Raw genomic sequence first — 121,896 nt, forward strand, 5'->3', positions numbered from 1 at the left:
CCATCTTTGCTATTCAAGAGGGCCCATCTGGCTTGTTATGACTAAAAATAAAATTAAAATAGGCCAATCCATTTTAAATGGGTGTCTCGCCCATTCAAATCATTTAACCAAATATATATATATTTTTTAATTTAAAAAAAATAAAAATAAATATAATTATGTAAACATTTAATTGAATTTTTTTTTTTTTATAAATAATTTATCTCCAATCAAGTATAAAAGATAAATATTCATTTTGAGCAGAAAATTGAAATCTGATACCTTATAAAAGTTGACACAAGTTTTCATTGGTATACTTGAATATCTCAGTAGTCTCAGTCACTGCCTCCCTCTCCTTCACTGATCGCCTAACTTTGAGTCAATTTCTTGGTGCCCATTATTTCAACAAACCTAATTGAGGGTTCCAATCTAATCTGCCATTCAAGATGACTTAATATTCAATATTCAATTGATATTATTTTTTTTTTGGGGTAATTTTCAATTAAAATGAAATGAAATGAGAAACGTAATTGATGCACATAATTCAGTGTGTTCGGAACACATGTTCTTTTTGTATAAATACGGAGCTAGTTATTGTATACATCGAGAATATTATTTTATAGCTATTACAAAAGTTCAGCTTTTACTTAATTTTAATGTAAAACTCATGTATTTAGAGATAGTATAGCTTTTTTTTTTTTTAATTTAATGAATGTAATATGAGCTGGTATAATTAATGGGCTACAGTGAAAGGTATCTTCTCTCTTTCTCACTATAAAAATGAATAATTTAGGGAGACATCTATATTTAATTAACCTAAAAAAATTAAAATTTTATATATAAGAAAACACTATTTTTTTTTGATATTTTTCACATATTTTTACGTGTCATCACCATCTCTATTGAAGTTGGCCGACATGTGAGAGCAGAACCAAGGAATACTGCAAATTCCTGAGACTTTGATATACAGAAAAGGAGAAATTTTACAATATATATATACCAGCATAATAGTAAAATATAATGATCTTTATAAATATAAAAATTCAGTTACTTTTTATTTAAAGAAAAATGAGATTTATGTATATGTGGGAGAGAACATGTACAAGGAAGGAAGAAGAGATGCACTTGCACATAAGATTGGATTTTATAATGATATGTAGCAGCAGGGCCAATTGCAGCTTTTATTCCTCCATTTGTCTCTTTAAAAAGCATTGGCCTTTACCCTTCCTAAGGGCATAATTTATCCACTCACCATTTATATAGAAAAATAAAGAAAAATTTCATTGCAGATCAATTTGCAGGGAAATCACAGAATATAATCTATAATTTCCTGTTTAGGAAAGAACAAAATTCTGTCATATCACTATTTTCTTCACTTGATAACTGCTAAAACCCTGAGAAGGAATATTCCTCCACATCAGATTTGGTATTCTATTCAGAAATACACACTTGGATTGCGGGTTTTGTAGAGTCAGTGGTGAATTTTGTATGCTATGGTTATGATGAGGGGGACCAATGTGGAGAAAAGTGAGAAAGGATTGGATAAACACCATCTTACTCTACATCAGCCAACTGATGCTACAATGATAGTCGACAAAATACGATATGGGAAATGGACTTCATATTGATCATCAACTTTAGGCATATGTCATATGCAATCTCACTAACAATGCCTAGTAATTAGTGCAGGGATGAGGAGACGATGAAAAGAAGCAGCTGCAGAAAACTAGCTAAAGCTGTAGAGTATTGTAGAGTATAGTGGCTGATGTATTGTTAATGGGCTGTAACATTGATGTTGGGCTTAGTAGTGCATGTATTAGTGAGACTATAAAAACTTCTGTACAGAGGATTTTTTTTCTGTGAAATGATATTTTTCTCTTCTGCTTTTCTAAATTGTACATGGTATCAGAGCGGATAGATCTCGAGTGACAATTACCAATTTTTTTCTATAAAACTAGTATTGAGAAGGAAGAGAAGCCTTGTTCGACTGTGAGTATAACACTTCAAATTTTTAAATTTTTTTTATTTTGTGAGTAATATTAATATTTTATTTTATTTAAATTTTAAGAAATTATTTGAAATTTTTCGGATTTTAGAAATCGGGTTTGATTTACCAAAAATATAAAACTTTGATATTTTTAAAAATTAATTTAAAGACCACGTGGCAAAACTAAAAATATATTTGGATTCTACGAATTTTTCTGAGTTTTCTAGAATTTTTTTCGAAATTTTTGGGCCTCGTTTTCGGTTCCAAGGCAGAGTAAAAATTTAAAATTTTGTATCCTGAATCGAACCAGCCTAATCGATCGGGACTGGATCGGATCGGTTGAATCGGACTGGCCTCCCTCCTTTTCTTCTCTTCCCCGCGCGTCTCGACCCTCCTTCCTCTCTCTCCCGTTTTCTCTCTCCTCCCTCCTCCCCAAGTCGAGCCGCTGCCACCTAGCCTTCCCCACCTCGCCGTGTGCCCAGTCTTGGAACACGGCAGTGACTCTCAGCGGCCGAAAACTCACTGCGCCGCCGCCTTTGCTTCAACTTTCCAGCTAGAATCCGATCAATCCGGCCACCGATTGGGCCGGGTCTTGTGTCAAACACCATCTACACCTCGATAGCTTTTCATAGACACCAAGAACACCAAAATCTATAGAGCGGTTTGTCCAATTTTTGTCCGGGAAATTTTAGCCCATTTCGATTTTTGAGCTAGATTTCTCGCAAACCGTGAACCCCACGAGAAAACCGAGAGTACTAGAGCGCTCCACTAGTCAAGAGCTTCGCGGCAATATAAATTTCGAAATTTTCGACACCGTTTTACGATAGGTCCCACGAAACTTCGTAGTATTTTTTTGAGCATTAAATGAGCTTAGAAAATTCCGTAAAAATTATATACTAACCCTTGTGCTGTGGGCTTCGTGTAGGTACCTTCAATTAGCTGAAATTCGACAGTTATCTTGGTCTGTGAATTTCTTGCCAGACAGACCAGCTACCGAAAAAGTCTTAGAATTGGATCGAGATTTTAGCTACCCCACCATTGTCAGACATCCCGAGCGCATTTCCGAGATTGGAATCGGCATAGGTAAATCCGAACCTCACTTTTTCTTAATTTTTTAGTACTTGAATGGGATTAAAAATCCATAAAATATTTGTGGTAACTTAGAAAATTATGATTCATTTTGCACTAGCTTAGTAATGATGCTAAGGACCGCGGAGCAAAGTTTTAGAATTTTTAGAGCTTATTTGGGTAGTTTTTGCAAAAAGGGTTAATTATAAGGACTAAACTGTAATTTTATATATTGTGATTGATGACTGTTTGGATGGGCCCGAGAGGGGCTGTGTGATGTGATTGAGTTGTGGGTGTATGGTTTGTGGATATAGAAGTGTGTTTTAAGCCCTTTTGCAGGTTGGGTAGGTCCTAGATATAGGGGAGACTCTGCTGGATTTTCAGCACGACTTAGAACATCTTTAGTCTTTTTCTTAGTTTGTATTGAGTCAAATTTATTAAATGATTGTAATAAAATTGTCAGGTGAGCTGGGACAGCCTTCCTCCTCCGCCCAGCCGCCACAGTGACTTCGGTTGAGTCTGTGAGTAAATATTAATTTTAATTGTAATTCAATATTATTATATATTCAAGCATGCCCATGCATCACTTACATATATATATATATATATATCTATGTAGTTAAACTTTAGGCACGTTTTATGTTGCATTCATAACTGTTAAAGTGCCATGGATGTTGTTGTGGTAATTTGGAGCAGTGTGCGTGCGTTGGCGTGCGTGTGATGTGGTGTTGGCTATGGACAGTACGGGTAGACACGGCTTGAGATCTTCGCTGGGACCCGGTCCTTTGGGGTAGACACGGCTTGAGTTCTTTGTTGGGACCCCGATTTGGTTTATTAAGCGAAAGTCCGAGCTTGAGTTCTTCGCTAGTACAGTTTGGATTAAGAGGGCTGTATAGGGGATCGGCTCCCATATATGTATTGTTTGACATTATAGGGTGTGTGAGTGCTTGAAATTACCTTTTTGCTGTTATGATGTCAAAATATTGCCTATGTTGCATTTCACTCTACAGGGTGTATTAGCTTTAGATAGTTATAGAGATTATGGTTAAAATTGATATTTTACTCTTTGAGTTGAACGCTCACTCCTGTTCATTATTTTTCCAGGCTACAGGAGGATATTTGTTATGGTTAACTTACTTTTCTTCTTCGCAGGTCATTTATTAATATTTGTATAATTCTATTAACTCCTAGTGCCGGTCCGGCCCATAGGTTAGGTCGTGACAAATGTGGTATCAGAGCTTAGGCTCCAGATTCATAGTATCTAAAGTGTTGGGACGAGTCTAGTAGGAGTCACATGCGGAAAATAGGGTCCACATTCGTCTTGCATTGTTATCTTTGCTTCTAGTTTTTGCTTCATATATTGTGTGTAAATATGAGTATATAGAGCTGTATAATATGCAGTTTTGAAATTTTGTGGGCTAATACTGCTGAATTTCAGGAAAATGCGTAGAAGTAGGAGAGCTGTTATTGCACCAGAACCAGATGTGCCTGATGAGGTGTCTACACAGGATGAGGCGCATGCCCCGAGGAGGCAGGGTAGGAGGCCTAGAGCTGCTCAAGTAGAGGAGCAGCCACCACCAGTTCAGGAACAGTCTTTTGTGGCCCCGGGTCCCATGGACCCAATGGCAGCTACTCTAGCTGGTTTGCAGAGAACTATCAATATGATGACACAGTATATGGTCCACCCTCCTCAACAGCAGTAGTCCACCGCACCAAGAGGGGAACCGTACAAACAAATAATAAATTTCAAGAAGTTGGTGCTTGGTACTTATGATGTGTCAGATGATGCCTATCGGTTTTTGGATTCTTGCAGATAGGCAGGGATGGAATTGCAGTTGACTGACAGAAGACTTATTGAGTGTGTGCAGCATGTCATGGGGCCTATGCCTAGACAATGGATGAATGACTACATATTACCTTGGATGGAAGGTTTGTTATGGACCCAGTATGTGGAACTGTTTATCAATCGATTTGTACCAGAAAGTTTCAGAGATCAAAAGCAGTGGGCCTGTGAGGCCTTAAGGCAGAATGGCAAGTTTGTAGATGAATATGCTACAAAATTTCTAGAACTGAGCAGATATGCCCCTATAGCAGTGGCTACAGAAAGTATGAAAGTGAAAAGGTTCCTGAAGGGGCTGGACAGGAGGTATGCAAACCTAACCATGATGTCTGATCAGTCTTTTGATATGGTAGTTGATCGAGCCAGACAGATTGAGATTAGCTACACCGGAGATGACAGTGGAAGAGCAAAGAAAAATAGAGCAGAGGGTTCTTCTGGTGTTCCCCACATGGGTGCTCCGGATAGCGGAGGCCAGAGTAATTACAAAGGAAGAAGTAGGAACAAGAGGAGTGGTTTTAGACACAAATCTCGAGGATTCAGACCCGGATACGGATCCAGTAGTAGTCACAGTTCGAGGTACAGCAGTTCTGAGTCTGGTTCAGGATCCTCCCTTGTGCCTTGTGTACAGTGTGGAAGAGGACATTCATGACCTTGTCTGATGGGTTTAGGAGTAGGTTTTAGGTGTGGCCAACCAGGTCGCTTTGCTAGGGAATGTCCCTTGTTCAGCGAGCCACAGATGGGATCACAGGGTTCTGTTGCAAATGTTCCTCGTCAGTTGTATCCTGGAGCTTCCAGTATGGCAGGCAGTCAGTTCAATAGCCAACAGGGCTGAGGATAAGAGGGACGTGGATTTGGAGGCAGATCAGGAGGTAGAAGTCAATATCAGGATTCTGCAACCCAGGGTAGGGGTCAAGCTCAGGTTTTCACCCTGACCCACCAGGATGCTCAGGCTTCCAATGCAGTTGTGGCAAGTATTCTTCTAGTCTATTCCTATGAGGCTCGTGTTTTAATAGATTCGGGTGCTACGCACTCATTTGTCTCCCCAGTGTTTGCCATGAGATTGGGTAGAAACCCTACAACTTTAGAATGCCCTTTGTCTGTAGCTACCCCGCTTAGTGACAAAATAGATGTAGATATGGTTTTTCTGGGTAGCCCAGTAGTAATGGATGGAAAGATCCTCCCAGCAGACTTGGTTCCTCTACCAGTAATGGATTTTGATGTAATTCTAGGAATGGATTGGTTGACAACTCATTATGCCACTTTAGACTGCAGGAACAAAAAAGTGTATTTTCACATACCTGATGTGGAAGAATTTAGCTTTGATGGTGATAGGAGCGTGGCTCTATATAATTTGGTGTCAGCAATTAGTGCTCGAAAAATGTTGAGGCATAGATGTCAAGGGTATTTAGCATTGGTGAGAGATCCATCTGTAGAAGGTGTCAACATAGAAAATGTTCCTGTTGTCAGAGAATTCATGGATGTCTTCCCTGAGGAGCTTCCAGGGTTGCCACCAGGAAGGGAAATAGAGTTCTGTATTGATGTTGTGCTGGGTACAAACCCCATATCAATGCCGCCTTACAAGATGGCACCATTAGAATTGAAAGAGCTAAAGGAGCAACTACAGGAGCTTTTGGGCAAGGTTTTCATACGTCCGAGCACTTCACCCTGGGGTGCTCCTGTTCTATTTGTGAGAAAGAAAGATGGGTCCTTGAGGTTGTGTATTGACTATAGACAGCTGAATAAGGTGACTGTGAAGAACAAGTATCCACTTCCTCGGATCGATGATCTGTTTAATCAGCTCCAATGAGCTAGATTCTTTTCCAAGATAGACCTGCGATCAGGCTATCATTAGTTGAGAATCAGGAATGAAGATGTGTCCAAAATAGCATTCAGGACAAGAAATGGTCATTATGAGTTCTTGGTGATGTCTTTTGGACTCACTAATGCACCAGCAGCCTTCATGGACCTGATGAATAGGGTGTTCAGGCCATTCCTGGACCATTTTGTCATCGTATTCATAGATGAAATTTTGGTATACTCTCGGACCGAGGAAGAACACGTGTGGCACTTGAGGATGGTGTTGCAGACTTTAAGGGAGCACCAGCTATATGCCAAATTTTCAAAATGTGAATTTTGGCTAGAAAGCATCTCATTCTTGGGACACGTGGTTTCTAGTGAAGGCATTCAAGTGGATTCCAAGAAAATTGAGGCTATAACTGATTAGCTTAGGCCTACAACAGTCACAGAGGTGCGAAGTTTTCTGGGCCTAGCTGGCTACTATAGGCGTTTTGTGCAGGATTTTTCCAGGATAGCAGCTCCGCTAACTAAGTTAACTCGGAAGAATGTTCCATTCAATTGGACAGATGATTGTGAGGAGAGTTTCCAGAAGCTTAAAGAGTGTCTAACCACTGCCACTGTGTTGACACTACCAATGAGTGGTGAAGGATATACCGTGTATTGTGACGCCTTCAGAGTTGGCTTAGGGTGTGTTTTGATGCAGAATGAAAAAGTAGTGGCTTATGCTTTAAGGTAGCTGAAGAGGCATGAGTAGAACTACCCCATCCATGATTTGGAAATGGCGACTGTAGTCTTTGCACTAAAGATCTGGAGACACTACCTGTATGAAGAAGTATGCGAGATATACACCGACCACAAGAGTTTGAAGTACATCTTCCAACAGAGGGATTTAAACTTGAGACAGAGGAGATGGATGAAGCTTCTGAAGGACTGTGATTGTACCATCCAGTACCACCCTGGGAAGGCCAATGTAGTAGCAGATGCTTTGAGCAGAAAATCTTCTGGCAGCTTGGCGCACATATCAGCGGAGAAGAGACCGTTGATTCAGGAAGTACATGAGTTGATGGATCAAGGTCTGATCTTAGATCTTTCAGATGAGGGTGTATTGTTGGCCCATTTTTCAGTGAGGTCAGACTTGCGAGATAGAGTCAGAGTTTCCCAGCACAGAGACTAGCAATTGATGAAGATCATAGAAAGAGTACAGCAGGGTGAAGGTGGTGAGTTTGGATTTGCTAATGATGGCGCTCTTTTGCAAGGTTCCAGGATATGTGTGCCTGACGTGAACAATCTCAGAAATGAAATCATGCGAGAGGCATACTATATACTATACAATATTCACCCAGGCTCCACCAAGATGTACCATGATGTTAAAGATAGTTACTGGTGGAATAGCATGAAGAGAGACATAGTAGATTTTGTGTCCAAGTGCTTAACTTGTCAGAAGGTGAAGTTTGAACACCAGAGGCCATCAGGGAAGTTGCAAGAGCTCCCTATCCTAGAACGAAAGTGGGAGATAATTACTATGGATTTTATGACTGGGTTACCTCGTACCATGCGAGGATATGATTCGATATGGGTAATTGTAGACTGCCTAACTAAATCAGCTCATTTCTTGCCTGTGAAGATCACATATTCTGTTGCACAGTATGCCCGGCTCTATATTTGAGAAATAGTCAAATTGTATGGTGGTCTGGCTTCCATAATATCTGACAGAGGGCCCCAGTTCACTTCTCAATTTTAGAGAAAGTTGCATGAGGCACTTAGCACGCAGTTGAACTTTAGTACCGCTTTCCACTCTCAGACAGACAAATAGTCCAAAAGGACAATCCGAACACCGGAAAACATGCTTCGCATGAGTGTTTTGGATTTTGGAGGTCAATGGGATGATCAGCTACCTTTGGTGGAGTTTGCCTACAACAACAATTATTACTCCAGCATAGGGATGGCACCTTATGAGGCATTGTATGGCAGAAAATGTAGGTCTCCTCTGTGTTGGACGGAAATGGGAGAAGCGAAGGTGCATGATGTAGACCTAGTGTAGTACACTTCAGAGATAGTTCTTTTAATCAGGGAACGATTGAAAACAGCTTTCAGCAGGCAGAAGAGTTATGCAAATCCCAGAAGGAGGGATGTAGAGTATGCAGTAAGCGACTACGTATTCCTGAAGATTTCTCCGATGAAGGGAGTCATGAGATTTGGAAAGAATGGCAAGTTGGCACCTCGGTATATTGAACCTTTTAAGGTTACTGATAGAGTTGGAGCAGTTGCCTACCGGTTGGAGCTACCACCCAACCTTTCTCACGTTCATCCTGTATTTCACATCTCCATACTCAGAAAATACATACCTGATCCTTCTCATGTGCTACAACCGGATGTAGTAGAGTTGAAAGAAAACTTGACATTTGAAGAGCAACCTGTAGCCATAGTGGACTACAAAGTGAGGCAGCTAAGATTAAAACAGATCTCTATGGTTAAGGTTTTGTGGAGGAGTCAGTCAGTGGAAGAGTGTACCTGGGAGTCAGAGCGGGACATGCGTAGCAAGTACCCTTATCTATTCAATGTATAATTCTGTACTTTATTCTGCCTTGTGTAAAATTCGAGGATGAATTTTCTGTAAGGGGAGAAGAATGTAACACTCCAATTTTTTAATTTTTTTTTCATTTTGTGAGTAATATTAATATTTTATTTTATTTAAATTTTAGGAAATTATTTGAAACTTTTCGGATTTTAGAAATCAGGTTTAATTTCCCAAAAATATAAAACTTTGATATTTTTAAAAATTAAATTAAAGACCACGTGGTAAAACTAAAAATATATTTGGATTCTACGAATTTTTTTGAGTTTTCTAGAATTTTTTTCGGAATTTTTGAGCCTCGTTTTCGGTCCCAAGGCAGAGTGAAAATTTAAAATTTTGTATCCTGAATCGAACAAGCCGAATCGAACTAGATCGGATCGGACCGGTCGAATCGGACCGACCTCCCTCCTTCTTTTTTTCTCTTCCCCGCGCGTCCTGACCCTCCTTCCTCTCTCTCCCATTTTCTCTCTCCTCCCTCCTCCCCAGGCCACGCCGCAGCCACCCAGCCTTCCCCACCGCCCCAGTGCCTCCCCACGGCCGGTCGACACTCTAGGCGGCCGAAAAACGCGCGCGAAGACTCACCTGCGCGTGCGCACTGCTTCAACTTCTCGGCTAGAATTTGGCCGATCCGGCCATCGATTGGGCTGGATCTTGTGTCAAACATCATCTACACCTCGAGAGCTTTGATGCATGCATTTTAGATCATCATTTAGGTGTAATTTTTGCACATAATTTACCCTTGTTCATAGCCATTATTATAGATATTAGTATATATTTAGTCAATTTTGTAATTTTCACTTTTCTTAGTTTAATTTTTGGAATTTATTTGTTTTGTAGGGTAAATTTGGAGAAATTTGATGTATTTTGATCAGAGTAGCCATTTGGAGGAGATTAAAGTCGAATTGCAAAAATTTTGAAGTTGAGTAAAAAATGGCCGAGAGCGACACAACCTGCAGCACAACCGAATTAGCTTATGTCGCAAGTTGTGTCGATCGTCAGATATTCAGGCCGAGAGCTACACAACCCGCGACACAACCCACGACACAACTGACTCGGCTTATGTCATTTTTACTGGAAAAGAGAGCAAGGGAGGCATTTTTGGAAGGATAGAAAGAGAGAAAGAGAGGAGCTCGTTCTGCATTTTTCCAGCAGCAGCAAGGATCACGTTTCTGCACTTTTCTGCAACAGATCCTTCTGCATTTTTCTTGGTTTTTCTACCCCTTAGCTTACATTTCCATTATTTCTTCATTTATACATTTGGGTTTGTCTTAAAACTATGAATAGTGAGTAGTTGATTGAGATTCTAGAGATGGGTTTGTAAATATTGATTTGTATTGTGGTTTTGAACTGATTTAGCCATTTAAATGGGATTTGTTACATTTTGATTTATTGCTTGTGAGCTTGTTGTCTTGCTTGATGAATGGGCCCTCATTAAGTTAAGCTTTAATCCTTAATAGATGGACTGAAAAGTGAATATTAGGGATAGATAATCTTGCAATAAACTTTATTTTCTTAGATAATCTTGCAATAAACTTTATTTTCTTGGTGTTAGAGATAAGCTAAGAAGATTAAGGGGAACTTTCCAAAAATCAATTAGAGCTTTAAATGGGTTTTTGTTAGGTTTGAAATACCGTGAAAACAGGGTTTGATTTAATGAAAACCAACTTTGAGATGCTTGAAAAAGGTTTCAAAAATTTAAGAATTGATTTCCCTCAAAATTGCAATTCTCATGTGTTTGGCTAAATTAGGGATAAACCACATGCAAACAATATTGAAAAATCCAATCTCTAGAATCACTTTATTTTTTATTGAATTTAGATTTAATTCCTCTCAAATTTCATAAATAGAAATTTCAAATTAATTTTTGGTAATCTAGTTTAATTAATTTTAGTTAATTGTTTGATTTAGTTTTAATTCCTCAAATACCAATTTTAATTCCAAATTTCATTTTACATCTTTAATTTTTGTCATTCTAATTAGCTTATACTTTTATTTCCAATTTAAGCACAATTCCCTGTGGGATCGATATCATTTTTTAAAACTATACTACTGTGACCCGTGCACTTGCGGACACACCGTATCAAGTTTTTTGGCGCCGTTGCCGGGGAATTGCTTGTTTTTAAGTTGGATTTTAATTGTTTTAAGCTGATTAGAATTTTTATTTTCTTTTATTTTCACTATTGTTCCTTGTGTTTTTCAGGTACTTTAATTGTTTATGAGACAATCGAAAAGCACAAGTGATACTGAATTGTTGTTCAACCTAGAAATTGAAAAATTCTGTCGAGCCAACAAAAAGGAATACAAGAGAAGAAAAGAAGCAGAAAAAGAAGAACAACAAAGATTTGAGCAAGAGGAGACAATTGAAAATATAGAGAATCAAAATAGAGCTATTGGTGGAAACAATGGAGGAAATGAGCAAAACAGGCAAAATGAAGTGGTTAATCAAAATGATCCTCAGAGAAGATCCATGTTGGATTATGCTTTTCCTAGATGTGCAGATGTGAGAGATAACAGACCTATCATTGGAGCTAATCAATTTGAGTTAAAGACTGGTCTCATTCAAATGGTTCAGAATTCACAATTTGGAAGTAGTCCACTTGAAAATCCTCATTCTTATTTGAAGAAATTTTTGATGATATGTGGCACACAAAGGCAGCCTGGAGTTTCAGATGAAGTTATTCGGCTCACCTTATTTCCATTCTCTCTTCGGGATTCAGCATTAGAGTGGTATGACTCACTTCCACAAGCTACTATAGCTACTTGGGAACAGTTATCTCAAGCTTTTCTATCTCAGTTTTTCCCACCTGGGAAGACCACTCATTTGAGGAATTTGATGGTAGCTTTTAAGCCAAGAGATGATGAAACTTTGTATGAATCTTGGATGAGATTTAAGGAGCTTGAAAGGCAATGTCCTCATCATGAAATACCGAAATGGATGATTGTTCAGAATTTCTACACCAGAGTTACTCCAGCCATAAGAAACACAATTGATTCACAAGCAGGAGGAGATTTCATGAGAATGACAAGTGAAGAATGCTATGATTTATTAGAGAAGGTTGCTCATAATACCCATTTGTGGAGAAATCCTAGAGCACTTGAGCCAAAGAAGGCTGGGATTTATGAACTTGACTCAGTTAGCTATATGAATGCAAGATTTGACCAGTTAACTCAGCTTCTTAGTGATTTTTGCACAAAGGCAACAACCTCAACTCCTACAACTATGCAACAAGTTGCCTTCACAGATGGAACTCAAAGTTGTGGAGTTGATTACTCTTCTTATGGTGATGATTATTTGCAAGAACAAGCTGCTTATGCAGGAGGTTATCAACAGAAACCTATGGGAAATGCTTATTCTAATGTGAACAACTCAACATGGAGACCACAAGCAACTTTTGCTCAACAAGGCCAAAGCTCAAATTATGCTCATAACCAGCAGTATGTGCAGCAGAATAGGCCTCAATTTCAGCCTCAATTTCAGCCCACAAGGCAGCCACAACCTGGATATCAAGCAAGAGCACAACAATCCCTTCCACCTCATGAACCGAAGCCAACCTTGGAAAGCATGATGGAGAAATTTTTTGCTGAACAAAGCAAGATGAATAGCAAATTGGAGGAAGAAATGCAACACATGAGACAAACCATGGATCAATTACAAGTCCACAACCGCATGTTGGAGACTCAATTGGCTCAACAAGCAAGCTCATCAGGAAGCAAATCCTTTGGGAAATTACCTAGCCAACCACAAAACCCTCATGAACAATGTAAGGTTGTGACCTTGAGAAGTGGTAAGAAAGTTGGTCAAGAGAGTGAAAACAAGAGAGAAGAAAAAGAGAGCACAAAAGAAGAAAATTCAGTTGAGAGCAAGAAAAATGAAAAAGAAGAAGAAAGCAAAAGTGAGCAAGATGAGGGAGAGAAACCATACATCCCACCTGAACCTTACAAGCCCACCCTTCCCTACCCTCAAAGATTCATCAAGCACAAGCTAGACAAACAATTTGGCAAATTCCTTGAAGTGCTAAAGAAGTTGTATATCAATGTGCCATTCACTGAGGCACTATCCCAAATGCCAAGTTATGCCAAGTTTTTGAAGGAGATTCTTTCCAACAAGAGAAGGCTAGAAGATTATGACACCATCAACTTGGGAGAGCAATGCAGTGCTATAATTCAGAAGATGTTACCTCCCAAACTCAAAGATCCGGGTGTGTTTTCCATTCCTTGTCATATTGGTGATAATTGTGTGGCAAATGCCTTATGTGACCTTGGGGCTAGTGTCAGCCTAATGCCTCTTTCAATATATGAGAAGTTGAATATGGGAGAGTTGAAGCCCACAAACATGTATCTTTCATTGGCTAACCGTTCAATTAAGTATCCAGAAGGCATTCTTGAAAATGTGCCTATCAAGGTTGGAAAATTCTATATTCCGGTGGACTTTGTCATTTTAGATATGGAAGAAGACACAAAAGTTCCTATCTTATTGGGAAGACCCTTTTTGGCAACAGCTGGTGCATTAATTGATGTAAAGGGTGAGAAATTGACGCTTAGAGTGGGAGATGATCAAATGATATTCAACATCAATCCTGCCATGAAAAGGAAACATGAAGAAGTTGAGTCTTGTTTGCGGATAGACATTATTGATGAGATTGTTCAAGAGCATTTCAAAAAAAGCTATCCACAAGACCCACTTGAAAATTGCTTAGTCCATGGTGGGAGCATTGATGATGACAATCACAACATAGCTGCTTTTGCACAACACTTGGAGAGCTCTCCACCACATCCTGAAGCCACAATTTTTAACTTGAAGAAGTGCAAAATTTGGAGATTAAACCACCATCATTAAAGGTAGAGGATGCCCCAAAGGTAGATCTTAAACCTCTTCCTTCCAACCTCAGGTATGCTTTTCTTGGACCAAATAGAACATATCCTGTTATAATTAATGCATCATTGACTGATATTGAGAATGAAAAATTGTTGAGAGTTTTGAGAGAATATAGAAGAGTTTTGGGTTATGCAATTGATGATATAAAGGGAATTAGTCCAACAGTTTGTATGCATAGGATTTTCCTAGAGCCAAATAGTAAACCTTCCATTGAACACCAAAGAAGATTGAATCCTACAATGAAGGATGTTGTGAAAAAGGAAATCCTAAAATTACTAGCTGCTGGAATTATTTACCCCATTTCTGACAGTGAGTGGGTGAGTCCTGTGCATGTTGTACCAAAAAAAGGTGGGGTGACAGTTGTTAAAAATGAGAATAATGAATTGATACCCACTAGAACTGTTATAGGTTGGAGAATGTGCATAGACTATAGGAAGTTGAACAATGCTACAAGAAAAGACCATTTTCCCCATCCTTTTTATGGATCAAATGTTAGAAAGATTAGCCAAGCATTCATTCTTTTGTTACTTAGATGGATATTCTGGTTTCTTTCAAATTCCAATCCATCCTGATGACCAAGAAAAAACTACCTTTACCTGTCCCTATGGCACCTTTGCCTATCGAAGGATGCCATTCGGATTGTGTAATGCGCCTGGCACATTTCAAAGGTGCATGATGGCCATTTTTTCTGATTTTATTGAAGAAATTATGGAGGTCTTCATGGATGACTTTTCAGTATATGGAACTAATTTTGATTCATGCTTGACTAATTTGTCTAAAATCTTGCAGAGATGTGCTGATAATGATCTGGTGTTGAATTGGGAGAAATGCCACTTTATGGTCCAAAAGGGGATCGTTTTAGGGCATTTGATCTCAAATAGGGGAATTGAAGTGGATAGAGCTAAAATAGAAATTATTGAAAAAATGCCCCCTCCAACCACTGTCAAAGGAGTGCGAGTTTCCTTGGACATGCCGGGTTTTACCGGCGATTTATTCAGGATTTTTCTAAACTTGCTAAACCCTTAACAAATCTTTTGAATCATGATGTTAAATTTGATTTTAATCAAGATTGTATGGTTGCTTTTTGCAGGTTAAAGACGGCATTAACAACAGCTCCTATCATGCAACCCCCGGATTGGACTTTGCCATTCGAAATCATGTGTGATGCAAGCGAGTTTCTTTGTTGAGCCGCCTTAGCGAAAAGATAGAAAACCTTATGCCATTTACTATGCAAGTCGAACCCTTGATGAAGCTCAAGTTAATTATGCCACAACTGAAAAGGAGTTCCTTGCGGTAGTATTTGCACTCAATAAATTTCGTTCTTATTTGGTCAACTCAAAGGTAATAGTTTTCACTGATCATGCAGCAATAAGGTACTTAATGAGCAAGAAAGAAGCTAAATCTAGGTTGATTAGATGGATTTTATTACTTCAAGAATTTGATTTGGAAATAAGAGATAAAAAGGGTATTGAGAATGTGGTGGCTGATCACCTTTCTAGGATAAAAACTGAAAATAAAGATGATGAAATTGTGCCAATTGATGAGTTTTTCATGAATGAGCAGTTGTATGTGTTGAATTCTGCACTTCCATGGTTTGCTGATATTGTGAACTTCTTGTCTTGTGGTGTCTTGCCACCTGATTTATCTTGGCAGCAAAAGAAAAGATTCTTGCATGATGTTAAATTTTATTCTTGGGAAGAACCTCTTTTGTTTAGAAGATGTAATGATGGAATAATTAGGAGATGTATACAAGAGGAAGAAATAAATGATGTTATTTACCATTGTCATTCCTCTGAATATGGTGGTCATTTTAGTGTCTCAAAAACTGTTGAAAAGGTCTTGACATCAGGTTTCTATTGGCCTAATATGTTTAAACATGTGAGAGATTTTGTAAGCAAGTGTGATAGGTGCCAAAGGGTAGGCAACATTTCCAAGAGAGATGAGATGTCCCAACAGTCCATATTAGAAGTTGAATTGTTTGATGTGTGGGGAATTGATTTCATGGGGCCATTTCCATCTTCTTATGGGAATAAATATATCTTGGTAGGGGTGGACTATGTATCTAAATGGGTAGAAGCTATTGCTACACCTACCAATGATGCAAAAGTTGTGGTGAAATTTCTGAAAAAATTTGTTTTAACCAGATTTGGTGCCCCACGTGCCATAATCAGTGATGGTGGTAGCCATTTTTTCAACCACCAATTTGAAAAATTGATGAGAAAGTATGGGGTAAAGCATAGGATTGCCACACCATATCACCCTCAAACAAATGGCCAAGTAGAAATCACAAATAGAGAAATCAAGCAAATCTTGGAGAAAACTGTCAATAAGTCCAGAAAAGATTGGTCCCTTAAATTAGATGACACTCTTTGGGCATATAGAACAGCATTTAAAACCCCCATAGGAACTACACCTTATAGGTTAGTTTTTGAGAAATCATGCCATTTGCCCGTAGAGTTAGAACACAAAGCTTATTGGGCCATTAGAGCAATCAATTTTGATTTACAAGCTGCTGGACATAAAAGACTTTTGCAACTTGATGAATTAGAAGAATTGAGACTTGATGCTTATGAAAATGCTAGGATCTATAAAGAAAGAACTAAAAAATGGCATGATAAGCATATCAAGAAAAAGGACTTTAAAGAAGGAGATTTGGTTCTCTTATCAATTCAAGGTTGAAATTTTTTCCAGGAAAATTAAAATCAAGGTGGTCCGGTCCATTTAAAATTGTGAAATTTTTCCCTCATGGTGCTGTTGAAATTTTTGGTGAAAAATCGGGTAACTTCAAGGTAAATGGGCAAAGGTTGAGGCACTATTCAGTTGGTGAGCCAATTGAGAAGATAGCAACTTGCTATCTCTCTCATTCTCCATAAAATCTTGAGTGAGTATGGTCAAGCTAAAGACCTAAACTTAGCATTTTTGTGCATAACTCATAATTTTTCATTAATTCTTTATTTCTTTCATATATTTGTTTTAAGCTTTTCTATACTCCTTATTCAGAGTTTAACATTGTTCTAATTTCCTTGTGCAGATGGGATACAATGCATTGCAAGCAAATGAGCATAAAAAAAAAAAAAATTCTTGTTTTAGTCTAGCTTTAAATTTTTGGCTTTAAATTTTAGTTTTAAATTTGTTCACTTACCATTTTCATCTTTATTTTGTTGAGTATTTGCTGGTGATTCTTGATGGATTCATTGCCCTTTTTGTTAGTTTTACGAAAATTTTTTTCAAATTTTGACATCTTAGATTAAAAGGAAAATTATTTGAATGTGGATGTGTGAATAGGTGCTTTGAAAAATTATTTTTTTATGAGTATTTGATGAACATAACAAGTTGAACAATTAGAATTCATGTTATGAAGGTTTAATCATTTGAAATCTAATTTGTTTCAATTTTTTAGGTGCTATGAAATTTGGTCAAATTTGGGCAGCAAATTGCACAACCTGCAACATAACCGGGTTTGCTTGTGTCACCGCTTATGCTCGCTGGGCACATTTTTGGGCAGATTGTTGCACAACCTGCGACATAACCGATTTTGCTTGTGTCACCGCTTATGTTCGCTGGGCACAATTTTGGGCAGATTGTTGCACAACTTCCGACACAACCCCCCTATCCTTATGTTCTAACTTGTGTCGCCTGTTTGTTTTGCAGGATAAAATCTTCCTTCACCAGAATGGGCCAGCAGCGAACCCAAAGTCCTAAAAACCGTACCCCATAAGCCCAAGCCCGAAACTAAACCTAAAACCCAACCAACTAAAACCCAAAACCCACAACCCATACCTAAAGCCCCTAACCCGATAACCCACTAAATCCTTCTTCCTCTCGACATCACCCCCGACACAACCCTCCCCTCCCGCCGTAACCTTCATCTTCACCGTCGCCTCCACCACCCACCATTCTTCCCATATTTCTCTTTCTCCGATCACGATCCTCCATTTCGCCATGTCCGACTCCCCATTATCCTTCGAAAACTCACCTCCCCACTCCTCCCAGCCGCCGCAGCCCCAAGGCACCCCGCCCATGAACGCCGACCCATCGCCGGCCCACTCTGGTGACGCCACGATCGCCACATTCAAAAAGAAAAAGGCAAAAAACATTAAGCCACACAAATCAACGGGCGACGTCAAGAGGAAGCGACCCGAACCAGCCACACAACAACCCCCAATCCCGCCTCCAATGCCAGCCGCACCTGCTGACCGACGTGGCATCCCAAAGTCGGCAGTTAAGCGCCCCGGTACATCTAAAGGTAACCTTGCATTCCCCTCCTCTTTGCCTACTGCTACACACTGGATATTACCTACTGCCGACATGAAGAAAAATAAGGCAAGAGTTGTAGCCCGACAAATGGTTCAAACTCGGTATTTGGATGTGTCTACACTTAAATCCTTGAAGATATATGATGAAATGCAGACTCTGTTAGATGCTTTAGGTTGGTTGCGATTTGCACATAAACAGGAACTGGTCTAACCCATTTTAGTGCAGGAATTTATGGCCTCCCTGTCCACTAATGAGCATAAAATTGCATTGGATAATGACTTCACAATCAAATTTAGATGCCTTGGTCAAGATAGGGTGCTGTCTATGGATAATTTTCACCATATATTTGGCTTTCCACTTGATGGTCTGTTCAAAATACCTACTAGCTAAAGGGACTATAATGCGTATGAATTTTGGGAGCGAATTGCACCTTCAGCAGGTACCTTCAAACCGGGACACAGTAAGGCCTCCAAGATTGAGAATCATGCCTTGAGATTGCTTCAGCGACTAATTGCAAATACAATTTTAGGCAGAGGATCTAGTGTTGGCACAATGTCACAGTATGATCTATTCTTTTTGTGGTGTGCAAAAACTGGCAAAAAAGCTTCCCCTGGTTATTATTTCTGCCGCCATGTGATCCGCCAGACCACTAGGGGTACTGGTAACATTGTCTTTGGAGGATTGGTCACACCCATTGCCCATTATTTTGGCTTTAATCCTCAAATGCACAAGTGTCCTGCTCTTCCAACGGGTTTGTTATTTTTGGATGGACCTCATTTGGCCAACCAAAAATTTTGTATCAAAAATGAGGCTACCAAGCTGTATGAGATTCCTGCACTAACAGAACCACCACCTGGTTCTCCCACTGCAATTAGCTCCTCCTCAGCATCTGAGCGACCATTTGAGCAGCCTTTTACACAACCTTCAAGCCGAGCTCCACCAGCTGCTCAACCTGCTTCATCAACAGCTTCTGGACCATCCATAGCAACTCTTTTGACATTCATGGAGAATCTCAGTGATGAAATCTATTCTTTTCGGCAAATGACGGATGTCTCTTTTCAGACACTACGAGATTTAGCTGACATATATTTGGATAGAAGTGCTGAAATGCAAGACGAGTTGAAAGTCATGCGAGCTAAGCTGGAGAAGATCGAAACAAACCAGGCACTGATTTTGAGCATCATCTCTCCACAGCAGCCACCACAAGCACCACCACCTCCACAAGATGGCAAGGGCAAAGGACTTCTCATACCTGACTGACCAGCTTTTATTCTCCATTTACATTTCATGTCTTTATTTTAGTTGCTTAATTAATTAGTATTTTGAACTTGTTTAGTTAATATTTTGCTTGTGTTGTTTTTCTTTTACTTGAACCATTTACTGATTCAGTTTTTTTTAGTTCCTCATAAAATACATTTTTCTTTTATGTTTTTAGTACATTGCTCACTTGCTTTGATTTGCTACTTCGGATTTACACTTGATGGCTATATTTTTGAGCTTAACCTCTTTATTCCAACTTTTTGAGTTTAATTGATTTAATGGCTTCCATTGCACTGTTTCTTTTGCAATGAGTGCAGCAGCTGTCCAAATTTTACTTAATTAAATTGGCTGCACTTCAATGAGGTAACAATTCTCATCTCAGCTTGTGTCACTTTCAACACAAGTTGTGCTATCGCTTATGCAACAGGGTAATAATTCTTTATGCACATATGAGCCACCCATTTTCTGCACATATAGCCAAATTATCCCATTCCTTGCACTCTTTTAACATTGAGGACAATGTTCATTCTGAGTATGGGGGAGAGGGTAAATTTTTTGCAAAAATTATTTTTTCCTTTTTCACTTGCATATAGTGACATACTCATTCATTACTTCATACTTGTACATATTCACATACATACACTTGCATATAGCCTCATATACTTAGTTACGCATACTTAGTTGCATATAGGTTGACTTGACATTTACACTCATGCATTTCATTCATTCATTTAAAATTTTTGGATTTTTAAACCAGTCTTTGGATTCCATAAGCCACTTATTCAAGCAATCCAACTTGCCTTTAGATGGTTAGTGGAATGAAAGTTCCAGCTGGGTACAAAGTCTTAAGCATTATTTTTTCTCTTACTTAATAGCTGAAAATTAATATATCAATCTAGGTATGCAGTGCTAGTTAGTTATTTTGAGTTTTGAGTATCTGGATAAGCCTTTAAGGAAGAAAATGGTCATTGTCGTCTCACCATCCCTAGAACAAGCATTTTAGATCTTTCAAAGCGAAATTTTTAACTTGCATTTGATAAGAATATGATATAGGCATTCCTTCATATTTTAAACCTCACATTTAGCCTTAACCTCCTTTAATTTCATTTCAACCCTTGCAAACCCCCCTTGAATCTTAATTCCCTAATTTCTTTGGAACCCAAATCATTTACCTAGCCATTAAACCTAAACACTACCACCTATTATGAGAATAATATTTTAGCAATTAAGTGCATAAAAAAATAAAATAAATAATGATATATATAAAAAAAAAACTTGGAGGATTGAAACATCTTGAATAGTGCTAGAGTAATTGTGAAAAGTTGATAAAAAAAAAATGGTCACCAAAATATCCCAAAGGTAATTTTGGGTGTGACATGAAATAGGGACAAGTACACAATAAAATATAAAAATAAAATAAAATAAAATAAAATATTATAAAAGTAGTCCCTTTATTGTGATAGCACTTGAGATTCATTGTGAATTTCTTTCCTCTTTATAAAAAAAAAAAAATTGAAAATGAAAAAAAAAAAAATGGATGCACTTTGAGTTTCATGATTAATATTATTCTCATATTTTGTTTACCTTATTCCCTTTCTTTGTTAACCACAATTTTACCCTATTAGACCCCATTACAACCCTTAAAAAGACCTAATGATTCTTTGAAAATGCTTGTTATATTAGTAGAGTTAGATCTTTTATGCTTGCATATGGGTTTGGCAATATAATTTTCCATACATTACTCACCATCTATTTGAGACACATTGACTATCTATTTCATTTAGGTTTGTTTTGGCACAATTGACTCTTGTAGCTGGTTGGTATTTGTTGCTTGGGTTGATTGATTAATTCTTAGCTATTCTGTAATTGTTGAGAGTGCTTGCTTCATTCTTTGTGCTTTTGCTGGTGGGAACTTGGAATGTTAGTGGCTCGAGGTAAGTTAGTGGTTTGGATTAGTGATTTTTATGTTTTCAAAGACTGATTCTATTCCCTTCCAAATGAGTTTTAATGAAATTTTGCTTGAGGACAAGCAAGAGTTTGAGTATGGGGGAATTTGATGCATGCATTTTAGATCATCATTTAGGTGTAATTTTTGTACATAATTTACCCTTGTTCATAGCCATTATTATAGATATTAGTATATATTTAGTCAATTTTGCAATTTTCACTTTTCTTAGTTTAATTTTTGGAATTTATTTGTTTTGTAGGGTAAATTTGGAGAAATTTGATGTATTTTGATCAGAGTAGCCATTTGGAGGAGATTAAAGTCGAATTGCAAAAATTTTGAAGTTGAGTAAAAAATGGCCGAGAGCGACACAACCTGCAGCACAACCGAATTAGCTTATGTCACAAGTTGTGTCGATCGTCAGATATTCAGGCCGAGAGCTACACAACCCGCGACACAACCCACGACACAACTGACTCGGCTTATGTCATTTTTACTGGAAAAGAGAGCAAGGGAGGCATTTTTGGAAGGATAGAAAGAGAGAAAGAGAGGAGCTTGTTCTGCATTTTTCCAGCAGTAGCAAGGATCACGTTTCTGCACTTTTCTGCAGCAGATCCTTCTGCATTTTTCTTGGTTTTTCTACCCCTTAGCTTACATTTCCATTATTTCTTCATTTATACATTTGGGTTTGTCTTAAAACTATGAATAGTGAGTAGTTGATTGAGATTCTAGAGATGGGTTTGTAAATATTGATTTGTATTGTGGTTTTGAACTGATTTAGCCATTTAAATGGGATTTGTTACATTTTGATTTATTGCTTGTGAGCTTGTTGCCTTGCTTGATGAATGGGCCCTCATTAAGTTAAGCTTTAATCCTTAATAGATGGACTGAAAAGTGAATATTAGGGATAGATAATCTTGCAATAAACTTTATTTTCTTAGATAATCTTGCAATAAACTTTATTTTCTTGGTGTTAGAGATAAGCTAAGAAGATTAAGGGGAACTTTCCAAAAATCAATTAGAGCTTTAAATGGGTATTTGTTAGGTTTGAAATACCGTGAAAATAGGGTTTGATTTAATGAAAACCAACTTTGAGATGCTTGAAAAAGGTTTCAAAAATTTAAGAATTGATTTCCCTCAAAATTGCAATTCTCATGTGTTTGGCTAAATTAGGGATAAACCACATGCAAACAATATTGAAAAATCTAATCTCTAGAATCACTTTATTTTTTATTGAATTTAGATTTAATTCCTCTCAAATTTCATAAATAGAAATTTCAAATTAATTTTTGGTAATCTAGTTTAATTAATTTTAGTTAATTGTTTGATTTAGTTTTAATTTCTCAAATACCAATTTTAATTCCAAATTTCATTTTACATCTTTAATTTTTGTCATTCTAATTAGCTTATACTTTTATTTCCAATTTAAGCACAATTCCCTGTGGGATCGATATCATTTTTTAAAACTATACTACTGTGACCCGTGCACTTGCGGACACACCGTATCAAGCTTCCCATAGACACTAAGAACACCAAAATCCATCGAGCGATTTGTCCAATTTTTGTCCGGAAAGTTTTAGTTCATTTCGACTTTTGGGCTAGATTTCTCGCAAACCGTAAACCTCACTAAAAAACTGAAAGTACCAGAGCGCGCCACTCGTCGAGAGCTTCGCGGCAATATAAATTTTGAAATTTTTAGACACCGTTTTTTGGTGGGTCTCACGAAACTTCTTAGTGTTTTTCCGAATATTAAATGAGCTTAGAAAATTTCATAAAAATTATATACTAACCCCCGTGTTGTGGGCTTCGTGTAGGTACCTTCAATTCAAGAAAATTCGACAGTTCGCCTTGGTCTGTGAATTTTCGGCCAGACAGATCGGCTACCAAAAAAGTCTTGGAATTGAATTGAGATTTTGGCTACCCCACCATTGTCAGACGCCTCGAGCGCATTTCCTAGATCGAAATCAGCATAGGTAAACTCGAACCTCACTCTTTCTTAATTTTCTAGTGCTTGAATGGGATTAAAAATCCATAAAATATTCGTGGTAGCTCAGAAAATTATGATTCCTTTTGCACTAGCTTAGTAATGATGCTAAGGACCGCGGGGCAAAGTTTTAGAATTTTTAGAGCTTATTTGGATAGTTTTTGCAAAAATGGTCAATTATAATGACTAAACTATAATTTTACATATTGGATACTGCTAGAGCTTTAAGACTTCAAGCAAAATTGCCAAAAAAATTCTAGTTTGAATGTGTGCTTAGTGCTACATATTTGATCAATAGATTGCCTGTTCAACAATTTCAATGGGTTAGTCCTTATGAGAGATTATATGGTAGGCCTCCTGAATATGATCACTTAAGAGTTGTTGGGTGTTTGTGTTATGCAACTAATCTTTCACGTTATAAGGATAAGTTTGTAGAAAGGTCTATTAGGTCTGTATTTCTTGGTTATTCAGGGAGCCATAAGGGGTATAGGCTTAACACTGGGGATATATTTGTGAGTAGGCATGTTATTTTCTTTGAATCAATTTTCCCCATTAAAGATACTTTGTCTTCTGAGTCAGTTTCTATTCCTGTTCCTATCTTTGATTCTCCTTCCTCTACTAATTCTCCAGTCAATTCTCCAAATATTTCCTCTCCAGTTAATGAGTCAGTCCTAGAACATAATTCTATTAATTCTTCTTCACCGTCCTTTGAATCACTAACACATTCTTCCCTTGAACATGTTACTTATGTTCTTCTTAGAAGGTCTTCCAGGCAAGTACATAAACCTAGTTGGCCTAAAGATTTTGTTAATTTAGCTACATCAGCTTCCTCTTCTAGTCCACTTGCTTATGCATCTTCATTCATTACATCACATTCTCATTCAGGTATTGTTTTTCCTATATAGTTTACTCCTTCCTACCACACTTATATGTGTAATGTGTTTATAATTCATAAACCTTCTACATATGCTCAAGCATCAACAAATGCAAACCGGATTGAAGCTATGCAGCAAGAGTTGTTAGCTTTGGAAAAAAATAACACTTGGGAGTTGACTATGTTACCTAAAGGGAAAAAGGCAATAGGATCTAAGTGGGTTTATAAGGTTAAATGTAAGCCCAATGGAGAGGTGGACAGATTTAAAGCCCGTTTGGTAGCAAAAGGTTACAATCAGGTTGAGGGTTTGGATTACAAAGATAGATTCTCACCTATTGGAAAGTTAACTACAATGAGAATTTTTAGTGCCTTAGCAACAGCAAAGAGATGGCCAATTTTTCAATTAGATATTAATAATGCATTCTTGGAATGCTATTTAGATGAGGAAGTTTACATGCTTCCTCCACAAGGCTATATGAAAGCACAACCTGGTCAAGTATGTTTGTTGAAAAGGTTCTTGTATGGACTCAAACAAGCTTCAAAACAGTGGAATCTAGAATTCACAACATTTCTCAAAGGTTTGGGATTTCAATAGTCTCAACATGGTAATTGTCTTTTCACTAAGCCTACTTCAACTTTCTTTTTAGCCTTGCTTATATATGTTGATGATGTGATTTTGATTGGCACTTCTATTGATGAGATCACGGTTGTTAAAGAGGCCCTTCCCTCTAAGTTCACTATTAAGGATCTAGGCTACTTGAAGTATTTCTTGGGGTTGGAAGTGGCTAGATCAGAACATGGCATTATTATTAGTTAAAAAAAAATTTATAGCTGATGTTCTGGCAAATGTAGGAATGTCTCATTGTAAACCTGCATTTTCCCCTTTACCAAAGGGTCTTCATCTTTCTCTTGATACTGGTGAACTTCTTCCAAATGGTGATGTTTACAGGAGATTGATTGGGAGACTATTATATGTTAATATCACTAGACCAGACATCAGTCATGCTGTCCAGCACCTTAGTCAATTCATGACTATTCCTCGCAAGCCTCATTGGGAGGCAGCCATGCATGTTCTTAGATATTTGAGGTCTTCTCCTTCACAAGGGCTATATTTTCCAGTAGAGAATGATTTAAAGCTCACTGCATATTATGATGCAGATTGGGCTTCTTGCTCCTTTTCTAGAAAATCTTTAACAGGTTTTTGTATTTTCTTGGGCCATTCTCTAGTTTCTTGGAAGACTAAGAAGCAATCTACAATTTCTAAGTCTTCTGCTGAAGCAGAATATAAGGCTATGGCCTCTACAGTTTGCGAGTTGCTTTGGGTGACTTATATCTTAAAAGATTTGTAGGTTCCTATTCATTTCCCAGTAAGTCTTAAGTGTGATAACAAGGCAGCTTTACACGTTGCTGCTAATCCTGTTTTCCATGAAAGAACAAAGCACATTGATATTGATTGCCATATTGTAAGGGATCAGCTACAAAAAGGCTTCATATCTCCTTCTTATGTTTCTTCTCAATTGCAGCTGGCAGACATTTTTACTAAGCCATTGTCCACTGATCTTCATTAACAATTTATATCCAAGTTGAATCTGGTTTCCTTACCAGATCCCACTTGAGGGGGGGTGGGATGTAGAGTATTGTAGAGTATAGTTGTTGATGTATTGTTAATGGGTTGTAACATTAATGTTGGGCTTAGTAGTGCATGTATTAGTGAGACTATAAAAACTTTTGTACAGAGGATTATTTTTTTTTTTTGTGAAATGATATTTTTCTCTTCTACTTTCCTAAATTGTACAAAAGCCATCAAAACCTTGTAATGGTGATACCACGACCCCCAATTTTTCTGAATGTTTCATGACAAATGTTTTCCATATACTTGGAACTCGCTATAAATAAGAGCAGCTCCTTCAGACTAACCAAAAATAGAGAAGAGCAAAACACTAAATTAAAGAAATGCTGCAAAATCAGCAGATTGCGATACACCATGCGAAGCTATCAGCAACTGAGTTTGCTTCTCCAGGGATATGGCTAACTGAAATAATTTGCAAAGCCTTTAGACAATTAGTGATGAAGCTCATAGTTAAGACCAATTTCCCTGGAGCTTTTCAACCCAAGAAACTGCATTCCAGTGAGTTTAGAGATAAAAATTGAGCATTGAAAATGCATAAATTGAGTACAGAAAATATATTTATTTATTTATTTAGAGATATAAATTAATCCAAGTGAGTGTAGAGTTGAAATATACATATATATCGAAAAATAAGTTGAAATATTAATTAGCAGCAGGCAAAGCAACAGATCCTAGCGATCGAGGACTTGAACCGGCTTCCAGGCATTTAACATTCTATAAAGTATGTCTATCAGTATAGGGAAAAGTACTTGAAATTCTTCATGTTGGAAGATTATAGTTTATCACGAAAAGTGCGATCTATATATTCTCTTCCATGAGATATCTTTACCTTTATTTTTAATCTCCCCGATGCCACCAACCGGGGCCGAAAGTATTTATCTTCTGCAAATATACTAAAATGTATTAATTAATAATTAAATTATTCTTCTTATATATTCCAACACAGACAATTTTGAATTATATATAATTTATATCTATTACTGTATGCAACTTGTTCATAGCACAACGAGTCGCCATCAAACAAATCATAAGTGGCATTTTCTTATCCAAATAAATATTTTAAAGAACTTTCTATTTTTCTTTTTTTTTTTTGTATTTTTAATAATTTTTTTGGAATCATTAACGGATTAAACAATGCAATCCCACCACCCCCTCTCCAGTCCTTATAAATAAGGCCTGATGAATCTCAGAGTATACCGTAGCTCAATACACACAAACAAAGCTTCCTTATTTACTTGCCTAGTTTTGTTTTTATCTTTCTCTCAAGAACCCCTGGGTAGGTAGCTTAATTTCTTTCTTTGTTCTAGCGATCGCCACACTTTGTTAGCTGTATAGAAAAAAAAAAAAGAATTGTTTCATTAATTTGTCATCGAAACCAAACAGAGTTTTTGCAATGGATAGGGTGAGAGACTTGGCATCGACAAGGGCTGCAGTTATCTTCACCAAGAGCTCATGTTGCATGTGCCATAGCATCAAGACACTTTTTTACGAACTTGGTGCAAGCCCTGCAATTCACGAGCTCGACCGCGACGCCAATGGAAGGGAAATGGAGGGGGCTTTGAGAGGCCTGGGATGTAATCCCTCAGTCCCGGCTGTGTTCATAGGAGGAAAATATGTAGGCTCCGCAAAAGATGTCTTATCCCTGCACTTGGAAGGCTCACTGAAGCAAATGCTCATAGATGCCAAGGCAATTTGGTTCTAGTACCTTATCTGAAGCAACTATAATATTACTACTTTCATGTTTATGTTGAGAACAATGATGCATTAAGGGCTTTCCATTTTGTTTTTCCTCCTGACTACATTGTATGCAAAATGTAATAATATACTCTTATCAAAATAGACTATAGAGTTCCGATTATATGAACTTGTTAACCTAGTGCAGCTCTTGATAACCTTGCCGGATTAATTATTGCTTAGCTAGCGATTAGGCATGCATTAACTCAAATACTCGAAATCATATATCATGCTCTAGGTTCACTAAGAATTTCACCGAGACCAGGCAGAATTCTCCCTTAAGATTCTAGCAGAACTAATTACTCCTACAGATGCTAAGCCACAGAGTAGAATAAAGTTCTTTCACAATGTTGTTTCATTTGCTCCTGACAAGTAATAATCAGAAATATTCTAACAGAGATTTTTCCACTACGATTGCTACAGTGATACCCTGAACCGAAGATTGCAACAGTTTGCAGAACTTCCTCTTCACAACCATCAACTCATAGAAAGAGTTATTTATTTATTTATTCTCTCCCCTTCCATTCCCCTTGCGTCTAAGTTTTAAGTTCTAACTTGCTAAACAAAGACAATATAGTGGTTGATTGGTCTTGTCAATGCATTATTAATTAGTACAATTACAAGCTTCTAAGCTTTTTTATTTTCTTTTTATTTTTTTATGGTGATCAAGACTTTTGCATATTAGCTAATTTAGGGGAGGCACATAAAGGTGATTCTAGAACTTTTTATGCTTCCCATTCCCATATGTATTCTTCCATATCCAAAAGCCAAAAACTTTTTCCATGTGCGTTGTATGCTCAGGCTAAGAATATGACACGCATGCATATATATATATATATATATATATATATATATATATATATATATAGGCACATACCTAGACAAGCATAAAAAAATCATGCACATAATGTACGTTTGTTGGTATGATCATATAAAGAAATGTAGGATAAGACACAGAGACTTTAAGCATATGTATGCTGAAGACTCGTGTCTGCAGTCACTGTAATCCTGAAGGCTCGTGTGTGCTTTACAGAAATAAAGCAGCTAGGCCTGTTCAAGGAAGGAGCAAAACCAGCAATGTCCGGTATTCTTTTCAAGAAGAATTTGCATTTCTGCACGTGTGGGGATTCATCTTGTTCATCCCCACGTGAGAAATCACTCACAGGATAAGAGTGTATATATATATATATATATATATATATATATATATATATATATATATATATATGCAGTGCTATATAGAATGAATTAGAGCCTCCCTTGCTCACATGGCTAATTATTAGATACACCCGGTACAAAAAAATAGTACTTCATCTCTCATAAAAAAAAGTAAAAAAAAAGTAGACTCTCTTTATGACATGATATGGGGAGTGTGTCCCACATAATTATATGAGAGATAGTGCATGCACACCGTATACACCTAATAATTTCTCCTCCCACACATCCTTGTGCGCGCGCACGTACTAGAATGAAGGAATCCTGCAAGCTGGTGGGCACAACACGAAGAATTGCTGCAGCCACCGAAAGCCATCTCATTCCCAAAGGATTCAAAGAAGGTGATTGTGAGAATCTGGAAAAATTGACTAGCCTTTTGAGATTTTTTTTTCCTCCCTACATTGGTTGTGCTGCCTATTTTCTTAAAATCTGCACAAGTCTGAACTAACGGTCAATAGGATGTACCACCCTGGAAGCATTGCTAATTTCAAGTTTTGATACTTCCATCTTGTAGAATAAGGAAGAAAATAGTCCTAAGAAATAGCTACGCTTATAGAAATCGATGTGAAAACTTGGAAAGAAAGGGTGCAGATTTTTTATTTTATTTTATTTTTTTTTTCTAGTTTGCAACTTGCTCACCCATGGTAGCACAGTAGTCTCTATCTTTAAATGTAACTTTCATCAACTTGGGCATCTAAGTAACAAAGTTCCTCTACTTTTGAGTTATGTTCTTGTTCAAACAAAGGACTATACTCCATACTAAAGTTGTCCCTATAAATAGTCTAGCATTAGGGCATAAGTTCAAACAACCTTGAGCTTTAAAACTCCTCTTCTCTCTCTCTCTCTCTTTCTCTGTCTCTCTCTTAATTGCCAGCCCACTTTCCTTTTTAAGACCTTCGATCTTCACATAACCATCGGATCGAATTCTCTCTCAAAATTCGGTCTGATAGTGTTGAGGTTCTGAATAAACTCTAAGCAAAGGCAAAGGACTTCTCTCTCTCTCTCTCTGTGTGTGTATTAACACGAGATTAAGGAAAGATTTCTAATCAGGATTTGTGAACATGGAAAAGGTGATGGGACTGGCCTCAGAGAAGGGGGTAGTGATATTCAGCAAGAGCTCCTGTTGCATGTGTTATGCAGTCAAAATACTATTTCAAGGAATTGGAGTGGACCCTTTGGTTTATGAGATTGACCAAGACCCTGAAGGCAGGGAAATGGAAAGAGCTCTCATGAGAATGGGGTGTACTGCTCCTGTACCAGCTGTGTTCATTGGTGGAAAGCTGATAGGATCTACCAATGAAATCATGTCCCTCCATCTAAGTGGCACACTCATTCAAATGCTCAAGCCATACCAGGCTTTATCTTAAATTCACTACTTAATTATTCACTCTCCAAGTAATAAAATTGGCTCGATCGATTTAGTAGTCTAGTGTTCTCTGTATTAATTAGTATGTGTAGTTGTTTGTGTTATGTATTTCTTAGCTTTTCATTAGCTAATGTATACTGTGTTCTCTTCTGTTAATGAAGTTAGCTTTATGTACTTCCTTTTTCTGTTTCTTCAATACAGAATTTCACCATTTCTTTTAAACATCCACCACATTAATTTTGAAGGAAAGAAGCAATAATTTAGACCAGAAAAATAAGGAACAACTTTAATTCAATTCTTCAAGGGCAATATATTGCCAATCCATGGCCTAAAGACTTAGAACATTTGAAACAAGTTATTGCCCATTTTGGTGTCAGACAATTTTCTGATTAATACAAATTATATCAAATAGCTTTTCAAATACACTATGCTAAAATCCTTTAATAAAATTATCACCATTAAGAAACAAATTCTAGAGGTGGGGGAGGGGCCTACCAAAAGAAGAAAGAACAATTTGTGAGGGAAAGGAATGAATTTTTAGGTCTCCAACTTTTCAACTTCCTATTGCAATCCACCATATGCAGAAAGTTCCAAAGCAAGATTCTTAACTTTTCTTGTTTGTACTGCTATTGATTCGTCTGCTTTATCTTATATAATGAAAGGTATTACATTCCTTGCCTTTTGCTCTTTTTCACCTGTGATACTATTCTGGTCTGTCAGAGCAATAATTAAACTCAATGGTAAGATTGGATATTATAGATAGGGAAAAAAAAATGCTTGAGCCAACTACTTAGGCGCCCCAGTAGCATCTTCAAAACATCTCTCTCATTTTTATTAAGTTACAGATGGCAAAGTTTATGCTGAGAACCAAACTTACATGTATTATTAAAAGATTATCAGCAAAACCTTTGCATTTGTAACCACCACTTGTTTGCTGCTACATCATTGAAAAATTAATGAGCAGTTTCCTTTAGATATGTTTTGCCACCTTAGATGGAGCGTGACAAGAGAATTTTTCTTTTTACCCTTAAGTGTAGTTCGGTGTTAATGATACACTTGTTCCTGCTATCTAAGTAGACTGCAAGTTTTATATTCTAAAAGCTGAAATCAGAACCATAAGGTACTTAACTGATATGGAAATGACAAGAAGGCGAGGAGTTGTTAGAATCTATATTATCAGTCTATAATAAACATGCAAACACTAGGTGACTGATTTGGACAGCTAGAGAACTACTAGCTCTGAGAAGGAAAGAGGTCCACCCTCCAACCCACTTTATGTGATTCACAGAAGAGATTTACTAGTTCAAAGATTGAATCAAATTGAAGGGACATAAACATCAAACATAGATATTGCAATCTTTAATTTGTCGATGCGGATAGGCAAACACGAAGAAGACCGTACACAAATGTGGCAGAGAAGATTCTTCAATGGCATAGGATACACAATTTCGCAGCAAGAAAGGAAAAGGCACAATATCGTTGAAGTGGGGTGCTGACATGGAGAATCATAAATTGCTAAAGTTGTCTGCTTATAATATAGCTAATAAATCACGGCAATATCATAAATAGAGCTTCTGATTATGATTACAGGATTCTGAAATATATTCTTTTAGTCATGTATAGAGACATGGATTAATACACATGAACAGAAATCATTGTAGATAGTAGCTGGAGTTGAAGGAAATGACTATGAAATGCAATTGGAATTATATTCTTGTTTCTATCCTTATTTTGTAGCTGATATATAAAACTATTTTCTCCTGGAAAGAAAGTGAAAGAAAATTCGTTTTAGCTTCCTTGTTTCTTGATATATATATCACATTCAGTGGCTAAAAAAATAACAGAATCATGTGTATTGTTGAAACAAAGTAATCAGAATAAACTCTTAGTTAAAATGGTACACAGATTCCATATCCACTATAAGTCCCCCACCCCATTTATAATTAATCATCCAAATTCCATTCTAGTGCTTCTTCCTTTTCCTGGAAATGGATTCTGATCAATCCACTGATGCAAAAAGAGGGTGGGTTATATCCTTTCCTTAGGGTAGATATTCCTTCCACCAACCCAACCCCAACAAACCACACCACACCCCCCCGGCCCGCGGCTCCTGCAAGGCAAAAAGAGAAAAGCCTTAGAGCTATCAAACTACATTCTCGTTAATCGTTAAAATATAAAGTTTGTAATTAAGCAAATGACAATGGATAGCTGAGAATCCACAGAATGGCCTCCAGCAATATATCCCTTCTAATTTCTTGAGTTTAAACAATAATCATATATCCTACTATACTAGTTGCAACTACAGAAACTCAAGTTCAAATCCCCTTCCCTCCATGGCAAGGTTTTAAATATAAAGCGCAAGAAGATAACTTGAAGGATCTGTAATGCAAAAAATAGATTTCCCTTTGCTGGATCCCATCTGTTACTTTAGTTGCTTGCGACCTCCTATCACATCATGCATGTCGCTATTATCTTGACTGTATTGGCACTTCGCTTTACTTGTATGGCCAAAGCTGGGCTACAACATCATATCAACACTCACATGACACAGGTTTTAGTTCAAAAAAGGCTGCTATGGCCAAAGGAAAAAAAAAAAAAAAAAAAAAGGAGCAAGAACATTCAATACTAGATGTAGACGTCCCTTGAGAAATTAAATATTATTTGTTCCGTATAAAATAATTTATGTATAAAAAATTATTTTTTTATAAAAATTATTTTTTAATAAAAAATAATGTTTTTATTATTTATTACAATTTAAAATTAATAATACATATTTGCATAATATATGAATAAGTGTTTTTATATTTTGATTAAGGTTATCAAAATTTAAAAATATAATTTAATTTTTTTTATTAAGATAATACTTTTTATTTATTAATTTTTTAAAGTATTTTAAACATTAAAAAATATTAAAAAATTTTTTTTTACAAAACCTAAAATTTTATTGATATATATTGAGCTTTTTTTTAAATTATGTAAAATTAAATTCAAAATTAAACTTAAAAAAAATAAGTTTCTTACATATGAATTTCATATATATTCAACTTTAGCAAATACGTGTAGGCATATTTTTTAAGGAAAATTCTTACAAAAATTGATCTTTCAACGTCTAATACTCTTTTTCCATCTAAAATATAAATTAAAAAAAAATTATAAAAAATTTAAAAAAATGATAATTTCAAAGATTACAAAAATTTTAATTCAAAATTTTTACGTTAATTAAACCAGTCATTTTTTTTGCCGAATTTATTTTTTCTCAACCTTTTATTTAGTATAGTGTTCAACATAAAAGTTATTAAACAAATTTAGAATAATATTTTTTTACTTATATAAATATAAAATTTATCTTATTTAATTTTAAAAAATTACTTGTATACAAATATAAAAAAAATACTATAATTATGTGTTTCGATTCACAAAATAATCTCCTTGTTCACACAAGCACAACGACTCATTGCTGATACTTTCTACGCAGACGTTAGACCGTTAGATTATCAACTGCCTTTATCCAGCGTCTTCTACGCCTTGGCGATGAAAAAATCACACACTTCTCAGTATATAACACACCCAACCAAACATCGCCACGTTGGACGTTCAACTACTTGGTAGAATATAAGAGGGCGTTTTCGTCAAATATTGGAGACTGAAGTGATCCTGTGATAACGTGTAAATCTGTGATTGGGAGTGTAAACAATTTTATCATGTTTTGATAGCATTGAAATACAGCCAATAACCATGGCTTCAAATTTTCGATGGGGAAGGAGAGACAAAAGTAGCAAAGACAAATTAACAATCAACGAACATCTCTCTCTCTCTCTCTCTCGATGGAAGCACCGACACTGTAACTGAAAACCCTAAAACGATGTGTTTCGATTTCTCTTTAGCTCTTACTGATCCAGCGATTTTCCTTTCTTTCATGGATTCTTGATCTTTATCAGGTACTAATTGATCGTTCTATGTCTCTCAGTTGTATACTTTAATCCCCTGTTTCCTTTTCTCTTAACTTTTAACGATTTGGTTTGAATTCGTATTTTGTTGGTTTGCCTTCTATTCGTTTCATGGCTGAGAAACTGCAGGATACAGAAGAAAGGTGAATTTTTTTCTAAAAAAAATTGGTTATTTATTGTTGTAATTTTGTCTCCCTGAAGGAACTCTGTCGCCCCAAGTTAATCATTCGTGATTATTTTAAGTTTAATTCAGACGAGATTTTTGTATTTTACGTCCCAAACGACTTACATTTTATTTTATTTTTTTCAATAAAGAGAGAGATAAAAGAATCCCCTGGCCCCTTCATTGCACAGCATTCAAAGTCTAGGGTTTTAACTTCTCCGGTTCCATTGATTTGTTTATTTTTAAGATTTTGTTGAAGTTGTTGTGCATGGTTAACTGCATCTAGTAATGGAAGTGAATGAATGAGGTCTTTGAATTTTTTGTGTTTATTTGAATTTCTTAATTATCGACTGTCTACATCTGTTTGCAGAAACGAGCGGCAAGAATAGAGCTGTTATAGAGAGAACCCGTTGGATCATATGAAGTGCTTACTTGATTGGACTGGTTCTCTAGCATTTGATTCTGATGTACTTTATTTGCATGTTTTCACACCAAGCAAACTTTTTGGCCAATTCACAGAGGTTAGTGCAACAGAAATGTGTGAAGTTCTGCTATTGGTGTTGTTTGAAACGAAAATATTTTAGAAAATATACCTCAATCACACTTTTTCATGCTTTTTTAGTTGCTATACTTCAAAAAGATAAACTTAATTGAGATTGATTATCCCATTGCCTGTGAATTGAAGCATTGGATTTTGGGAACATAGTGATGTGTGAAAATCTTGGCTTCAAATGAAGATATTGTGTTTCTTTCTTTTTTTTTTTTTTTTTGGGTAGGTGAGTGGGGTGAGACCAAATTTTTCTTCTGTTGATTGGGTACTGCGTGGGAACTGTAATCTGAGCAGAAGAGCACAAAGGTTGTTATGGCTGAAGGAGGGGAGCAAATCGAGCTTAAATTCCGCATCTATGATGGAACAGATATAGGGCATGGTACTTATGCATCGTCAATTACTATTGGAACTCTCAAGCAAAGGCTAGTTACAGAGTGGCCTCAAGGTTACTCATCTAGATCTTCTATGTTCTTTTCACTTGTTCCAATTAAGCATAGTGATTGTTACACATTCCAATTGCTTTTTAACTGTATGAAATATTGGGCTTGTGTATTATTTTTGCCGTGTTTTCATCCACCAGCCCTAAAAAAAATTTTGGGATGGAGGTTGGGGTATCTCCTTGATTTTCAGACTTCTCTTATAGAAGTTTCTTTTCGAAAATAGTTGTTTGCGACTATATTTTCTATTGAACTTGATCTCAATCATAATTAGCATGTAATGTGACACTTCCAGTTTGGGGCTTTGTTCTTATTTTTCCAGGCTCACATTCTATATTGCTAAGGACATTTGGTCAATCTGTTAGTGGTTGATTTGTGAGAGAGAGTGGCCAATTATTTGATTGCATTGGTAGCAAATTTTATTAGTACTATGCTATTGATTGATGTTGCAGTATGCTTCTAGTCAGAAAACTAGCTGCTTTATGTTGCAAATCAAATTTTGCCTTTCATGTATTCACTTTATATTTTATTCCTTGTTTGTGTCTCTAATGGTGCCTTTGGATTTCCAGATAAAACAGTATTACCCAAGTCAGTTAATGATTTGAAACTTATACATGCTGGTAAAATATTGGAGAATAATAGGACACTTGCTGACTCCAGAATAACCTATGGTGACCTTCCTGGTGGGGTTATCACCATGCATGTAGTGGTGCAGCCTCCTGCAGCTAAGAAGAAGATGGGTTTGTTCAATTTCACTTCCCTTATGTCTTGATGTTTTATAATTTGTGGATTTTGTTAAGTTTTTCTTGGGATGCATAGAGCAGTACATTGCAGTTTTAAAACCTTGAATAACTTTGTGACGAATACAAGTGATGCTTACATTTTACTTTAAAATTTAATAAGGTCAGAGCACAGTCAAATCATTTTTTAAACTAAAGCTAACTACTTCAAGTCCTCAACTCTTCATTAGTTTGCTATGGGTTACTGTTCAAATTATCTAGCAGCTTTTTGGCTTCAAAGTCAGGAGAAAAGGAAATAAGTCGAGCCATATAAAATTATGAACTGTAGATAGCTTTATTCATGCATCATTTTTCAAAATAGCATTTCTATAACTGTATCCAATTCAACTTTCCATTGATTTTCCTGTTTGTTTTACCGCAGACAAAAGCACAGAGGACATGAAAAGGCAGAATTCCTGCTCATGTGTCATCCTCTGACTCGGGAAGCATGCTTTTTGGCTATAAATGCAGACAGCATTACCAAATGCTTTTTTTTTTTTTTTTTTTTTTTTACAACAAATGCTTTTTTTTTTTTTTTTTTTACTTAGTGATACTAGTGCAGTTTCACATTTTATATGGCATTCATATGTATGGGTTGCATTTGTAATTTGTAATTGGCTTTGTTGTTTTCCCTGTTGTAATCATTCTCTTAAAAGCAATATCAGACTATCTACGTGGAGAGCTCATTTTCTTTATCTGGTAGTAGTGTTTTGCTGAGCACAATCTGGTGTATGCTTGTTTGAGAGAGAGAGAGAGAGAGAGAGAGACAGAGTGAGCATATGATGAACTTTGCATTTAGCATTAATTAATTAATTATTTTAAATCCTTTGTCAAAGTGAAGGCAATCTCTAATGATAGATGGTTAGGAGAATTTGCTCACAAATTTCGTGGTATGGTCCGTGCATTTTTATGCTAGCTTGCAACTCATGATGCACACGCGATTCTTTAACAATTATTGCAACTATAGCCCAATAAGAGTGAGAATGAATCTAGGAAGGACCTCTTGGTGAAGGGTCGTTGTTGACATTCTTGCACCGTGCCCCCTGCCACCCCCTCCTCCCCTTCCCCCACCCCCCCCAAACCCAACAGGCCGCAAACCCACACGCGCACGCCAAAAAAAAAAAAAAAAGAAAAAGAAAAAAAAAGGAAATTTCATAAAGCAGATACAAAATTAAATTGGCGAGGGTTGAACATAAAGGCGCCATCCTTTAGAGCCTGGGAGCCAATCTATGAGCTGCAGAATTACATTCTCGTCTAATGAAGGGAAAGGACAAAACGTGTAAATTATCAGCTAAACTGAGAATGTCTGAAACTATTCCTTCAATTTCCTGTGGGCTGATTGTACCCTTGCAGCTCACAGGCTGTTAACTGTCTCAGATTACAAGAATTTGAGACAGTGATTTTTTTTTTTTCTCTTGAACTGATTTGAGACAGTGAGTTGCTTGTTATTATTCTTGTAACAATAATTTGATAATCCAACACATTGCCAAAAACAATATTTATTGTATTAGGATAAGAGTTTATGAGCTCATTACGCTCTAAGTAATACCAAATTGTATTCTTCACTTAATTACTCAAATACTATGAAAGTATTAGAGAGTAAAATAAGTCTTAAATCTTTTTTTTTTTAATTGACTCATTTGAAATTTGAATTTAATATTTCACAACTCAAATATAACTCAACACCATTAAAATAAAGCTAAATTATAAAACAAATCTATGCAATTTTACAGTACCATCAAATCCTCTATGAATGATTCCTTCCATATATTTTTAGAAATAAAACAACACTTTTCTAAAAATAAACCCTAACCCTAATAATCAAGAAGTATTTCCCAGCCCAACCATTTTTCTGTATAATACCTGTTAGTCAAGAACTGAATTTCGGTATCTGATTGTAGTCGTAGATCTTGATCCTGTAATAGCTCCATTGCAAATTGATATGCCCAGTCTTCTTCATCAGTGCCCTCAGATTTATCATCTATCGACAATGATGGTGGTTGCTTACTGGCTTTGAGACCCTCTTCTCTCCCTCCAGCTGAGGCAGAACAGACATTGAGTTTGAAAGAACTTTGGCTGATAGCTTTCGTCGGAGAAAAAGGTGGACGCCGTTTAGTAACGGTTTTTGTTGATTTCTTGGGATTGGCCTCCAGTGCAACAACATATTGTCGCTGCAAGATTTTGGTTTTCGTCATTATTGAAGCTCACTCATGCACTACGCACACTCTTAAAGAAACTTTTTGAGGAGAACCACATGCAACCACCACCAGAACGAGAATAAGAGAAGATCCTTACTGAAGCCTTTTGTTGCCGACCAGGCTGAACCTAAATGAGAAGAAGAGAAGCTCTCCTTTTATATTTCTGTATTTTTTTAATTTTAATATATGAATCTCTTAAATTTTTTATTAATTATTTTATATTTTATTTTTATTACTTTGTATTAATTTAACTTTTTATCTTTTATACTTTTTAATAAAAATATAATAATATAATGAGAATATTGATTGAGAATATGAAATCATTTGATTTTAGTTTAATAATGAAATATATAAAAAAAATATAATATATTTAAATGTTATTTTTATTTAATAATATTAATAATATTCTTAAAATTAATATTAATAATTTGAAAATGCATAAATATAATTAAAAAAAGTAAAAAAAAAATTATATAAGTACTATAGAAAATTATAGGTTTACATAACAAATATATGTTGATATATTGTAATTTATATTATAATAATGACTATTTATTATAATATTAAGAGGATAATTATTAAATAATTTGTAACTTATATATATAATTAGAGTTAATAATTTAATTATAATTTAAAGAAATTAAATAATTAATTAATAAAATAATAAAACTAAATAAATTATATTTTATAAATAAATTTTCATTTAACATAATTTCATAATTTTATTTGGTAACATCAGAAAATAAAAAAAAAATATATATATATAAATAAAAAATATTATAATTTTTATTTTTATTAAAAAATAATAAAATAAATTATAAATAATAAATTTAATAATAAAAATCTTGAGTTAATAACAAAAAATTTGAGTTTTAACAGTTAGTTGTTATAGAAAATAATAATTTAAATTATGAAAATTAAGATAATAATAATAGTTTAATATTAAAGTGTTACGATCCAATCTATGAGCCGGACCGGCACTAAGACCTAGGCTAGCCTAAAGCCCCCGAGGCCTATAGTAAGACTAACTATTCCTCAACCCAACTCTAAGGCCATTTTGGCTCAATTTCAAGAATTCAACCGGATAAAGTCTGACCATAAAATGAACCATTAAACGGGGAGTTTTTGACTCGCTTGACCTGTAAACACAATATATAATAAATTGGGAGTTCAACTCACCCTCCACATAATCAAAATGTCATAACCTCCTTCATCCAATCCCATCATGCATACAGTTAATAATTTTACAGGTTCAACATAACTTTTATAATACAGGCCAAAAATAAAAATAAGTGCTTCTAACACATGCGGAGTCTAAAATTTAACTCAATTGTACAATATACATTAAATACTATTAATGGACCTGCGAAGAAGAAGAGTAGGTTAGCCACAAAAAATAATCCTCCTGTAGCCTGGAAAAATAGACGAACAGTAAGCGTTCAACTCAGAGAGTAAATACCAATTTTAATCATAATCTCTATAACTATCTAAAGTTAATGCACCTTGTGGAGTGAAATACAACATCGTCATAATTTTCATATTATAACAGTAAAAAGACAATTTGGAGCACTCACACACCCAACACTGTCAAGCAATACATATATGGGAGCTGATCCCTATACAGCCCTCTTAATTCAACCTCTGCCAACGAGTGTCTCTCAAGCTGGACTTTCGCTTAATAAACCAAATGCGGGATCCCAGTGAGTGTCTCTCAAGCCGTGTCTACCCCGAAAGACCGAGTCCCAGCAAGTGTCTCTCAAGCCGTGTCTACCCGTCCTGTCCATATCCAATACCATACCACACGCACGCCACACACACACACTGCTCCAAATTACCACAAACAATATCCATTGCACTTCAACAATTATGACCTGGTGTTTAACTACATAGATACATATTTATAAGTGATGCATGGGCATGCTTGAACATATAATAATATCGAAATTATAATTAAAATTAATATTTTACTCACAGTACACTAGAGACGACTGTAAAGGTTGAGTGAAAGAAGATTGTTGACCCTGATTTTATTGTGAATTTATTAGTGCTAATTCAAATAAAAATAAATTTTAAAGAGGCAAACACATTCTAATTTGTGCCAAAATTTTGGCAGAGTCTCCCCTATACCTATGACCTACCCAACCAGCAAAATGGTACAAATAACACTTCTAAACTCAACCCATATCTCAACATCATTATATAGCCCCTCCTGGGCCCTCCAAACCAAGCAATAATCATAACATCAGACAACTCAATTATAAGATTTTAAAACTAATATTTTTAAAAAACTATCCAAACTAACTTTAAAAATTCTATAAACCTGCCCCGCGGTTCTTAACAATATTATAAGGCTATTGCAATAGGAATCGTAATTTTCTTATCATCCATGAATATTTTATAAATTTTATTCTAACCCAGTACAAGGCAAAAATTAAGTAATATAGTGTTCGAGTTTACCTATGCCAAATCTGACAACTAAAACGCCTCCAGAACGTCTGAAAATGGTGGGGTAGCCTATAATCTTGACCCCGTTCTGAAATTGTTCCAGCAGCTTATCTGCTCGGCCCGAAATTGCAGATCCGGGCGACGATCGAATTTTCACGAAATAAAAATACATACGCGAAGTCCACAATACCAGGGTTAGAATAATATATATATATATATATATTATTTGAAAATTAGGGATGTTACATTCTTTCCCCCTTATAGAAAATTCGTTCTCGAATTTTACACAAGGCAGAACAATGACACATAGTTGCATATCAAACTTATGAGTACTTGCTGCGCATATCCCGCTCTAACTTCCAAGTGCATTCCTCCATAGATTAACTCCTCCACAGGACTAACCATAGGGATTTGCCTTAACCAAATTTGTCTCATCTGATAGTCTACTATGGCTACTAGTTGCTCCTCAAATATCAAATTCTCATTTAACTCCACTGTGTCTGGTTGCAGCACATGAGAAGGATCGGGAACATACTTTATAAGCATGAAAATATGAAATACTAGGTGGACATGAGAAAGATTTGGTGGCAACTCTAATTGATAGGCAACTACTCCCACTCTGTCCATGATCTTAAAAGGTCTTATATAACGTGGTGTCAATTTGCCTTTTCTTTCCATATCTCATAACCCTTTTCAAAGAAGAAACCTTCAAGAAGACGTTCACCCATTGCAAATTTTACATCTTTCCGCCTTGGATCTGCATGGATGGTTAAAATTTTTTATGTCTATCTGCCTCAGTCGTAGCATGCCAGCTACCATCCTCCTCTTAAGTCTAAACCATCACATCTGACTACTCGTTTACCCCTCTTTTTTTTTTGTCATCTCTAGTACTTATTATAACTCCACTACTCTCGACTTTATATCTGATAACTTTAATCAACTTTGGCGTTTACCTCACTTTTATTACTCCCTAACGTGTCTCTTGGTGACTTCAGTCCTCATTCCTTTGTTTCAATAATCTCTGTTTCTCAAAAATATGACTTATGTTCCTTACCCTATAGTATCCTATGAAATGCTTTCCTGTAGCACATATCATATACATCTCGTTCAAAACCTTTACTTGTCCTATGACCTCAATGGTCAATACCTATAAATCTTCTCACTCCCATGATACTTCAAATTTTCAATCTCTTTTGTGTCATTACTAAGGTTCTTAGACCAGCTCCTGTCCATCTTATGTAACTAGTTATGTAAAGCTCCATCCAAGTGTCAAGCGTACCCTACTCCACTTATCAATATTGGAAAGTGAACTGGGTCTCTTCTCTTATAGGACAAATGTATTTGTATTCCCTGAAAACCCAGTTAATGCAACTTTATTGTTTCTCACTCCTTCTCTGAAATGGAAATATATAGACTTCTTCCTAAAGCTTCTTAGTATATGGCATACTTCTGACACATTGGCACTTAGATCTAGACTCTACTACTCCTTTAATCTATCATCTCATAATAATTTGTTTCAAACATCTCTTAGTGTGTTCCTAGCATACTTATTCCTTCTTATCCTCATCATTATAACTAACTCTACTAAGCTTTCTTCCTGTCCTTTGGACCTTATCCACTTTCTTTTTCTATTTCTACTATCGTTGATATCTTTTCAACATACTATACTTATTCCTTAATCTTAGTCCTATCTCACCCTTACATCTTTTCCTTCAAGGATGTCCATCCTATCATCAACTTTAACTTTCTTTTTTTTTTATTTATTTATTTCTTAGTCTTATCTTGATTGCTAGTTCCATTACTTCGAGAATTCTAACTTTACAATTGACTCCTATCAGCACATTCTTCACATTACATAACACTGTTTGCTGGTTTTTCAACCACCGCAAATGCACGAATCACTAACAAGTAATAAAGTGATGAGTAGAGTATCGTTCCCACAAGGATCGTGTTGAGTACCAAACTATAGTTGTAACGATCGGGCTCTAATCACTAGAGAAATTATCCGCTTTGGCCTAACTTGTCAGCAAGTAAAGGCAGAACACCAAGTGCCTGCAGGGTTGCTTCAGCCATTGCCAATTCCCAAGTGAAAATGGGAAAAAATCACTATGGATTTCGTGATAGGACTTCCACGCACACAAAATGGGCAAACCTCAGCGAGGATGCTGAGTCCCGAAAGGGGGGGAGAAAGGTCCCTTAGGCAAATCTCACATCAACAAAGCACGGAGATGGTCTTGGGTTCTAAAACTAATGATATATAAAATGGGGGAACTAATCACTAGAGGTGCCTTTTAGTGGAATTACCTAGAGAGTTGGAAGAACTCCAGGGTTAAGCATGCTCGCTTGAGAGAAATCCTATGATGGGTGACCTCCTGGGAAGTTCTCCATTCCACCTATGGGACAAAACCGTGAGGCTTATGGCCAAAGTGGACAATTCCTCTAGTGGTTGGAGCCCGATCGTTACAATTGGTATCAGAGCCGCTTGCGTGTCCTCTTGAGTAATGGTAGAACAAACCTCAGTGAGGACGCTGAGTCCCAAAAGGGGGAGAGAAAGGTCCCTTAGGCAAATCCCACATCGGCAAAGCACGGAGATGGTCTTGGGTTCTAAAAGTAATGATATATAAAATGGAAAAACTAATCACTAAAAGCGCCTTTTGGTGGAATGGCCTGGAGAGTTGGAAGAACTCCTGGGTTAAGCGTGCTCACTTGAGAGAAATCCTAGGATGGGTGACCTCCTGGGAAGTTCTCCATTCCACTTATGGGACAAAACCGTGAGGCTTATGGCCAAAGCGGACAATTCCTCTAGTGGTTGGAGCCCGATCGTTACAATTGGTATCAGAGCCGCTCGCGTGTTTTCTTGAGTGATGGTGGGGCAAACTTCAGCAAGGACGCTGAGTCCCAAAAGGGGGAGAGAAAGGTCCCTTAGGCAAATCCCATATCGGCAAAGCACAGAAATGGTCTTGGGTTCTAAAAGTAATGATATATAAAATGGGAGAACTAATCACTAGAGGCGCCTTTTAGTGGAATAGCCTGGAGAGTTGGAAGAACTCCAGGGTTAAGCGTGCTCACTTGAGAGAAATCCTAAGATGGGTGACCTCCTGGGAAGTTCTCCATTCCACCTATGGGATAAAACCGTGAGGCTTATGGCTAAAGCGGACAATTCCTCTAGTAGTTGGAGCCTGATCGTTACAATAGTGATTTTAATTATCTAGACGATCGAATTGTAGAGAAATAATGATTATATCTAAATCAAAAGAAATAAAATCTAAATGATTAACTAAAATAAAATACTAATGGACAAAGGCATTATAGAGCTAGTCGTCACACTTCAATCAATTATAGAATCAATCTGATTCATTTAATTAACATAAATCCTACTTTCATGGTGATTAAATTAATTAAAACCCTTTAAGATTTTTGATTAATTTTGGAACTCCATAAAGGTCATCAGCCTATCTCTAGGTTAGATTTTCTAATATTAATCTTCACCTTTCAGTCCTTCAATTAATATTTGTAATCAATACTAAGTAGGCGCTAATACATAGTATGCATTAAGATCACGAGAGATTGAATCAAATAATAAAATAACCAATGTATTAAATAAAATCAAACCAGATACATAATGAAATTGAGTGCTACACTCTAACCTTAGAATAAAGAATCCACTCACCCATGGTGAGTTTGACAATCAAGATTATAAAAAAAATAAATAAAGAGAAGACATAAGAAGAAAATAGAGTGAAAGAACCCAAAAAAAGAATTGGAGCCTTGAACTTTTGGAAATTCAGCTAAAAATCCCATCTAGTAATCTTGCAGATCTTGTTTCTCCCTTGCCTCCCTTGAAGTTTATGTGCATCTTTGAATGTAAATCGACTCTCTTGGATGTAAAATTCTGCTCTTGGATGTAAATTCTCTCCTCCCCCTTAATTCCTGACTTGTTCTATTTATATCTGGTATAAAAACTCTAATTTCAGAGTCCTAGAAGCATTAGTAGTCCATCCGAGTCTAGTTGGAGCGAAGAAAAGTCGCATCAGAATTGTTGTCAGGGGACTTGACACGGGCCGTGTAGTGATACATGCCCCGTGTAAATTTCTACCGCTTCATTTTTCACATTTTCTTCAGTCCAAAGAGTTACACGGGGTCCAGGAAGTTATGCGGGGTGGGTTACACGGCCCGTGTAATGTTTTTGGCACTGTATTCTTCATGTTTTGACCTCCAAACTTCTTCCAAACTCGTCCTTGATTCTAGAATCACATAAAAACACCTGATAAAATATAAAAATCAATGAATTGAGTTGGATTAACATGTTTTCTAAAATAATAATGAAAACATATAAAAATAAACATAAAATGATACTAAATGCTAACAAAATACAATGGATGTTAACATTAAATATCTATATAATTTGATGTAATCAAATACCCCCAAACTCAACCCTTTGCTTGTCCTCAAGCAAATTAAAACTTTATAAAAAAACTCATTGGGGTACTTAGAAACATTACAAAAAACTTAACTTGCACATAATTAGACATTCTTTAACCTTCATACCAATTCCCACTTTCAAGCCATAGGGACCTCAACAGTTGCCTGCTAAAACCTCACCCCCTTTATGGTGCTTCAACTAATTATTCCTCTATGCAAGGCCATTAATAAGTCACAAATAACCTATTTTATCAGGATAGACTTGAGAAACACTTACTCTCCCAAATTTGCCTCTATTATGGAAAATTGTGATGAAGTGACTCAATTCCAACTCTATAGGCATATCTCAATTTTCTATCTCCACTAACGTAGCATACACTTTTTTAAAGATCAAAAGATCTTTAAAAGGGTTGTAATGGGGCTAAGGGATAATGACTTGGTTGCCAATAAAAGGTTTTTAGGGAATGCAAATATGAAGATAGCATGTATGCATAAAATATGAAGTATACTAAGTTTGTTTCTACATATTTTGTATGGAGAAGAGGGGCTTCTGGCTTTTATAGTGCCAAGCATGCTTCCATGATACTTATCTTATGACTTCTTCTTCTTCTTCTTTTCTCTCTTTTTTTTTTCTTTTTTTTTTATGTCCCTTTTGTCCTCTCCCCCAAACTCATTGCTTTTGTTGGGTTGGAAAGGAAAATTTTTCTTTGATTTCAATTGCACACTTACACTCTTTCTTGAGTTCTACATCCTCTCTCCACGTTTTTTTGTTGCAATTAATATACTTTTTACTTATGCATTTAGCTTCCTCAAAAGGGTAGGATAGGTGTTTTGGCTAGGGGCTAGGTAAATAATATGGGTACGTAATAAATTCTAAGGGATAAATATAGGCTTCAAGTTGGCTACAAGGTATATATTTTAATTAGGAGTGGCTAAGGTTTAGTGAGGTTATGTAACACCCCTCACCCGACTACAGTGTAGCCGAGCAAAGTGTGCTACATTCGGTGCCGGAGCACCCTATCTTATCTTACTTTATTCCTTTCATATTTTGATCTCGTTATATTTTAATATTAATTATTTTTCGACGGAGAAACCAACGGAGTTTCCCCTATTTTATTACCAGTTGACGTGTTTTACTATTTACCTGTTTGAAAGTTTCAACAATATTTTCAGAATAAAGTCTTATCCATGCTAATCATAATTATCTCATCAATCATTCTCATAATTTTCTCATATTTCAAATCTCATTCATACATTTCAATTTCATAATCATTTCCATGCATACTCAATTCATATGTAAACATTCTCAAATTACATAAGCAAAATTTTCAAATTTCCTTAATTTACATAATTTACAAAATAATTACAAAATTTCATAATTTACATCATAATGCAATATCTAGCATTTTATATAAAATACAAAATAGGATCTATATGGGCCCTATCTACATGCATTGCTGAGGAGGTGACAACCTTGAATACTTCAGATACTTCCGCAGATCAAAACTCCCAAAATTCCCAGTCAAACGTCCATTGAGTTCTAGCTTCAGTACCTGCGCAAAGGAAACAATTCCATCGCACTAAGCATTGCTGCTTAGTGGTGCAATAATATAACAAGGAAATAATATACAAATAAAGATAGAAATAAAACATAATTCAAATAATCAAGATTTATTTATATTTCACATGCGGTTTCTAAAATTTAATGTGTTATATCCTAATTTAGTCTTCTTTGAAAGTGTTTATTTGCCAATGTACAGTAATAATGTACAAAGAAAAATGATTTGAAAATAATAAATTTATGCTTATATTGTTATATAAGCACATTTGCAATATTTATTTATGTTATAATTTTCTTTGCTAATCTTTTAGCATTTTCTCTATACTTGCTAGGTTGTCTCTGATTATTTCATAATAAGTAAATTTTGATATCTGTCCAGTTCATTTCGATTCTTTCTAATAAATAACTATCCTAATTTATTTTAGGTCATCTTACTCATTTATTTTATTTAATTTCTAATATTTTTAATTGCTAATATTCTTAACTTATCTCAATAAATTACACTGCCCAAGTAACCTACGACAGGCTGACTAAACTGGATAACGGGTCGTTGGCACTGGACACCGCGGTGCCTCGGGCCGTCATACCATGGGACGTAGAACGTCAACCACGTATGCAGTCAGTATGGCTAAAAAGCTATGATAACACATAATCGGGCATAAAAGCCATGAATGTTGGCATAAAGCCATGAATACGGGCATAAAGCCATGAATACAGGCATAAAGCCTTTAGCAGATCTCCTAAAACAATACCCTATTGGCATGCCAATCTATCCAATCTGACACACGTGTCTAGGCAATACAAGGGCACATAATATCATTAAATATTAATATATTGTGTTTTATGAATTCATTATTTCATGAGAAATTTCAATTATAATTCATACATTCATTTGATCATTTATATGATCACAATTCACATCAATTATCCTTTTATACCATTGTACTCAAAATACTTCTCCTTTCTATAATAATGAGAACTAATGTCTCATTCATACATTAATATAGTTCATTTATTCATTCATTATGTTATTCTTATTGATCACAATTCTAAGCAATGGTTCACATGTACCATTGTATTCAAAACATTTTCCTTTCTCATTTATACATTTAAGAATCTACTTATGTAGTCACAATTTTATATTTCAAGTTGAGATATTAATATTTTATGAATTCCATTTGTGATGGGCATATAAGCCCTAACTATCTATTCACATCAATTAGGTGACTTATTTTTCATGTTTCAAGTAATCCATGAATATTTCATGGATTTCAAATTTATGGTCTTAATTTCCTTTTAACAATTTTGACTAAGATACATAGTCCACATTTGTCATACAATTCTAAGCATTTAAGCTTAGAATTGATTCTAGGTCTTCATCTTAGTTTGTTACTCATTTTGATTACTATTCACCTTACTAGTTAACCAAAATGTTGACTTTTTCATACTTAAGGGATATGTTAATTCTAATTACACCAAGATCCCACATTTTGAGTTTTACATTTGCTAGTATTAATTGCCAATTGCAATTTAAAGTCCCCTAGATGCATTTCTAATTTCAAATTTTGAATTTCAAGTTTTGGTGTCACTATTCACCTCATTGGTCAACAAAAATGTTGACTTTTTGATAGAAAATAGGTGTATTGGTTTTAACACCCCAAACATACCACATTTTGTATTTAAAACTTGTTGGAATTGATTGCCATTACCATTTATATGCTTAAAACCAAAAGGGCAGAATTTTCAGTTTTTGAAGCCTAATTTTACTATTCCATTAAGCCCTATTGCAGTGGGAATTTGAGGAAATGGTAAACATGAAAGTTGTTCCTTATTTTGTCTAGTTGAATTTCCTTTTTTGAATCACTCTATTTGGAGTTTTGTAGCTCCATATATGGTCCAAAAACCACAGCTGGCCGGATTGCCAAAACTGCAGAATTACCAAATCTACAGTAACATGAATAGTGATTGTGACTGCCATTTGGGTTAGGTTCTGGCCATAATTTGGGGTAGGTTTCTTCATAAAAGTTGTTTGTCTAGGTCTTAACTTGTTGCTGTAAAAATTTCAGGTCAATTGACCGTTTCTACAGTGAGTTATGGCCAAATGAACAGTTACTATTCATTTGGTCATTCTGCAGAATTGGCTTGCAGGGTACCCGGATTGGGGCCAACTTTTGGTCCTCTTGCTTTGGTCTTTTGGGCATAGTTTCTTCAGAAAAAATGTGCCATTATAAGTCTAGTTTCATGTCCAATTGGACCAACACATCCAAAGATATGGCAGTCCAAGTGGGCTGGAATCACAGCCACCCTGCTGCACTCATTAGGCAGCCCACCAATTCAGTTTGCATCACTCTAAATCTCTTCAAATTATGGTGAACTTGCCTCAAATGGTCACTAATGACCATTAAAATATTCTTTCACAATTTCATAAACTAAATCCAAGTTTCACTCCCAAACCCTAGCTCATTTTCAAGGATTACACCAATTACCTTAGTTAGCACACCAATTCATCATACATATATATATATACCTTAAACATCATCTTTAGTCCACTCTAAGTCCATCAAAAACACTTAATCTTGTTCCTCCCTAGGGCTGCCAAAATTCATTATATACATACACATAAATTCCATTCATTTAATTCACAAATTCTTGCTTATTTTAGGTCTCTAATCATGGAAAGAGAAAGATGTATGCATAATAGGCACTAACCTCTTGTAGGGCAGAATTTTCCCAAGCTTGACTTCACTTTCTTTCACTTTCTTCACTTCTAATGGCTGCCCAAATTTAGCTCTAGTGATAAGGAAAATTTTTTGTGAAGAGAGGGTGAGGTTTTGGTGTAGTTGGCTATGGAATCAAGCTCATTTGGAGCTTTAATGGTGGTTTTCCTCTTTTTGTTTTCTTTGGTGCGGGAATGAAATGAAGGGGCTGCTGCTTTCTTTAATTTTTTTGGCCATATTTATCTCTTTTTATTTGTTAATTAAATGTTTGTTTAAATGTGATTGGTGGTAGCTTTTTAAATGACATCATCATATGTCATAATTTGCTTTTTATTTCATTTTTCTTTTCTTTTCATCACTACTCATTTTCACTTTAATTTTTAGTAATATTTATTCATATTTTAGACCATAATAATTATTTACTCAACTGGACAAGTCGGCCAAAAATCGTCTCTGAAGGCGAAATGACCAAAATGTCCTCCGTTTGGCTTAACGGGTCAAAATTGTCTGTACCGATTAAAAAAATTTTCTAAATATTTTCTTGGCATTCTAATGCCATAGGAACCTTAATGACCCTTCTCTGGAGTCCCAATAATTATTTTATGAATTTTTCCTCGGGTCTAGGGCTCCTCGTTGCGAGAACCGCAACTTCCCTCTGGTTACCCATCGCTTGGGCACCGGCTCGTTTAACTTAGTTGTATTTTATTTCTAAAATTTTCCCTAAATTTTTCTTATTAATATTTGAGTTAATTATGGTTCCTGACTTTAGTTTAAATATTTTTCCGGACGTTCTAGCTGTCCGGACCGACACCGGTCATCGGAACAGTAGAATGTACGGAGTTGCTACCGGGAGGGTGTTACAGGTTATATCAAAAAATGCCTTAATCATCTCTTCAACAAGCATATGCTAGGATTTCGCCTTGATAGGTCCAAGAGACATGTTCTAGAGCTGGTGAGGCATTTTTAGGCTTGCTTGTATTTCAAAAAATTTCTCATAATTTTGCAAGTTCAATGTGACAGATTAATGGCTATGAATGGGTTTAACTAGTTTAACTCCACTTAGGTGATTTAGCTTTTCACAAATAACACATTGAAGCCTTTTTGCCTATCCAGTTACATTTGTTCCTCTTTCCCAAAGAGTCCAATCATTAGCTCATCAAGGTTTTAGTTATAATTCTAAGTTAACAGCTTTTTGAAAAAGTCCATAATTTTCAAAATTTACAAAAATTTTCAACAAAAATTTTGAAAAATTTTCTAGATTTTTAACTCACAAATATAATATAGACATAATAAGGTGATGAAATGCAATATATGAATGTAATGCATGAAATGTACCCCCAAACTCAAATTTGACATTGTCCTCAATGTCATCAAGATATCATAATCAGGTCAAGAGTAACATCATAATTATAATAATAAGGAAAGCCTAATGGATATAGAATACTCCCCCTTGAAGCATGCCTTCCTTTGAAGATTTGTGAGTTTGATCTCCATTGCTCCTTTCAAGTGCTTCTTGAACCTACAAAATGAACAAATATAGAAATTAAGTTTGGGAGGGTGATAAACAAAAGAAATAAATAATAAAAAAATGCAAAGATTAAATTTAAAACTTGGGTTGTCTCCTAAGAAGCGCTAATTTAAGGTCATTAGCTTGACCCCTTTTAGAATTGCTGATCATAAAGCTATTTTCGCCCATAGTAGTTGTCATGTAACACCACATATGGATCTTGATTTGTGGTACCCTCAAGATTGGTAAGATTTGGAATAAAATTGCACATAGCACGAACAACACATGGTTTAGAGTTATATGCTTGGGAAGAGGACTGTTTTAGTTCATAGAAGGTATATGATGATGCAGGAGGTGTCCATGATAGAAAATGGTCTTCTGGTGGTGTATGTGTGAGCATCATTAATGAACTTAAATTGATAGTCTCGTCAATTTCTTCATCTACCACCTTCACCTCTGATCTATTTTCATGTAAGCACTCTTCTAATACCCCTCTAACAATAAATGAGTTGTTTTGTTCAACTTCAGGTACAATTTCTTCTTCAAGTAACTCTTGCTCTTGTGGTAACTCTACTGGTAAGTCATCTTCAAAGGAATTTTGTTCTTCAGGCTCAACTTCTTCTATAGGTTCAAATTCCCATGAAGCTTCTTCATTCTCCTAACTTTGTTCATTTGTTTCCTCCTCATAGAGTGATAGCTCATTGTTCATCATAAGGTTGTCAAAATTTTCCAATGGAGCTATCGCCTCTTCAAGTCCCACTCCCTTCTCTAATTGTAGCTCAAATGGTTGGTGTGAAATATTATTTTGATAGATGTCTGGAGGGTATTGATGACTCCAACATTGCAGTGAAGGATCCCAATGCCAATGGTAATCAAAATCTGCCATGTCATTCAATAAGTGAATGGCATCCTCATGGTTTCTTTGAAGAACATGATCACCGTTAGCCCAAGCTCCATAATCTACCCAATTCCTAGTCGCTTCATCCAGACCATTGTAGAAATTGAGAGTGAGTTCATAATTTAAAAGACAATGATTGGCAAATTGCTCTACCAATTCATTGAATCTTCTCCAAGCATTGTGAAAAGGTTCATTGTGTTGTTGAATAAAGCTTGTAAAGACTTATTGATGAAACATTTCAATGTACCTCACAAGAAAAAACAAGTAAAAACAAAATTAATGAAGAAATAAACTATAAAAGAAATAACAATGTCTAGAGTAATTAAATCACTAATCATTCAATATCAAGCACCGGTCCCCGGCAACGACGTCAAAAACTTATTTACTGGTTTTTCAACCACCGCAAGTGCACGGATCGCTAACAAATAATAAAGTGATGAGTAGAGTATCATTCCCACGAGGACCATGTTGAGTACCAAACTATAGTGATTTTAATTATCCAAATGATCGAATTGTAGAGAAATAATGATTATATCTAAATCGAAAGAAATAAAATTTAAATAATTAACTAAAATAAAATACTAATGGACAAAGACATTCTAGAGCTAGGGGTTCACACTTCAATTAATTATAGAATCAATCCGATTCATTCAATAAATGGGAGATTATTACTTTGATGGAAATTAATCCTAAGTTATCTAAAGTCTCTCTCAAGGCACTCAATGTCACACCCTACTCCCCTATAAGATGTAATATGATCCCGTAGTATACCTAATGAATTACCGTACTTCTCCTACCGATAATCCATTAAATATACTACAAGGGATTTTAAAACAATTTTTGGGAAATTTAAGTCATAGATTAAAATCTGGTGTTATAAAATTTTTTTAAAATTTTGGTAAAGTGCCGGCTGTATTTTGAGAAAACAGTTCTTCAATCCAACAAAAGAAAATGCTCCCAATATGTTTTCTCAAATACAACTCCAATAAACTTTATTTCAATTCACAATTCAATTCTCAATAAACAATCAATTCACAATTCAATTCTCAATAAACAATCAATTCATTTTCAAACCAATCTCATCATGAAGAAATATTTCATTGATTATAAGACTCAAAATTTATATTACAAAACTATTCAAGTAAATGAAATCTCAAATTTACATTTACAATAATTTACATTTAATTACATACCAAAATATTTTACAAGAGTTTTTATACAACTGCTCAAATAATTTACATACATATTATTACATGCATACATCAAAACCTATGTACATGGGTATACCTATAATATACCTGGAGCTAATCTGAAAGTGTCTTCAAAGAAACTTACTCACTGCTCTATGCTCTTCTTACCTGCGACAGCATACAAAGCTATCACTGAGTGGTGAACTCAGTGGTGCACAACTATAATTTAAAACATAGTACAATATACATTGACAAAATTTACAGTAAATAATTTGGAAATCTGAATACTCGTCAAATTCCAAAACTCAAAATATTCATTGCCAATAATGTGAATTATTTGTATAAAATGACGTCGATCATGAAATTCAAGTTATCAAATCATAACTAACCATTTAGGTAATTCCAACAAAATCAATTATACATAAATCATAATTGAAATCACAATTCTTTACCATTCAAAAGCCATTCTGTATCTCAAAAACTATGTTGTATCTTAAAAATCATTCTTTATCTCACTAACTATGCAAGACTAATCCGAAAGGGCCATATTCGATGTGATTCTAACTCCCTATGGTCGGAGAGGTCAAATCAGATTCTAACTCCCTATGGTCGGGGAGGTTGAATCATCGTGCACAGTACCATCACAATAATGAATCTTCCGCAAGGGCCATAACGATAAAATAAACTTAGATCTAACCTCAAATCAGAGAAAATCTAAGCCTGTGCACGTACCATGGTAATCAAAACACAACTAACTCCATTGTCTTCTCAACAAATGAGAGAGACGGGTAATAACCTAGTCAAGCATCTATAGTGAGATATAAAACAATATCACAATCCTTTTAGTGAGCATATATCACAATATAGTTCGATTCAAATTCAATTTCAATATCCAGCTCATCACAATTCAAATCATAAATTTGCATTTTCCATGAAAATTACCATCACAATTCAAAACATGTTCTATCACAATTTTCCAAAACATAATTTATTCAATCCATAACAATGCTTAATACTTGTGGAAATACCATTTCACAAAGCTAAATTCATACATACTATAACAATTTTCAATAATTATTGAATTAAATCCAGTGCTTGTTAAACATAATACATAAGAAAAATATGTTATTTAATCATATGAAATATTCAAACAAAATTAGTTAAAAACTAGTTGTGCACAAACCTCTGATAACTGTCTCTTGGCTCTGACTCAGTGTTTCCTTCCCCTTCCCTGAGTCTTTACTAACTGAGAAACACAATTTGAAGTGTTTCGGTACTAAATTAAACTGTCTCTAACGATAATACTTGGTAAGTAATTCACTAAATGCTATTATTTGCTTAATCAACCTAATATATCGACCCTCGATGCATTCTAGGTAAATTAGGTTTTAATGTTACTAACATATCACATTCGATAGTCTTTTAGGGTTGGTACATGTTACCAATTTCAGTTCCGTGTATACTGCATTTTCTTGCAATTTGCTAGATTCCGAGATACTAGTTTGACCTAGCCGGACGACCTAGTTCCCTCGATTTTCGGGTTTCGGTCAAAACTACAAACTTGTAGATCTATGTCTTATTGCACGTGGGGCAAAATTTCAGATCATTCTGAGTTATGTAGACCAAGTTATGGTCATTTTACTATTACTGGTCAAAATGCATAAAAATTGGTCACTTTAGGTCATTTTAGGTCAATTTTGGTTCGGCTAATTTTTGGACCCGAACTTATGCAAGCTGTTTGACTTGTTTATGGTCATTTCTGGGCTTTGGTGTCTTCATAAGACTTGTAGATATGGGTCTTAACTATTCATGGTCAAAATTTCAAGTCAATTGGACCTGTTTTGAGTGAGTTATGGCCTAAACACTAACTGCTGCCCAATTGGTAAATTTTCAGGCCTTTATTGCACTTAATCCGGATTTGGTCATTTTTCAGGTTACCTTGCAAGCAGAATTTTGGCAAGCTTCCTTCATGAAAGTTGGCAGATTTTGTGCCTAGTTTCACCTCCAATTGGTTTCATACCAATTGGAACCACACACTTAAGGTTCTAAGCCCAAAATGCAAACTGCCTTATTACATTTCCTTCATACACATCAAAGACCACTTTTAACACTTACCAAACTCAACATTCAAGCCAATTCTGGTTTGTACCATAACCTAAACATAGTTCACAACATATTATAGGTCATTTTGGCAGCTTACAATTACATTCAACATACACCATAAAGTGCAGAATTTGTCAAACTCATTTACAACAATTCAATCACCTAACCATAACACTTTTACATGTCCAACTTCACACCATCACACACATACCCAAACTGCCATAACAACCAACACAATTCAACATTAATATTCCATAATCCAAACATGAAATGACATCCTTATGGTTCACCAAACCAGGTTGCCATTTCATGCATTACATTCCCATAATTTCCAAACATTCAAATTTCAATACACATTCACATATACTAAGTATACATCATCCAAATGATTTCCTACATATGTAAACATTTAATCAACTCTTTAATCTACCATTTACAAGCAAGAATAAACTGTCCTCAAGGAGTTTCCATGGCTGCCAAAAATATAGCTCTCCCTTTAAACATCAAACCTCAAAATTCTTTCCACAATTCAAGTACTCATAACATTCCTACTAACTTTAATGAAGCAATAACCCAAAAATACAAACTTACCACTTTGAAAATTCTTCAAAACTTCACCAAAACTTGATCTTCTTGCTGCCTATCTACTGCCCAAGGTGTGTAGACTAACTTTGATGAAGGAACTTAGGAAGAAATTGGCTTACTTCATGCTTGCATGGAGCTTGGCCATGGACGGCCATGGAGGAAGTTGAGAGAAGAAAATGATTCAGTTGGTTCTGGTTTGGGAGGTTGAAGAAGGTGACTTGTTTCTGCCCAAAAATGTGTAGTGGTCCACTTAGGTAAGGTGAGTGGAGCACTAAGTAAGAATTAATGATTTTTTTATTCTTAATTTTCCAAATTTTCACATTAAGCTTCCCATTTTTGCTATTTAAACTTTGTACCACCAATTTAATTTTTCATGACATTTTACAAATATAATATCATGTATTTTTAATAGACATTTAGGTCAAAAGACAACTCGGGGTGTCAAATGACCACAATGCCCCTGTTCGGGTTGCATTCCCGATTTTTCGGTAACACCGGGTTTTGTCCGTTTTTCGATTTCTCACTTTTCTTTGTACTAATTATTTAATTTTTATTTAATATTTCTTATGGTATTTATACTTCAATAGGGGTCTATTTAAGTCCTAAAAATATTTTTCAGGGTTCCCCGCGGTCCAGGGCTAGTCAACGGTTCACGCCGTGACTTCCCGGTGCGGTCACCCATCGCTAGGGTTCTCTGCTCGCTTAACTTGGTTACATTTCTTTGCTATTATTTTTCCTTTATTTTTCTTGTATTTTCTTTTCTTGTATTTTATTATTTTATGTCTCCTCACTCATATCAAAGTATAGTTCTAGGCATCCTAGCTGTTCGGACAACACTGATCACTGGAACAGTAGAACGCACTACCGAACATAGGGGTGTTACACTCAAGGTGTATTTTAATTAACATAAACCCTACTTTCGTGGTGATTAAATTAATTAAAACCCTTTAAGATCTTTGATTAATTTTGAAACTCCACAAAGGTCATTAGCCTATCTCTAGGTCAGATTTTCTAGGTTCAAAATCTCAATTTTCTAATATTAATCTTCACCTTTCAATCCTTCAATTAATATCTGTAATCAATACTATGTGGGCATCAACACATAGCATGCATTAAGATCAGGAGAGATTGAATCAAAGAATAAAATACCCAATGTATTAAATAAAATCAAACCAGATTCATAATGAAATTGAGTGTTACACCCTAACCCTAGAATAAAGAACCTACTAACCCATGGTGAGTTTTACAATCAAGATTATAAAAAAAAATAAAGAGAAGACATGAGAAGAAAATAGAGTGAAAGAATCCAGAAAAAGAATTGCAGCCTTGGACTTTTGAAACTTCAGCTGAAAATCCCATCTACCAATCTTACAGATCTTGTTTATTCCTTGCCTCCCTTGAAGTTTATGTGCATCTTTGAATGTAAATCGGCTCTTTTGGATGTAAAATTATGCTCTTGGATGTAAATTCTCTCCTCCCCCTCAATTCCTGGCTTGTTCTATTTATATCTGGTGTAAAAACCCTAATTTCAGAGTCCTAGAAGCATTAGGAGTCCATCCGGGTGGAGTTAGAGCGAAGAAAAGTCACATCAGAATTGCTGTCAGGGGACTTTACATGGGCCGTGTAGTGATACACGCCCCGTGTAAATTTCCGCCACTTCATTTTTCATGTTTTTTTCAGTCCAGAGAGTTACACGGGGTCCAGGATGTTACACGGGGTGGGTTACACGGCCCGTGTAATATTTTTGGCACTGTATTCTTCATGTTTTGACCTCCAAATCTCTTCCAAACTCGTCATTGATTCTAGAATCATATAAAAATACCTAATAAAATATAAAAATCAATGAATTGAGTTAGATTAACATGTTTTCTAAAATAATAATAAAAACATATAAAAATAAACATAAAATGATACTAAATGCTAACAAAATGCAATGGATGTTAACCTTAAATGTCTATATAATTTGATGCAATCAAACACTTATAATTAACCATCAAAAATTCTTTTTGTATCCCCTTTTCCAACTTAACTATCAGAACATTATCATTCCCTACCAGCCTTAGTAGGAAATTGCTCATCTTAGATGGATAAGCCCCAGAAATTAAAATTCCATATGAACTAACACGGCTGTGGGAAATATGTGCCATGCCTTAATTCTGAACAAGATACTTCACATGTTCATTCTCCTTAATATAATCACATATACTGCCCATAGCTTTCCAAACTTCAGCCTCAACTTTTCCCATTAGCAACAATTTCATTCGCTGTAACTCATTAGCAAATAACACTTCCTCCAGCTTATAGTTCAAAAGGGTTGTAAGCCCTAGTAACTAGCTCGATTTAACTCCTGTCACATCTCTGATCATTCTTTCATACTTAACATTAGGTACACCATTATCGTCATTTTCGCCTCAAAAGATTGGATATGTACTAACACCCATCAAATTTTCAATTAATTGGGTCACTTTGACACGACTTCTCTTCTTAACATAATTTCCTAGAATCGAAACACGAGCCAATTTGAAAAGAACGAGAAATGTTCTCGCACCATTTATGGTATACCATTGTTTGATAAACAAGATTCAGCTCATACCCCTTAGTCTCCCTTTTTAGTTTCATTATTTCTTTGTAATTATTGTGCGTTGTTACAAGATATCAGTTGTATCTACAATTTTTTATACTATTGTCTTGCCTAACATATCATATTAGAATTTACTATTTCCTTTTTACTCTTCATTTATCTTCCATACTTATAATTATTTGTCCAATGCTCCTTATACTTAGTTATATTCTAGAAGATAAAAGCACTCACAAATTCTTTCATATTTACTCCAATCTTACCAACAATCACTCCTTTAATCCATGTACTTCTCAATATATTATAATTACACCTATACCTATCTTGCCCTATTCTGACCATTATTAGCGTTCTGCTACATATTATCATACTATTATTTATTTATTATTACTTTTTTTTTGCATAATTATTCTATCGATCACACTGAAATTATATGTCTAACTCCAATTTTTGACTCTAGGTCTTACCACTTTAAATTTTAATATGAAGCCTCTGTGACATTATTCCTCATCTTGCATATTTATATCCCTTATGTTGACTTTTATCCAACTTACTCCTACTGATCTTGCTTCTTTATCTGACAATACAATTCAAGTTACCACAGTACACTCAACACTTATTACCTACTTTGGTCGCACACCTCACCTAATTTTCATTATACTGTCAACAACCAAAAGGGTTCTTATGTTATTGCCCCATTATCCTAACTTGGGGGTAGAAAACAGACAAGGTCTAATCCAGATCCTATAACTCTAAGCTCTAGGCTCAGGCTCCTAACACTACATCAATTATGACCTGCTCTAAGTCCTGTACTTTTGGGTTCCATAACTTAACAATGTTCTCCCTAATGCCATCCTTTTCTACGCTCTTTATCTTTTTATCTTTTTTTTTTTTTATCTCGTTTACCCTTCTTAGAACCACATTCACCTCCTCGGTATTTTGACTCTATTCTTCCTAATCTTATTCTAATATGTTTTTCCAGTTTATTCTTTAGCCAACTCTTTTTATCTTACCCAAATCCGAACTTTCACTCTTCCATCCTTTAGCTTTATTTTCTTTTTGAACCTGATTGTCATATTAGAAACTTATACCTTTCCACTATCCCTAACACGTCATCTATACCTCAATGTTACTGAGAATTGATCCTCTAACTACCCTAGCTACACTTCTACTAGCATTCAGGCTATCTCTCTTACTGCATTTGAACCGCACTCCATTTATATATATATATATATATATATATATATATATATACATATTCTATGATTTATCGATGCTAACTTTTGTTCTTTTTCTTTTACTTTATTTGGAGCATACTTTAGTCTTAAGCATTAAGAAGCTAAGGATGAACTTAGGGAACAACAGTCATACTTCTCCTACGTGATCTCTATTCTTACCCTTTTGGACTGCATACTAACCCCTACTACCTTAGGGAGGGGATCTGTAGCAACTCTAATTTTTCATATCCATTTAATTAGCTGACACTTAAAATACTAGGCATCCAAACCCGTCATTCAATTTAAAGGCTTACATACATCTTGATCTTACATCTTATAATTTCTACATGGAACTTGTACTCTCTCCAGAACACCTGAGCTAACAACTCTCTATCTCACGCTACAATCCCATCTGGGACACTACTCCATAAGTCATCATTATCAGTAATAACCTTCGATCCCTTCTGAAAAGATAGGACTATACCTTAACATGCTACAACAAAGGTACTACATTTACCACCTTACCAAAACCATGTCAAATTAATGACTCTCTTATCATATCATAGCTCTGTAAGTCATCAATTCATAATTCTGACCTTCCCTAGGTAGTAGGGTTGTACTTTACACCTTGCTGATACACACAAGGTATACTATTCTCACTAAGCTCTAAGCAAAACGCCTGTCGTACTGCAAAAACCATCCAAGATTCCATACCGAAGACTAGATGGTCTCACTCTATAGATGTCACCTTTACTTTGCAACTAATCCGCAACCTCTGGTCTGATGGCAACTCTTGATGTAACTCGAGCTCATGCTAAGGCAACCGAGTTACTGACTCTAGTTACCACCCAACTGTGACCTTTCGATATTCTAACTCTAGATCCCTAACCAGGAGTTTTCAACTCCTCTGCAGATATAGAACTCTGTTCTAGCATAATTGTACCAAAACAGAGGCCATCCGCAAACACCCTGCACGCAGCTCTACACAATAATCTCATGTCGGTACTGTAATCTGTAGCTTACAGAGTAGACATTGAGAACATTGTATAGTTACTACGATACGTCCTGGCAGACTAGGTCTCCTAATCTTTTATCTCTCTTAAATCTACTATTATCATAAACTTACTCTGACTGGGTCATCTACTGACGACTGCCAACAGTGGTATCTCACCCTTATCTAGTGCAATTATACTATCAAAACTCACCTTTATGTACTCGTGCCTAGCACCAGATAGGCACAACACTTAAACCCATACTGATAGAAATATAATGTTTCTTGGAGAACGTATTTCCATGGAAGACCTCAACTTGTCTGCTAACTTTGTTTCACACTTCTATGTACTTCACAAAAACTGAGGTGCTAAACTGAAGCACTCTTATATTAACCGAGGAATAACACAAAATCTAGAAACGAAGAATTACAGAAAAAAGACGAAACAGAATCCTATACTCTGCATATGACAACTCTAGGTGCACACTTTCCCATGAATCTAAAGCCTAAGCTCTGATACCACTTTTGTCACGACCCAACCTATGGGCCGAATCGGCACTAGGATCTAGGCCAGCCTAAAGGCCCCGAGGCCCGTAGTAAGCCTAACTATTCCTCAACCCAACTCTAAGGCCCATTTGGGCCTAATTTCAAGAATTCAACGGGATAAAGTCCGACCATAAAATGGACCATTCAACGGGGAGTTTTTGACTCGTTCGACCTGTAAACACAATATATAATAAATTGGGAAGATCAGCTCACCCTCCACATAATCAAAATGTCATAACTCAAATAGGAGCTCAACTCACTCATCCAATCCCATCATGCATGCAGTTAATAATTTTACAGGTCCAACATAACTTTTATAATACAGGCCCAAAATAAAAATAAGTGCTTCTAACACATGAGGAGTCTAAAATTTAACTCAATTGTACAAAATACATTAAATACTATTAATGGACCTGCGAAGAAGAAGAGCAGGATAGCTACAACAAATAATCCTCCTGTAGCCAGGAAAAATAGATGAACAGGAGTGAGCGTTCAACTCAGAGAGTAAAATACCAATTTTAATCATAATCTCTATAACTATCTAAAACTAATGCACCCTGTGGAGTGAAATGCAACATCGTCATAATTTTCATATCATAACAGTAAAAAGGCAATTTGGAGCACTCATACACCCAACACTGTCAAGCAATACATATATTGGAATTGATCCCCTATACAACCCTCTTAATCCAACCTCTGCCAGCGAGTGTCTCTCAAGCCATGTCTACCCTGAAGGACCAGGTCCCAGTGAGTATCTCTCAAGCCGTGTCTACCCGTCCTGTCCATATCCAATACCATACCACACGCACGCTACGCATACACACTGCTCCAAATTACCACAAACAACATCTATAGCACTTTAACAATTATGAATGCAATATAAATCGTGCCTAGTATTTAACTACATAGATACATATTTATAAGTGATGCATGGGCATGCTTGAACATATAATAATATTGAAATTATAATTAAAATTAATATTTTACTCACAGTACACCAGAGACAACTGTAGAGGTTGGGTGAAGGAAGATAATTGACCCCGATTAGCTACATAATTTTATTGTGAATTTATTAGTGCTAATTCAAATAAAAATAAATTTTAAAGAGGCAAACACATCCTTATTTGTACTAAAAATTCGGTAGAGTCTCTCCTATACCTATTACCTACATAACCTGCAAAATGGTTCAAATAACACTTCTAAACTCAACCCATATCTCATCATCATTATATGGCCCCTTATGGGCCCTCCAAACCAAGCAATAATCACAACATCAAATAACTCAATTATAAGATTTCAAAACTAATATTTTTTAAAAACTATCCATACTAACTTTAAAAATTCTATAAACCTGCCCCGCGGTCCTTAACAATATTATAAGGGTATTGAAATAGGAATCGTAATTTTCTTATCATCCATGAATATTTTATAAATTTTATTCTAACCCAGTATAAGGCAAAAATTGAGTAATATAGAGTTCGAGTTTACCTATGCCAAATCTGACAACTGGAACGCGTCCAGAACGTCTGAAAATGGTGGGGTAGCCTATAATCTTGATCTGGTTTTGAAATAGTTCCAACAGCTTATCAGCTCGATCCAAAATTGCAGATCCGGGCGACGATCGAATTTTCACGAAATGAAAATACATACGCAAAGTTCAATGTACTAGGGTTAGAATAAAATATATATATATATATATATATATATATATATATATATATATATATATATATTAATTAGCCCTTTTTCACTTCGAATTTGAATACTAACCCTTCCTTGAAAAACACTAATTCTTAAACCACATGCAACGCCTTAAATAATTTATAATTATTTTATTTATAATAAGTATATAAATATTAAACATTAAAATATCTTATTTCAATATATATCAGAATTAAAATAATAATAATAAAAATTTAATATTAAAATTATAAGAAAACAACAGAGAATTATTTTAGGATTATATATATATATATATATATATATATATTTATTTATTTATTTATTAATATCATATTATATTTCATTATATCGATTTATAGTGTAAGGAAAAACTTATTTTTGATTGAAATTATAACCTAAGTTATTGATTAATTAATATTAAAAAATAAAAGGTTCTTTATAAAATTTTTTAACAAATTGATTAAAAAAAACTAAAATTGTAATAAATTAAATTCTATTTTTTTCCAAAATAAATTAAATTCTATGCACCATGAAATGAGATGGCATTACATGAAAGCTGTAAAAGAAAATAAAAAGAAAAGAATTATTTATTATTAAGATTTTTTTGAAAGGAGATGGCCCAATGTTGATGATGACGGGCCCGTACAGTAGAGGTGATCCAAGCAGGCAGCATCCCAAGAATTCATTCATTCCTACAGCCAATTTGCCCTTCTCCTCCTCTACCCGCCGCTCACACACAGAATAACTGCCAATGGCAGAGGAAGAAACTTCCTCGCCTTGCATCAGAGAAGATGCTGGAAAGTTTCAATATGGGTACTCGCTAAGCCCTCCTCATCTCTTTCGCTGCCGTGCTTTTGTATTGTTTTGCAAGAATGTTTTTTCTTTAATCATTGGCTTATAAATTCTTGATTTTTCCTTGTCCGTTTCCTTTTCTTCTACGGGGTTAAGATGCGAGCATTACCGCAGAAGATGCAAAATCCGAGCTCCTTGCTGCCAAAAAATATTCTCCTGCCGTCACTGTCATAACGAAGCCACTGTAACTCTCCCTCTCTCTCTCTCTATAGATGCACTTGTTCATATAATTGCGATTCATATAGTATATAGGAGTGAGTTTGCGTTTGTGAATTTGGGAATATCTTGTGTTCTGCTTCTTGCTTGTGTGTTTTAGAGTGCGATGAGCAATCCTGATGATCGTCATGAAATCGTTAGGCATGATATTAAACAAGTATGTTCAATTTCTTGACTTTTCTTACGCAAGATGTATACATTGATTTTATTTTGTCTATTTTCATGGGCTTATTCATTTTGGTTTACTAATTGGTGTTACAGGTTATATGTTCACTTTGCAATATCGAGCAGGAGGTGAGATTTGTACGGGATTAAATGATTGACACTTTCCTTCTTTTTTGTACGCGCCATAACCTACTAGTCAAAAGATGACATTTTTTTCTCTCTTTTGTGTCCTGTATTTTCAGGTTGCTCAGATTTGCTCCAACTGTGGAGTCAAGATGGGTGAATACTATTGTGATATATGCAAATTTTATGATGATGATGTAAGAAAAAATTTTATTTATTAATTATTTGATGTAGTGGAGTTAAATCTTTTGAATATTGGAAATGCTTTGATTGAATTGTGATATTACTTGATTCTTTGTGTTCATTGCAGACTACTAAAGGGCAGTTTCATTGTGAAGGATGTGGGATTTGTAGGTTAGTAACAGATTCATTCATTTTGTAGCTACCTTAATTTGAGAGGGCTCATTTTTTTCTATCCCTTGAATTTTTAATTTGAACTGAATTGTGGTGTTCAGAGTTGGGGGTAAAGACAACTTTTTCCATTGTGAGAAGTGTGGTATGTTATCCATCTTACTGGATTTTGTATTCAATGATTTATTGCTTTCCTGATTTGTTTATGGGGATAATTTCTTTTATCTACCATGTGTAATAAAACTTGCAACATGTTGTTGATGTTTTTGTAGCTTGCTATGAGCTTGTAGTTTTTATTAATGTATTCTGAAGGTGTAATGTGTTTGTTTTCAAGATTTCTAAGCTAAAAAACTTTTTGAAATAGCTTTATGGGAAGGTCATTATTTTAATAGCTAGGTGAAGGATTCTAATAATATATGTCAATCTAAGGAAGTATAATGACCTAAACTGACTTGGAGGAGAGTAGTACAACATGACCTAGAAGTATTACACATTTTTTGGATTTAACCCAAAATTGTTTACAGTAGAGAAAGAGAATCCATATAGCCGACCCTAAATTTTTGGGATAAAGACTGAGTTGAGTTGAGTTAAGGAAGTATAATGGATGCTCAATTTATTTAATTGAATTGGATATTCAGAAATTGGCTGCTTAGAAGTCTGATGGCATACTTCTTTGAGTTGGGATCATGTCTTGTGTATTAATGAGCCTGTGTTTTAGCTGCAACTAAGTAGTCACTTTCCTTTTATTTTTTATAAAAGGATTGAGTTTATGGATAAAAGCCACGACTGATTGGGAAGGGAATACTGCCCATGTTAATTTTAATCATTATAGTGGTTATTGATGCTGAGAATTCCTAAGGGTTGGCTAATTTGATGTATTAGGTTATGAATATATTAGTGGCTGTGTATGAATTTGCATGTGCAGCCCATATCATGCTAAGACTTAACTCTTGTTGATGTGTGCAATAACCTAGCATTTGGTGTACCAGGAGTGTTCAAAAGTTAGGGATGCTTCTTGAGCCATTGATGCATCATAGTCAACTCATGCTTGTGACATTCCAACATCCATAAAAGGGTGTTCCAGTATATTAGGCTTCACGTATGCAGGCTCCAGGGAGGCTCAGATATACACAGCCTTGCCCTGCTTTGCAAGGAGGTTGCTTTTGTGGTTTGAACCATCATTATGCTTACACACACATGTATACTGTGCACACATACGATGACTATTTTGATTTATAGATATTCAGTGACGGAAAGTTTAGGCTTGTTGGAAAATATGGAGTGTCCTCTGTGATTGATTAAGCATTGCAGGTGTTTAAGATTAAGGTATCACAACTAAGAATAATATCCACTATTGGAACCTTTGCATAGTTGAATTTGAAGATCAAATTCTTGAAATTTAATTACTTGTACTAGTCTGCTCGTTCAAGTTCCCATCCCTTCTCAGCTTCACTCTTTCTTTAATTTCTCTCTTATGTGGGTGAGGGTGATTTTTTGAGGAGCATGATTATTATGTCCAGGTAGTATAATTGCTGTTGATATGGTATACTGTATGAAGGCTTGTAGATACTAGATTATGACATGATCTATATTTTATGGATTTGTGCCACATAACTTGAGTAGCAATGGGTATAAAGATGTATTCCCTTTCCTTCTTTTAACACCTAATAACCCCCATATGGGAACAAAATAAGATAATAAAGTCATTTTTATTTGTTATTATTCTTTGCCATCCTTCATTTCAGTTTACTGAGCACCAAAAAGTTGGTGACAAAGGCTTGATTCCATTACTGGAAGTTTCTATCAGATTGTATTTCTAGAATTTAATGTATAAACTAAGCCAAGCATAGGGATAGAAGATTGATAATTGATAAGGAATAGCATTAATTTTACCAAGTTGTTAATATGCAAGACGAACAATTATCATCACATCATAAAGAAGAATGTTGTGTACGTCTTGAATACATTCAATGATAAGTTTAATGTGTTAACACTTTTTTAAGTTGTTATCCATCTAGTGGCCTTATTTCTGGGAATTGCCTACCTAGAATAATGAAAATACAGTTATATGATACTAATTAGTTTCTTTCTTACTTTAAACTTTTATTGTGTTATTATCTGTAATGTAGTCTGTCCTTTAGCAGTGCATGTAATTTTCTAGTTAATGGTTGAATATATTGCACAAGCCTTAATATGGTCTTGGAAGTATACATATTATTTTGTGGACCTTGAGACTTAGCTTTACCTTCTCTAATTATTTAACTGCAATAGGTTCTTGTTATCGAGTGGAATTGCAGAATAATCATTCTTGCATTGAGAACTCGATGAAGAACCACTGCCCAATCTGTTATGAGGTTTGTAATTTGTTCATTGTAATTGTTGAAGCATTGAGCAGAGTTCTTTGTTCTAACAACCTTTTTTTGCCAACAGTATCTTTTTGACTCTGTTAAAGGTGCAACAGTTATGAAGTGTGGACATACTATGCACTTAGATTGTCTCAATCTGATGGCTGAACAAAATCAGTAAACTTTTAATAAATTTTAGTTGCATATTTGTTTTGTTTAGTTTGACAATTCATCCAGTTATATGTTGAATATAATGTCAGAATTCATCAACTAGGTACCGTTGTCCAATCTGTTCCAAGACTGTGCTGAAAGTGTCACATTATTGGAGAATGCTAGATCAGGAGGTATGGAATTTTTGCCCTTGTCCAGCATAACAGTTTTGTGCAAATTTGAAATTGAAGTGTTAACATGTATCAAATTAGTGAAAACTTGCCTTTACTGGTAGTTGTCTTCCTGGTTTAAATTTTCACGAGTCTTAGGATTATGTTATTCAGTAGCAAACTGTTAACAGATTTCTATGGCAGGTATATTTCTCTGTTTCTTCTACACAGTTATCACATGGCATGCCAAAAACACTTGAGCTGTTCTTCAGTGGGAGATTGTGACATTATATCAGGCTCTGAAATTTTGTGATTGGGAACAGTTGGTATATAGGGACATCAGACTGTATCACCTGGATAGGCACCTTTTTTTGAAGTAAAAATTGACTGCATATATGTACTTATTTGGTGTGTTGCAGTCAAGTAAATACTGAAAAGTAGTCAATGGATGACATGGCAATGCCAAAGATCATCTGAAAGGTGCAAATACCCTTTTTGTTACATATTTGGCCATGTTCCCATTTCCACTTGCCCCCTTGCCTGGATCATCTGCTTTATTTGCATTATTATTGAACAATTTTGGGCACTGCTGAAATAAACTAGTGAGAACTTGACCAAGCTTAAATAACTGCTTTGGGAGCCTAGATACTCGTCAGTGGTAGCCATAAATTGCGTGCATGCTTTCATTGTGACCGACTGATGCGAAGAAACTACTGATTTTTGTACAATTTGCATGTGTTGCGAATTATTAAGGAGTTGACAGCATGAGATTGCTTATAACTCCTGCTTAATTACTCACAATTACTTTTTCATGTATAAAGAAGTGATTATGCTAACATTGTTGAGGTTTTTTTTGATAGATTGAAGCTATTCAAATGCCTGAGGAATACCGTTATGAGGTACTCTTTTCATCCATATTTTCCTTTTTAGTTTAGATGCCACAAACATGCAGTGTCTACTCTACCAATATGTTATTTGTTCACGTGCAATAGATTCTTGTTTATTGTTCACCTGGTTTAGAAGTAACTCCAAATGTTACGTACTAGATTTACTAAGGGCCTCAGAAAGTTAGTCATAGTAGTTTCCTTTTAGAGTTCTCATGTGAAGAGAGAGAAGATATCATGTTATATACAACTTGCCCATTACCAACATCTAGAGTGGACTTTTTCTTAATTAATTCTGAAGAGCAGAATGTCTATGCTTTGGTGTCAATGCATGTTTCTCCATCAGTGAGTCGTGCAATTCGGATTTAAGCCAAGTTGGCAGAAAATTGGAATGTGCATTATAAGCCCTTTTTGTGAAAAGTTGTATTCTTGTTTATGGAGGAGGGTAAGTTTCCTCTAGTGATGTTGCTCAATATTTCCCTAAAGCTGCTTTTAAAAGCTTTCTTCAGTTGATAGTAGAAGTACCCCGCATCCAAGCAATATTTTACCTTGTTATTTTAATAACAAGCCATGGATTTTGGCTCCATCCCTTATTCAGTGGCATCCCTTTTTCTCTGAAAGATGGAAATCCTGTCTTGAGCATTATTTTATAATTTTCCTGGGTTTCCACTTCATCTGTTATCCCTGGTTTGGAACATGCACAAACATTCAACTATTGTTCCATCACTTGAAAGCAGAATTCTGAGTTTCATGGATGTTTTGCAGGTTTCAATCTTATGCAATGACTGCAATGAAACTAGCAAAACTGCATTTCATATTGTTGGGCTAAAGTGCAGCCACTGCAAATCGTATAATACACGAAGGATTTCAACATCAGATGATCATTGAGAGGTTTTACCTAGCCTGCAATTTACATGAGATGCTTCTTACACTGCTAAACTTGTAGTAGGCATAGTTTTTGTTTTGATAGCTTCTCTAGCTCTATTCGTATGATTACCTAATAAAAAAAATTCCCTCCTTTTATTTATTTATTCTTTTTTGTTTTTTTTTTTTACCTGTTGACATCGTTGATTTAGTTACAGTTGTACTACTAGCTCCCTGAAACCACTGTAATGGTTTTCCCATTATTTCAGAAAATGAAGACAACCATGTCTTCACATTCAATAGAAAGAATAATGAATATAAAAGATCTCTGCAAATAGTCAAATACTTGTTTAATCCTGTAATATTCTCCAACATTGTTTGCAAATGATTGAGGTGGGGCACCAGAGCGCTAACAAGAAAAGGGCATTTGCTGCTTATGTTTTAATTGGAGAAATAATTCTCCAATATCATCAGGTCACCAATAAAATTACGTCAGGAATGATGAAATACTAATTTGAGGCCAAACAGAGATTTCTGATGTTAACCACTGGTGAGCTATCTAATTAGACAGTGATTTCTTTAAAAAAAAAAAAAAAAGAAAAAAAAGAACAGTCAGAGACGGTTTCTAGCGAGTTCTGAAATAAAAAGAAAGTCCACACAATCTGTGAATATCAGAATTGGGAAGAAAAGCGTGTAAAAGCCAAAATCTTTCATAAATCTCTCAGATTAGACGTCCCTTTCATGCAATGAAATCGTGACCTACTTCTCCACAACACAATTGAAGCCAAAAGTAAATTGGCACCAAATTATTTATTACGCTGCAATTTTTTTTATTGAATGAGCTGCTGCAATTTTAATTTTTATTTTAAATTGAGTAATTGATAAATAAAATAGATATTTTTAAATTAACATATAATAATAAAAATTATTTAATTTTAATTTATACTTATTACTAAAATATATTTATATTCATTGTTAAAAAAATATATATTTATATTAAATATAATTAAAATTTTTCTAATGAAAATATTGACTTGTGGGGGAAGAATGGGGCTGGGGGGCATGGCCCCCTAGTTCTCATATATCTCGGGTCAAGTAAGTTACAAGGACACTTGAACAACCTCGGGTCTTGTTATAATAGTTGGTACTCGAATGGGCTAATTTTCCTTGCTAATTAATATTGTGCAAAGAATGAAAATTAATGTTTGCCTTTCTTATAACGGTAACTTACAATTTAGTAAAAATCATTGGCTGTTATAATGAAAATTTTCTCTGTTGAAAAAAAATTTTACAATTTAATATCTAACATACAATAAAAATTACAATTTAATTCTTTTATTTTTATTAAAAAAAAATAAGTTCATTCTTGAACTATGTTCATGTTACTAAAATAATTTTTTATTAAAATTTTCCGTTAATAAATTAAAAATTATAATAATTCGATTCATTACATTTTTTTTTACAATAATTTAATTTTTATAATTTTAATATTTGTAATAATTTAATTCTTTTGAATTTAGATTAGTTGTTTAATTAATAAAAAATATACATTGGCTATTTTATTTCTCATAAAAAAATATTAAATAATAATGTTATCATATTGTAAAAGGCATATAACAGGCTAAAAGAGGCTATGTCAATTCCTTGGAGGAAGAAAAATCAACCAATGTCTTTCAAGATACTTCCTGTACAACGATGACCGGTGACATTTTCTCATCTTTTTTTTCTCTCTCTCTCTCTCTCTCTCTCGCTCTCTCTGTGATTGAAATTGGAAAAGAATACTTTTCAGCGCGGTATTGTGCCCTGTTTACGCTCCGTTTTGAGCCTAGCCAACCAACACTTTAACAGAGCTTTTGAGGATAAGACTTAAATTATCGCAGCCAGAAATGAGTGATTCTCATACACCCCCACATGGCCAGCAAACCATGAAACCCCAGCAACAGCAACATATGCAGAGACGGCTCTGCGATTACTGTAACGATACCACTGCTCTCCTCTATTGCAGAGCTGACTCAGCCAAGCTTTGTATCTCATGTGACCGTGAAGTTCACTCCACAAACCAGCTCTTCTGCAAGCATACTCGCTCTCTTCTATGTGACGCCTGCGACAAGTCCCCTGCTTCTATCTTTTGTGAAACTGAGCACTACGTTTTCTGCCAAAACTGTGACTGGGAAAGGCACCGTCTTTCATCGTCCGTGCACAATCGGAGGCCTATTGAGGGGTTTAGTGGGTGTCGTTCATTGAGTGAGTTGATCAGTATTTTAGGCTTTGAAGATCTTGGTGATAAGAAACCTCTGTTTTTAAGTGAAGAAAATAATGGCTCAGTGGAGTCTAAGCTTGATGACTCGGGTTTTGGAGATGGGTATTCGGATTTATTGATATGGGAGAGTCCTGCTGTTGTTAGCATTGACGATTTGATAGCTTCTAGTGATTCGGGTCTAAATTTTCAGGCCTTAGGGGTTCCTCCTCTTCCCAAGGCAAGTTCCCTTTCAGCTTCTTTTTATGCTTTTGGCCTCTAAATTTTTGCCTTTTCTTCTCAAATATTACCATTAAACTTTAATAAGTTAGACAAACTAGTTATGTTGTGCTCAGCCTATTTTTGTAGTCAATTTTAAGCTTTAAAGGTTCGAGCTCCGCCTATACTTCTGTTGTTTTTTGTTCTCGCATCCGCGTGACCTCAAACTACCATATGTTTGCACTGCGATCCCTTGGTTGAATGCATGAAATACATCAGCGTTTTTCTCAGCAACAAAATAAAAATACAGAGCCTGTTTGATTTGCTTGGAAATGGAAATGAAATGCAATTCTGAAACCACTATGCTGTTTGGTATGGACAAGGAATTCAAATATTGATTTTGTGATCAACTAGCTTTAATTTAGGTAAATGTGAAATACAGTTTTGAGAAATTTTCAAATTTACCGTCAATACGTGTTTAATGGATTTCAAATAAAATTTGGAGAGATTTTTGAGTGACATCTACTACCATTATTATTAATATTAGGGGTGTGGATTTTCCTGTTAATAATATAGTATGAATCAGTTATTTGGATTGTGGTTCCCCCCTTCATTTTTCATTTTAATGGTGATTTTTGGTTTTTGTGTGACATGCAAATCGCTATAAGCCTATAGCTTCAATTAGGCAATGTGATGAAATGGGCAGAGCATGTTTCTAAAATGTGCTGTGCTTATTGATGAGCTTTTATACTTTTTTTTTTTTTATTATTCTATAACATTTTTTCCCTTAATTAACTTAAATTTGCTACCATTGAATTCTTTTTCTCCCCTTTGAAACGAGAGCTCGTAGGTGATAAGGAATTGTTGAAATTGTCCACAAAACTGTTTTGATTCTGACTTGGTTTAGGACATCATCATTCTTAAATCAGAATCGTAATGCTGTTTGTGGGAAACATAAGGAAGAAATACTTCGTCAGCTTCGTGAACTAGCAAGGTTGGAACCTGACTCAATTTGTGAAAACCCAGAAAGTAAGGCTATTAGTTTGTTCCAGCCATCAGCTGCTGGACTAAATGTCCATGAGCAAGATATATGTACAGGTTTTGAGCCAGATGCAAAGCCAATTCCGTTCCCTGTTTATGAGGTAAGCTTCTTTCCTGTTTAGGTTTTATTAAAGTGATCTCCCTTGTTTTCTAAATTGCATATTTAATATGTGATAACATGTGAGCATTCTGATGTGGAGTGTGTTTAAAATTTGAACTGTGTGCTGTCCATTATTGTCTGGTCACTTGAATGATGATTCATGGGCACAGCAATTTCATTGGTCTGCTTGGTGGTTAGACACTCTAGTCTATTACCAGATTAAGGGCTCTAGGGTTGTAAAGGAAGAGAGACATTTTATGAGCCAGTATATACAACCACCCGCTGTCCACACAGGTCCATGAATATGTATCATCTGATATCCTTCAGCACCTACCTCATCCTGTTATTCTCAGCCACTAAGACCATTCAATATGACTTGAACTTTTGACAATTGATGCCACTGCCCAAGAATGGCTCTTTTTTTGTAAAAGAATGAATATTTCTTGGTTTCCTGGGTTTGAATTATGTATCAGATCAGAGTTCATGCTAATACATTATACCTCACATTTAATCAAGTATCTAATGTATATTGTACTTTTCTTTGTTGCTTTCAAGCTTCCAATGCTCAGAATTGACTCGTTGATGGTATTGGCTAGAGTTCTTTATTTATATATTAGTAACTGACTGGCTCAGTCAGTAGAGAGTTTGTTATTTGCTTAGTTCTTTCATTTTAGCTTCTATGGATCAGCATGACGAATTCTTACCCGTTGTACAGGAAAATGTATTTCACTGGATTAGTGATACTGGTGAGGCTGGAAATCAAGTTTGTGATCCTTCTCCATTACTGAGAAGTAAGGAAAGTTCTGTTCTTCCTGACAAGCAGCCCAATATTGGTGGAAGTGTGAATCGTGCCAATGGAAGGGAAGAAGAGGAACCGCAATTTCCTCTCTCTACTAGGATGATATCAGTTTTTTCTAAAGTTGGATCCCATGAGTTAAACAGCCAGGAGAGGGACTCTGCAATTTCACGGTACAAGGAAAAGAAGAAAACAAGGAGGTAGAGTATTACACTTTGCCCTATGAGTATAATTTTCAAATCATGCCTACTCAATACGTATATTTCCAAGATTCTCAAAAGTAATCGAATTCACCTATGATCACCATATCTAAAAATTACTTCTTTTTTTTTATCCTGGCTTCTTCAAAAATTAGTTCAGAAAATTTTGATGCGTAGGTTTGAAATATAACCAAGATGGTGAAAGGACATTTCATGCTTTGATTGTGTTGAAATGGCTGAAAATTGAAGATTCAGAATATTTTAATTTCTGAATGATTTGTTCATCTTATAGCCATTTTATAAGTTCCCAGTAATTACTATCTTTAATTTGTGAGAGAACCTGAGTGATTGGTGGAACTGTTAAGAATTTTGATATCAAATTAATGTTACAATGCTTACTAGAAAGATAAAAGAATACGTAAAGAATTTCTAAAATATTTACATGACTTGTGGAAAACAGAGAGTTGGTCAACTCAAAATGTGACACAGAGGATACCATCACCTTCAAACTTCTAAATTCTAAACAAACGTTCTTTCTGTTAAAAACGTAGGTATGATAAGCACATTAGGTATGAGTCGCGGAAGGCTCGGGCAGAAAGCAGAGTAAGAATTAAGGGACGGTTTGCAAAGATGGACGGCTGAAACAATGGTAAGCAATCATTTTTCCTACTACTTTTCTGTTTGTCTGAGTGAGTTGAGAAACTGAGAGATTGCTGTATGCATTGGATGGGCCCTGTAATGCCACACAGCAATATAAACATGATATTCCCGCCAACCAGTATCGCTCAGGGCATGTTTTGTATTATAATTTCTTGGCTGAAGTGTAGTAATTTGTCATCTGTTGAAACAGCAGATGCCGATGGTGTGTGTAAATTACGATCAGAAACAGCACAAGGAGCACTGCTGGACATTTTGGTAAGGATGGATGGCTGGGATTCTGTAATGCAGCCATGATCTTAGAATGATAGATTGATAGCTCACAGCTATTATGCAAAATGTGTATTTTTTTGGCAGTCTTAGTACCTTTATGAAATTTACATTATGAAAATTATATATATGTAGAAGAGGGTTGAAGAATTTCTGAATTTGGCATCAAAATTTAAGGAGTTTCCATTTACCACAAAATTAAAATGGAAATCAGCGAATTTAATTAATGGGGTGGTTAATTTTTCTTTAATTAAGTTGATCTGTAAATTAAATTTGAATGATGTGTTCTCTTAGAACTCCAATAGAGTCGTAGACAGATGTCGCAGAAGAAAGGAGGTCCTGCTCCTAAGCCATTGCAACTGCAAAATTTAAAGGGGATGCAGATGCCCCTTCAACAGAAATAACAACTCCTTTCTTCGAGTTCGGAAACCCCATAAAACCTTCATTGCTGATATCATTTTCGATTGGCGGGATGGCGGATGGGGGAAGCTCTGTTGGGGCAGTGTAACGGCCAGTGGGCCCTATTATTAAGTTCTATCCTCGCGGGGGAACTGCTGTTTTAAATTTAATATTATATTTATTTTATGAAAAATAATTTATATGTAAAAAAATATTTTTTATAAATATTATTTTTCAAAGAAATATATTGTTAAATTATTTAATTATAATATTAAATTAATAATATATATATTAATATTATTATTTATGTATAAATGTTTCCATATCTCATTAGTTTTTTGAGTTTTTTTTTTAAATATTTTTCACAAATTAAATAGAGGTCAAGTTTAAATCTTTTATAATTTAAATGTCATTAAAAATAATTTAAACAAATTATTTTATTATTTTTAAAATTATATAATTAAAATTTAAAATTTTTTATTAAATATTTTTAAAATAATATTTTGTAAGAGTAATTCAAATTTACGCTAAAACGAGAAATTGCTGTTTTGGGCATCCATTATAGCCTTGATTTGTCCTTCTTCCTCTCAAATCATTTGCTTCACACTCGGTCATCGCTTAAGCTGCTTTACACTTGGAGCCACAAGCCGATCTTTCACTCCAAAATGCATACTTCTCGCGTCATCATAGCAATGAGGACTGCAAAATTATAAGGTGAAATCAATTAAAATTTAGGAAAATTTTCATTTAAATTTAATTTATTATAAATTTAAAATATAAATATATAAAATTTTATTTATTTTACATATAAGTTTTTTCATATATTTTATATATTGAATTAGACGAGATTTAAAAACGTTTATGTTTTTATTGGTTATATTTTTGAAGACAAACAAGAAGATTAATTCCAATAGTCTTGAAAGAGAATAGAAAAAAAAAAAAAAAAAAAAAAACTTTTCCAATTCATTTATTGTTGGAAAAGCAATTTCTGTTTCTTCTTTTTGGGTTAGACAAGGCATCGCACGTCAAGAACAGCAGCTGGCAAGCGTCAATTGGCAACAGAGAAAAGAAATGGGCTGACGCCCAATGATCTTGAAGCTAAAGCGAGATGGGCTACTCCATTCAGAAGCTTCCAAGTAAGCGGAAGGCGAAGCTAAAAGCTATACTATTGTGTATCAGGAGCAGAAAGGGCAAGAAAAGGTGGTAAGCTGAAGAGAGAATTGCAGATATCAGAACTCGAAAACTCACCGTCTAGTTACTAGCTCACAAAATATGCGAGAATGGTTTGTTCTTTAGCTATATAGAACATGTCCAAAATGAAGTTTGCCCAGTCATCAGCTTTCTCTTTATAGCCTTATATAAGGATATGCAACTTGATGCACAGAAAATCATATAATAAGATATATACCAAAGAGCTTCACATTTACATTTTCATAATGGCATTACATGATCTCGCCTTGTTCTTTTCTTTGGCCTTCTGGGTACCTTCTAGTCAATGCCTTAACCAAAATTTTCTCTAATTAATTTCTCTAATAGTAATTTTATTTATGTTTCATGTTTTTACGTAATATGTTATCCTTCCTCATATATTTGGCCCCATTGTAAGTTAACTCTCTTGTTCTCTCTCTCTCTTTCCTTGTACTTAATTACCTAGGATATGGGTTTTATATATGATCTCATAAGTATGGTATGTTATTGATCTTTTTTGCTCACATTGTCTCAGGCCAACCCTTCACAAAATTTTCAAGAAAAAATCGACCCAAGAATTCCAGTCCTTACCATATTCAGTAGCGCTGTTTAGTGCCATGTTAATGCTGTATTATGCCTCTCTCAAGCCAGATTCATTTATGCTAATTACCATCAACTCCCTCGGTTGCATCATTGAAACCATCTACCTCATCATTTTCATGATATATGCAACCAAAACCTCCACGGTATACTATTATTATCATATCTCTCTCTCTTTCTGTCTGTTATATATATATATAGTTTTAAATTGACAGTAAGTGTTGTACCATCTGGCAGATTTATGCCTTGAAGCTACTTATTGATAAGAGACAAAATCCCTTTGACTCAGCTGATAATAATGCCTCAAATTGTGGAGTTGATGATGGCAAATACAATCCCATAATTTTAGAAAATCAGTCCCTCTAATTTTGGTCAATCAACAACGGTTATTAGTAAATATTCACTCTTGTATGTATATGTAATCCTCTTTTTCAAAATATAAGACACACAAGTCAATTACTTTTTTATCAAAATCATCTTTATGGTATCAGAGCTATCAAACTTGCAAGCCAAAACCAAAATGTCTTTAAATGGCCAGTCATCATCCAACCCAAAAACTGAGCCAAAATTGAACATCCAATCCTTTCATCAGTGTTCTAGTCTAATATCTATTAAACTAAATACAAACAACTTTCTATTATAGCGCAATCAGATTACACCCTTAGTTCCCAGCCTTGGTCTTCTCCATCATCTTACAAATGGAGAAAGACCTGCTGAAGAAGGTGAGAGTCTAACAGATCAGGAGAAATGTCCAAATCCAAATTATCAGAGGTGGATCGAAAATGATGGACTTCTGACTTCATGGCTTCTTGGAACCATGACAGAAGATGTTCTGAGTATTATAAATGGAGAAACAGCCTATGAGATTTGGACTTCCATTGAAGAGCAGCTGCTACCCGCCACAGTAGAGAAGGAGAGAAATTTGAAAAATATGTTGATGACCATCAAAAAGGGGTCTCGCTCTCTTGAGGAATACTTAAGAGATTTCAAATCAATATGTGATAACCTTGCTGCCATTAAAAGTCCAGTTTCTGACCAAGACAAAGTGTTCCAATTTGCCCATGGCTTAGAGCCAAGGTATGAAAACTTTCGTATTGCTGTGCTCGCTAAACCACCTTATCCTTCTGTTAATCAATTTTTACTAGCTCTTCAAGGACATAAGCAATCTCTTAACGCTCGGAAAGAGGAAGAAAAAATTTTTGTAGAACATGTTCAAACCTACTTTGGGCAGCGCGGTCATGGTCGAAATAGACGTAATAGCAAAGCTCATTTCAATTCTCGGGGAAAAGGCTTTACTCCTGCTGGTCGTTACAATAGCCAAAATGGATAACAGAGCACTCAAAATATTGGAAACTACTTTAAACAAAACAAAATTATAAAGGGGCAACGACATTCTAGTGAACAAAACAATGATGGTAAGGTGTCTTGTCAAATTTGTGGAAAATTTAATTATAAAGCTATTGATTGTTGGTATAGATTTGATTACTCTTATCAATCGGAGGACTTTCCACAAGCCCTTGCTACCCTTACCTTGGATAATTTAAATAATCAGTCCTTTGTTGTGGATTCTGGAGCTACATCTCACATGATAAAAGATTTAGATAATCTCTCCTCCATTAAGCCCTACAATGGAAATGATGTGATCTATGTAGGTAATGGAAACTCTATGCCTATAACTCATACTGAAAATGTTCTTATTACAATTGATAAAGGAAAGTTAAAATTTAAAGATGTGTTAGTAGTTCCTGATTTGAAGAAAAACTTATTATCAGTAGGAAAATTCATTTCAGATAATCAATGTACTTTTGAATTCACTACTTCTGGTTTTATTGTTAAGGACCACAACCAAAGGACAATAACGAGGGGGCATAAAAATGGACAGCTCTACACACTAGATGAAGGCTATCAAGAGGCTTTAACTGCAATAAGAAAAGGCAATTCCTCATCTGTGATTTGGCACCAACGACTTGGCCATCCTAACTCAAAAATTTATCTTTATTAAAGGATAAAATTGATGTTACTCATTGGGTACAAAAACCAGCTGTTTGTATTAGTTGTCAAATGGGAAAGAGTTGCAAATTGCCTTTTCAAGACTCTAATAAAATTTCAAAATTTCCCCTTGATAAGATACACTCTGATCTTTGGGGTCCAACACCTATAACTTCAAATCAAAATTTTCATTTTTATGCACTCTTTATAGATGATTACTCCCAATTCACATGGCTTTACCCCTTGAAAAGAAAATCTAATTTCTTTGGGTGTTTTCTAAAGTTTCAAAAATTAGTTGAAAACCAATTTGATAAAAAAAATTAAGATTTTTCAATGTGATGGGGGAGGTGAATTTAGTTCACATAATTTTTTAAATCACCTTGAAGAAAAAGGAATTGAACTTCATGTTTCATGTCTAGGTACTCCTGAGCAAAATGGAGTTGCTGAAAGAAAGCATCGTCATATTGTTGAAATTGGTTTAACTATGTTATTTCATGCCAATCTTCCTTTATCTCTTTGGGTAGAAATTTTTCACACTGTTGTATATTTGATAAACAGGTTACCATCTTCTACTCTGAAGTATAAAAGTCCTTACTATAAATTGTTCCTACGACATCCTCAATATAATGGCTTGCGGGTGATTGGATGTCAATGCTTCCCTCCTTTATGATATCAGCGGGGTAATAAATTTACAGCAAAAACCTACCCTTGTGTCTTTGTAGGGTACAGCCCAATTCATAAAGGCTACAGATGCCTAAATCCAAAAACTCAATGTGTTTATATATCCTAACATGTTGTTTTTGATGAAACAACATTTCCATATAAAAAATCCCAAAAAGCTTCTGTCTCTCCAAACTTGGAACTAACTGAATTTCCTACACCTAATGAGTGGCTTGAATCACCTATAAAATCTTCTAGCCCAACTCATGAATTTCATAACATGACTGACATAGATTAGGAAGAGTTAAATATGGAAACTTCCAAAACCACCTTAAATTGTTGTAATCCAAGTTTTTGTGTAGATTACTCTAATCATCCTGCAGGTAATCTTCTTGAAAATCAAATTGAGGAACAAGTTACAGATCATTTGTTCATAGAAAATCAACAGCAGTTAGAAGATCAAGTTGCAGATCATTCTCTTACAGCCCCAACACCTTGGATGATGACACTTCAAACAACTTGCCTAACCATTCTTCACCAAATTTAGAAAATTCTAGCATAGACAATAATAATCATCTAACCACCTCTCTACGTCCCATCCAAACACCAAAACCTCCATCTTATCTCAGTGACTCTGTTGCCCTTGCTATCTCATCACCAAAACCATTTCTTGATCCAATAAAGGTCTCTATTCCTAAGACATTTCAAAGTGCCTTAAAAGATCCTCGTTGGCACAATACTATGGAAGAAGAAATTCAAGCACTTCATTTAAATAAGACATGGGAGTTAGTTCCTCAACCCTCTGGTGTCAATGTTGTTGGCTCAAAATGGGTATACCGCATCAAATATAAAGAAGATGGCTCCATCGACCGCTTCAAAGCTCGATGAGTTGCAAAATGATTCACATATATTTCAGGCATTGATTATGAAGAAACATTCAGCCCTGTGGTTAAACCAACTACAATTCGGTTGGTTATAGCTCTCTCTCTCTCTCTCTCTCTCAATTGGAACATGAGACAATTAGATGTTAAAAATGCATTCCTACATGGGCATCTCAAGAAAACTATCTACATGGAACAACCTCCAGGTTTTATCAACTCTTCTTCACCTGATCATGTTTGTTTATTGAAAAAATCTTTATATGGCCTTATATAAGCACCTCATGCTTGGTTCGATAGACTTTCCCGATTCCTATTACATCTTGGCTTTTATTGCAGTAGTGCTGATTCATCATTATTTATTCTTCACAATCATAACATCACTGTGATACTTTTAATCTATGTTGATGATGTTTTAGTTGCAGGAAATAATGACACTTTCATTGCAACCCTTCTTCAACAGCTTAGTAGTGAATTTGCCATTAAAGACCTTGGTCCATTACACTATTTTTTAGGAGTGGAAGTTACACATTTCAAAGGCAGAATCTTTTTAACACAACACAAATACACACATGATTTACTGGTTAAAACCAAGATGTTAGAAAGTAATGCTATTGCAACACCACAGACTCTCAAGGACAAATCCACTACTTCAAATCATGCTGCTATTGATGCCACCACCTTTTGAAGTGTTGTAGGTGCACTACAATACTTGACCTTCACACGCTCTGATATTACTCATGTTGTCAATCGTGTTTGTCAACACTTCAATTCCCTTATTTTAAAAAATTTAAAGGCAGTAAAGAGAATTCTTCGATATCACAAAGGAACTAAGTGTTGAGGGCTTCGTTACCTTTCTAATAGTCCCATCTCCCTCTATGGTTTTAGTGATGCTGATTGGGCCGGTTGTCCAACCACTCGATGTACCACTACTGGATACTGCATTTTTGTTGGAGCTAATTATATCTCTTGGTGCTCCAAAAAGCAACCAACAATTGCTCGATCAAGTACAGAGGCAGAGTATCGTTCCATGGCTTTTACTACTGCTAAATTAACTTGGCTCACTTATCTTATTCGAGATATTGGAATTTCTCTTTCTCGACCACCTCAGCTATTTTGTGACAATATCAGTGCCCTTCATATGACAATTAATCTGATTTTCCATGCTCGCTCAAAATATATTGAGATTGATTATCATTTTGTTCGCGAAAAGGTGGCCATGGGCACTTTTTTTACTCGTTATATTTCCACCACATCCCAATTGGCAGACATATTTACTAAGCCATTGCCGAGAAATACCTTCACCATTTTTCGAAGCAAGCTTGGTGTGCATCTATGTGACCACTCCAACTTGAGGGAGCATGATAATAGACAAAATCCCTTTGACTCAGTTGATAATAATCCCTCAAATTGTGGAGTTGATGATGGCAAATACAATCCCATAATTTTGGAAAATTAGTCCCTCTAATTTTGGTCAATCAATCAACAATGGTTATTAGTAGATATTCACTCTTGTATATATATGTAATCCTCTTCTTCAAAATATAAGACACACAAGTCAATTACTTTTTTATCAAAATCATCTTTAAGGGGGCATGATAAGAGACAAAATCCCTTTGACTCAGCTAATAATAATCCCTCAAATTAGAGGGACTGATTTTCCAAAATTATGGGATTGTATTTGCCATCATCAACTCCACAATTTGAGGGATTATTATCAACTGAGTCAAAGGGATTTTGTCTCTTATCACTTATCTCATTCAACTTTGTAACATATGCATTGATCGGAGTATTGACATCTCGATTTTCACATGGCTCCGAGAGGATGGATTTGCGTCATCGTCCCAATCTCTGTTTTTGTTGCTCCTCTTAGCATCATGGTGTGCATGCATTTGTATTAATAACACTCACCAAACTAATTAATACTCGAGTATGCTAATTGCTATATATATATATATATATATATATATATATATATATATGCTTATCATTTTTCTTTCATTCAGAGGCTTGTTATTAAAACAAAGAGCGTAGAATACATGCCGTTCTCTCTATCACTCTCCTTAACTCTTTGTGCTATTTACTGGTTGGGATATGGCCTTACTGTGGACAACTACTCTATTGCTGTAAATCATTGAGTCCTTAACCCTATTGATGACATAATATTTAAATATATACTTGCTTCTTTTATTACTATCTATAAATTCCCTACCTAAACCCCTTTTCTTTTTGGTCTCTGCTTGTATATTCAGACACCAAATGTACTAGGATTCCTTCTTGGATTAGTTCAGATGATATTGTACTTGATTTACAAGAACAAAAAGAATGATATCGTGCCTGAAACCAACTCACAAGAACTAGCAAGAAGTGGGCCTCAAATGAGAAAAGTGGGAATTCTAATAATGCCAAATTGAAGCAACCAATGGATGGTGAAAGAATAACCAACAATGCAGTAGAATCAAGTGAACTCACTGTGTGACTGCTTGTTACATGAGCATGAGTTTTTATACATATACTCATTCCAAGGTGCTCTAGATGTGGAAGATTTGAACGATGTGGAAGATTTGAACACAAGCAACATACACAAATTTGTTGCTTTAATTACTGTGAAATCCGCTCGTCATGAGGTTGTACTATATATTCCATATGGGCTTCCTTGTTAATTAATTTTGTTTATTAATGAATTTTGGTGAAACACTATGAATAATCTTAAAAGAAAAGGGAATTCTTGTTTAAACTCTATCTATCATGATTCAAGACATAAATATGTGGGACCATATATTTAATAAGTAGATCATATTATATATCTTATATCTTATAACTTAAGCTATAATAGACCAAATATATGTAAGAAAAATCTAAAATATATATATATTTCAAAAAAGAAATTATCAAAATTTAAATTCATAATCTTTTATATTATAACACAAGACGAGCATTTGATTATTAGATTTTTGTGGATTTAAGCCAATAGATACAAAATGCAATCACCATAGCCTAGTGGATGTTATAAGGAGTTGAAGGTCTCGTGAGATGGTCACAATAATTGATCTCATTAATGTAGCAATTATATATAAGAGGAATATTTTTAAAATACAATAGTTATATAAGAGTTTCTGTTATTTGTAATGTCCAATGAAATAAGTAACTAACTTTCTACTGCCACTTTGCCAAATAAAACAAAATTAAGGTATTGACATGATAAAATTATCTGCAAAATATTACCTTTCATTTTGATATATTATTATTATTATTATTATTATTATTATTATTATTATTATTATTATTATACTATTTATATTTTTTATTTTTATAGTAAAAACACAATTGCAGTAAAATATTTAAGCTAAATTGAAATAAATAGATATAAAGTTAATAGTTATTGATTATAAAAATAAATTAGTATATATATATATATATATAATTTAAAGATGTAAATATAAGTTACTTATGAGAACTCAAAATTTTCAAGTTTTAATTTGGGATTTAAATAAAATTATCTAAATTTTTTTAATGGTGATATCAACTGGAATAAATAAGAAAGGTTAAAAGAAGATAAAATTAGCAAATTATAAAATGACGTCGAATGGGCATAGGAAATCCGCGAAATGTTGGTGGCCCATGTCCCGCTTTCAAGAAACTACACCGTATTATTGCCCGACTTCAGTACCTCCTCATATAGGCATGTGAACTGTAACGATTTCGTCTATTCTCTTCCTTCAACTAGGGTTAGGTTTCCCAAATTGGACATTTCTCCTCTTATTGGATCGTTAATTGCTTCAAAAATAAGATAATCTTGTAGAAAATGAAGAATCGGAGCTCAAAAGAAGGTGAGGAAAAGAATGAGAAGATCAGCAGCCCAAATTCTATCGGCATGAAAAGGAAGAAGAACATGATGAGATTGGGAGGTCCCGGTCTGTCCCTTGAAGCTTTCGCTAATGCCAAATCCACCAGCAATCAATACAACCCTGCTTTAATAAGTATATTATTTTCTCCCCTGTACTTTGTTCTTCCTTTAGTTTTTCTTGACTTTCAGGCTATTGTGTATTTTCAATCTAGTCTTTCTGTTTTTTCCTTTTTTTTTTTTTAATCAGTGGTGCGTTTAGGGGGATTGGAAATATTGGTTTGAGCTCCAAATTTAGTAGGTTTGTTTGTATAGCATGAGGAAGGCTGATACTGTGAAGCCTAAGCAGCTTAGTAGGCCTATAAAATTAAAATTTGGCTTCTAGTCTGGCTCTGAATTCGATATAGTGATATTCTCTTTTTTTTTTTCGTGTGTGTGTGTGTCTTTTGGGGGGTGGGGTGGGGGATATTTTGCTGTTGATTGCTTTAGTATTGTTTTCAATCTGTGAGGCTGTGAAACGTATGCTTGATTTTGACCTTTTGGGTGAGTTGAAATATTTCAATTCTAGTTGGTTCTGCAATTGAGCTTTTGATGTTCCCCTTAAATATAATAAAAAGAATAGCTTTAGAAAGTGCAGATTTTCTTGAATGGACTGTAAACATGGTTTCTGTGCTATTTATCTTCTTACAACATAAATTTTGTTTCTGGTTTTTGCATTGGCGCATCTTCCAGGTGATACATTTGTGTAGACTTAAAAGGTTTAGAAATCATGTTATCTTGAAAAATGAAAGGTCAAATAGAAGCAGAGCTAAAGTAGCTTCTTAGACTAATTTCTTAGCGTGTGATGGAGATCTTAGTTTATGCCCTCCAATAGTAATGATGGAGTGTTGTATTAACCATCAGTTCTGCATTTTTAATGAAAGAAGGATAAGTAGTATCTCTAAATGCTTTTGCTTTCTTTTTCTTTCCACGAGTCTAATAACCAATCCTCCCACCCCCTTTATGAACCAAGAATTTGCCAAATTTAAGGGGATTCAAGTTTTGTATTTTGTTTATTTTGTATGTATTACACAGATATAGCTTTTCCATTGAAAATTTTCTCTATTTTTGCCATCAGAGAAGCAAAGAGAGTTCTATAAGAATGCAAAGTATGTGAGAATGTTTAAGAAAAAGCTAAAGCAACAAAATCAGCCGGATGATCACTCTTCAGTTGTCAAACCTATGGAGGTATGGAATTATCTTGACCATATCATCTCAAAATATCAGTTACCGTTTTCATAATGCCTTTATCACTCTAAGGAATTCGGCTTTAGAATGTCAGTAGGGAAACTGTGTTGTGCTTGAAATATGATGACAAAGGATTTGGATTTTTGTCGAAGAGGCATAGATCTTGGTTGGGATTCCAAGTTGAAACACATAGTAATATTAGCTCTTTTTGTTGTTAATTTAATATAGTCAAATTGTTGGTTTGTAATATTATGGGTTTTTGAATTAAATTAGCTCCAAATCTTAAATTAAATTTTTGGATTCCAAATGCACTCAAGATTTATATGCATGCAAAATTTGAACCGATTCATTTACGGCTTCAAGTGTGATTACAGGATAAGAATGAAAGTGGAGAAAGTAGTAAAATGATGAAGAAGAAGAAGAACAAGAAGAATGGTTCCTACAGTTTGAGAGAAATGTATGAGAAGCAGCACAAAGAGAAAGAGGAAGCAAGAATTGAGAGGGAGGCTATTATTAAAGCAAAGAAGGAAGAAAGAGGTAAGGCTTTAGCTCATAGAAAAGCTGAAAGAGGGAAGATGTATAAAAAGACCCGGCATGGTCAGCCTGTTATGAAGTATAGAATTGAGCATCTCTTGCAGACCATTCAAGGTTCAAACTAAATTTGGTTAACCCTTCAGAACCAAGCATGTTTCTCAGTCATGCCTTGGCCACTTGCATGCCTAACAAAAGCCATCGGCTGGTGGAGTTTCTAAATGTTGTGTTGTTATTGCTTGAAAGCTGATGGAAAAGTTGAGTTGCTGTTGAACATCAGTTTTCAAGAGATTTTGACAGTCCAAAGGAAAAACAATTTTGATGTGGTGCTGGAGACATTTTGATTCCATTGTAATTATTTGTCAAATCTGGCTAATTTAGTCTTTGTGCTCATTTCTACAAGGACTGCTATCATATGGTTTATATATCTACGAATTTGTATTAGAAGTTAGTTTTCTCTTATGAGCAGATAGAAATCATGAAAGCCATTCGTAGATCAATCCACACAGATAGACAAAAAGAAAGAGGAAGACAAGAGTGTGCATTATATCACAGGACACGGCGACACAATGTAGCAAATCCCCTCTCTCCTATATATTCATTAAAATTCTTGATAGAAAGCATAGTGGCCGCCTTAAACAAGACAAAGCAACTTTAGGTGACTGGACGGAACACTAAACGACGCCGTGGCGGTAGGAAACAGGTGATCATGACTGTGAAAGTAATGATGACTCCCTTCAAATTCAAACCACCGCTGCCTGCACAAAATTGAGAGCGAATGAGACGTTGCAGTGACTGAAGCCTCTTTTTTTTTTATCTTTTTTTTTTTTTTTGGAAAACTGGTCTATCATTCATCAGAAAAAGAGTACAAGCGATCAGTGGCTAACAATGATAAAGAGCTTAGATGGTGGATTTGAAACCCAACCATTTATAAGGGTGCCTTTTCTAACACTAGATGCTACCCAATCTGCACACCTATTAGCAGATCTAGGGGAAAACTAACAAAAAAAAATGCTTGATTACACAACTTATTCTTGACATCATGAATGATAGTTTCCAATTTCCATGGGATGGGAGTTAGAGGATCAGATAGAATACGGACAATCTACAAAGTATCCAATTCTAAGATGCATGGATAGAAACCCTTATCATTAGCAAAATTTGTTGCAACTTTGAGGGCAGGACCTTCAGCTTCCAAGGGGGAGAGACAAGAGAATGCTGCTTCACACCCATCAACAAGGTGATCAAATTCATTTCTCACAATAATTCGATATCCGCCCTTACCAGATTCATACTCAAAAGATGCATCTATATTGAGTTTGACAGATTTCCTAGGGGAAGGGATCTATCTCAGTGAAACTTGTTGATTGGCAAGAATCATAAAAGGCGAAGAATGATGTTGTGAATGAGTTGAAGAGATGGATTGCACTTTCTCAATCTCATTCTGGGCCTCCTTTATAGTTCTGAATGGGTTAGGCTCGATATTATTGAAGATGATAGTGTTTTTAGCTTTCCAAATGTGCCAACAAATTAAACCAGCTAGGCACAATTCTAATTTATTATGAGATCTTACCACAACAGTCTGAGAACAGTCCAAAACATTCCTCTCGAGGGGAAAAACCTGTCACGACCCAACCTATGAGTCGGACCGGCACTAGGACTTAGGCCAACCTAAAGCCTTTGAGGCTCGTAGTAAGCCTAACTATTCCTTAACCCAATCCTAAGGCCCATGTTGAGCCCAATTTCAAGAAATTAATCGGATAGAGTCTGACCATAATATGGACCATCCAACGGGGAGTTTTTGACTCACTCGACCTGTAAGCACAATATATACATAATAATTTGGGGAGCTCAGCTCACCTTCCACATACTTATAACAATACTATTTCAAATGGAAGCTCAGCTCCCTCATTCAACCCAATAATCATCCATGCATACTCATATATTATGCTTACAATTCCAATTAATACATACATAACATATCCAAATGAATACATCACTAATAATAATAATACATGCGGAGTTCTAGAACAAAGTAAAGGAACAAAATATAATTAAATGTCGATAGTAGACTTGCGAAGAAGAGAGCAAGTTAAACTTAATAAAAGACCTCCTATATCCTGGAAAAATAGGTGAACAGGAATGAGCATTCGACTCAGAGAGTAAAATACCGATTTGAAGTACAATTTTTATAACTTTCTAAAACTAATGCATCCTAAAGAGTGGAATACAACACATTCATAGTTTTCATACAAATCATATTGTAAACAATAAAAAAGTAATTTGGAGTACTCACACACCCACATAATATTCAAACAGTACATATATGGGAGTTGATCCCCTATACAGCCCTCTTAATCCAACCTCTGCCAGCGAGTACATCTCAAGTCGGACTTTCTCTTAATAGTTTAAATGCGGGGCCAGCGAGATCATCTCGAGCCGTGCCTACCCGACTTATCCATAAAAGGATCGGGTCTCAGTGAGTCAAGCTCTAGCCGCGTCTACCCGCTCTGTCCATATCCGATATCACACACCACACGCACACCAACACACGCACATTGCTCCAAATTACCATAAAACAATATCCATAATATTTCATCAAATAAAGATGCAATATAAAATGTGTCTAGTATTTAACTTCTATGGATATATATTTATAAGTGATGCGTGGGCATGCCTGAACATATAATAATATTGAAATTATAATTAAAATCAATATTTTGCTCACAGACGTAAACTGAGGTCAATGTGGTGGCTGGAAGGAGGTGAAAGGCTGTCCCGGCTCACCTGATAATTATATTACAATTATTTAATATAATTGACTTAATACAAGTTTAAAAAGAACCAAAGACACCCTATGTTGTGTTGAAAATTCAACAGAGTTTTCCTTATACCTAGAACCTACCCAACCTACAAAATAGTTCAAATCATACTTCTAAAGCCACACATCATCTCAACAACAACACATGGCCCCTCCTGGGCCCTCCAACTTAGGCAAATCTCACATAATCTAATAATTCAATTATAAGGTTTAAATCAGATATTTTGCAAAAGTCATTCTAGCTAGTTCTAAAAATTCTAAAAATTCTAGCTAGCAATATTATAGAGCTAACGCAAAAGGAATTATAATTTTTTAGTTACTCACGAATATTTTATGAAATTTTATTCTAAACCCAGCACTACAAAATTGAAGAAACTCGGAGTTTAAGTTTACCTATGCCAATTCTGACTGTTGGAATGCTTTCGAGAGGTTTGAAAATGGTGGGGTAGCCTATAACTTTAACCCGATTCCAAAGTCATTCCAACAACTTATTTGCTCAGCTTGAAATTGTAGATTCGGGCGACAATTAAATTGTCACGAAATGAAAGTACTTGCGCAAAGCCCACAACATCAGGAGTTATATTAAAATATTTATATTTACATATAAAATAATTATTTGAAAATTAGAGGTGTTACAAAACCCAACAAAGAACCAAACCATGTTGTTCTTGCATGGGGGCAGAAAAATAATACATGTTCTGTTATTTCCTTCTCCTTTCGACGTATAGGACACTATGAAGAGCAAGCACATTTTCATTTATACAAATTAGTCTTGGAAAAGAGATATATAGTAGATGTTTTTTTTTTTTTTTTTGGGGTTAAGTAAGCGTGGGAAATGTTTAACGTAGCTTCGTTTCATTGGTAAATCGAAGAGTTACGTCTTGATTAGGGAAATTCTTGACTTTGCCTAGAGAATAAATAAGATGTTGAATGACCAATTGGATTATATTGGTTTCATTAATAATTTAAGTGGGGGATCAATCATAGTTTAAAATTCCAGCGAAGAGCCCAAAATCAAGGTGTTCTTATGGAAGACGCTTTTGAATGCTCTCCCTGTTAAAGATAATCTAGCCAACAGAGGTACCTCTATCAGACCAAATTGCCCATTGTGATGATAGTGTTGAATCAGTGGAGCATCCCATTTTCTGGTGCAACCATGCTAAAGCCTCATGGTTCGCAAGTTCATGCTCATACATACCAAACCCAGTTGATTTTACATCCTTTTCCCAACGTCGGTCCTCTCTAATTCAAGAATTTGGTGCAGAAGAAGAAAGTCTTGACATGATAGCCATTTCTTGCTGAATCATTTAGAAGGCTAGGCAATTTTTATCATATTCCACCAAACCCTATGGCAACTGCTCATTGTATTGCAGGTCAATATTCTGAGCTAAAAAAGGCTTTGGGGTCAGTTGCAGCTAGTCAACAATTGTCCCTGTTGATAGTATTAGATGGATGCCTCATGGTAGAGTTGTCATAAAATTCAACAGTGATGCCAGTTGGAAGGAGGGAAGCAACCAATCTGCCATTGTTGTGGCAGCTCGGAATCATCAAAGCCTTTTGCTCGATGGAGTAGCAAAGAAATTTCAGTATAATTCTCCTTTAGTAGCGGAAGCTAAAGCAATGCTAGAAGCCATTTCTTTGGCCAGGGACATGGGTTCTACAACAATTGTGCTAGAAACAGATTCCCAGATTCTGTTCTCTGCTCCATCTGCATCCATGGAAGATATAGGGTGGGATATAAGGCAACTGTTCAGGGCATTAAGGCTTTTTTTCCCTTTGTTTTCACAGATCTCATTGTCAAAGACTAGTAGGAAAACAAATCAAGTTACTTTGCAAAGTTGCGTTTGAAGGGAAAATAACCCTTCGGAATTACTGAGATATTTGTATTCTGATGCTTTTTCTGGCTAGTTTAATGCTATATTTGGCAGTTAAAAAAAAAATTCCAGCGAAGATTGTTTATCATGCTCGGATATTAAGAGGGGAAAAAAAAAACACGTATTCTTCTAATTGCAGAATATTAAGGGTCCCTCTATATTGATAGATTCTCTATAATTATAAAGAACATCAATGATCAATCAATTACAGAACCAAGCCCTTCAACTACTTCATGACAGAGATCAATACAACGTACTCAAAGAAGAAGAAGGACGAGGGCAGGGCTGCACATGACATGAACACAGGATTCCAGGTACTGTTAACCTGAAAAGAAAGAAAAAAAGGCATAAAAAAAAATTAAGCTATGCGACGCATGACATAAGCTCGGGGAGGAGGTGGGCTTCTGCAGATGACCATGAGAGCGAGAGCAATAACAAGAGCCATCAAAAATCCTGTGAGGTCCACACCAACACCATCGCCTTCGCTTATCTCCGAGCAAACGATTTTTCCCATCACGTTCACCTGTAACGCCTTGATCGCAAGTACCAATTATTCCCTTTTTTTTTTCCCTTCCCTTCCTTTACTGAAATATTTACCTTATTATTATTATTATATGGTTAGAGTCAAGCCGACATTGGAAATCTCATGTGAAAAGAAGCAACGCTTTCCATTTGGTCGTCTGGAAGGAAAAATCAACACAGGATTATGAAAGCAATGACAACGCCCATGCTATGACATTGAGAAGATCCATTCTCAATACCTTGCGTAAAGTTGAAGCTTATTTGTCAACTAGAGAATTGGGTTGGGCCAAACTTCGAGCCTATGAGTTCTGTTCTGCAAGGAAAAGAAACCAAAACTCTGGCCCAAGATGATCAGAGACTTCTATTCTACCCACTGAATCTGTAAGAATTAAGGGTTGAAATGAAATAATTAGATAGTGGAAGGATGGAGATAAAGTGGAGGGTAACAAAATGATTGAGACCATTATTCAACAACGCAACAATCATTGATTTGATTCCCTTCATCACAGGGTCACTGAGGTCGGCTCTGTTTTTCAAGTATTCATTACACTGACCATCGTAGATGTGGCCTGTGCCTGTGGGGCCTTTTTACTACTATTTTTTACCTGTCACCGTTTATGCAAATGCAATGGAATAGTTAGATTCAGTTGCTGTGCTACATCATAGAGGTAAAACAGTGAAGACAAAGATAAAAATTAAAAAAAAAAAAAATCAGCTGCAAACAATCATAGCAACAGAGAATATTGCACGATGAGGGACAATAAATGCATCAAACGTGTGGCCATCATCAACCAATAAAATTGTTGGGGAGGGTAACTTTTCAATTTCAATACCCATTCGCACAGGCATACGTATACGCTTTCTTTGTTGCACTTTAACTTTTTATTTTTCTTCTTTTCATATAATTTTTGGGGTCATGGCTTTGGGAGTGAACTGTGAGGGGTAAAACTAGACATGGGGAGATTTGGATTTGAACTTGAATCGGACCAATTAAAACATTGAAATAGATTAAATTAAATTATTTTTTTTTTTTAAAAAAAATTAGAGATGATTTTTTTTTAACTGTTCAGTTTTTTTTTAAAAAAAAAAAAATTTTTTTAAAAAAAAAATAAATATTTATTAATTATTAAATCAAATTAAACTGAATGAATTAAGTAAAAAAATGAAGTTAAATCAAATTGAAATAGAAACTCAAATCCAAAGTGAAAGACACCCTTTTATCTGATCTTGAGTGGCAACCTTTCAAATAAAATGGTCCGGTCCGGAACCGACAGGATCCATGTCTAGTTAATATCAGTGTAAGGGTGTGCACTGTCCACGTATGCCCTTGTTTTATCAAAGCAATTAAAAAGGAGACTGTTGTGTTTTGGTTGGTGGCTTGGCAGGAGATTAGGTGGCGATGGTGTTGTTACTGCTAGTATTATTGTATTAGGAAAATAATCACAAGTAGTAGAATTAAACGCCTATTTGTGTATTATTATTAAAATTATTATTAAAAAAATTATTTTTAAATATATTAATTAGAATATATTAAAAAATAATTTAAAATTAAATTTTATAAATTTTAATAATATTATTATTAAAATAATAAAATTATTTTTTTTAAATTATTTTTCTTAAACATTTAAAATAATATTTTTATTTAAAAAAATTATTTTAAACCTCTAAATGTAATAATTAAAGTCAATAAATTTATCACCCATCACTATAACGACAGTCATTGCTCCTAATTTTTGAGAAAAATAAATTAATAAATTAAGTTAATAGTAAATAAAGTGAAAATTGTCACGAGAAAATAGATTTCATTAGGTGAAATAGGTTTAGAAGCCCAAGACCACTTAAAATGAACTGTTACATTTATAAAGATTTAAACCTTAAGAAACTCTAGGCCAAACGGGTAAAATCCGATTACTCAATCTTCAGCAACTGCCAACCTTAACTCCATATTTTCTTGCAAATACTTCATCAGCCTTCAAAGGAGATGGACAATGCAATTTTAACCTCAGCCATGCAAGAGAGAAAACATTAATTTGCTCAATACATGTAAGCCTATGGAAAAATGCAGCAAATCAGAAAAATAATCAGGACTAGAGTCATGCTAAACGAATCGAAAAGCGCTTGGCAAAGTGACCAAAACGGTATCAACCTCCGACTGCCAACCAAAAGTTGCTTTGAAAAGCTACACAACAATCCAATAGGGGACCAACTTTAACATGCAAAGCCTCCCACCAATACCCAATAAAAGCCCTCTCTTAAAAGAGGTACCAGAAACTCAAAACATTAAAAATTAAAAAATTAAAAAATAATAAAACAAAAAAGAATCTGCACCACTGAAGGAAAATGAGGGTAGGGGTTAGGGGGAGGGTCAACGACCATAAACGGTTATGGCCGGACTTCTCCCGGGCAGTTCAGGATTTCACTTGATGGGTCTTCCCTCTTAAATGGAGCCTTCTTTTCCTTTTCTTATTTCATTCAGTGTCATAATAAAACCTTGTACTATCGCATTCTCTTCGAGAAGTACCACCGTTCCGTTAATGTTGGACATTTTTGTCACATTGGTGAGGATTAAGAGAGGCTGCTAAAGTCAATGCATTCATAAGAATACCGGTTTTCTTTGAATTTACGCGCAACTTACTTTTATATTGTTGCTCCTGTTCACTACCATTTGAAATTGAAGATGCAAATGATTCTCTGTTCTGATCAACTACTTCTCTTTATAATTTCTCATATCAACATCATCTGGGAAACACAGGCCTCTTCACTCAGAATTTTTTATAAATCACACTTCCAATAGTTCAATTGACATACATCAACCACTTCTAAGAAGCATTTCCGAGCTTCGCCTGAAACACCAGATAGGGGTAGCGACTAGCAGACAGGAAAGGAATAATTATGAATGTGGATTTTCCTATATCGTAAGTTGCTACCATCTAACACCTTTGGATGGAATGCAGGTCCCCAGCAAGCCCGGGTAAAAAAGGCATTGGCACCTGTTTTAAAAATAACCTATAAACCTAGATTCCACCTGACGGTACAAAAATATTGATTTTAGAAGCAAAGCATCCTTTGAAACTTTTATTATACCTTTCCCTTTAAATTCATGATTAGAGACCTGGAATCTGGCATATGCCTCTCATCAGGGAAATGATTATGACTACGACCTGACCTAAGATGATAAAAGATAAAACTGCATGATTGAATATAAAGTGAGAACTCACTTTGTAAATTTACAGTTGAGCCAGTCTGCACGTTAAAAAAAAAAAATTAATTTTTAGATGATAATAAGCAATAGTAGTAGTAATTCAAATGCCTCAAACATTGCAAGTAGTACCACCTAATATCCACTTGAATCTGAGATTTTATTCCTGAAGGAGCCTAAAAATGACACAAATGAGTCCACAAAATAATGTTCATCCCAAAATTGTAAAATAAAACACAACCATTCCAGTCTGTGAATGGTGTACATGGCAACTATCTCGAATTAAGCAACAAGTCTGATTAATGCATGCTACAACCAATTACAAGTTTTCATATCTTTATTAATCCCTAATTGGTAAACCAATAGCTCAGAAAAGTGTAAAAGGGATGGCAATTGAACTCTCAAGCCTCGGTATACCGTCCATTCCTGGTTCCCAGACAATTGGGCTGCAATTATATCAAGCTAAAGAAATTTAAATGTGCAACAATGAGTACCATTTGAAGTATGTACCCACTGAATCTATTCACCGCAAAGGAGCTTTATGCAGAAGTGGGAGAGTCAAGAAAACCTCAATGCAGAGTCTTCATCCATGGTCCAGACAAAACCAGGCATGTCAAATCGAGGCCCAGCAAGAGTCCTATAAATGTAAAGCTTCTCTACAGGACAACTTTCTGGCCTTGAATCTGGAGGTCCCCTCTCATCAATAACTTCAATATTAAGCCTAGGCATCTTCTGACCTAGAAGCTTACATGCTCCAAAACTCACTGAGCAAGAAGACATCCAAAGGGATCGCATTGTCTCCAGCTTTGCAGCATTGGCCAAAAGAGCCTTGTCCCCAAACGGACAATCTCGAATCTCTAGTTTGCGAAGGTTTTCACACCCATACAGCACATGATGGAGTCCCAGATCACTATCTCCAGCAAAAGCTACAGAAAGCATCTCTAGTTTTTTGGCATGTGTTCCAATGTACTCAAACACACGATCAGTGAGGAGACCTGACAGTGAAAGGCGCCGGAGATCCTTGCAGTGTTCAACAATAGCTCCAAAACCATCATCTAATGGCTGAAGGGTTATATAATCAGGGGTTCGTGGCTCAATAATACAAAGACGAAAGCGAGTCATTTTTGGACAGTTCCTGGCAATTGTTACCAAGGCATCATTAGTCATTTGACGGCAAAAATACAAAACAGAGTGGAGCTTAAGACAGCCCTCAGAAACAGAGACAAGGCCCTGTTCTGTCAAGGATACATTTGGTTCCAAGGCAAATGGTTCAGATGGGAACACCCTCAATTCTTGCAGGTCCTTGCAAAATGCTGCAAGAGCTTCAAGTCCAATATCCTCAATGTAATCCAGCACCTGCATGCATGTCCTTTATTAGGTTAAGAACAAAGCACCAATAGAAACTCAAGACTCGTCAAAAATCAGTATCCCAGTTTGATACCTTAAAATATGGTTCCACCATAACTGTGTGGAAAATCATCAAGCCATATGGCAAAATCTTAAATCTAACATTTAAAACCTATATCCAAAATCATAAAGCTAGCATTTAAACTAAAATCCGCATGGAATTTAAAACATGCCTGAAACTGTTTTGATTTATTCCACCAATTGTCAATCTCAAAAGGAATTAGGCACTCACAAATAGAATCCAAATGAAAAATAAGAATTTAGAAAGGTAAACTTACCCACAAGCGCTGCAAACTTTGACACTGACTAACAAGCTTAACAAGATCAGGGCTTTGGATAGTGGCATAGCTCAAGTTCAATGATGTTAGGCTAGAGCAAATAGGATAAATTGCTGGAAGGTAACCTGGAACCACATCCCAAAACCCAGATAAACTTTTCAGTTCCTTACACCCAGAAAAGGCCCCAGCTATGCTTGAGAAGACATCAGGCCGTAGCTCGGCTGAGTAGGTGCCTGCGCCCAACTCTACCAGCTGGGGTGCCCTGCGAAGTATGTTAGCAAGTCTGTCAAGGGGCACTGCACGGTTGAGTCGAAGAGTCCTCAAATTGGGGCACCGACCCACCAGGTGTTCCAGGGCCGAGAAATTCACCTCAGACCCTAAGCAGGAAATGTTAAGAGACACCAGTGATGTGAATGAGTCAGGAAAGTGACTCAACCAATGCCCACTAGGATCATCCACCTCACTCTCCCGCAAATCAAGCTGCCTCAGATTCCTACAGACAAGTTGCTTAACTAATAAGAACAAGGTCCAAGACAGGAATATTCTATTTTTCACATACAAAAGTTGCAGTAACTCTTGTTCTACTAAGTTTAGCTAGAGAGTGAAAGAAACTAAAGTAATAAAACAAAAAAATTTGTGATGAAATTTGTGGTCCATCATGTTGTAATCATTGAAACCGACTAGACTGCCTTATTAAAGTTACTTTCCTCTATACACATGCTTCCAAGAAAAGAACCATTCACACTTTGCTTGTATGGTCTATTAAGTTAGCCAAAATTATTAAATGAAGAAATATGTTTTCTTGAAAACTATATATCATATTTTAAATTACAGCAGGATTTAATAAACTAAAATAGAAATTTTTTTAGAAAAAAGCAAAATATAAAGCACCTATCCTTCTCAAAACAAGAAGCAAGCATCCAAAATCTGGAACAACTCTTACACCAAGCACCACAACAAACAAATTAGCATATGAAAAGCAAGTAAGCGACCTTGACTAGATTTTCCAAATTATTAGTGAATCAAAGAACAAGCACAACCCAGATCTAACAGAACCAAGCCGAAAAGGGAAGACAACCAAAACAAGAAACAAAGTTTCGCATTACAAATTTCGAATTTCCAAATCTAAAGTCCAAGTGAAGCAAACTGAAGTGTTCTTCAGAAACCAATCATGGAAAATTATCAAAATCACATTAATAGAAACTGTTACTGAGAGCAGACTCCTCGGACAGAGGCGCATGTGCCCGCAAAGAGAGAGAGAGAGAGAGGATGTATTAAATGAAACGGGAAAAAATATTGTAAGCCTCTCCAATTTGCAAACCAGGAAATTGTCCAAGCAGATTTTAAATTGAGAGGGAAAAAAACAGAACAAAAAAAAAAATTTCTCCATTCACATGCAAACAATTAAATCCTGCTATTGTCAACGTTTCATTATCTGATAACTACAATATACTAAGAGCCACCTCCACTACAGATATGCAGTGCTAACTCAACCATGTTCAACTCAGTTTAATTGCTTTTCTAGCTCTCCACCGGGAGAGAGAGAGAGAGAGAGAGAGAGAGAGAGAGAGAGAGCACCTTTAATTTCACTTAGCTTCTGCCAAGCTTGCTCTTCCCCGACACAACAAAACCAATAAATAGGTACTTTTTCCCTCCCCTCCTAAAACCCACATTTGTTAACCAACCATACACAGCCCAACAATCAGCATTTGCGGCAAAGAAAAATGAATAAAGAGAAAAGAAGAGCAAAAATCAAAACCTGCAATTGGCAGCAATGGCAGCAAGTCCATCAGTAGAGAAACCCTCACAGGAAGAAAGCACCAAAACCTTGAAATTCTTAAAGGACTTAGCAATGAGCTCCAAGGTCTCATCCGTAACCACCATTCTCTTCAAACTGATCTCCTCGAGCCAAGGGTATGCGTTAGCCATGGCCGCGATCCACGGATAAACATAACCACCCCAACCGTCGGGGACCAGATTGAAGTCGGCGAAGTGAGGCTTACCTTTGAGCTCAACCGATCTCACCTCCGGAAATCTCCTAATCACCATTGAAGGATTAACCGCGTAGCAGTTCCCGACAAAAATCCTCCTCCTGCACCACCGCTCTATCTCGTACCAGGACTTGCACACCATCGAAATCGCGTTACGGTCCTTGTCGCTGTGTATGAAGGAGAACACGTGCTCCAGCACCTCCTCAGGTAACGACCTTGCCATTCTCAACATTAATGCCAATTATTATGAATCCGAAATGATGTCGTTTCTTCTGTTCTTCAGCGATTCAGGTTCAGAGAGATACAGAGAGACAGAGTGCTCGGATTGTTAATGCTGTTAGATCTGAGAGGCCACCAACGAAAAGAGCTTATAGGTGCTTTGAGAGAGAGAGAGAGAGAGAGAGAGACAGAGATTAAAGAGAGTATAAGAGGAGTTTTTATGTTGTGTGACCCGTCAGGTTACATTTTAACTAGGGTTAAACAGTGCAATTGCCGTCCATGATCTCAACACGTGGATCAAAGTGAAAGTTCACCGTTGGATGGGCGGTGGGAGAAAGGGATCTTATCCGTTGGCGACGAAGAGCAGCCGCAGAAAACGGTTGTATGTAAAGGCGTGGAGCCACAGCCAGACGTGGAGAGAATTTCAAAATATCGCCGGTAGTGATTGATTATTTCTCTCTCATTTCAATTTATCGTAAACGAGAATTTCGAAAAGGGTGGCGAAGGGTGAGGGATAATGAACTGCGATGATGTGGAGAGGGGGTGGTGGAGAGGAAATCTCATGATTTGCGTTGCACGGCTGGATCTGAGGGATCGGATATGGAGGGGACCACGGTAAGAGAGATGAAGAGATAATAAAAGGTTAAAATAATGAGGAATGATCTGATGTGAAGTTTTATTGGTTTATGATGACATCATGACCGTCCAATCATATTGACTCTTTTCACTCCGGATTCAGGCTGTCCTCCTGAAGCAGGTTTTATTGAGATCCAACGGCTCTGATCTACTCCCAGGGGCAACTGAAATAACATAAATGTTAAGATCAAAGTACAAGCGAGTGCACGTTGCATCCTAATGAAGACCGCGATGTTGAACACTTTTTGACAGTGTACGGATTTGCTCGCAATAGCAAACAGGTTTTTTTGCACATTCATGTTCGCCCAAGAAAAAGGCTCCATCTTTCATGTGGACGGTAATTAATTTTTCTCTTCTTTTTACCGTGAACGGTTAAAAAAAAATTGATAGTTACCAAAGGTGCACCGTACACAGTGTCACAAAAAATTATTATTCCATACCTGGGAGTCTCCAGAATGACGACAACACCCCTCATCTGTTGACACAGTGTGCGCCTTCTTTTCATAAAAATAAAGGGCAGTGTTGCCAGTGCATGAAAAGGACATGGTATTATGGAGTGGCAGTGTCTGAGCATGGACTCCATAGAGCTGTCCTTTTTATGTTGAAAAAGCTGACCTGGGGAAAAAATGAAGGATCCAGATTCCAACTAAAGAAAAAAAGGAAGATCAGGGCCGTCAGTTGCTTTGTCGCCACTGTAGTAGTGTTTTGAGAATACGAAAAGTAGTAGCAGTAGAAATAGACTATTACTATTTAATTAAAATTAGAAGCTCGGAAATTTAGGTGTTGATGAGAGCTGAATGAAATAAGGAAATGAGAGAGTGAGTTGTCGAGCCGGTAAAGGAGATAATTAAATGGATTAGGAAAATAATAATTAAATAAGGAGAATTGATAATTAAGCCCACGCTCGGTTCTCCGGGAATCTCTCTTGCCCTCGAGTGGAATGGCTGGGACTCCCTCTCTCTCTCTCTCTCTATATATATATATATATACGCAAGGTGTGCGTGTTTGATTCACCCACCTGACCTGCTGGCTGCTGTTTTTTTTTTTTTTTCTTAATAAATTTTTATGGGAAATCAAAATGTAGAACATAACATAAATTCTAAAATAATCATGATAATGCAATACAGAATCAACAACAGAAACCGGGTTGATTCAAACAAGATGAAATCACTTCATACAGCCAAACCTCATCATGATCAACCCAAAAATCATGAAGCCAAATGAAAATCAATAATATGAGTTGAACAAAATCCACAAAAGAAATCAATAAATTCAAGCACAAATTCAAAATCCAAAACGAATCCATAAGAGGGTGAGGACGAAAGCAATAAAATATTGCATCCCAAAATCAACTGGGGAAATTAAATTAACGCATTCACTTGTTGTCATGTTCTCATTTGTTTCTGCAATTATATATGATATTTTTGTTTTTTCTGCGAGTGGGTGTGGCATGGCTCAATGAGCAAACATTTTGGGTTTTATGGGAGCCCCTAATAACCGCAACGGAAGGGTGGTTAGGAATTTAGGATTGGGGGGCACTGGCGAGGGATCAATGAGAGGGGATCGAGTGGTAATTCGATGACAAAGCTACGTCGTTTTAGTTAATTGTGCTCGTTTCTCTTTTGGAATAGAACTATTTAATTTAAATATTTTCTTTAAATCAAATCTATTTACTCTTTTAAGAAAAATCTTAAATTTTCTAATTTAATTGATTCGATATTTTATTTTCTGATATTAATTAATTAATTAATAGGATAAAATAAAAATAAATAATGTAATATTAAAATTAAAATTATGAGAAAGATAAAAATAAACATGCATCATAAATTATAAAATAGTTAAACAAAAAATATTATTTTAATTCAAATGTAAATGTTTAAATAATTAAATAAATTGTAAGGACAAAATATGAACATGGAGAGAATGCACTCCAAATGAATATAATAATTATTAAAAATAAATATATTTATAAAAAAGAGAGCAAACATTATTGAATAAAATGAATAAAATAAATTATTACATTTGAATATTTTAAAATAATTAAATAGACAGAGATTAATCATACATATATTTATAGCAGAGAGATGATAGATTTTTTAATTGAAATAAAATAGTAAATTTATAAGAAAATGATAAAGAGAAATATTTTCAGTTTAATATTTTTTTTGAAAATGATTTATTTTAAATAAAGTCATAAAAAATATTTATTATGGATATAGAGGAAATAAATTAATAGATAGATAATCTATCAACCTAAACGATAGACCATTATCGGTGTTAGAGATCGGATAAGTTTAAGGCTGTTGGAACTCGTAGCAAGCCTGAAACCTGTGAAATATACATACATTTCTACATCTTACCATCTTAACATACATCAAACCATTGCACATTAGTCTTTTCATCTATACATAAACATTCATAACATAATAATAGTTCATAATTTGAATCTTAACATTTATAAAATCTAAAGTGTAATGGCTTATCTTGCATACCCTCAAAAGGGTTAACACAAGATATGTATCATTATACTTTAAACAATTATTACATATTTTAAATTTTCTTTAAATTCTAGCACAGCACTAACCATTCAAAAATTACATATCCATTTACCCATACATTATACATAAAGAAGGGTTAAGACTGCCCCTAAAGCTCTTTATTCAAGAACTCTTATAGTCCTATAACCCTACACATGGGAGTTAGAGAAATGAGATAAGCTAACACAAGTTCAGTTAGTAAACTAATCATTATTAATTTCATCATTCATTCATACGTGTGCAATGCATCATTCACATGGATTTTCACATCACAAACATCTCACATAAGATGGATATTATCACCAATAACTCTTCAAACTTTCCTTTTAAACATGATCTGTGTCATGTACCCAATGGCAACTATCAGATCTCCCTTGAAGGGCAACATCAAGATCTCCCTTAGAATTTACTTATGGATCCATAACATTACATAAAATAACATGAGGGGAATAATGAGTCATCCAATATCTATCAATATACCAACAGTAATTTATGCAATTACACAATATTTTCGTGTTCTAGATACATACGTCATAAATAAACATGAAATGATGCATGAGAATACTCATTAATTACCTATAAGTAGTTTTCATTTTAATGAAAGTTAGAGTTACTCACCTCTTATAGCCTATTAACCTCCTTACTCGAACAGGAATTATCATTAGATCTTTACTCTTCTGATTCCCTCAAGCATGATCTTATAAAATCGAACCCTATAGTATTATACAAGACTCTAAAACTCTAAATATAATATAAACATCCTATTATAGGCCCTTAAGAACTATAAAATTAGGTTTTAGAACCTTAAAATTAAATGAGAAAATAAGTGGGCAAAATCAAGTTTAGCTGTTGGATCTTAGACTTTGACTACCAAACCTTGGAATATCAGATACCCAATTTTGGCCAAATGCCACTACGGCTGCTAAAGTCTAAGACTTCGGCTGCCGAATTTGGAAAACTTTTAGATTTTTTCAGAAAATGCAAGTTTTGGCTCCTGAACCTCTAGCTTTCAGCAGCAAAACTTGGGAATTTTTAGAATTCGCAAGTCAAAAACCTCCATTCTCCAAAAAGCCTTAAAACTCATTTCAAAATTCTAAACACATAATTTTATTACATATACGCATCTCTAGGGCCTGGAACAACTAGAAAATATGCTCAATACCCACATACATTTATCAAAACTGAAATCCAGGTTTTTCCCAAACCCAACATGCATAAACTTCATCAAAAACTTAACTTAAAATAACTTTTCACGAAATTAAAGCTTTAGAAACCTAATTCCTCATCAACTCTCTTAGATCCATCTATTATATCAAGAAGAAAAGAATGTTACCTATTTTCTTGGAGCTTAGAGGCGAAAGAACCAAAATTTCAAAACTTGAATATACTCTTCCGCACTTTTAAATGAAAGAATCTACCTCCAAATTTTCAAAGACCCAAAGATATCTCTTAAAGGAGCTCCTTGTATGTCCCAATAGTTGAGAGAGAGAAACCCAAGTATTTTGAGTTGAAAATAAGTTGTGGTCCCTTTTATACCCTTGATAGTCGGGGAACTTTTGGCTGCCGAAGTTCACACTTTCGGCTATTGAAGTCAATTCTGCCTAAATGGGCATACAGACCAAAAAGGGACTTTGACTGCTGAAAGTCTATCTTTCAGTTGCCGAAGTTCTTTTTGCCCAAAATAGCTTATTTAAAACTTTTAAAGAATAAAACCCTTAAAACATTTTTCATTCTTAAATGCATTTTGAACATTTTAAACACACATATATGCACTTACTTTCATATTTTACCACCACTCCCAAGATAGTGAAGTTTCAATTTTCACCAGAATATTACGTCACGGACAAATATTCTGATATCAGAAAATGACAGGTATTATGGATAAACCAATGCAAATAGATTTAAAAAAAAAATAACACTTATGAAGAAGTTGATGAAAATTTTAATATAAATAAAAATATAAATTTTGGAATTTAGATTTTAAAAATAAATATAAAAAGAAATAAATTTATTAATAAAAAATATTATTATTTATCCTATAAATAGATAGTATAATTTAGCAGCGCTATCCATATCAAATTAGGGAATTGTTTGTATTAATACACATGACTATTAATAATTATAATTTATATATTTTTTTAATTTAATATATAAAAATAATATAATATTTTAATTTTTTATCATTTATTTTAAATTTTATTTTTATTATTTTTCTCTCAAACTTTTTAATAAAAATTTTATAATAAAAGTAATTAAAATTTATCTATATATAATATGGATATAAATATATATAATTAATTTATTTTAATATTTTATAATATTAATAAAGTAACTATTTAGAAAGAGGATGTCACATGTTAATTACGTGTTAATTATAAAAAAAATCATGTATTAATTATATGTCAATTTTACAAAAAAATACCATATAATATTCTCTTAAAAATATTTTTTTGCTTTGCATATATATTTATCTAAGTAGATACAAGAGGGAGGCATTACAGATAGCCAATTACAAGGAAAATTATTCTTACAGTACAATTTGATTACAGAATCAGCTGTCATATTTGCTTTTCTATTCACTAAAGAAAAAGTGATATTCACAAAATTAGAAATAAAAGAGTAAATATGATTAATAATGGTCTTAATCTCCTAAGAAGGACAGCTATAAGAATTCTTAATAGCTTTCAACAAGATGGAAGAGTCAAATTTCATAATAATAAGTTATTGTATTTGTAAAATAAATTAAACATAATTATTGTTATTAAAATATTCAAGAAATAACTTACTCTAATGAGGTACGTAATTAAGTTATTTTCTAAAAAATTGAGACAAAATGCCAATAAAAGAATATAAATTTTTATACATTTTAAAAATTTTAATTACTATGCTAGTTAAGTTATCTAAACCAAACAAATCATAAGCAACAATCAAAAGCAAAATGAAAACAAATTGAGGATCAGAAATATTAGCTTAGGCCCTAAAAAATGAAATACATACCCATATAATTAACTTGGATGGGTATGGATAAGCCCAATTATTGCTTAAGAAATAATCATGGTTTGATGGAGTTACAGGCATTAAAAGGCTAAAGCCATTGATGATATGTAGCTCCTAACAACATGCATTTAGAGCAAACCCCATGTCATGTGATGTCAAAAATTGCCCTCTTAAATTTAAATTTTCAGTTATCCCTCGTAAGAAAGGAACAAGAGTTGTGGCCAGCTTTTGTTGACCATAGAAATGAAAGGGAATAAGGAGCAATGAGAGGGACACTTGAATTAATACAGAATTAGATGGCTCCCACTCTAGAGATTCTTCACAATCTATACTTGCATCATTGGCTGATTTGATTTTAGATGATTTTTTTTTTCTTAAAAAGAAGAAAAAAAAATTATCAATGTTAATTGGATTCGCTAATTATTAAAAGGGTTTTAAGATTAATCATGTAAACAAGAAAAGTTAATTTATTTATAATTGGACTATAATACTATTCTAATCACCTTTCTCATAATAAAAGATCAAATATATATATATATATATATATATATATATATATATATATATATATATATATATATATATATATATAAACTCTGCATTTACGTATTAGCTAAGTATTTTAGAGGGCAGAGAACCATATTTTTATAATCAACTTAAAGTCATTTTTTTATAGAGTTTTATATGAATACTTCACTAAATCGAAAAATAAAAAAGAAATAATAATAAAAATGGTAATTAAATAAAAAAAACTAGCACTAAAATTATAACTTGTCCTAGTAAACCAAGTTATGCTCAACGTCTATCAACCTTTTTTCTTTCTTTTTTTTTTTTTTCTTTTCCCTGAAAAAGCAATCTCTCTTTTATTTATTCACTTATCCTAACTAACTTCTGCTTTGTCTTATCCTCATCACGTATAAGGCTGAAAGTTTACACTAAATCAATAAAATGAAAACAAATTTGTTATGGATTTAGAACCAGCCCAGCTTCTTCTCAACGTACCAAGATTACATGTATAGTGCAATTTTTTTCCTCAGAATGTAGTTATTTAATATAGTTAAATATACCACATATGAATTAATTAAGAAATAATAAATATTGGGAGAGTGGATCAAAATCCAATGCAAGAGGCAAGTAGATGTAGCACTAGCTAGGAAAGTGGCAATTACGCCATGTGGGTAAGGTGGTATCTTATCACCACATCACATTCACTTTGATATTTGCTAAAGATAATGACTAATGCCATTATTTGCTCTAATCATGTCCTGATGTAACCTTTTTTTTTTTAATTAGTTGAAATCAATATATTAATTCAATGTAATTAAATTAAAATCCACCGATTTGTAATTTATTTTTTTTAATTAAATATTTATGCAAGAATTATGAGATAAGTAAATATCCATAAATCAATTAGATTAAATCTTAAAACTAAAACGAGTAATAATGAGGCCAAAAATGAAAGGCAAAGGCAAATTTGGGGCAGGTGGACAGCCACGAAGCCTAAAAAAGGAAGAGGAGAGTGGGAGTTCCTGGTGCCGGCCTGCACTGTCCAATCATATTTTGTGTTTATACCTGAAAAGTAAAAGCTAAGCGGTTGCGTGTCCACTTGTCATTCGCTCGTCCATAATAGTTGACCTTTCCCAATTTCTCCCTCTTTTTTTTATTAATTATTATTATTATTTTTTTGTAAAATATGTATCATAATCATTGTAAACGTGTGTGAAATTTGAGTCACGTCAACTAATAACTAAAGTATACTTGCTTTTCTACCTGCCTTATCTTCATCCAACTTGGAGTTAAACTACTCCTTCCACCTTTTTTTTTTTTTTTAATTTCAATTTCCTTTTAATAAACGTAAATCTACTTTTTCTTATTGCATATTTATATATATTTTTTTAATTTGTTTTTGCATTTATCTGCTTTTTTTTATTTTTATAAATGAGTTGTTACATTTTAATGGTGTACTAGTCATTAGGGTTGTACACAATTATGGGGATCTCAAATGAAATTAAAGGACTATGATTTAATTTTGATTATTTATTAGGAATCAAATCGAAAATTAAATTTATATATATATATATTTTATTATTTTTTAGATGTATTATATATTTTTAATATAATTATATATATTTTTATGTGTATATATAATTATAATTAAATATAAATTAATTTTTTTTATATTTTTTAATAAATTTAATTATAAATATCTTAAATTATATTTATACTTTATAATTTAATATTATATAATTTAAAAATAATTAAAAGATATATTGTATAATATATTATATATTAATAATTTAATTTAAAACTCAAATATTAATTCAAGTTTAACCTTTTAAAATGAGATAATTATATAAAAATATTTCAAGAATCAAATTGAAATCAAAAAATAAAAAATGTATCAAACTAAAGCTAAATTAATAAAGAATCATATCAAGATATGCCTACAAACATCAATTCTATCCTTTTTAAAATTATTTATTTATATTTTTAAAGTTGTAATTAAAATTTTTAAAATTTTGATATATCTATATTTAATGTATATTTTTATTAATAAAATACCGTTAACCAATTATAATTAAAATAAGTAATTTGAGTAATTTAGTATTAATATAAGTATATTATAAAAAAATTAAAAAAATTATTTATTGATTTTTATTATTATTAAAATTATGTTTACTTGGCCTTAGGCTAACGGTTCGTTTGAAACAATTTTTAAGTCGCTTGACTCATTTCAAAGAAATTATGTTTAATTAAATTTTATATAAAATTAAATGGCAAATTATAAAATATATGGAAGTACAGAGAGACCGAGTACCTCTAATATTGCCTTCTATCAAGCACAGCTTTATGAATAAGGGAATATCTTATTTTAATCTCGGGAGGGGTGTTGAATTCTGGCACTAAAGAGGCATAATAATCATGTTCCGTGGCCAGTTTTTTAGAAAATGCCTATTTGCTACGAGTTCGTCCGCTACATGCCAAATTTCGCTCTGCATGCTTCAATCTTTTCTTTTGACTGGATTTGGGAGTCAATATTTGCAGCAAAATTTCACTGAGGACCCAAAATTACATATCCATTCTCTTTTTTTTTTTTTAATCTCAAAAACTTTTTTACTGGAAAGGGAACACAAAGCCTTTGAAAAAAAGAAGGAAATTGTGGGATCTATGGAAGCAAGCAATCTGCATGGAAGAAAATTCTGTAGCCCAACGTGAAGATTGAACAAATGTCTCATCTTTTAAGATCTCTCTCTCTATCTCTGTGTGTGTCTGTCTTTCGTAAAGGGCATCATCCACATTCATCGTGTTAAAGGTGCCTTTTCTGAGAAGGCTTCTTCAATCTGGTGCCAGGGTAGCTTGAATTGACAATTTTTAGCATGAGAAAATTTTTTAAATACCAATAAATGCTCATCTATCTCCAAACACTAGCAGCTACTGCAAATATTATTGTTAATGGGTTAGCATCATTTCATTTGCTATATATAATATATAATAGCAAATCCCAATTGGGTTTTGGGACCACTAGTTTGGTCATCTTTCACACCAAAAAATTTCTAGCTCTTCTCTTCGACTTATCAATTCCATCTTTGGAGGATTTGAGCAGTGTATTTCATGGCCCAATCAGAGAATCCAATGGCTACAATTCACTGGTTAAGCTGCATTTGGACTTGGACATTAATGGTGAGAGGACCACCATCCAATAAGTAAATATGTCCAAAACATTAGCTTGCTGAATGGCTGGGGACCAATTTTTTTGCCTTCTTTTATTCACGAGAAGCTGACATTCATGTCCGAGGTGAAAGGCCCATCTCTGTAGCCTAAGGCAGAGAATGCATTTACATTTATTTTTAGTCATTTTTAATGAACAAGTTTTTCCGATGCTTGCTGGGTTCCCTTTTAATGGCCTCTTTTCCAGTAACACTTGGTGCCAGGAATCACCCCTTTTTCTCTTTTGAATTTTTCTGCTTCTTTCTTCCATTGCAATTCCCTTATCATCTCACTTTCTTGCAACTTGACCAATTATTCCACACCACATGCAACCAACCTAATTCCACACTATATGCAACCAACCTAATAAAATTTTCTCATTATTTTTTTATTATATAATATTTTATTTCAATGAACAAGTGGTAATTTAGCTCTTTTTTTTTTTTTTTTAATAGATAATTCACTGTCTAGTAAGTTGAAAACGTGGTCTTCCTAGTTCCTACTATTGTCAATCTATGCTGAGAAATAGAAGTGGCTTGGGAAAAGAGCTTGCTGCTCCTAATTCTTACAAGACTAATTAAACATTAGTACATTAGGTTTTCTGGCCCAAATCTCTCTGTTGCATATTGGGCCAAGCCCACAGGACGATAACAGCAGGGGGCTCGAAGGTCCCAACACCATGGCTGGATGATGGATGCAGTGCAAGCATAGCTTTGGAAGGTAGGTGAAAGAAGAAGAGTGGTTGTAGTCTTGCAGGTTTTGAATGATAGGTTTCCTTTGAAAATTGGAAATGTTGGTCAGATTTTTCTTATTACATGTTCTCACATTTCTTTGCAAACACTTCTAGTTCCTTAAGTTTGGTGATCGTCTGCTTGATTTTTCCAAAAATCTGCGTTCCAAGCTTAGGAACCCTTTGTTTGGGTTGGCACTTACAATCTATTTCAGTAGCGTAAGAATTTGGAAATGCATCCTGGTGGACCAGGGGGACCTGGACCCGGAGGACCTGGCTGGGGTCCTGGACCTGGAGGACCTGGCTGGGGTCCTGGACCTGGAGGACCTGGCTGGGGTCCGGGACCTGGCTGGGGTCCTGGACCTGGAGGACCTGGCTGGGGTCCTGGGGGGCCTTGGGGTCCTGGACCCGGTGGTTTTTTTGGAGGGCTTGCTGATGGTTTATGCAGCATGGTATCTTCTTTGTAAGTGATCTTCTCCTGCTTTAGTTTTATTGATTTAGTCGAATGCAAGCTTTTCAATTAAACCATATTATAGTATAAGTGGAGGAAAGAAAATTGAAGGAATGTAAAGTGGGTGAAGATTTATAGATTTAAGTAAATCCTTGATCTTGATTGTTGTGTGGATTTGCAGGTTCTACTGCTTGTGCTGTTGTTGGTTGATACAGGATTGCTTTGGTGGACCTCGCGGTCCATATGGTCCACCTGGTCCTGGTGGACCCCCACCCCCACTATTCTGATCCTCTGCTGATCCATTCAGTCATGGAATAACGGTTTCCTTCTCTGTAAACTTGCTCAGAAGCTCTTTCATTTCTGTTCTTCTCTTATAATTTCTTAAATTGTTGTTTACCCTATAGCTTTAAATCATGGTCAATTATTTAGGATGCTTATGACCACACTGATTTGGAGTAGGGATAGCAATTTATAGAATATCTTGAATATCACTCTATCTGAATTTGAATTTAATTAGTGTTTTTATCCAACACATTATCATCCCTACTTTGAAGGTCTCTGCTCCACTTCAGACAGGGCTTTGAATGTATGAACATCTTGTTTATTGATATTAATATTTTATACCAATCAGCAACTGAATCAATTTTACAGGTGGTTTACAGAACATATATTTCTAATTTGATGGGATAAGCACGTTTTCGTTCCTTTCATTTATTTTATTTGACATGGACAAGTCCTCCTCATTTCTCAGATTTGAAGGAGAAAACACATCCATTTCAACATGCCAAGTTCACATGGTCATTCGGATGTACTATTTCTCAGTAAAATCAGCCCCTTGCTTCCGCATGCATAAAAAATTTTCACAGCATATTCCTTTGGGGGGCAATAGATTTACTTGCCTAGTCTGATCCCACATCCCACCCCCAACATAAGGCAAAGATTTTGGGGCATCCAGTGCCAAAGCACAATGTCAATGTGAGAATAAATGAATCTGCATCATATCTATAGTTGTTTTGCGCTATAATTCTACCATGATTTCTGCAGTGCCAGCGGTAATACAGACATGTACACATAATTTTGGCAAGCACACAAAATTAGCAAATCCTAAGTTTCTAGTTGTTCAACAAGGGAAGCATTTCTTAAGCTACACAATAAGTAGGAATACAACATCTGAAGCAACAGTAGCCTTCGACTAGGAAAACTACGCGTGAACTCTCAAACAACTCCCTGTTAAGGTGTCAAGTATCCAACACAATGAACCAAGTGATGATGTTTGTCAGCCACAGCACAAACTACAGATTGGAGCACATTTGGCTCATAATGCAAACAGTTAATATGTACAGAAATAATTCAAAAAATAAAAATCCTAACTCTTCACAGGGCAATTAGAAGGAAACAGATTGAACTAGTCAGAAACTTTGTTGCAGAATGCTCCCATGCCATACAGCTACAAGCCAACAAATGCTCCTGTAAGGAAAAATGCAGCAACTTCAAATCATTTGCTAAATGCTAATAGCAATAGGGCACAAGGTCAAGAAGGATTTGGAGAAGGAAGGCGAGGGGAGGCGGAGGGGTGCACCCATGACACATTCAAGACAAAAAGTTAAAACCAGTGTAGTCCAAAGCAATTGATGTACCCAAATACCAAGTTACCAAAATGACTTGGTAACCAAATAATATCTTTGAAAGGCCAATTGAAAGACGATTGTTATTTTCTCATTAGAGGTGTAGAAGAATATTAATAGGGTTAAAAAATGCTAAAAGCCCTATGATCTACATCAATCTAAATTTCAAAGCCAGGCAAAGAGACATCAGGCAATGCATTTCACTACAAAAATATTACAGCAGTTAACCATAAGGTTAAAAGTTAATAGATTGACAGATGGCATTGCTAGAAAAAGAGTTCATTGAACAACAACAGGCTCAGAATGACAATTATGCACAACAGATGACAAATAAGCTAAACGAAAAAACAAACTTCAGTAGGTTCAGAAGAGCAAAAACAGCAAAATCAATATGATCAGAAAGGCCTCTCCACATGAATTCAAAAATCGAGAGTTCAAGCAAGCCACTGGATTCACACCTGCTTGTCTGTCATTCACAAGCGATCTTGGTGTCAAAGCTGCTAAGGCATATAGCAAATGCCTGGAAAGCAGAGATAGGATATTGATAATCCATAGTGAACACATCCTTTCCCACTTTTCCAAACTGAAGTACTACGTTCTCATGCTCTTGCCTGCCAACTCCATTCTCTGCAGAAGCAACCAGCTGAAAGTTCTTAACTGAAGCAACAGTCACCCGTCCATTGAAGTTCAGACACCAACACTGGAGTTGTTCATGCCACCTGGGTGCCTTGTTCCTTAACACTAGCATTTCATCCTTGTAGCCAGCCAAAGGACCAGATTGGAAATTCTCTGTTCGGGTGGATTTTGATCTGAAAAAGGGAAGTGATGGAAAGGAATCCAACTTGGTATGCAGAAATTCAGTCTGCGTAGGGGCCACTCCACCAGGTTCAATAGAAGAGACAGGGATGGCATCCATAACGCATTGCATTCTCCTTGGACCTCTGAATATCACATAGATTTGGCACCCGGAAAATTATAGTGTGAAACTAAATATCCATCCTCCATAGAGGAAGAGGAACAAACAATATTCACCAGAATGCATGCTTCAATATCTTTTTTTTCCTTGTTGAACATAATTATATTCCCTAGAAAACAAGCAGAAAGTTTCAAGAGACACCTCTCTTACCTTGAACCTAAGACATTCAGCTCATACGAGACATGGGCCACAGGACAGTTCCCTGCAGGGACCCTGGGGGAGACCTGTTTCATGTTAACTATCCTGGTGGAGCGACATTTAGCAACTTTGGCTCCAGAATTTGGAGGCTGTGCATCATAGATTGTGAACTTGGTTCCCAGAAAATTGGATCTGTTGTAACAGAAATGAAATCACAAAATTAGACTTACAAAACGAGAAAAAAAATAAAAAAGAATCAGTCACATCTTCTGATAGCTGACAATACCTCAACTTTCCAATGTAAGTGCTGCTTCCTCTGGACACATCACCAAAGTTTAAAGATATAATGTAATCTGTGCAAGTAGGCCTTCTGCACCTTCGTGCAGCAAGAAGAAACTTACCATCATCATTTGACGCTGCCAATATAGCATATGAGTAAAAAAGTTCAACATTAGCAGCTCAAAGAGAAGCTCCACATCAAAACAGAAACATACTCATCTCCAAAATTATTGAGAGGGAAACTAACCCTCCAAAAAATTCTTATTAAATTGATTGCAACATCAATAATCTCCACAAATAGACAGCAACAAAAATACATCAACTCATGGAGACATGTACAAGTAGAGAGAGAGAGAGAAGAAGAAGAAGAAGAAGAAGAAAATGATGAAGAAGAAGAAAGATTTAGGTATTCACCTTGATTTAAGCCAAGGTAAAGATAATAAGTTTGGTTGCTACGATTCCGTTTGATGTAGCACTGAAGAAGAGAGTCCCTCGGACCAGGCTGCAAAACAAAATAACCCAAGAACTTTGAAATTAGCTATAAAGGAAAAATGCAAATACCTTGGCCTATGATGGTATGGTGTAATAGAATGTAATATAATCAAATTTTCTATTGAAAATTTGATAGAATATTTAATTACATACATTCCATTACACCCTACCAAACATAGCATTAGATCTTTAGAAATCAGAAGTTAAATTTTCATTAATAGTTTTCATAACAAGAGAAAGATATCTTTGAATAATTTCTATTCATGGCATTACAAAAAAAATCCGAGAAAAGCCAAAATTTTCACAAATACGAAAAGGAACAGTATTGAAAGGTCAATCCAAGTAGACAAAATTCAGAGCAGTATTATGAAAATAATCTAATTATAAAATAATCCAACAAACCATTTCCATCATTGACAACAGGCAAAACAATAAAGAAAACCAAATAATAAGTTTAAAATTCAAATAAAAAGCTAGTAATAAACAAAAAGATGTAATTTCACTCATTAAAATTAAGAGTAGAGCCACAAGATTACTAAAATTTCCATCTGGGGAAGAGTCAACTAACTATTCTCATCACATTAATACACAACTATAATCCACCAATTGATTATATAGTTCTGTTGCTCCATAGTTAAATATAACATTATGGAAAACATAACGACCAGCATTTCCCAACTTCTTGTTAGCAAAGTTATTAAAGGCTCAAGGAGCACTAAGGCGCCTAAGGGTCCTGGAGCCTAGGCACAAGGCTAATGTGTGTGCCCAAGCGAGGCAAGGTGCAAAAAATATATATATATATATATATATCCATTAAAAATAAATAACAAATTTATTAAAAATAAACTCCATAAATTTAATTACTAGAATATTAATTATATATAAAAATATATGTAATATGTTATTCATTTTATTACTTATTTTTCCTTATTGCATCACCACTATTGTTAATTAAATTACACATATTAGTGAGAATTATTATTAAAATATTACATTAATTTTATTTTTAATTAAATATAATATTATAATAATAATTTTAATTTTCATTATACATTTAATTTAATAATACCTTACTAAACATAACTTATAATAATTAAAATTGAATTCTATAAATATATTATGAATAATTACTTATTGAATATAAAAATAATTTATATTTAATGTTCAATTTATGAAAAATAGAATTTAAAAAAAAAATTACATGAAGAAAAACATTAATAAAATAAATTAGCTCTAGATTAAGTTTAGCCCAATAACGATCAATCCATTACCACCATCAGCTCATTACCATCATAAGCCTTGGTACGCATTAAAGTTCCAATCAATAAAAGACCAACACTTCGTTGAGAGCAGCAGGGCCAATCCATGTACATAACTTCTTATTCTTTCTCCCATCGTTCTCTGCAAGGGGCTGACCTCTTTGGGGCGCGCCTAGCGGTGCCTAGGTGCGCCTCTGCAAGGTCATGCGCCTTTGCTGCTCTAAGGTGCTACCCTTTGCGCATGGTGCACCTTGCATTCTCGATTCGAATCTTGTAATTCAATTCGATTTTCTGTCCTAACGATTTGAATCTATAGGGTAAATCTCAAATGTACCTAAACCAAATCTTTCAATTCAATAGTGAATCGGATGAATTGATATGAATCTACTAATTCGGTTGATTCTTTTTCTAGAATGTTGTTAGACCTATAGCTTCAAAATTTAATATTTTATTTCATTTTTTATTATGAAAAGTGCATATAAAACCTTAGCTATTTTTCTTCTACTAACCATTCTTTTCCCTCTCCCTCTTCTATTGTTTTCTTTCTTTCTTTTTTTTCTTTTAATACACTTCTCTAATTATAGTGTCAAATTATGACATTTTATATTAATATATTTTGACCTTTTAATTTAACCCATTATCCTTTCTTAATATTTAAGTATTTGTTCAAATTTAAATGGGAGAGTTTTAGCACATGCACAATCACAATCATAGTCTATAATTCTAGAGTTCATAATTTATAACATAAAACCACATAACATAATAAGAACATGTTATTCTATTACAAAACATCCTTCTTATAGCAAAATGATAATTCTATATTTCAAAACGTAATTGTGATACTTTTTTTACTTATTTTTTAGAACATATATCATTTTTAATTAATTTTGAGGATTTTTATAGTATGTCATGATTCGATTCGATTCTCCATTCAAAAAATGGAAATTTCAATTCTCGATTTGACAATTACGCTTCTTACTAACATTAACATATATGTATTCCACTACACTAGCAAAACACATAAATAACATAATACAAAACTTATTTAAAACCAATGAGGGCCAAATATTCAAACCTGTTTCAAGGAGATTGGGAATGTCAATTTGCCTGAATCTTCCAGAGTTTTCACAATTTCTTTCATGATCTCTCTCCAATTTCTACAGACACCAGCACAAGCAACCACATTCTTCAGGGATGGCCAGGTAGTCTCAGATGCCTCAATTCTTATTAGCACATCCCTCAAAAGCTCAGGCGGCATGTTAGCCCAACAGCTCTGCTTAAATGCATCAACAGGCATGAAAGAGCTATCCTGAACCACCCTGTGGGACCTCGATCGCATCCCGTAACCAAATTTAATATCGAACCCCTTCCTAGACATGCTCCCAAACTCACCCCTCATGTCCTGAAGTATGCTACGGAATGACATCTTTCTTGCCACCTTAAATTTCCAACTGTCAAGGACCAAGAAACACCACCACCCCACCCCCCCTCCAAAAAAAAAAAGGGAAAAAAAGAAAAAGAGAATCTGGAAATAGCAGATCCCCTGAAAATTCTTACCACTCCCACATTTACATAAAAAAAAAAAATCTGAACTTTATTACAAGACAGGAACTGATAATCACTGATCAAGAATACCCATAAGCTTGAAAAGCTAAAAAACTACACTTTGGATGGAAGCAAATACCAATTCCCAGTGATTCATCTCCAAAAAAGTGAAGATCAATCTTAAATCATCTTCAAAAGGGAAAATTAACACAACACTAATACACAGATTCAGATCTACAGTTCCATAATCGGACAATCAGCACATTGAAATAAAATCAATTCTATCCGCAACTACAACCACAAAGTGAATAAACACAATCTCCAATAAGTTAATGAAGTGTACAGATATTGTGTTAAGCAAACCTCAGAAAGCAGTAAATGGATCTGGAAGGAAGCAAAACGGGAACTTGGGATGGGCCCATGAAAGGCATTGCAGTTAAAACTAGGAGACGAGAGAAAGAAATGGCGAAGATAGAGGTGGAGCGATTAGGGTTTGGTGTGCGCTCTGTGATGTGCGTGTCTGTGCTGGGGTCGGGCGGGTCAGGCCAGGGAGACCAAAATTTACTCTACATGGGTCCCATTTCCCCTTATCCAATTGTTGCATTAATCTGGACTTCCGGGTCAAGGTCAGGGTCCGGGTTTCTAAACGGGTCGCAAAAGCAATTGCATTTAAAACAAAAAAAAACCGTTGAATGCATGATTGTCTAACCTTATCCGGTCCGACCAGTCGGTTCGATTGAAATAATTATGCTTTTCATCTTATCACAATGGTGAAGTCTATTTCTCAAAAACATAATTCGAAACCCTAACTATAAATAATACAAATTTATTACTAATGTTTTGATTAGCTTTGAAGAAAGATTGTTACTAAGAATTAATAATATTAATTAAAATTTAATAGTTTATTTAATTTAATATTAATAAAATATTTTTTATACTAATATCAGTACATAAAATATTATTAATTATATAATATAAATTTAATATTTTTTAATGATATTTAGTATAAACAATGTATCATTTCGACGCTCATTTAATTTTAATTTAATTTTAAATTCTTAATTTTACGTATTTTTTTATGTTAAATTATATTAAAACTTCATTTATTTCATTAAAAATAATTAGTACATAAAAAATATTTTTTATGAAAATTATTTTTTAATAAAAGTTTTTTTGTGAAAATATTTTTCTGTTTTTAGTTGTAATGTTAATTTAACGATATGTGTTTATATTATTTATATACAAATATTTTTATATTTTTAAAGTTTAAAAAATGACTTTTTAAAAAAATAAGTAATTTCCTTTAAAAATAATTTAATTTTATATTTAATCATGAATATATTTTACATTAATTAATTATTCTGAGTGTCTAAAATGCTAGTAAAAGTAAAAAATATTTTAAAAAAATATTATACAAAAGAAATCTAAATTTAAAAAAATTAATTGAGAGATAGACTAAGTTTAGCATACAAAATAGAGAGAGAGTAAATGAAAAATTCACCTTTCCCTTTCTTTTATGCTTTTATATGATCGCTTCCTTTGGGCTAAATTTTGCCTTTGCTTTGCTTTCATGTCAACCAATAATTCCTTCTATACTAGAGTTGTAACCCTTTTTCTCATTAATTGCCACTTTAACATTGATTCTATAATAATAATAATAATAATAATAAGTGAATATCTATTTAAAATACTATAGAAATAAAAATATTAAAAATAAAAATATTAAAAAAAAAGAAAAATTATAGATGATAATAAATAAAATAAAGTTTAAATAATATATCCTTTAAAATTTGTGTAGATCTTTGCATTTTTTAATTTTTACCTTTCATTTTTTACATAATAAAATAATCATATTACTCGAAGATTAAGGTTCATATTTTCAGTATATCTTTACTTGATTTGCTTCTTGACCCATGTTTTTTAATTTCATGTTCTTCGTATTATAAATTGAATTTTTAAATTATAATATTTATTATTTAAATTAATGTTCAAAAAATACTTAAATTCATAAAATAAATTAATTTTTACCAAAATAATAATAATAATAATATATTATTATCGATACTAGTTTTAGATATTCAAGTTCAAAATAATGTTTAGAAAAACTAATTTGATGCATAATAAATTAAATTTGAGTAAAAAAATTACCTCTATTTTTTACCTCTCTCATATTTAATCCTCATAAATCTTACAAATATTTTACTATAGTTAAATATAATGCTTCAAAATACGCTAGCAAAACCCTTATAAAAAAATAGATTATTTTATTTCACCCATTTGGAATAATATTTATGATACAATTTAATTTAGTTTTATTAAAAAATTTAATTTAAATGAGTTTGTAAAAAATGATTTGTTTAAAATACTTTTTAAAATGATAAAATTCATTTAAATTCTATTGTTTAGAACAATTATAAGGAAATGAATATATTTATTTTCATATTTGGTCATTATTTATAAAAAAAAAAAAACATAACTTAAATAATGGTATTTTGAGTATGCAATAGAAAAATTCATTAAATGAATTTAAATTGAGTCTTATTTTTAATTAAGTGAATAAAGGAATAATTTAATAAAGTTAAATAATATTTTATTATAATTTAAATAATTTAATTATTTTATTAATTATTATACATACAAAGTTATCGAATGAAGTAAAAAAAGACTCAAATTTGATAATTCATTCTTTAGAAATTTAATATGTATTATTTATTAAATGCATACCGAAAGTAGTAGTTTCAGGAAGCTTCGAGGAAATATCTAAATTAAAAAAAAAAAAAAAAAAAAAAAGGAGTCCTAGTGTTGGAAGGAATCTTACACGAAACGCAAGCAATAACGATAAAAGTAGTACAATACAATACGGGTCCACACTTTCCTCGGCAGAATCGAAATAGGTTTCTGCCAAGGTTTTCAGGCGGTGATAAGCAAACAAATTTAAGATAGATTTGGCCATCAAAATTAAAATTGAATTAAAAATTAGATAGATTTTAAATTAAAACTAATTTTGCAATTCATTAAATTAAATTAATTCAAATTTATATTGAATTTGATCGGTTTAACTTTAAAAGTAACTTATTGTTTCTTTTAAAAAAAATATTTTTTTTTATATGCGATGCACATCATTTATTTTCGTTATTTGTAATTTAATTTATTTTTATATAATTTTTTTTTTTATTTTTTATATACAATATAATATTGTAATATATTTATTTTTAAATAGTTGATTAAATTTAGTCATTCATTATCATAATAATAAATCACAATGACAATACTAATTAAAAATGATTTGTATTTTTTAATTTTTCACATATTTAATTTTTATATATGTAACACGCCTCACGCGACTACAGTATAGCTGAGTAAGGCGTGCTACATTCGGTGCCGAAGTACCATATCTTATCTTATTTTATTATTTTAGTAATTTTAAATTCGTTTAATTTAATATCAATTATTTTTCTCTGGAAAAATTAGCAAAATTTTTCCTATTTTATTATCAGTTGACGTATTTCACTATTCACCTGCTTGAAATTTTTAATAATATTTTATAATAAAAATTTCATTAATTATTTTCATAACCATCTCATAATTCACATCTCATTCATATATCTCAATTTCATATTCATTTCCATGCATTTCCATTCATGCACAATTTTTATATATAAATTCTCAAGTTTCATTAATTTACATGATTTACAAACTGATTATATAAATTCATAATTTATATGATCTACGAATTAATTATAGTTCCATAATCTATATTTCAACATACAATTCATAGTTTACATTACAAATAATAACTAAATTATAATGTACAAAATACATAATATAATCTATATGGGCCCTATCTAAATGCATTGCTGAGGAGGTGACAATTTTGAACACTCTGCAGATCAGAACTCCAAAATCTCAGTTTGGGATTCGCTGAGCTTTAATTTCAGTACCTGCGCAATGAAACAAATCCATCGCGCTAAGCATTGCTGCTTAGTGGTGCAATAATATAACAAGGAATAATATATAAAAATAAAAAATAATTAGAGCATATTTTCTATACCCAAAAATTTTACTGGGTTCATAGAAATTTGCCATACAGTACATTTTTTATTTATTTATGTAGTACATTTTTTTTTTTCATTTGTATTGCTCTCTATAATCATTTCTTTCATAAGTTTACAATAATTATTTATATAATATATAAATAAATCTAAAATTTATACTTATACTTATATTCTTATGAAAATCACATTTGTAATGTTATTTAAGTTATAATTCTTCTACTAGTCTTTTTATCACTTCCTTTATACTTTCTAAGTTGTTTACAATCATTTCGTAATATTTAAAATTTTTTAGAACTAATTTAATTTATTTCAAATCATTATAAGGAACAAAATTTTTGAGCTAATCTAATTTATTTTGAAACTTATTCTCATTTATTTACTTTCTAGCAATTTTAATTGCTAATATTTATAACTTATTTTAATAAATTAGACTGCCCAAGTAACCTACGACAGGCTGACTAAACTAGATAACGGGTCGTTGGCACTGGACACCATGGTACCTCGGGCCGTCATACCATGAGACGCAGAATGTCAACCACGTATGCAGTCAGTATGGCTAAAAAGCCATGATAATACATAATCGGGCATTAAGCCATGAGTGTGGGCATAAAGCCATGAATACGGGCATAAAGCCATGAATACGGGCATAAAGCATTTCGCAGTACTGCTAAAACAATACCCTATTGGCATGCCAATCTATCCAATCAGACACACATGTCTAGGCAATACAAGGGCACATAATATTATTAAATATTAATATATTGTGTTTTATGACTTCATTATTTCATGACAAATTCCATAATTTATACAGTCATCATAATATTCATACATTCCTTACATCATTCATATTGATCACAATTCACATTCAAACATCTTTCCTTTCTCTCTTAATGGGAACCTAACTCCCAAATGACATTTTTATCACGTTTATTCATTCAACAATATTTTCATGTAAAGTACATTTCATACTTCAAGTTGTATTGCTAATATATTATGAACTCCATTGGTGTTAGGAGTATAAGTCTCAACAATCCATCTAGGTTAATTTCATTTCTTATTTAAGTGGTATCACTCATGTTTTATTAGACCTACTAGTAATGGGAATACAAATCATAATTATATATTCATATAACTTAAATGTTCATTAAGTCATTTAGGTAAATTACTATTTCTATTCAAAGTAATCCATGAACATTTCATGAATTCCAAATTTCATATCTTAATTTCCTCTACCAATTTAGTTCTTACACTTTGTGTCTTTGTATTACTATTCACATTACTATTTACTCAAATTATTAACTTTTTAATACATAATAAATTTATTGAACCTAAGTTCTCTAAGATACCACATTTTGCATTTTAGTTTTGTTGGTATTGATTTCCAATACCATTTCAAAGCTTATCTTATGTTATTCAAAATTTCTAGATTTCATACCCTAGGTTTACTGTTCCATTGGTCATTTGTACAGTAAGAATTTGATAAAATTGTATTCACGAAAGTCGTTCCTTATTGTGTCTAGTTACATTTCTTTTTTTGAACCACTCCATTTGGAGTTTTGTAACTCAAGTTATGGTCATTTTACCATAACTGGCCGGATTGACCTGTACCCATAATTTTTGGGCAATTTGATTCTGCCAGATTTAGTGACCTATGTTTGGTTGGCAATTTGACTAGATTATGGTCAGAATTTGGATTTGTGTTTCCCATGAAAGTTGTAGAAATATGTCTCAACTTTCTGCTGGTAAAATTTCAAGTCAATTGGACCTTTCTACACTGAGTTATGACCAAATGAATAAATACTGTTTATTTGGTCATTTTGCACAGGGAGAATGCAAGTCATCCGGATTAGGGCAATTTTTAAGTCAACTTGGTTTAGTTTTCTGGGCAGGATTTCTTCACCAAAGTTATGTCATTATGTGTCTAGTTTCATGTCCAATTGGCCTTGCACCAATTGAACCTATACAACTCTATTTATAGCTACCCAAACCTGCTGGACTCACAACCACCCTGCAGTCACCAAGCGACATGCCTAAGTTCAACTCCAACATCCTTACTCACTTCAATTCCTCTTTACACACATTTAAATGGTCACTAATTGACCATTACAAGGTTAATATACCATTTCACAAGCAAAACTCTAATTTTTCATAAACCCTAATTTTCAAAGTGTCCATTTCATACCTTTCATGTCATCTAACTCATCTAACACATATAGTTCAACATCCAACTCAAGTTATCTCATCACAAACCACTTCTAAACAATTCAAGTCATACAAATTAACAAAGCTCATTCTTCT

At 34.5% G+C, this 121,896-nt stretch overlaps 9 protein-coding genes, 1 non-coding gene and 1 pseudogene across 20 annotated transcripts; 8 read left to right on the forward strand and 3 right to left on the reverse strand.

Moving 5' to 3' along the window:
- Nucleotides 1-12,064: 12,064 nt before the first annotated feature.
- LOC131183653 (small nucleolar RNA R71) lies at nt 12,065-12,171 on the reverse strand. Its single transcript, XR_009151692.1, has one exon. It is a non-coding gene; the product is annotated as a small nucleolar RNA R71 (small nucleolar RNA).
- Nucleotides 12,172-27,276: 15,105 nt separating this feature from the next.
- Nucleotides 27,277-27,930, forward strand: LOC110657969 (glutaredoxin-C11-like). The gene has a single exon (XM_021815408.2). It carries the CDS (start codon nt 27,466-27,468, stop codon nt 27,772-27,774), a length of 309 nt encoding a protein of 102 aa, XP_021671100.1. The 5' UTR covers nt 27,277-27,465; the 3' UTR covers nt 27,775-27,930.
- Nucleotides 27,931-29,803: 1,873 nt separating this feature from the next.
- LOC110657995 (monothiol glutaredoxin-S9) lies at nt 29,804-30,561 on the forward strand. Its single transcript, XM_021815432.2, has one exon. It carries the CDS (start codon nt 30,083-30,085, stop codon nt 30,386-30,388), a length of 306 nt encoding a protein of 101 aa, XP_021671124.1. The 5' UTR covers nt 29,804-30,082; the 3' UTR covers nt 30,389-30,561.
- Nucleotides 30,562-34,138: 3,577 nt separating this feature from the next.
- Nucleotides 34,139-36,958, forward strand: LOC110657996 (membrane-anchored ubiquitin-fold protein 3). Of its 3 annotated transcripts, XM_021815434.2 has the most exons (6): nt 34,139-34,325; nt 34,464-34,477; nt 34,868-35,018; nt 35,342-35,492; nt 36,054-36,224; nt 36,646-36,958. In XM_021815434.2, exons 3-6 carry the CDS (start codon nt 34,917-34,919, stop codon nt 36,699-36,701), a joined length of 480 nt encoding a protein of 159 aa, XP_021671126.1. In that variant the 5' UTR covers nt 34,139-34,325; nt 34,464-34,477; nt 34,868-34,916; the 3' UTR covers nt 36,702-36,958. The 3 variants fall into 3 exon arrangements, with proteins under 3 accessions (XP_021671126.1, XP_021671125.1, XP_058008659.1); XM_021815433.2 differs by lacking the exon at nt 34,464-34,477 and having other exon boundaries at nt 34,142-34,325; XM_058152676.1 differs by lacking the exons at nt 34,139-34,325; nt 34,464-34,477 and having other exon boundaries at nt 34,871-35,018; nt 35,274-35,492.
- A 26,540-nt stretch (nt 36,959-63,498) lies between these two features.
- LOC110643485 (E3 ubiquitin-protein ligase MIEL1) lies at nt 63,499-69,187 on the forward strand. 4 transcript variants are annotated; one of them, XR_002492647.2, is made up of 13 exons: nt 63,499-63,717; nt 63,853-63,940; nt 64,073-64,129; nt 64,234-64,266; nt 64,380-64,457; nt 64,571-64,614; nt 64,716-64,756; nt 66,883-66,965; nt 67,042-67,133; nt 67,231-67,300; nt 67,481-67,756; nt 68,137-68,175; nt 68,926-69,032. XR_002492647.2 is itself a non-coding variant. In XM_021795871.2 (12 exons), the coding sequence occupies exons 1-12, from the start codon at nt 63,656-63,658 to the stop codon at nt 69,046-69,048; spliced, it is 810 nt and encodes a 269-aa protein (XP_021651563.2). In that variant the 5' UTR covers nt 63,500-63,655; the 3' UTR covers nt 69,049-69,187. The 4 variants fall into 4 exon arrangements, 3 of the variants coding, with proteins under 3 accessions (XP_021651570.2, XP_021651582.2, XP_021651563.2); XM_021795871.2 differs by lacking the exon at nt 67,481-67,756 and having other exon boundaries at nt 63,500-63,717; nt 68,926-69,187; XM_021795878.2 differs by lacking the exons at nt 68,137-68,175; nt 68,926-69,032 and having other exon boundaries at nt 67,481-68,004.
- A 1,495-nt stretch (nt 69,188-70,682) lies between these two features.
- LOC110643454 (zinc finger protein CONSTANS-LIKE 13) lies at nt 70,683-74,976 on the forward strand. 5 transcript variants are annotated; one of them, XM_021795859.2, is made up of 5 exons: nt 70,683-71,501; nt 72,409-72,621; nt 73,336-73,616; nt 74,168-74,265; nt 74,838-74,976. In XM_021795859.2, exons 1-4 carry the CDS (start codon nt 70,911-70,913, stop codon nt 74,256-74,258), a joined length of 1,176 nt encoding a protein of 391 aa, XP_021651551.1. In that variant the 5' UTR covers nt 70,683-70,910; the 3' UTR covers nt 74,259-74,265; nt 74,838-74,976. The 5 variants fall into 5 exon arrangements, with proteins under 5 accessions (XP_021651551.1, XP_021651531.1, XP_021651543.1 ...); XM_021795839.2 differs by lacking the exon at nt 74,838-74,976 and adding an exon at nt 74,366-74,770; XM_021795851.2 differs by lacking the exon at nt 74,838-74,976 and adding an exon at nt 74,467-74,770.
- Nucleotides 74,977-75,079: 103 nt separating this feature from the next.
- LOC110643509 (bidirectional sugar transporter N3-like) lies at nt 75,080-82,795 on the forward strand (annotated as a pseudogene).
- Nucleotides 82,796-83,925: 1,130 nt separating this feature from the next.
- LOC110643515 (uncharacterized) lies at nt 83,926-86,306 on the forward strand. The gene is made up of 3 exons (XM_021795912.2): nt 83,926-84,237; nt 85,219-85,328; nt 85,703-86,306. The coding sequence occupies exons 1-3, from the start codon at nt 84,063-84,065 to the stop codon at nt 85,985-85,987; spliced, it is 570 nt and encodes a 189-aa protein (XP_021651604.2). The 5' UTR covers nt 83,926-84,062; the 3' UTR covers nt 85,988-86,306.
- An 8,110-nt stretch (nt 86,307-94,416) lies between these two features.
- LOC110643443 (protein TRANSPORT INHIBITOR RESPONSE 1) lies at nt 94,417-98,400 on the reverse strand. The gene is made up of 3 exons (XM_021795820.2): nt 97,720-98,400; nt 95,961-96,453; nt 94,417-95,631 (listed from the first exon to the last, which is right to left on the reverse strand). Exons 1-3 carry the CDS (start codon nt 98,181-98,183, stop codon nt 94,834-94,836), a joined length of 1,755 nt encoding a protein of 584 aa, XP_021651512.2. The 5' UTR covers nt 98,184-98,400; the 3' UTR covers nt 94,417-94,833.
- Nucleotides 98,401-108,550: 10,150 nt separating this feature from the next.
- LOC110643433 (uncharacterized) lies at nt 108,551-109,856 on the forward strand. 2 transcript variants are annotated; one of them, XM_058152677.1, is made up of 3 exons: nt 108,556-109,083; nt 109,120-109,241; nt 109,411-109,856. In XM_058152677.1, the coding sequence occupies exons 1-3, from the start codon at nt 109,012-109,014 to the stop codon at nt 109,514-109,516; spliced, it is 300 nt and encodes a 99-aa protein (XP_058008660.1). In that variant the 5' UTR covers nt 108,556-109,011; the 3' UTR covers nt 109,517-109,856. The 2 variants fall into 2 exon arrangements, with proteins under 2 accessions (XP_021651501.2, XP_058008660.1); XM_021795809.2 differs by having other exon boundaries at nt 108,551-109,241.
- LOC110643425 (tubby-like F-box protein 3) lies at nt 109,411-116,081 on the reverse strand. Its single transcript, XM_021795799.2, has 6 exons — nt 115,074-116,081; nt 112,662-112,749; nt 112,255-112,384; nt 111,981-112,160; nt 111,313-111,795; nt 109,411-110,696 (listed from the first exon to the last, which is right to left on the reverse strand). The coding sequence occupies exons 1-5, from the start codon at nt 115,422-115,424 to the stop codon at nt 111,324-111,326; spliced, it is 1,221 nt and encodes a 406-aa protein (XP_021651491.2). The 5' UTR covers nt 115,425-116,081; the 3' UTR covers nt 109,411-110,696; nt 111,313-111,323.
- Nucleotides 116,082-121,896: the final 5,815 nt, after the last annotated feature.

Source organism: Hevea brasiliensis, chromosome 9 (genome assembly GCF_030052815.1).
Source record: "Hevea brasiliensis isolate MT/VB/25A 57/8 chromosome 9, ASM3005281v1, whole genome shotgun sequence".
Lineage (NCBI taxonomy): Eukaryota > Viridiplantae > Streptophyta > Magnoliopsida > Malpighiales > Euphorbiaceae > Hevea > Hevea brasiliensis.

Coding starts and splice junctions, on each gene's coding strand:
- LOC110657995 (XM_021815432.2), top strand. CDS start 30,083: ATGGAAAAGGTGATGGGACTGGCCTCAGAGAAGGGGGTAGTGATATTC.
- LOC110643443 (XM_021795820.2), bottom strand. CDS start 98,183: ATGTTGAGAATGGCAAGGTCGTTACCTGAGGAGGTGCTGGAGCACGTG. Junction 96,454..97,719: donor GCCATTGCTGCCAATTGCAG/GTTTTGATTTTT, acceptor ACTTGTCTGTAG/GAATCTGAGGCAGCTTGATT. Junction 95,632..95,960: donor AAAGTTTGCAGCGCTTGTGG/GTAAGTTTACCT, acceptor ACATGCATGCAG/GTGCTGGATTACATTGAGGA.
- LOC110657969 (XM_021815408.2), top strand. CDS start 27,466: ATGGATAGGGTGAGAGACTTGGCATCGACAAGGGCTGCAGTTATCTTC.
- LOC110657996 (XM_021815434.2), top strand. CDS start 34,917: ATGAAGTGCTTACTTGATTGGACTGGTTCTCTAGCATTTGATTCTGAT. Junction 35,493..36,053: donor AGTTACAGAGTGGCCTCAAG/GTTACTCATCTA, acceptor TTGGATTTCCAG/ATAAAACAGTATTACCCAAG. Junction 36,225..36,645: donor TGCAGCTAAGAAGAAGATGG/GTTTGTTCAATT, acceptor GTTTTACCGCAG/ACAAAAGCACAGAGGACATG.
- LOC110643425 (XM_021795799.2), bottom strand. CDS start 115,424: ATGTCATTCCGTAGCATACTTCAGGACATGAGGGGTGAGTTTGGGAGC. Junction 112,750..115,073: donor TCCCAATCTCCTTGAAACAG/GTTTGAATATTT, acceptor TTTGTTTTGCAG/CCTGGTCCGAGGGACTCTCT. Junction 112,161..112,254: donor ACTTACATTGGAAAGTTGAG/GTATTGTCAGCT, acceptor CTGTTACAACAG/ATCCAATTTTCTGGGAACCA.
- LOC110643454 (XM_021795859.2), top strand. CDS start 70,911: ATGAGTGATTCTCATACACCCCCACATGGCCAGCAAACCATGAAACCC. Junction 71,502..72,408: donor GGGTTCCTCCTCTTCCCAAG/GCAAGTTCCCTT, acceptor TTCTTAAATCAG/AATCGTAATGCTGTTTGTGG. Junction 72,622..73,335: donor TTCCGTTCCCTGTTTATGAG/GTAAGCTTCTTT, acceptor CCCGTTGTACAG/GAAAATGTATTTCACTGGAT.
- LOC110643433 (XM_021795809.2), top strand. CDS start 109,012: ATGCATCCTGGTGGACCAGGGGGACCTGGACCCGGAGGACCTGGCTGG. Junction 109,242..109,410: donor TGCAGCATGGTATCTTCTTT/GTAAGTGATCTT, acceptor GTGGATTTGCAG/GTTCTACTGCTTGTGCTGTT.
- LOC110643515 (XM_021795912.2), top strand. CDS start 84,063: ATGAAGAATCGGAGCTCAAAAGAAGGTGAGGAAAAGAATGAGAAGATC. Junction 84,238..85,218: donor ATACAACCCTGCTTTAATAA/GTATATTATTTT, acceptor TTTTGCCATCAG/AGAAGCAAAGAGAGTTCTAT. Junction 85,329..85,702: donor CAGTTGTCAAACCTATGGAG/GTATGGAATTAT, acceptor GTGTGATTACAG/GATAAGAATGAAAGTGGAGA.
- LOC110643485 (XM_021795871.2), top strand. CDS start 63,656: ATGGCAGAGGAAGAAACTTCCTCGCCTTGCATCAGAGAAGATGCTGGA. Junction 64,615..64,715: donor GAAGGATGTGGGATTTGTAG/GTTAGTAACAGA, acceptor TGTGGTGTTCAG/AGTTGGGGGTAAAGACAACT. Junction 67,134..67,230: donor CTGATGGCTGAACAAAATCA/GTAAACTTTTAA, acceptor TTCATCAACTAG/GTACCGTTGTCCAATCTGTT.